We start from the raw sequence: 143,607 nt of genomic DNA, 5'->3' as shown, positions 1-143,607 counted from the left end.
AAGAGGATGACGGGCATCAGAGAGGCTCCTTATGGAGTTTGCTAGCAATTTGGGCAAGAAACTACTTTTACCTGGACTGCTTGATGGTATGCTGTATGAACTGGACATGCAGGACCCACAGAAAAATGACTACTGAACTTGCCAAAAAAAAGTTGAGACAATACTTCAGGGTTCCTGCTCCACCAAAAAACCCCACAAACAAACAAACAAAAAAATTGTCAGACATTCTGAAGGACACAGAAGAAAGTGACAGATAAACTTCCAATATAAGCAAAATAGTCTTTCAAATTTGCTGCTTCATGAAAGGTCTACTGGGTACTATGGGACTGTAGGCTGAAGATGGATGGCCCAATATTACAGAAAAACTTTGGGTGAATATCCGGGCACCAAGACGTCCCTCTGTCAATTCTAGAACTTTGGAAGTTGCTTACAATGCACTTCCTGTTTACTTAGGTAATATTTAATCCTTCTGGGGTCTTTGAGGAGTTGAAGACAGTTAGTTATAGTTTTCCTTATTTATGATAAAAGAAAAGTTAGATATAAATCTTTAAACTCACAAAGATAGGATAGATGATAGAGTATTTTCTTTAATTTTCCAAATGTAAATGGACTAAATATTGTAATTGTAATTCTTGTTTGAAAACTGTTTTCTATATGTAATTTTACTATGATGAAGTTAATTCTTTCATTTTTAATTAGACAGAAAAGAAGAAATGATGATGTAGGATGAGGGTCCACTTGTTTGTCCTGGCTTCCCGGCTAGGTTAGCCCTGAAATAACCACACAGAAACTGTATTAATTAAATCACTGCTTGGCCCATTAGCTGTAGCTTTTTTATTGGCTAGTTCTTATAGTAATTTAATCCATTTCTATTAATCTGTGTATTACCAGGTGGCAGTGGCTTGCTGGGTAAAATTACCAGTGTCTGTTTCTGGTGGCTCCATGGTATCTCTCTGACTCTGCTTTCTTCCTCCCAGAATTCAGTTCCATCTACCCTGCCTGTGTAAGTTCTACACTATCAACAGGCCAAGGCAGTTTTTTTATTCATTAACCAATAGAAGCAACACATAGACAGAAGGACCTCCCACACCATTTCCCCCTTTCTGTTTAAACAAAAGAAAGGCTTTAACTTTAACATAGTAAAATTACATATAACAAAACAGGTATCAAGCAAGAATTACAGTTACAATATTTATATCTATGTTATCTTTTATTATAACTAAGGAAAACTATAACTATAAATTCTTCAACTCCATCAAAGACTCCAGAAGGATATAATATTACCTAAGTGAACAGAAAGTACATTGTAAGATGGTATCTCAAAGTTGTTTTGATTTGCATTTCCCTGATTGCTAAGGAGGTTGAGCATGACCTTAAGTGTCTTTTGGCCATTTGAACTTCTTCTGTTGAGAATTCTCTGTTCAGTTTACTCCCCCATATTTTAATTGAGTTAATTAGAGTTTTAGTGTCTAGTTTCTTGAGTTCTTTATATATTTTGGAGATCAGACCTTTGTCAGAGACGTGGTTGGTGAAGATCTTTTCCCATTCAGTAGGTTTCCTTTTTGTCTTAATGACAGTGTCCTTTGCATTACAGAAGCTTCTCAGTTTCAGGAGGTCCCATTTATTCATTGTTGCTCTTATTGTCTGTGCTACTGGGGTTATATGTAAAAAGCAGACTACTTCCCACTTTCTCTACTATCAGGTTCAGTGTAGTCAGATTTATATTGAGGTCTTTCATCCATTTGGACTTGAGTTTTGTGCATGGTGATAGATATGGATCTACTTTTATTCTTCTACAGATTGACATCCAGTTGAATGGCTAAAATCAAAACCACCAATGATAGCCTATGCTGGAAAAGATGTGGAGTAAAGGGAACACTCATCCATTGCTGGTGGGATTGCAAACTTATGCAACCACTTTGGAAATCAGTGTGGCCGTTTCTCAGGAAACTGGGAGTCAACCTACCTCAGGATCCAGCAATTCCACTCTTGGGAATATACCCAAGAAATTCCCAATCATACTACAACACAGAAGGCAGGAACCTGAAAGCAGGAGCCGGTGCAGAGGCTATGGAGGAGTGTTGCTTAGCCGCTTGCTCCTCAAGGCTTGCTCAGCCTGCCTTCTAATACAACCCAGTTCAGGGGTGGCCCCACCCAAAATGTGCTTGGCCTGCCTCCATCAATCACTAATTAAGAAAATGTCCTACCAGTTTGTCTGTAGCCCAATCTAATGGAGGATTTTTTCCAATTGAGGCTCCCTCCTCCCTGATGATTCTTGTATCAAGGTGACATAAAACCATTTAGCACATCTGAGAAGAAGCTAATACTCAATATCTATTAGGAGCTCAGTATATATTTTCTTAACAGGATTGTTTGTGGCTTGTGGTGACTTGCATATGAATCTCTTAGTTCAGACCATGTTCACAGTCAAGGGCTCAACTAATGGGGGAGGGGGCTTATAGCATAATTTGATGTCTTTTAAAAGAACATAATCTAAATGTTCCTCAAGAATGAAGCCTTGAACACTTTTATATATTGACATTTACACCCAGAAAATAGTTCAAAACTATGTTTTGATCTTCAATGAAGCAGTGATAAAGGCATTTCATCTCTTTTGTGCTTTTTCAGAACTCCTCATACCTATCAGAGGGCTCATCCTCCCTGGACAGAACAGATACTCCCACCGTCAGTAGCCAGGTTGTCTGTAGATTTTCACCTAAGGGTAGGGTCTTGTGACATTTTCTCTATTCAAGTCAACTGGTATTGACATTATTCAGGACTTATTTAGGAAACAACATTGTTAGGATGTCAGGGATACTGCTCCTCTGTCATCTAGAAGACACTATCTTGCAGCAGGCCTCCTTGTCTTCTGGCTCTTGCGATCTAATCTAGGATGTTTCAGTTTTCTGGCTATTGTGAATAGAGCAGCAATGAACATGAATGAATAAGTATCTCTGCAGTACGATGAAGATTCCCTTGGGCAAATGTCCAACTTTAGAATCAGATAGCTGGACCATGCAGTCAATCCCTCTCTAGCTTTTTAAAAAAAGACACTTTGCACTGATTTTTATCCTGGCAACCGTAGTTTGCACTCTCACCAACAGTGACCAAGTCTTTCCCTTTTCCACATCCATGTTCTTATGTTAGCCATTCTGACTTTGGTGAGATAAAAATCTCAACATAGTTTTAATTTGCATCTTCATGATAGGTAAAACTATTGAAAATGTTTCTTAGCCATTCATAGTTCTTCTTTGACAATTCTCCACTTAATTCCATATTGCACTTTTTATTCTTATCCCAACTTTTGGTTGAATTATTTGTTTTCTCAGTATTTAGGGTTTTTTTTCTCTTTGTACATTGCAGACACTAATCCACTGTCAGATGAATAGCTGGGAAGGATTTTTTATCATTCTTTGGACTTTATCACTACTCAAACAATAGTGTTCTTTGATGTAGAGAAGCTTTTTAGCTTTACAGGTCTCCATCTGTCAATTGTCTCAAGCTCAGCTCTAAATGTGCATTTGTGCCATGGAGGTGAAGTTTCTCTGTGTCCTAGCAGCTGTTTCTAAGTAAATAGACTGAGACTTATAAATGCTCAGCCAACACCTCAGGCTTATTTCTAGCTAACTCTTACACTTTAAATTAACCCATATTTATTTTCTTAACTACTTAATTAATTTATTTTTTACATGCCATTCCCAGCTTTCCCACCATCTCTCCTCCTCCTTTCCCTCTTCCCCCACCCCAACCCTCGTCTGCTCCTCAGAGAAGCTAAGGCCTCCCCTGGGAAGTCAACTCTGACTGGTCTATCCCCTCATTAAGGCAGAACCAAGGTCCATCATACCCCTCATACCTAGGCTGAGCAAGATATCTCTACATAGAGAGTGGGCTCCACAAAGTCATTTCATTCATTAGAGTTAGATCCTGGTTCCACTGCCAGTGGCCCCATATACTCTCCAAACCACACCATTGTCACTTGTGTTCAAGGGGCCTAGTTCAGTCCTATGTAGGTTCCCTAGTTGTCAGTCAGAAGTCAGTGATCTTCCACAAATTTGGAACAGCCAATTCTGTGTGTTTCCCCATCCTGGTCTTGACCCCTTTGTTCATATTATTGCTCCTATCCCTCTTCACTTGGAGCTTCGTCTAGGGGTTAATTGTGGATCTCTGCATCTGCTTCTAGTTGTTTCCAGAAGGGGGTTCTAGCTTCTCTGGGGTTGGGGGTTGTAGCTTGGTTGTTCTTTGCTTTATGTCTGGCATCCACTTACGAGTGAGTACATACTGTATTTGTCTTTCTGAATCTGGGTTACTTCACTCAGGATGGTTTTTGTTTGTTTGTTTTTACCCCTGAGTAGTACTCCATTGTGTAATGTATCACATTTTCTTATCTATTCTTTGATTGAGGGGCATCTAGGTTGTTTCCAGGTTCTGGCTATTCTGAATAATACTGCTATGAACATAGTTGAACAAATGTCCTTGTGGTGTGATTGTTCCTATTTGGGATGTATGCCCAAAAGTGGTATTGTTGGGCCTTGAGGTAGATTGATTCCTAATTTTCTGAGAAATCACCACACTGATTTTCACAGTGGTTGTACAATTTGCCCTCCCACCTGCAATGGAGGAGTGCTCCCTTTACTCCACATCCTCTCCAGCATAAGCTGTCATCAGTGTTTTTAATCTGAGCAGTTTTGATTGGTGTAAGGTGGTATGTCAGAGTTATTTTGATTTGCATTCCCCAGATGGCTAAGAATGTTGAGCATTTTCTTAAGTGTCTGTTGGCTATTTGGGAGTCTTCTGTTGAGCATTTTCTGTTCATATCTATACCCCATTTTTAAATTAGATTATTTGGTAGTTTGACATCAGTTTCTTGAGTTCTTTGTATATTTTAGAGATCAGCCCTTTGTCAGGTGTGGGGTTGGTGAAGAATTTTTTCCATTTTGTAGGCATCCATTTTATCTTGTTGACCAAGTCCTTTGCTTTACAGAAGCTTCTCAGTTTCAGGAGGTCCCAGTTATTAGTTGTTAAATTAGCTCATATTCCTTATCTATGCTCTGCCTTATGGATTGGTACATTTTCTCAGCATGGCAAGTTTATCTCTTTTTCTCCTCATCCCTCATGACTCTCAGACTCATCCTCTTCCTCTTTGTGCTCTCTCATTGTCTGCCAGTCCCATCTAATCTCTACCTGTCAGGTATTGGCCAGTCAACTTTTTTATTAACCCAATCACAGTGATGTATATTCGTACAGTGTAAAGGAATATTCCAGCACTTAGGAGGCAGAGGCAGGTGGATCTCTGTGAGTTCAAGGCCAGCCTGGTCTACAAGAGCTAGTTCCAGGATAGGTTCCAAAACTACAGAGAAACCCTGTCTTGCAAAACCCCAAAGATAAAAAAATAAAAAGACTCAGTTATCACATTGTAAGATAAGATATAAGATTGTGAGAGCCAAAGGTAGTAGATGACTATAGAGAGACAGTATTTTCTGAACACAACAGGGCAGTTGTGTTTGTGAGCTCACAATAGTTGTGAGAACATGTACAAGGCCAATGAAAGATCAAGCCAGACAAAAACCTAATATGGATGTGTTTACAAAGGCCCACCCCTATCTGAGGGGTTATTAGCAACTAATGTCTGCTGGAAGAAGAAAGGCCAGCTTTCTTTAAGATTGTAGCCCCTGAGAGGTTGTTTATGATCCAATAGGTCCAGTACTCATTTGTACTCTAGTAGCAGTAAGTAGACTCACAGGCTTAAACAAAAACATAAAATGGTGAAGGAATAGAAGTGGGGGGGTGGAGACAAATTGGAGAGGAAGAAATTGGGGTGGACTTGATCAAAACACATTATAAGAAATTCCCAAATAATAAGAAAGATACACTACATAATAATTCAGATCTGCAGCATAAGAAGATGCTAGAGTGACACTAAAGAGAAAAGGCCACGGCCAACCAAACATTTCACATAATACATGAAATTATGAATAAAAGCTTTATGCTTATCTTACCTGATCTCCGGCACAATGCTAGCAGGTCTTTGATAAATACAGAAAAACCGACAGAGCTGTTGGATAGTAACATGTTCACCTTGATGATAACATACTTTGGAGAAAACATTGACACAACATCAAGGGATCTCCATAAAGCATACAATTTCAACATGCTTTTCTACCCATTGAAATCTTTGAAATCTTTTATTTGTAGCAATTGAAAGTAGGGAAGATCTGACTTAAATTCCACCTTGGCCCATCTTCACATGTAACTTTTCAAACGTGTCTAATAATATTATTTTAGTATATTATTATATCTGAAAAAGCCAATCTGTGATTTCCCCTCCTCCAGATCCCCTATCAGAAACTACAAAGTAATTTTAAGTGCAAAAGTAAACACAGAACTTCTATTTGTTTGTTTTGGTTTCAATTTGGGAAAGAAAAAAAAAAAACTGGATGCTAGTCAGAACCGGGTGTGTCTGAGAAAGAGCGCCTAGTGAAGACTATAAATAAATTTAACGTAAAGCAGAGAACGTTATTCTCATGAGGAACAGAACCCTTGATGCTTGAACCTACTACATGAAAAGTAAAGAATAAGCTTTCTAACATGGATCGGATTGTTAATGATTAATAATATCCAAGTTGAATGGACTCTGTCATCATTACATTTCTCAGTTTCTACCCCAAATCAGAAACTACAATCAAAGCCAAGCAAGGTTCACTCTCCAGGTTTTATCTATTCATTTTACTCCTTCATATTCTCAAGCAAGTTGGAAATTTACATAAGGATACCTCTACCTCCTTTCCCCCATCCCCACCCCTGCCTTCTTGTCCCTCCGTCCCCTGCCCCATGCCCTTCCTCCTCTCTCTATTGATGCTGAGATGCTCTTTATGTAACTATGCAATTCTTTCATCGCTGCTACCCTCAAACAAATCAGTAGAATTGTTTAGGCCTTCTCAGTTCCAGCATTCAGCACTGTAAATATAAACAGGTGTCACCTAGCTGAACAAAGGTTATTTGCAGAGAAAATTGAGAGACTGAAAAGATTGGCTGCAATGTATGTAGTTCAGCAATAGAGCACCTGTCTGGCATATGAAGAGCCCTTTGATTTCATCCCAAGAATAGGAAATGAAGCCAGCAGAGACTAAAAGTAGAGGTGTTGCCTGGGTTCAGGGGAAGACACTGTAATTTCTGTACTAGTTAGACAGAGGCAAGGAAGGTCAATATCTTGAGCCAATAGGCTGCGTAGCAATGTGCAGACCAGCCTGAACTAGGTGAGAATTTGTTTAGAGATGAGAAGAGTCGAGAAGGGGTGTGAACAGACGGGGAGCTGGAGGTGCCCGCAGCAAAAGCAAAACAAAATAAACAAATAACAATATAAAAGTAAAGCAGTGCTGGACAGCTATTAAGCAAACAATGGCCAAGAAAGCACCAAAAGACATGAAATGAACAACATGACAGGAGTCAACACAAGCCTTTCAATAATAACTGATTATTGGAGATCTCAATCTCCAAACAAAAGACATGGGCTAGCAGGTTCCATTGGTAAACAGGATCCATCTTCCCATATTTTCCTGTCTACAGAAAACATGTCTCATAATCCATGATAGGGTGAAAGGATGGAATGAAGCATTCCAGGCAGAGAGAACCAGGAACTAAACAGACATCTCTATTCTGATATTTGACAATATAGAATTCAAACCACAACCAATAGGAAGAGATAATAAGGTCACTTTTTAGTGACCAGGGGAACAATCCATCAAAAAGAAACTTTGATTTTGAACATATACATATCAAATGTGAGTGTACACAATTTCATAAAAAATATTATGGGGTGTAATGGAAGATTAATTCCAAGACAGTAGTAGAAGGTGATTTCAGTGTCTCACTCTTACCAAAGCATATGTCACTGGAGAAACACTGAAGTTAACCCCATAGATCAAAAGGACCTAATTGATGTCCACAGAATATTCCACCCACATCCTACAGAAGAAGCATTCTTCTCGGCAGTCTGTAGAACTTTCCCTAAGGTAGATCACATATTGAGACACAAAACATCTCTTACCAAATATAGAAAAACTAAAATAATTTCCTATATTCTATCTGACCATAGTTGATTAAAACTAGAAATCAATAGTGAAAGAAACTACAGAAGTCACAACTTATCAAAATCTAAGAATACAAGGAATGCGGCCCTAACAGGAACTTTTACAGATCTAAGTGCCTACATTTAAAAAAAAAAGAAAAAAAGAAAACTCAAAATTAAAAATGAAATAAAACTAAATTAAATAACTTAAAGAGGCACTTTAAAATTTTGTTAAAAAAACTAAAAACAAAAGTAAGTAAAACCCCAAAGCAGTGGATGGGGAGAAATTATAAAGATTGGGTCAGAAATTGAAGAACTGGAAAGTAAAAATATACAGAGAGTCAATGAGAGGTGACTTTAAAGCAGGACTCCACAGTACATTGTCCATGACTGATGTATTGAAATTTCCCCTAAATTAAAGCATTCTATCCTGGAAGGAAGTTCCTTAAGACTCAGAACATTCCAACAGGAAATTTGTTAAGACTCAATAATCTTCTGAAACTGAACAGGACTGTTGAGGAGACAGACCAACTGAGATGTCTACAAAAGAGTCTCCAACCTGTGGCAATGCCTCCAGGTCATCCAGAGAGCGCCAGGGTTCCAGTTTATACAGGTCATCACCCTTGACACAGAGGGCCAATTTGAGTCAACCCCACTCCTATAAGTAAGCCCTCACCTGTTCTCCTTACGTGACTCTAATAGCTCATTAGTTCACCAAGCTGGACTTTGATGCTAACATTACTTTGGTTTTTTTCAGCATTTTCCATCTGGAAAAGTAGACAGTTCCTGATATCTCCCTGGGAAAAGTGTCACACAGCAATGGGGGTATCTGTGATGGGTGGGGTTCTGCAGTGATACAGCTGTTTGAGGATCCTCTGGAGTCACAGACACATCCTTCCCGGGTACTTTAAAAATATCTATCTATCTATCTATCTATCTATCTATCTATCTATCTATCTATCTATCTATCTATCTATCTATCTATCTATCTATCTATTATGTATACAGTGCTGCATGTATGCCTGCAAGCCAAAAAATTCATTACAGATGATTGTGAGCCACCATGTGGTTCCTGGGAATTTAGCTCAGAACCTCTGGAAGAGCAGCGAGTGTTCTTACCCTCTGAGCCATATCTCCAGCCCTCCTAGGAACTTCTTACAAAGAAGCTTCTAAAATGCTCACACAGCTGTTTCCAGGTGTCTTGTGCTCACTAGTTTGATGTTCTCTCCTCAAGTCTGTGCACGAGAACACAAGAAGAAAAAGTTCTGGTGCCTCTGGCCTTCATATGAATTAGCCATACATGTCAGAGACTTGCTCTCATGAGCCCTTCCAGGATTCTGTATCAGAGGCACAGGAGGACAGCAAAGACATGGACTGCTTCCCAGACCTTTTTGTTTGACAAGGCCCAGACAGACACAGTCAACTTTGAAACACAAGATTTTGACTCTGAAAAGGGGAGCTCACAGATTTTGTTGGCTTCTGGAATCATTTTGATGGGCAAGGAGAATAGATTTCTGCATGGTCTGTCTTAAGATCCTGGAGGTAGACTTTTATCAAACACCTGAAGTCAAAAGTATGCCAGAACACCAAGAGCAGATGTTCCGGGCACCCCTGATAAAACATTTTTCCTGCTATGGATCAATATTTGGGCTACAGGCTAGAGGAGGCATCAAGGAAAATGGCTGGGTTTTCTATAAGACTCTGGAATTCACAGGGATTAAGGGAAGTGAAGTGTAAAACTGATTTGTTCACAATATGAGGGATGTATGTGTGTACTTGAAAATGAGTCTCTGAAAGAGCTCAAAAGAGTTGCAAAGCTAAGTTATCTAGAAACAGAGATAAAGGGGCAAAGTACACAGAGAACAAATAGAGGGTGTAGTCAAAAGCATGGACCAAATCTCCACTTATTAACTAAAAATAAACACTCGCGCTTGCGCGCTCGCACACGCGCGCGCACACACACACACACACACCTCCAAAGTGATGCAACTAAAGTAGACAGAACTTCGTTATCAAAGAACCAGAAACCAGGACAGTGGGATGACTCATCGGTAAAGATGCTCTCTACTGAGCCCGACAATGCAAGTTCAGTTTCCAGGACCACTTCCTCAGATATTCTCTGCATGTGTCCTGTGACTTGAATGTGTCTGTTTATATACACACTACAGAATAAATAAATGTGATGAAGCTTTAGAAAAGAACAACCAACCAAGTGGAGAGCACAGCACATTGGCTGTTTGTTGACGAGCTCTGGGTACCACAGCGCAGGGCTGCACAGGTGATGGAGCAATGCCCACACACCTGGAGTTGGAGAACTCTCACACTGGCCTCTGCAAATTCCTTCTCTTTAGTTACATAATTTTCACTTCTTTGTGTTTTTGTCTGCAATCTTCCATTAGTTAAAATTATAACAAGTTTTCTCATGCAGCATATTTTTTATAATTATTTTATTTTTAGTTTCTGTGCGTTGGTGTTTTGCCCCAATGTATGTCTGTAAGTGTGTCCGACCCCCCAGAACGGGAGCCACAGGCATCCATGAGCTGCCATGTGGGTGCTGGGAAATGAACCTGTCCCTCCAAACTATATTTTAATCATATATTTTCTCTTCTCCCAACTCATCCTTCCCACCTCCATAGCCACCCAACTTCATGTTTTTTCTCCTTATCAAAACGTAAAGTAAAGGGGGCTGGAGAGGTGGCTTGGTGGTTACCAGCACTGACTGTTCTTCCAGGGATCCCAGCAACCACATGGTAGCTCACAGCCATCTGTAATGAGATCTGCTGCCCTCTTCTGGCCTGCAGCCATACATGCAGGCAAAACACTGTATACATAATAAATAATAATAAACTTGCCACCACACCTGGTTTTTAAAAAGAGTAAAAAACAGGGAGGGGGAACTGGAATTGCTATGCAAAAAAATGTAAAAAATAAATAAATAAATTTTTAAAAAGTGAAAATCAAAAGAAACATATAAACAAACAAAAACCCCAGCAAGATGGACTCCATGGTTTTGTGTGTGCAGTTTTTGTTTTGCCTTGCTTTCTTTTAGTTGCAGAATTTATACTTTCTCCCTGCAAGAAAAACTCTGGAGGGGGAATGTGAGGCATATTTCAGGGTTTACAACCATGAGCCCTCCTCACATGAATGATGCAACCTTAGATCAAATCATTTTACCTACATAGGACTTGGTTTCTGCACTTGTGCAGTGTTAGCAATGATGACAGTTAATGTTCGGTTCTATGGTGCTGCTTTGCATCATACCGGATAAGGTGATGGGCCACTGCGACCTTGGACCCAGTAGCTTCTGCATCGCATTACCAGCTGTGTTATATGCTGCATTTCGTTTTTATTATTTTATGTAATTTTTATTGGTTTTAGTGAACTATTTAGTTTTCTCTGCTCCCTTCCATTCCTCCCCCCTCCTCTTCTACCCTCTCCCCAAATCCCCATGCTCCCAATTTACTCAGATGATCTTGTCTTTTTCTATTCCCCATGTAGATTAGATCCATGTATGTCTCTTTTGGGGTCCTCTTTGTTGTCTAGGTTCTCTGGGATTATGAATTGTAGGCTGGTTTTCCTTTGCTTTATGTCTAAAAGTCACTTATATTTGTCTTTCTGGGTCTGGGTTACCTCACTCAATATGATGTTTTCTAGAGCTGTCCATTTTCTAGATCTGCCCACAGATTTCAAGATGTCATTATTTTTTCTGATGTGCAGTACACCATTGTGTGAATGTACCATGTTTTCTTTATCCATTCTTTGGTCAAGGGACATTTAGGTTGATCCAGGTTCTGGGTATGACAAACAATGCTGCTTTGAACATAGTTGAGCACATGTCCTTGTGGTATGATTGAGCATCCTTCAGTATACACCCAAAAGTGGTATTGCTGGGTCTTGAAGTAGGTTGTTTCCTAATTTTCTGAGAAATCACCACACTGATATTCAAAGGGGCTGTACCAGCTTGCATTCCCACCAGCAATGCAGTAGTGTTCCCTTTTCCCCCACAACCTCTCCAGCATAAGTTGTTGTCAGTGTTTTTGATTTTGGTCATTTTTACAGGTGTAAGGTGGAATCTCAGAGTTGTTTTGATTTGCGTTTCTCTGATGACCAAGGATGTTGAGCTTTTCCTTAAGTGTTTTAGATTTTAGATTCATCTGTTGGGAATTCTATGTTTATGTCTGTACCTCATTTTTATTGGATTATTTGTTCCTTTGTTGACCAGTTTCTTGAGTCCTTTGTATATTTTGGATGTCAGACCTCTGTCTGATGTGGGTTGGTGAAAATCTCTTCCCATTCTGTAGGCTGTCCTTTGTCTTGCTGACTGTGCCCTTTACAGAAGCTTCTCAGTTTTAGAAGGTTCCATTTATTGTTGCTCTCAGTGTCTGTGCTGCTGGGGTTATATTTAGGCAGTGGTCTCCTGTGCCAATGCGTTCAACACACTTTCTCTTCTATGAGGTTCAGTGTGGTTGGTTTTATGTTCAGGTCTTTGATCCATTTGGACTTGAGTTTTGTACATGACATTAGAGATAGATCTATTTTCATTTTTCTACATGTTGATATCCAGTTATGCCAGCACAATTTGTTGAATATGCTTTTTTTCATTTTATATTTTTTGCTTCTTTGTTTGTAGGTATGTGGATTGATATCCTGGTCTTCGATTTGATTCATTAGTCCTCCTGTCTGTTTTTATGCCAATACCAGGCTGTTTTCAGTACTGTAGCTCTGTAGTAGAGTTTGAAGTCAGGGATTGTGATGCCTTCAGATTCCCTTTATTATACAAGATTGTTTTGGCAATCCTGGGTTTTTTGCTTTTCCATATGAAGTTGATTATTGTTCTTTTGAAGTCTGTGAAGAATTTTGCTGGGATTTTGTTGGACTTTGCATTGAATCTGTAGATTGCTTTTGGTAAGATTGCCATTTTTACTATGTTAGTTCTAGCTACCCAAAAGCATAGGAGATCTTTTCATTTTCTGGTGTCTTCTTCAATTTCTTTCTTTAAAGATTTAAAATTCTTTTCATGCAAGTCTTCCACTTGTTTGGTTAGAGTTACTCCAAGATATTTTATGTATTTGTGGCTATTGTGAAGGGTAATGTTTCTCTGATTTATTTCTCTGCCCATTTATCATCTGTATAAAGGAGGGCTACTGATTTTTTTGATTTAATCTTGTTTTTTCCTAATTTACTGAAGGTATTTGAGTTGTAGGAGTTCCTTGGTAGAATTTTTTGGGTCACTTATGTAAACCTCCCACAGAGGTTGCTGAGTAAGGCCTGCTCTGGCAGAGGTCAGTGACTCAGGCCTAATCCCATGGAGGTCATTGGCTTGACCTGGTACCACCAAGGTGACTGGTTCCACCCAGTCCTGTGGGAGTCACTGGCTCAGGCAAGATCCCTAGCAGGTGGCTCCCTCCTACCTGCTCCTGCAGAGTTCTGGAGGTCATTGGATCAGGACTGCTCCCACAAAGGTTGCTGGGTCAGCCCAGTCCCCATGTCTCATTTCTTAATATTAAATTAGGCTACAACAAAATGCATTCTTTGGCTCCCAGTATCCTCACTGGGCATCTCACAAAAGCCTGGAATTAGAAGGATCTGAGACCCTGTTCTGTGCTCCCCGACATAGTTCATCCTTGTGTACAGACCCACACATTAGCATAATATAGATCATTTAAAAATAATAATTAAAAATCAAGTTCAAGTTGGGCTGTGGTGGCACACACCTTTAATCCCAGTACTTGGGAGGCAGAGACAAGGGGATTGAATTCTGTGAGTTCAAAGCCAACCTGGTCTATAGAGTGAGTTCCAGGACAGCTGGGGATATACAAAGAAACTCTGTCCTGATTATCAAAAACAAACAAATATCTAATTGAACATTATTTATTTTAGGAAAAAGATAAAGTAAGCGTGAAAGGCTAAAAGGCCCAACACTGGTATTTCTGTATTCCCAATATCTCAAGAATTGGACTTTATGCTGCTTGCCTTCCTACATTTGCATATACACACCGCTGATGCAGGCTTCTCAATTTATAAACCATTGCTCACAAACATGAAGTATTAATGATCCTAGCTAGAAGGTGATATAATTAGAGTCAGGCAATTTAAGAATCTTGAGAATTATTGCATATATACAATGAAATATGATCACATCCACTGCCCATTTTCCTCCTCAAGGTCCTTCCGTTTCTCCAACCATGTAACTCATTTCCCTCAAAACTTTATTTTCTGATAACTCACTAAGTGCAATCAGTGCTGCCCACATGTACATAGGTGTGGGGCCGTCCACTAGAGCATGGAAAACCATGTCATATCCTCGAAGACAACGATTTTCCCTCCCGCAGTAGCACTCAACTCCCAGTAGCTCCTCACTCGGGTAGGAGACCTGGAGAGCACCTGCCTCATTAACACCAGAGTTATGTCGCTTGACTTTGTTTAGGTCTCGTGCACAGTTTCCATCAGTTTATCAGCTTGATAGCCTTGTCATGTCCAGAAGTTTCAGTTCATCACAATCTTCCTCTGGATCCTTCTGCCTTTCTACCTCCTCACTCACGAGCCTCAGTGAAGCTGTTGATAAAGATGGCCCACTTAGGGCTGAGCTCTCCGCTCTTGTTCTCAGCACCTTGAGCACTTATGAATCTCTGCACTGACAGTTTCCCACTGCAGAAAGAAGCCTCTCTGACCAACGCTGACAGCAGCCCAGGGCTATGGACATAGTTAGAAGGCAATTCGACAACATGACCAGTTAGAAAAATAACAATATCACCTTCTACCTCAGGACCTATGATCTCCCCAGTGGTGCTTGGAGAGTTTTATGTCAACTTGACACAAACTATAGTCACCTGACAAGAGGAAACCTCAATTAATCCATAATATCAAGCTGCAGGCAACCCTGTAGGGCATTTTTTAAAATTATGATTGACAGGGGATGGTTTGATTACTATGAATAAAGTTTTTGAAAATGTTTTTTGTGAAAGTTTTGTGTGTAGAAAATAAAGTGAGAGAGGAGAGGGACAGACGGTGGGGCAGAAGGAGGGAGAGGGACAGACGGTGGGGCAGAAGGAGGGACAGGGACAGACGGTGGGGCAGAAGGAGGGAGAGAGAATGTTAGTAGGGTGTGGACCACAGCAGAGGGCAGACGGTCATGTGACACCTTCTTTGTGTTGAGAGGTAACTTCTTCAGCAAACATAGATTCTTAAAGCCAATAGGAAGTTTTTATTCGCTGACTGGCTGCTTGGGGACCCACCCAAATTGTGTAGTCCAAACCTCACTGTTCTTTGCCTTTTATACACAAAATCCATATCCTGGTTGACACATTTCATTTAACAAGAATAGTTAGCAATAAATGGAGGTACAGAAGCCAAAAAGTAAGATTATTACATGTAAGAACTTTCCCAGAATTAAGGACTTTGATTAATTAGTTATGTGTTCTCGTTTTTGTCAGGTGTAGGGTCTACGTACTGGCCTCTTAGGTCAGAATTGCGTGTGGGTGCTGTTGTTGGAGGCTGCTTGTTTGTTCCTGGCTACTAAGCCCCGAAATAACCACATAGAAACTATATTAATAAAATCACTGCTTGGCCTATTAGCTCTAGCTTCTTATTGGCTATCTCTTACTTTTTTTTTTTTTGAGACACAGTTTCTCTGTGGCTTTGGAGCCTATCCTGGAACTAGCTCTTGTAGACCAGGCTGGCCTCAAACTCACAGAGATCCACCTGCCTCTGCCTCCCGAGTACTGGGGTTAAAGGCGTGCACCACCACCACCTAGATATCTCTTACATCTTAATTTAACCCATTTCTATTAATCTGTGTATCACCATGTGGCTGTTGCTTACTGTCAGAGTTCCATCTGGTGTCTGTCTCTGGCAGGGCTACATGGCTTCTCTGGACTCTGCCTTCTTTCTCCCAGCATTCAGTTTAGTTTTCCCTGCTTACTTCTATTTTGCTCTTTACAGGCCCAAGACAACTTCTTTACTAACCAATGGAATTCACCACATACAGAGGAGAATCCCACATCAGGGTGCCTCTAATATGGTGTCAGTTGTGGTAATGCCTGGGGGCCTGTTACCTTGGTACTTGCATAAACAAATGTGAAACCCCCCCTCTTTCTCTCTGTCTCTCCCCCTGCCCCCCCCCCCCCCAAAACTTTCTGACAGTCAAGTCAGAACAAAGAGTCAACAACTGGAACTCTCTGAGGAATTCTGTACACTTATGTGACGTTGGGAGAGACAAGACCCTGCAGAACACTGTAACAATCTTAGTCTGCAGTTAGATTCTTAACTTCCAGTTTCAGTACAGTCAGTCATAAACTGTGGGACCTGGAGGTTTGGGGTTCCCACAATCAACCCACTATCTGCATGAGTCTCTTTGCACAAAGGTTCTTCTAGCTCTTCCTCTGACTTCCCTGATTTGAGTCAGTAAAATGGGTGCTGAACACAGCTCCAAAGTTCTGGTCCCCGTGCCAGGCTTCTCCATGCCACAGTAGTTCAGTGTACACAACTCACAACAGAGACCAAGTCAGCCTCAATTGCTGCAGACCCTGAGCAAGCACCAGCATTCCTGCCCCAGAGTTATTACAAAGACTAAATGAGCCTTCTCTCCCAGCAACCGCAAACGGACTCTATATCCTTGGGGGAGAGGCCTTGTAAATTTGTGACTCTGAACCTTCCTGAGTCTGGTAAGCTTTGGTCAGCTTCCTGGATTTTATGGATCTGCCTCTTTATTCAGGCTTAAAGGAGAGCATGTTTCAATTCAGAAGAAATGTCCACAAGACAAAGAAACATCTCTGTAAGAGAAATATTAATTGTCTTTCCTTTTGAGAACCATCCTGATGGGAGGAAGGACTGAAAGAGCTGGAATGTCAGGAAGTCTTCCGTGAAGCAGTCTCTTACAGCTCCATAAACAAGACAGGAACAATGTATAACTGGAGGTTTCTCTCCCATCCACCAGTTTCTGATTAACAACTCTAAGGTTTAACATTAATTACAAACTTTTTGACCTATTAGCTCAGGTTTGTTCTTAACTAGCTCTAAAAACTTAAATTAACCCGTTTCTATTATTCTATATTTTAACATGTGATTCATGACTTGCTACCTCACATTCTGATTCCCTGGTCTATGCTGTCATCTCCCCAACTCCACCTACTTTCTCCCAGTCTCTCTGCTTGGATTTTTTGCCTTGCTTATATTCTATCCTGTCATAGGCCAAAGCAGATTCTCTATTAACCAATGGCAATAAGACATATTCATAGCATACAAAAGTGTATCCCACATCATCTTCCTTTTTCTGTTTAATTAAAAAGGAAGGCTTTAACTTTAACATAGTAAGATTACATATAACAAAACAGTTATCAAGCATGAATTACAGTTAAAATATTTAGTGTTCTTATACTTGACAAAATTAAAGAAAACATTTTATCATCTATTTTATCTTTGTGAGTCTAAAATATCATATCTAAGTTATTATTTTTCATAACTAAAGAAAACTATAATTATAACTATGTAGTCTTCAGTTCCATCCAGAAAGGATATAATATTACCTGAGGAAATGGAAAATGCATTATAAGCAACTTCCAAAACCCTAGAAATGACAGGGATATCTGGCTTCCTGGACAGTCACCCAAAGTTCTTCTGTAATCTTGGAGTATCCATCTTCAGCCTATATGCCTAGAGTATCTGGTAGATTTCTCAGTGAAGCAGGAAATTTGAAGGACTGTCCTACCTATTTTGGCAAAATTTGTCAATCTCTTTCTTTTGTGTCCTTCACAATGTCTGGTAGATTCTTCCATGAAGGAGAAACCCTGAAGGACTGTCCTGACTTGTGTAGTGTCATTTTTCATTTGTATTTTAATAAATGAATCTTGCCTGAAGATCAGAGATTAAAACAGCCCCACTGGTCAGTCTTATAGACTAGGCAGTGGTAGCACACACCTTTAACCCCAGTAACCACACAAGTTGGCATAGAAATCAGGCAGTACATGCCTTTAATCCCAGACCTAAAGAGGATTATAAAATGAGAGGAGACAGCTCTCAGTCTCAACTTCAATCTGAGATTCCTGGAGGCAGGATTGCCATTTCAGAATGAGCTCAATGTAAGAGCCAGTGGATGGTTGCTTTGCTTTTCAGATCATCAGGTTAAACCCCAATTTCTCTCTCTGAGCTTTGATTAATTGTGCTTCAACCTTGTTTTATCAAGTTCAGCAGTCATTTTTCTGTGTATCTTGCCTGACCAGCTTATACAGCACATTGTCAAAGTGTCTAGGCAAGAGCAGTTTCTTGCTCAAATGGCTAGTCTCACCACATTGAAAGCAAACTTCATAAGAAGCTTCTTCAATGCCCATCATCCTCTTGAACTATTGGAGCAGACGTGACTCACTGTTGAGAAAAGTCTAAGTTCTTAAAACATTTTAAATGCCATATTCTGTAGGCCTTTGAAGAACTTGAAGATTACCTATCTATTTGAGATATATATCTGCATACCTAGAAAACCTAACTAACATGAATATAAGTTTGAGTATTATTAATGATATTAATTTCTATTTCTTAACTATACATTGCATTTTAAATGAGCTGCATAAGTATAACACCTTAAGCAAGAGTAAAAATGTACATATAGGGTAACAATATTGACCTTACATTTGTATCAATAAACCAAAATTCCTACAAAAGTAAATTATTCTGAGATTAACAGTTGTGTTTTAGATTCAGGATTTAGATTTAATAATCTACCTCTTTTCCTAATTTCTGTATCATATCCCCCTTTTCTTTTTTTAGAAAGAGATTAACTATGACCATTAACCATTTATAACCAACCCCCTTTAAATGAAAACAGACTTTTACAAACAATATTTTGAAAATTTGAGTGAAGTTTTTTATACTACTTTCTGCTGATTGGGGGTGCTAATAATCTTATGGGGATCCTGAGAAAATTTCAAATATTGGTCAAATCCTGGTTGGGGTATTTTGTGTTGTTGGTCCATCTCAGTCAGTGGCCTGGATTTTGGTCACCTGTGCCACTGTTCCCAAAGGAGACCTTTCAGGGGTCTTGCTTGATCAAATCTTAACCTGGAAGGAATCCACATCTTCTCATCTTCTGTGGAAACAAAAGAAGATCCTCTTTTCCAAAGCAACATATCCTTAAACCCAAATTTTGAAGTCATGATACCTTTATTCTGGTTTAGCTGAGCAGCTCCAACAATCAAATGTCTCTCTGTAGTCAGTCAAAAAATTCAAAGAAAAGAGCTGGGCCTTTTTTCCTCAGCACTTGGGAGGCACAGACAGGTAGATCTCTGTGTGTTTGAGGCCAGCCTGGTCTACAGATTGACAGGTAGTCCTCAAGTCCCCAAAGCTACAAGAAACCCTGCCTCAAAAAACCAAAAAAAAAATTTTTTTTCAAAGAAAACCCAATATTATACATATCCAGACTCTCTGTCTATTTTCTATCTTTGGCTTTTTAAGATAATACTTTTACTGTCTCTTTAAAGACATTGTCTTATTTTTTAAAGCTATTATTTCTTTCTATTACAGTCTATACCCATTTTCTTTCTTTCTTAGGCCTTAGGCCTATGTACATTTTTAAAACATTGTGACCCATTTACAGGTTTTTTGTTTGATTCTGTCTTTATTGTGCATCTGTAACCATTTTCTGACCAGGAGAGTTTTTAAAATGCTAAGTGGGCATGACTAATCGGCTTCCTAACATTGTGGAGGTTCCGAGGACAGTCACACTTACCTCCTCCCCCAACTCTGGGGTCCATACTTCCACTAGATAGCATGCAGTCGGCCTACAAAACTTTTTTGTGTGTATGAGCAAAGGCTAAATACACCACACAGCATGCTGAGAGTCTTGGAGATGCCTCTGTGTACTGGGGCTGGGATCTCTCATGCTGTGCTCAAGGCTAAATGTTGTGGCATCTCTGTGCAGCCTGCATGAGAGGCACAACTAGGAAGCTGTTTTGAGCTCCATTTATGTGTTCTAGAGCCCTTTTTATAAAGCTTTTTCAGAGCCTACAGAAATTTGACAGTCCCACATTGGTATGCTATTTGTAACCATAGGATTTTCCATGCCCTGCGTGGTCCCACAACCAGCTATTCTGAGGCTTACTATTAATTATAATTCCTTGATTGATGTCTCAGGCTTCTTACTAACTAGCTCTTACATCTCAAAGTAACCCATTTCTAACCATCTGTGTATTACCTTGTGGCCCGTGGCTTACTGACAATACTCTGGCATTTTACTCCTCTATCAACTCCTGGCAGCTCCCTGACTCTGCTTCCTTTCCTCCTGTCTCTCTGCTTGGATTTCCTGCCTGGTTCTATTCTGTCTGGCTAAGGGCCAAATCTATTTCTTTATTAACCAATGGTAATAAGACATATTCACAGCATACAGAAGGGTATCCCACAACAATGGCAATATCAATAACGGGCATATTTTATTTGAAGGAGAAAATGTCATGGGGTCACATACTATGGCAAAGTATTACATGCAACTAGTGGTTGCTGGGAAAAAGAGAACCAGTCTCTGCCAGGGACGAGACTCCTTATTGGGATAGGAATATGTGTGTCAGCCTCATCGCACACACAGGTGCACTGAGACTTGCCTCAGGCAAGTTTGTGCATGTGTGTCTGTGTGTCTGTGTTCATGTGTGGTGCATGCATGTGGAGGTCAGAGGTTAACTGTAGGTATGTCTTCCTCTATTGCTTTCTGTAAATGGAGGTGGAACTTTCTTTTATCTCAACCACCTGGTCCAAAATAAACACACAAAAACTTATATTACAGAATATTTGCTTTTTTTTTTTTTTTTGGTTTTTCGAGACAGGGTTTCTCTGTGTTTTTTTTTTTTTTTACTTATTTATTTATTTTTATTCTTTTTTAATTAAAATTTCCACCTGCTCCCCATTTCCCATTTCCCTCCCCTCCTCCCAAATATTGCCCTCCCCCCACTTCCCTCCCCCTATCCCCATTCCTCTTCTCCTCCCCCCCTCCATTCCCCCTCCCTCTCGATACTGAAGAGCAGTCCAAATTCCCTGCCCTGCGGGAAGACCAAGGTCCTTCTATCTACGTCCAGAAAGGTGAGCGTCCAAACAGGCTAAGCTCCCACAAAGCCAGTTCATGTATTAGGATCGAAACCTAGTGCCATTGTCCTTGGCTTCTCATCAGTCTTCATTGACCGCCATGCTCAGAGAGTCCGGAATCAACCCATGCTTATTCAGTCCCCGACCAGCTGGCCTTGGTGGGCTCCCAATAAATCAGTTCCACTGTCACAGTGGGTGGGTGCATCCCTCGTGGTCCTGATTTTTTGCTCATGTTCTCCCTCCTTCTGCTCCTCATTTGGACCTTAAGAGCTCAGACCGTTGCTCCAAATTGAGACTCTGTCTCTACCTCGATCCATCGCCAGATGAAGGTTCTAAGGTGATATGCAAGATATTCATCAGTATAGGATAGGGTCATTTCAGGTTCCCTCTCCTTAGTTGCCCAAGGTACCAGCTGGGGACATATTCCTGGACACCTGCGAACCCCTCAAGAGTCAAGTCTCTTGCCAACCCTAAGATGGCTCCCTTAGATAGGATATATACTTCGCTGCTCCCGTATCCATCCTTCCTATATCCCAACCATCCCAATCCTCCGAGCTCCTCCCATCCTCCCCTTCTCATATTTCTCATCCCATTTCCCCTTTGCCCCATGCCACCTCACCCACAAGTTCCCAGTTTTTGCCCTGGAATCTTGTCTACTTCCCCCTCTCCATGCGGATGACTATATGATTTTCTTTGGGTTCACTTTCTTATTTAGCTTCTATAGGATCACACATTATATGCTTAATGTCTTTTATTTTATGGCTAGAAACCGATTATGAGTGAGTACATCCCATGTTCCTCTTTTTGAGTCTGGGATACCTCACTCAGGATAGTGTTTTCTATTTCCATCCATTTGCACGCAAAATTCGAGAAGTCATTGTTTTTTACTGCTGAGTAGTACTCTAATATGTATATATTCCACACTTTCTTCATCCATTCCTCCATTGAAGGGCATCTAGGTTGTTTCCAGGTTTTGGCTATTACAAACAATGCTGCTATGAACATAGTTGAACAGATACTTTTGTCATTTGATGTGGCATCTCTTGGGTATATTCCCAATAGTGGTATTACTGGATCTTGGGGTAGGTTGATCCCAAATTTCCTGAGAAATCGCCACACTGATTTCCAAAGTGGTTGCACAAGTTTGCATTCCCACCAGCAATGAATGAGTGTGCCTCTTTCTCCACAACCTCTCCAGCAAAGGCTATCATTGGTGTTCTTGATTTTAGCCATTCTGACAGGTGTAAGATGGTATCTCAAAGTTGTTTTAATTTGCATTTCCCTTATCGCTAAGGAGGTTGAGCATGACCTTAGGTGTCTTTTGGCCATTTGAATTTCTTCTGTTGAGAATTCTCTGTTCAGATCAGTGCCCCATTTTTTTATTGGGTTCATTAGCATTTTAAAGTTTAGTTTCTTGAGTTCTTTATATATTTTGGTGATCAGACCTTTGTCTGTTGCAGGGTTGGTGAAGATCTTCTCCCAGTCAGTGGGTTGCCTTTTTGTCTTAGTGACAGTGTCCTTTGCTTTACAGAAGCTACTCAGTTTCAGGAGGTCCCATTTATTCAATGTTGCCCTTAATGTCTGTGCTGCTGGGGATAAACGTAGGAAGTGATCTCCTGTACCCATATGTTGTAGAGTACTTCCAACTTTTTCTTCTATCAGGTTCAGTGTGTTCAGACTAATATTGAGGTCTTTAATCCATTTGGACTTGAGTTTTGTGCATGGTGATAGATATGGATCTATTTTCATTCTTCTACAGGTTGACAACCAGTTCTGCCAGCACCATTTGTTGAAGATGCTCTCTTTTTTCCATTGAATACTTTTAGCTCCTTTATCAAAAATTAGGTGTTCATAAGTTTGTGGGTTAAAATCAGGGTCTTCTACTCGGTTCCATTGGTCGACTTCTCTGTTTTTATGCCAATACCAAACTGTTTTCAATACTGAGGCTCTGTAATAGAGTTTGAGGTCAGGGATGGTAATGCCTCCAGACGATCCTTTATTATATAAGATTGTTTTGGCTATCCTGGGTTTTTTGTTTCTCCATATAAAGTTGATTATTGTCCTCTCCAGATCTGTGAAGAATTTTGATGGGATTTTAATGGGGATTGCATTGAATCTATAAATTGCCCTTGGTAGAATTGCCATTTTTACTATGTTGATCCTCCCTATCCAAGAGCAAGGGAGATCCTTCCATTTTCTGGTATCCTCCTCAATTTCTTTCTTCATTGACTTAAAGTTCTTGTCAAATAGATCCTTTACTTCCTTGGTTAGGGTTACCCCAAGATATTTTATGCTATTTGTGGCTATCGTGAAGGGTGATGCTTCTCTGATTTCCATCTCTGCTTCCTTATCCTTTGTGTATAGGAGGGCAACTGATTTTTTGGAATTGATCTTGTATCCTGCAACGCTACTAAAGGTGTTTATCAGCTGAAGGAGTTCTTTGCTGGAGTTTTTGGGGTCGCTTATGTACACTATCATATCGTCTGCAAATAATGAAAGTTTAACTTCTTCCTTTCCGATTTGAATCCCTTTGATCCCCTTATGTTGTCTTATTGCTATTGCTAGAATTTCAAGCACTATATTAAAGAGGTATGGAGAGAGTGGACAACCTTGTCGTGTTCCTGATTTTAGTGGAATAGCTTTGAGTTTCTCTCCATTTAATTTGATGTTAGCTGACGGCTTGCTATAAATAGCTTTCATTATAGTTAGGAACGACCCTTGTATTCCTAATCTCTCTAAGACCTTTATCATAAAGGGATGTTGAATTTTGTCAAATGCTTTTTCAGCATCTAATGAAATGATCATATGGTTTTTTTCTTTCAGTTTATTTATATGATGGATTACATTGATAGATTTTCGTATGTTGAACCAGCCCTGCATCTCTGGGATGAAGCCTACTTGATCATAATGGATAATTTTTCTGATGTGTTCTTGGATTCGGTTTGCCAGTATTTTATTGAGTATTTTTGCGTCGATGTTCATGAGTGAGATTGGCCTGTAGTTCTCTTTCTTGGTTGTGTCTTTGTGTGGTTTTGGTATCAGAGTAACTTCAGCTTCATAAAAGGAATTTGGCAATGACTTCTCTGTTTCAATATTGTGAAATACATTAAGGAATATAGGTATTAGGTCTTCTTGGAAGTTCTGGTAGAATTCTGCATTGAAGCCATCTGGACCTGGGCTTTTTTTGGTGGGGAGGTTTTTTATAACAACTTCTAATTCTTCGCGACTAACAGGTCTATTTAGATTGTTCACCTGGTCCTGGTTTAACTTTGGTATATGGTACTTATCTAAAAAAGTGTCCATTTCTATAACATTTTCCAATTTTGTGGCATACAGATTTTTGTAGTAAGATCTAATGATTCTCTGAATTTCCTCTGAGTCTGTGGTTATGTCTCCCTTTTCGTTTCTGATTTTGTTAATTTGCGTATTCTCTCTCCGCCGTTTGATTAGTTTGGATAGGGGTTTATCAATCTTATTGATTTTCTCCATGAACCAGCTTTTTGTTTCATTGATTCTTTGGATTGTTTTCTGTGTTTCTATTTTGTTGATTTCAGCCCTCAATTTGATTATTTCCAGTCTTCTACTTCTCCTAGGTGAGTCTGCTTCTTTTTTTTCTAAAGCTTTCAGGTGGGCTATTAAGTCTCCAATGTGTGCTTTCTCCGTTTTCTTTAAGTGGGCACTTAATGCTATGAATTTTCCTCTTAGCACTGCTTTCATAGTGTCCCATAGGTTTGAGTATGTTGAGTCTTCGTTTTCATTGAATTCAAGAAAGACTTTAATTTCTTTCTTTATTTCTTCCTTGATCCAGGTGAGGTTCAGTAGTTGACTGTCCAGTTTCCATGAGTTCATAGGCTTTCTGGGGATAGCATTGTTGTTGAATTCTAACTTTAATCCATGGTGATCTGATAAGACACAGGTGGTTACCGATATTTTTTTGTAACTGTGTAAGTTTGCTTTGTTACCGAGTATGTGGTCTATTTTCGAGAAGGTTCCATGAGCTGCAGAGAAGAAGGTATATTCTTTCCTATTTGGGTGGAATGTTCTATAGATGTCTGTTAAGTCCATTTGATTCATTACCTCCCTTAATCCTCTTATTTCTCTGTTAGGTTTCTGTTTGATTGACCTGTCCATTGGTGAGAGAGGAGTGTTGAAATCTCCTACTATTAGTGTGTGTGGTTTGATGACTGCCTTGAGTTTTAGTAACGTTTCTTTTACATAAGTGGGTGCTTTTATATTAGGGGCATATATATTCAGGATTGAGATTTCATCCTGGTGAATTGTTCCTGTTATGAGTAAAAAATGTCCATCTCCATCTCTTTTGATTGATTTTAGTTTGAAGTCAACTTTCTTAGAAATTAGTATGGCCACACCTGCTTGTTTCTTAGGTCCGTTTGCTTGATAAACCTTTTCCCAGCCCTTTACTCTGAGTAGATGTCTGTCTTTGTGGTTGAGGTGTGTTTCTTGTAAGCAGCAGAATGTTGGATCCTGTTTTCGTATCCAATCTCTTAGCCTGTGCCTCTTTATAGGTGAGTTGAGTCCATTGATATTAAGTGATATTAATGACCAGTGGTTGTTAACTCCGGTCATTTTTCCTTTCTTTCTTTCTTATCCTTTCTTTCTTTCTTTCTTTCTTTCCTTTGGTAGTAGAGTTTGTGTGTTTCCCTTCTTCAAGTTGTGCTGGTGAAGGGTCTTTAGATGTCTGAGTTATTGTGGGCATTGTTGGACTCCTTGGCTTGTGATTTTCCTTCAATTACTTTCTGAAGGGCTGGATTTGTGGCTACGTATTGTTTAAATTTGTTTTTATCCTGGAAAACTTTGTTTTCTCCATTTATAGTGAACGAAAGCTTGGCTGGGTATAGTAGTCTGGGCTTGCATCCATGGTCTCGTAGTTTCTGCAGTATATCTATCCAGGACCTTCTGGCTTTCATGGTTTCCATAGAGAAATCAGGTGTAAGTCTGATAGGTTTACCTTTATAGGTAACTTGACCTTTTTCCTTTGCAGCTCTTAATATTCTTTCTTTATTCTGTATGTTTTGTGTTTTGATTATTATATGACGAGGAGATATTTTTTTTTGATCCAGTCGATTTGGTGTTCTGTATGCTTCTTGGACCTTCAAAGGAATATCTTTCTTGAGGTTGGGAAAGTTTTCTTCTATAATTTTATTAAATATATTTTCTGGACCATTGAGCTGTACTTCTTCTCCTTCTTCTATCCCTATTATTCTTAGGTTTGGTCTTTTTATTGTGTCCCAGATTTCCTGAATGTTTTGTGATGAGAATTTGTTGGTTATGCTGTTTTCTTTGATGAGAGTGTTTATTTTCTCTATGGTATCTTCAGTGTCTGATATTCTTTCTTCTATCTCTTGTAATCTGTTGGTGGTACTTGTCTCTGTAGTTCCTGTTCGTTTATTCAAATTTTCCATCTCCATCCTTCCCTCGGTTTGTGTTTTCTTTATTACTTCCACTTCGTTCTTCAAGTCTTGAACCGTTTCCCTTACCTGTTTGATTACTTTTTCTTGTTTCTCTTGGTTTTCTTGGGTATCTTTGAGATATTTATTCATTTCCTCTACCTTTTTGTTTGTAATCTCTAATTGGTTGTGGCAGTTTTTCACCTCCTGTTTAAGGTCCTCTATTATTTTCATAAAATTCACTTTTGAGTCGACTTCTTCTAATTCTTCTGTATTAGGGTTTAGACTTCTCATTTCGGGATTCCTGGATCCTGGTGATGTCACGTTGCCTTTCAAGTTGTTGGGGGAATTCTTGCATTGGCGCCTGCCCATCTTTTCCTTCAAATGGAGCCAGGAGAGGCCTGATGTCTTGGACCAGTCTTTGCTGTGACTAACTCTCTAGGTGTATCTCCTCAGTGTAGGGGCAGGAACCGTTCCCTTCCAGGTGAACTCCTCAACACCAAAACATGGATGCGTGGTATTCCAATGACCCGTGTAAAGAAGGCCGAATGCAAGGGGTCGGGCGGGGTCCAGTAGAACACAGGCGACACTGCAGTACAAGCTGGAGGTGCCTGCGCTCCCTTTTGGGGGTTGCTGAGGCCTGCCCGCTGCTCTGGTTGGGTAGCCTTAGTGTAGGGGCGTTTGTGCTCTCTACCGGGACAGTCCGCCCCAGGATAGCACACACTCACCCGTCCCGATGAAACTTCTCGGCACCTACACAGGAACTCCTGGATGCCCCAATGAGCCAGGGACTAAGGGAAGTAGGGCGCAGGCAGAGCAGGTCCAGCAGATCACAGCAGAGACTGCAGCCCCAGCAGCAGGGGCCCGCTTTCCCTGGCGGGGACCTTGAGGCCTGCCCTCTGGTCAGGGACTCACTGCTCTGGGTTGGTAGCCTTAGTGAAATGGCAGGAAACTGTTCCACAGCTAAGGACCTTGCAGACAAGGCAGGTTTGGGGGTGAGGGTGGGGGCGGGTGTCTCTCTGTGGTTTTGGAGCCTGTCCTGGAACTAGCTCTTGTAGACCAGGCTGGTCTCGAACTCACAGAGATCCACCTGCCTCTGCCTCCCAAGTGCTGGGATTAAAGGCGTGCGCCACCACCACCTGGCCAAACTTATGCTTATTATTAACTAGCTCTTACAACTTAAATTAACACATTTCTATTAATCTACTTCTTTGCACATGATTTCGCGGCTTTAGCTGTTCTCTAGCATCTTGCTTTCCTGGAAGCTGGCTCTTCACTCTCTCTCAACTCCACCCTTCTTCCTCCCTGTATTTTCAGTTTGATTTTCCTGCCTAGCTTCATTCTGCCTTGCTATAGGTCAAATCAGCTTTATTAGTAACTAATGAGATTAACACATAATTACAGCATATAAAAAGATTATCCCACAGCAGCTTTCCATCACCTTTTTTTTTTCATTTTTCTCTTTGAGACAGGGTTTCTTTATTTAGCTCTGGTTGCCCTAGAACTACCTTCATACACTTAGACTGGCCACAGAGATCCTCCTGCCTCTGCATCCTGAGTGCTGAAATTAAAGACATATGTTGCTATGCCTGGCTTACCACCATAGTTTTGGAGACAGGTCTGTCACTGATCTGAGAATGCAGTGCTCAGACTGGGCTGGTTGACGAGCAAGCTCCAGTAATCGATCTGTCTTTGCCCTCTCAAGCACTGGGATTACAGATGCCCACCAGCATGCTTGACTTTTTACATGGATACTGGAGATCAAAATTCAGTTCCTTGTGTTCACACATCAAGAAGTTCTACCAACTAAGTTATCTTCCCGGTCCTGAACCTGGCTTTAAAGGTACAGAGTTTGAGCCAGTACATCAGTTGGTCCCTTCAGGAACTATCACTGACACCTGCCCCCCACCACACACTCACACCAGGAAGATGAGCATTCTCTCCTGTTGAAACCCAGCAGTAGTGTGCTAAGAGGAGGCCAGGCATGCCTTCTGTCCTCAGAGATCGTAGTGCGTGCACAACTGGGAGAGGCAAGAATGAAAGAAGTTCAAGATCATAATCTGCCACACGAAGAGTTCAGGGCAAGCCTGGGTGCATGTGAGTGGAAGGAAGGACGGAGGGACCGATGGAGAGAAGGAAGGAGGAAGGGAGACAGGGAGGAGGGACCAATGGGAAGAAGGAAGAGGGAGCAGGGAGGGCATAAGTGGGAGGAAGGAAGGGAGAAGGGGGGAGAAAGGAAGGAGGGAGGAGGGAGAGAAGAAAAAGGAAGGAGGAAGAAGGGATGGAGTGAAGACACAAAGCACAGAGGACACATGGAGGTGGAAGAAAGACAGGCAGAGAGAGATGCACAGCTCAAGAGACACAGATAAAGAAAGAGACTTGGAAAATGGAAAGATCTTGACAAGAAAGAAACAGATTCAAATGCCAGAGACATTTGAATGGACTACAGGGACACGGAGAATGGGGAAAGCAGGGAGAATGCAATTGGGCAGAAACAGCGTGGAAGCAGGGAGGGGAGGTATAAACCAATCAGTGGAGCAAGCCCCATGCCAGCTTGGCCTCAGATGCCCTGGGAGCAGCCAGTACAGTTGATTCTCTGGCTCCTGTTTAGTGTCAGGCTAATGCAAATAAAATCTCACTTAACGCCAACAACAGGCTTCAACACCATGAGTACAGCCAGTTCTTCAGTGTGCTGGCTGGATCCCAGATCCATACAGCTACAGCTAATCCACACACTGCAGCTAATCCCATGAACGGCTCTTCCATGTAAATAAGCCCTGTTATATCCACCACTTTACAAAAGGCTTAACTTAGTAGCTCAGACTCAACACTGAGATAATGTAGGCAGAACCTGTCTCCTGTGCTGAGGGAGAGCTGAGAATGCTAGAGACGTTATCACCAAGTCTGTAGACGTGGGAGACAGCCTGATCTCCTGGTCTGCAGACATGGGGATAACCTAGACTCTAAAGATCTTCCAAAGAAATCTATGAACACCCCAAGACTCCGGTCCTCCTGAAAGAACTGTGTCCAAGTATATTCACATTTCTTGAGCACATGGCTATTGTTACCTCATTAATATCTATGGTGAGCCCCACCGTGTGCTGGCACTCTCTTGACAGTGAGGGGTCTGTACAGGTAAACAAGAAAAAACAAGCAGCAAGAAATTAGTGAACTGAGCCAGACATACCCCTGTAACACCAGCATTCAGGCTCAGTTTCAAGACCAACATGGACTTCCTATAAAAAATAATACAGGTAAATAAATAATACTGCCCTACTCTGGCAAGACAGTTCAGGCTGTCGAGTACATGGCATGAAAGTATAAGGATGTGAATTCAGTTCCAGGAACCCACATCAAAAGCCCAGGAATGTTGACACAATCTTTTAATCCCAGAGCGGAGGAAACAGAGCCAATTGGATTTCTGGAGCTCACTGGTTATCAGCACAGACTGGTCAATATCCCTGAGAGTCACATGACCAAGCCTATTCTAAAAGACATAGCACTGCGCTTGGTAAATGCCCAGTGGGCAAGAGTATCCATTGGACAAGCATGAGGTCCTCAGTTCAAATCCACAGAGTCCACATGAAAAAGCTGGGCATGGATAAATGTTGCCTGCAGTCTCAGCATTGGGTAGTGGAGACAAATGGACCGCAAGGGCTCACAGGCAATGCAGTCTAAGTAAAAAATGAGAGACCCTGTCAAGAAAGAGAGCAGTAGAGGAAGATACACCATGTCCTGCTCTGGCCTCCCCTTGCATAAACAAGGGTATGTGCATCCACACCTCACAGGCATGCACTGTAAACACACACACACACACACACCTCACAGAGGAAGAGAAGGTGGGAGGAAACACTGTCAGACACTATGCTTGATTATTTAATTTAATTGATCATTAATTGACTATTAATTGGTTGATTGTTAATTAATAATTGATATCTAATTGATTTATCATTGTTATTATATTGATCCTGGATGTTGCCGAGAGTGATCTCATCTCAAGGCCTTTGTCCTTGTGGCTCCCTCTACAAGGGAATGTCTCCCACTTGTGGAGCTCACACTCCCCAAACCCTCCCACTATTCCACCTGAAAAGACCATGAGCAGACAGTATCCACCTGTCCTTGCTCCGTTCTCTTCATAGTATTTATAACTCTGTTATTTATAAACCGAATGAGGGGAGGGAACATGATTTCCTTACTGTTCGGCCTCTTGTCCTCAATCTACATTAGCGTGTAGTATGTGCTCACTAAACATTGGCTGAGGAGTAGCCAGAAGCTATGTGCAATATTCCTCACAAAAGGCCGGGCACACCACAACCTCCCTTGTGTAATCTCAAATGAGCTCTTGTTAAAGGAAGTCCAAGATGAGCTCAGTTTAACTAATATTTTTTCATATGACGTTAAGAATAGTTTTTCAATTTCTATGAAAAACTGTATCAGAATTTTGAATTGAATTGGTAGATCACTTTTACTATGGTGACCATTTCTGCAATATTAATCCAAAGATTGTAAGAGTCAGAGGTGGTAGAGGGTTTAAAGGAAACAGAATTTTCCAGACACAACATGGCAGATGCACATATGGATGGAAAGAGGCTGTGACAGCAAGCCAGGACCTATACAAGCTAAGCCAGACAAAAATCCCAGTGTGGAGGAGGGGCAGTGGGCGCAAAGTCCCACCCATTGCCAAGAGCCTATTCATGAAAGATGTCTGCTGGGAGAGAGAAAAACGTTTCTCTTCATAGGAGTGACACTTCAACCAAGCTCTAGGGCAGTCCCATGCTCAGGAGAGGTTGTTCAACTCAAATCAGACTCCATGTTTTTAGTTTGGTTTTTTTTTTTTTTAAAGGTAGAAGATGGAGTTGGTTGGGTAGGTAAGGGGAAGAAGTCTGAGAGATGGGGCTGGCTGGAAAGAATATGATTTTTAAAATACTTTGTGAATGAAAAGAGCAGACAAAAGCACCTTGGCCTGAGTACTGCCATTTTGACTTCAGACTCCATCTTACCTGTACGATGAAATAAACTTTAGGTTCCCAAACCCTAGAGGAGCTGACAACTTTCCAATGGCTGACTAATCTTCTCCTTAAACCATAGACATAGTTATCATGCATCTTTATAAACTTTATGACTGCTGCTAACCACAGAAAGAACAAATGAATCTGATTGTTTGGACTTCAAGACTGACATTGTGCCCGCTGACAATGATGGAACACACGAGGAAGCCCCTAATCTCTAAATCCTGATTGGGGAAAATTGTAACTGTAACTTGGCAACAAATGTTGTGGATTTTATGCTTATAAATTCCACTTCTGCCCCTCGGGGCTGTCAGGAGAAACGAGGCTCCCGAGTCCTTGTCTACAGCCACTACCCATCAATGACCCGCTTATGTGGTGTGTCATTAAAGTCTTTGGAGCCCGTAAGTGTTGTCTCTCTTCTTCCTCATGGCGCATAGCAGTTTATGTACAACAATGAAATTCTCAAGGAATAAATTATTTTTTAAAAAGAAATAGCTTGATTGGTCACAATTGGCTTCCCATGGAAGTGGTCTCATGGATTGTCAGCCTGTAATTGGCTGAAGGTCCAATGCTGTGATTGGCTGAGACTCAGTTGCTTAGTTACCCCAGAGTAGACTCTTAGGTTGTTATTTTATTTGCCCACAGTGTAAGGTGGGGCTCACTCTATACAGAGACCAGGTTTAATTAAGTTTTATCACCGCGGCACATATGGCTGTAGGCCAAATTTATCTATATAGCCATCCAGCAATCCCAATAACCATTGGAGGAAGAGATTAATTACAGATTTGGAAAGTGGTGGTTCCGTTTTTAAAAACTGCTTCAACTCAACGCAACTAGAAAATGCCAAGTTCCTGATACAAACTCAGATTCTTGGCTCCGAGTCTGCTCTTTGCCACTCTGCTGGATATGCAAAACTATGTTGCTGTCCCAGTACTAGCTTGGCATGATGGGGCCACACTCAGTACTGTAATAAGATTTGATCCACAAGCCTCTGCAACTGTGTGTGGAGATTTTAATATAGAGACAGGATGACAGAAAAAGGTGACTATGGAGTTGGAAGGATTGCTCAGTGGTTAAGGGCATTGTTTCTCTTGCAGAGAACCTGGGTTCGATTCCCAGTGCCCAAATAGTGGCTCACAACCACCTGTAACCCCAGTCCTAGAGGATCCAATATGCACACATGTGGTGCACATATATGCATGCAGGCAAAGCAGTCATACACATAAAATAAAAATAAATCGAAAAAATATATTTTAAGATGAATACCAAAGTTTATATTTTCCTGGAAACAAGAATGTGGCATGCAACAGAGGGAAAGCACTGTTGTGGACCAGAGGACATAAAGGAGCAAGGGGGAGGCATAGGCCACAACTTTTATTGTGACTTTCAAGGATGGGAATGGAATCATTAGCAGAGCACTTGCTGAGGGGCTGGGGGTGTTGCTCAGTGGTAGAGCCCCTGCCTAGAATCCCCCAGTGAGGGGCTAGGGTGTGGCTCAGTGATAGAGCCCCTGCCTAGAATCCCCCAGTGAGGGGCTGGGGTGTGGCTCAGTGATAAGTGATAGAGCCCCTGCCTAGAATCCCCCAGTGAGGGGCTGGGGTGTGGCTCAGTGGTAGAGCCCCTGCCTAGAATCCCTCAGTGAGGGGCTGGGAGTGTGATTCAGTGGTAGAGCACCTGCCTAGAATCCCCCAGTGAGGGGCTGGGGTGTGGCTCAGTGGTAGAGCCCCACCTAGAATCCCCTAGTGAGGGGCTGGAGCCGTGACTCAGTGGTAGAGCCCCTGCCTAGAATCCCCAGTGAGGGGCTGGAGCCGTGGCTCAGTGGGAGAGCCCCTGCCTAGAATCCCCAGTGAGGGGCTGGAGCCGTGGCTCAGTGGGAGAGCACTTTTCTAGCATTCTCATGGTCCTGGGTTCATTCCATCTGTAGTACCACAAAGAAAAACAGCATTCACTGAATTTTTTATAGAAAAGCAAGGTAGGACAGCATCCATAGGTTAGGGTAATAATTTTGAACAATTCCCCCTCTCTGTGTGTATGTGTGTGTGTGTATATCTGTGTGTCTGCATGCAATTATGCTATCAATCTCCGTCTTATTCACTTCAAACCCGGTCTCCCATTGAGAAGCCCAATCAATGCTCCTGTTTCTGCTCCCCTTACCAGTGCTAGGGCTAGAGTTGCACATGCCCACTCTCAGCTATGTACATGAGTGATGGGGATTTGAACTCGCGTTCTCATGTGTGCATAGCACTGTCTCTTGCCCAGAGAGACGCCTCTCCACCCAGTTTTTACTCTCCCTAGCATCCAACACCTTCCCCAAAGCCAACTAAGAACAGGAGAAATGGCAACTAGGTGTCTAACAGTGAGGTTTTTTAAAGGGTGGGCAGTTGAATGTCCCATATAGGTTTCTATGCTAACTCAATCTTCGGGATGGCCCTATTTGGAGATGGTGGAAGTTTTGGAAGCGGAACCTTGTGAGATGTCCTTAGTCCTGGTGGTACCTTTGAAGTGGCTTTGGGAGCTGTATCTTTCTGCCTCCCTGTTCATGAAGTCAATCACTTGCTGCACCAAATGTCCCCCATCACTGCTATACAGCATGTCCTTTAGAGGGTCCACAGCAATGGTTCCACCTGCTTACACTGGGTCCTTCAAATCTGTGAACCAAAATTAACTTTTCTCTGTGTGTTAGCTGTCTCAGGTGTTGTGGTTATAGTGATGAAAGCCAATAGACAGGCTGAGCTCCGCTGGGGCTCTCCTGGGGCTGGTGCTTCACCTGCAGGGCAAACACTGAAACTGCAAGAGTAACTGAAGGAAGAAAGAATTCTGGACACGGGCTCTTAGGCTGGGAGAATATAGTCTTACCTACTCTGTAAAGCTTAAGGTTACACCTATCCCATCTTGGATGCTCTGGCCTATAATACTAGCACTCAGAACGATGAGGCAATACTGTTTGAAGACAGCCTGGGTTACACAGCGTGACCCTGTATTTATTTACAATACATCTCTATACCAAATTTTCCAGGGACCCAGCAATGTGGTTGGTTCTTTGTTTGTTTGGTTTGTTCTGTTTTGTGACAGGGTTTCACTAGGCAGAATCCCTTGGGAAGAAATCCTTCATGAGGGATTGTCTGCATTGGGTTCTTTTGAGTGGGGAGAGTGTCTTGATTGTTAATTGGTTTATTAAGACCCTGGCTTGGGGACCTGAACTATATAAGACTAGAGAAAGCAATAAGTAATATAAGCAAGCAAACAAGGGTGTGTGTGTTCGTTTCTTTCTGTTTTTGACTGTGGATATGATGTGAACCTGTTTGAAGTTCCTGCCTTGACTTCCCCTCCTCTAAGGGGCTGGAACCTGGAGTTGTACACAGAAGAAACCCTTCCTCCGCTGTGTTGCTGTTTGTCGGGGAACTTTATTATGGCAACAGAAATGGAACTAGAACAGAGTGTCTTCTTGGTTTAACTGCCAATGCCACGCTTAGCATCCTGCCTGCCCCCCCCCCAGTGAACATTCAGGAAGCATGTCAAATCAATGTTGGAAGTCTGAAAAAGATTCCCTCCCTTCAAGGGTGTTGAAAAATTTTAAGCTACCATCAAGTGGTTTTCTGTTTAATGTGCTTTGTGAGCACAATAAAGCCCTTTATTCATGGCAGCTTCTTTGTGACCATTACAAAAGGTTTAGCAAAATATTTACTCTATGAAACGGAAAATCACTTCATAAGAATGACTGCTGCCACAGGAATTTTTCAAGTGAAACTTGTGTGTCTGTTGTAAGACTCTTTCTAAGCCACAGCATGTTTATGAGGGTCCAGTCCTGTGCACAATATAGAACTTTCCGGAAAGCTTAAAGGGCTCTGTAAACTTCTAAAAACCACAAAATGTTCTACAAACACCAGAAGTTTTACGTTGCAGAGAGATCTGTTGTAAACACCAGGCAGGTGCATGGAAGCGACAGGTTTCATCGACATTAAATCCCTTTCTAATTATAAAGAGTTCTCTAGATTTTTATTAAATTTAATTTTTATTTATATGTGTGAGAATGTATGTGTGTGTATATGTGAGTATGTGTGTGATGTATGTGTATGCATGTTTGGTGTGTGTATGAGTTGTGTGTAAGTGATGTGCAGTGTGTGTGCATGTGTGTGTGATGTGTTGGTGTGGTGTGGGTATATGTGTACGTGTTGAGTGTGTGTGTAAATGTAGTATGTGGTGTGTGTGTATGTGTGTGTGGTATGTGGTATGTGTATTGTGTGGGGGTGATGTATATTATGATATACGGTATGTGCATACTTTGTGATGTGTGTGTGTGGTATGTGGCGTGTGTATATATGTGTATGGTACTGTATGTGTGTGTGTGTGTGTGTGTGTGCACTGTTTTTTTCTTAATGTGGGTACTGAAAATCCAAACTCAGGTCTTTATGCTTGCCCTACAGATGGTCTTATCCCAAGCACCACCATCCTCCCAGCTCCTCCACTCTCTTCCTTGTCTCCTTTTCTTTCTTCTCCTTCTGTCTTGTTTTGTTGAGGAGCCAGGTCCCCTGCAGCTGTATTTACTGGCAATCATCAGTCGCCATGCATGGGTATAGGGAACTAAATTCCAGTCCCCTGCAAGAGCAGCAAGTGCTCTCCTCTTCTGAGATGCCTCTCCAGTACCGAATTGCTAATGACAGTGCCAAGCTAAATCTATGGAAATGTTTCTCAATTCTGAAATCCTAAAGGTTCCTCCTAGGTCAACCATGGCATCTGTCCGGTGGGATCTGGAAACAACGTTAGACTGATGAACAAGAGACATTACACAATCAAGAGCAAGAATCAGGAGCTTAAGGGGCTTCCATACACACTTCCCTCCCTTTTCTTTAGAAACAAGCCTGTGGCAGAGCTCTAAACCTCCTCTGGTTTCTCTTCACCTCTACCTCCCAGGTACCCATGCTCACCCAGAAACTCCAGTGTCTGCCACCAGAGGGCACCTGAAGAGCAGTGTACCTCACACAGGTCTCTCTCACCACCTGCTGACTCAAGCCCTCACTTCCTGAACACAAGGTTATAAAGTAGCAGCGCCCATCTACCGACCCAGTCCCTACACCTGAGGACCCCTCTTACTGGCTCCACAGCTTCTGAGAGTGGGGAGATAGACTGCAGACAGCCTGGAGGGGAAATGGGGAGGAACGGAGCTTGAATGATTAAGGGATGTGAGGGGTGTGAGGCCAGAGTAAAGGGGGGAGTACACAGAGGTATGATTAGCCCTAAAGATCTTTGGGAAAGCCGCAACTACTACTGTAGCCACTACTGTAGAGGAAGATTTCTGAAGTATATATACATTGTTGAAGTATTTAAATGGAGATGATGCCCATACTAGATACCACAGTATCCAATTGAAAAAAGCCAAGGGTGGAGGTTTGAATTGAAATGACCCCTTAGGCTCACATATGTGAGTGCTATGGGAGTGGCACTTTGAAAGGATTAGGAGGTGTGGCCTTGTTGGAGGAAGTGTGTCATTGGGGTGGGCTTTGAGGTTTCAGAAACCCATGCCAGGCCCAGAGTCTCTCTTCCAGCTGCCGTCAGATCCCATGGAGAACTCTCAGCCAGTGTGCCACCATTCTCCTTTGTATGACAATAATGGACTAAAGCTTTGAAACTGTGAGTCGACCTAATCAGATATTTTCTTTTAAAAGAGTTGCCATGGTCACGATGTCTTCTTACAGCAATAGAACACTGATCATGTCAGCAAGTGATGGTCTTGGCCTGCCTTTCTGAGTCATTTGATCAGAAGGGTTTCATAGACCCCCAGACAACACGGGTTATTGCCTTTGCTCTTGGCTACTCTCCGGATTTGATGGATGATAAGACCCTATTGCTGAAGACACTACATATTAGAATCTTAGAACATGGAAAAATGAAACTGATATTGACCAGGAAACTCCACCCCCACTGGCTAGGTGGAAGGTACTATGTACTTTACTGGGGAGAAATGACATGTCTTACTCAGCTGTGAACCCTGTAAGCAACAGTAGTGACCAGCCCAGAAAGACATGGCCACCGCACACTAGGAAAACTAATGTTTTTTTTTTTTTTCCAAGAACCTCCATAGTATATTTTTTGGGAATGTGAGCATACTTTTCCAGACTACTTCCTGCTGGTTAGGGGCACTGATAATCTTATGGGGACCTAAAGAAAATTTAGAATTATGATCAAGTCCTGACTGGAGTATCCGTTGAGGCTTGATCATCTCAGGCAGCATCTTGAATCTGTTCTGGATGTAGAACTCAGACAGGTGGGCTATCTGTTTCTACCGGAGAGCTCTCAGGTGGTCTTCCTTGATCAAACCTGGTTTTTCTTTCTTTTTTTTTTTATTCTTTTTTAATTAAAATTTCCAACTGCTCCCCGTTTCCCATTTCCCTCCCCTCCTCCCACACATTGCCCCCTCCCCCCACTCCCCTCCCCCATCCCCACTCCTCTTCTCCTCCCCCCAGTCCATTCCCCCTCCCTCTCGATACTGAAGAGCAGTCCAAATTCCCTGCCCTACAGGAAGACCAAGGTCCTCCCACTTCCATCCAGGCCCAGGAAGGTGAGCATCAAAACAGGCTAAGCTCCCACAAAGCCAGTTCATGTATTAGGATCGAAACCTAGTGCCATTGTCCTTGGCTTCTCATCAGCCTTCATTGTCCGCCATGTTCAGAGAGTCCAGTTTCAACCCATGCTTATTCAGTCCCAGTCCAGCTGGCCTTGAAGAGCTCCCAATAGATCAGTTCCACTGTCACAGTGGGTGGGTGCACGCCTCGTGGTCCTGATTTCCTTGGTCATGTTCTCCCTCCTTCTGCTCCTCATTTGGACCTTAAGAGCTCAGACCATTGCTCCAATTTGGGTCTCTGTCTCTCTCTCGATCTATCGCCAGTCGAAAGTTCCTGTGCCATTCTCCTTGGCCTCTCGTCAGCTCTCATTGTCCGCCACATTCCGAGAGTCCGGTTTTATCCCATGTTTTTTCAGTAGCAGTCCAGCTGACCTTGGTGAGCTCCCAATAGATCAGCCCCACTGTCTCAGTGGTTGGGTGCACCCCTCATGGTCCTGACTTCCTTGTTCATGTTCTCTCTCCTTCTGCTCCTCATTATAACCTTGGGAGCTCAGTCCGGTGCTCCAGTGTGGGTCTCTGGCTCTATCTCCATCCATCGCTAGATGAAGGTTCTATGGCGATATGCAAGATATTCATCAGTATGATTATAGGATAGGTTCATTTCAGGTTCCCTATCCTCAGGTGCCCCAATGAACTAACTGGGGACATTGCCCTGGGCATCTGGTAGCCATTCCAAGTTCAAGTCTCTTGCCACCCCTTAGGTGGCTCCCTTACCTAAGGTATGAGTTTCCCTGCTCCCCTATCCAACCTTCCTTTATCCCCAATCACCCCGATTCCCCCAGTTCCCCTCATCCTCTCCTTCACACTTTTCTCTCCCCATCACCCCTCATCCCCATCCCACCCCACCCCCAAGATTCCAATTTTTTGCCCATCAGTCATGTCTATTTCCCATAGCTGGGAGGATATCTATATGTTTTTCCTTGGATTTACCCTCTTGTTTAGCTTCTTTAGGATCACAAATTATAGACTCAGTGGCCCCTATCCATGGCTAGAAACCAATTATGAGTGAGTACATCCCATGTTCTTCTTTTTGGGTCTGGGTTACCTCACTAAGGATCGTATTTTCTATTTCCATCCATTTGCATGCAAAATTCGAGAAGTCATTGTTTTTTACCGCAGAGTAGTACTCTAATGTGTATATATTCCACAATTTCTTCATCCATTCTTCCATTGAAGGGCATCTAGGTTGCTTCCAGGTTCTGGCTATTACAAATAATGCTGCTATGAACATAGTTGGACAAATGCTTTTGTCATATGATAGGGCATCTCTTGGGTATATTCCCAAGAGTAGTATTGCTGGGTCCAGGGGTAGGTTGATCCCAATTTTTCTGAGAAACCGCCACACTGATTTCCAAAGTGGTTGCACAAGTTTGCAGTCCTACCAGCAATGGATGAGGGTACCCCTTTCTCCACAACCTCTCCAGCAAAGGCTATCCTTGGTGTTTTTGATTTTAGCCATTCTGACAGGTGTAAGATGATATCTCAAAGTTGTTTTGATTTGCATTTCTCTGATCGCTAAGGAGGTTGAGCATGACCTTGAGTATCTTTTGGCCATTTTAACTTCTTCTGTTGAGAATTCTCTGTTCAGTTCAGTGCCCCATTTTTTAATTGGGTTAATTATCCTTTTAAAGTCTAGTTTCTTGAGTTCTTTATATATTTTGGAGATCAGACCTTTGTCTGTTGCGGGGTTGGTGAAGATCTTCTCCCAATCAGTAGGCTGCCTTTTTGTCTTAATGACAGTGTCCTTTGCTTTACAGAAGCTTCTCAGTTTCAGGAGGTCCCATTTATTCAATGTTGCCCTTAATGTCTGTGCTGCTGGGGTTATACATAGGAAGCGATCTCCAGTGCCCATATGTTGTAGGGTACTTCCCATTTTCTCTTCTATCAGGTTCAGTGTGTTCAGATTGATATTGAGGTCTTTGATCCATTTGGACTTGAGTTTTGTGCATGGTGATAGATATGGGTCTATTTTCATTCTTCTACAGGTTGACATCCAATTGTGCCAGCACCATTTGTTGAAGATGCTTTCTTTCTTCCATTGTATACTTTTAGCTCCTTTATCAAAAATCAGTTGTTCATAGGTTTGTGGGTTAAAATCCGGGTCTTCTATACGATTCCATTGGTCGACTTCTCTGTTTTTATGCCAGTACCACGCTGTTTTCATTACTGTAGCTCTGTAATAGAGTTTGAAGTCAGGGATGGTAATGCCTCCAGAAGTTCCTTTATTGTATAAGATTGTTTTGGCTATCCTGGGTTTTTTGTTTCTCCATATAAAGTTGATTATTGTCCTTTCAAGATCTGTGAAGAATTTTGATGGGATTTTAATGGGGATTGCATTGAATCTATAAATTGCCCTTGGTAGAATTGCCATTTTTACTATGTTGATTCTCCCAATCCAAGAGCAAGGGAGATCCTTCCATTTTCTGGTATCCTCTTCAATTTCTTTCTTCAATGCCTTAAAGTTTTTGTCAAATAGATCTTTCACTTCCTTGGTTAGAGTTACCCCAAGATATTTTATGCTGTTTGTGGCTATCGTGAAAGGTGATGATTCTCTTATTTCTCTCTCTGCTTCCAGATCCTTTGTGTATAAGAGGGCGACTGATTTTTTGGAGTTGATCTTGTATCCTGCCACATTACTAAAGGCGTTTATCAGCTGTAGGAGTTCTTTGGATGAGTTTTTGGGGTCGCTCATGTACACTATCATATCATCTGCAAATAATGCAAGTTTAACTTCTTCCTTTCCAATTTGAATCCCCTTTATCCCCTTATGTTGTCTTATTGCTATTGCTAAAACTTCGAGAACTATATTGAAGAGGTATGGAGAGAGTGGACAGCCTTGGCGTGTTCCTGATTTTAGTGGAATGGCTTTAAGTTTCTCTCCATTTAATTTGATATTAGCTGTCGGCTTGCTGTATATAGCTTTAATTATATTTAGGTATGACCCTTGTATCCCTAATCTCTCTAAGACTTTTATCATAAAGGGATGTTGAATTTTGTCAAATGCTTTTTCAGCATCTAATGAAACGATCATATGGTTTTTTTCTTTCAGTTTATTTATATGATGGATTACATTGATAGATTTGCGTATGTTAAACCAGCCCTGCATCTCTGGTATGAAGCCTACTTGATCATAATGGATAATTTTTCTAATGTGTTCTTGGATTCAGTTTGCCAGGATTTTGTTGAGGATTTTTGCGTCGATGTTCATGAGTGAGATTGGCCTGTAATTCTCTTTCTTGGTTGGGTCTTTGTGTGGTTTTGGTATCAGAGTTACTGTAGCTTCATAAAAGGAATTTGGCAATGACTCTTCTGTTTCTATATTGTGAAATACATTAAGGAGAATAGGTATTAGGTCTTCTTGGAAGTTCTGGTAGAATTCCGCATTGAAACCATCTGGTCCTGGACTTTTTTTGGAAGGGAGGTTTTTGATAACAGCTTCTAATTCTTCACGACTAACAGGTCTATTTAGGTTGTTCACCTGGTCCTGGTTTAACTTTGGTACATGGTATTTATCTAAAAAAGCGTCCATTTCTTTTACATTTTCCAGTTTTGTGGCATACAGGCTTTTGTAGTAAGATCTAATGATTCTCTGAATTTCCTCTGTGTCTGTGGTTATGTCTCCCTTTTCATTTCTGATCTTATTAATTTGCAAATTCTCTCTCTGCCGTTTGATTAGTTTGGATAGGGGTTTATCAATCTTGTTGATTTTCTCGAGGAACCAGCTTTTTGATTCATTGATTCTTTCAATTGTTTTCTGTGTTTCTATTTTGGTGATTTCAGCCCTCAGTTTGATTATTTCCAGTCTTCTACCCCTTCTAGGTGAGTCTGCTTCTTTTTTTTCTAGAGCTTTCAGGTGGGCTGTTAAGTCTCCAATGTGTGCTTTCTCTGTTTTCTTTAAGTGGGCAGTTAGTGCTATGAACTTTCCTCTCAGAACTGCTTTCATAGTGTCCCATAGGTTTGAGTATGTTGTTTCTTTATTTTCATTGTCTTCAAGGAAGAGTTTAATTTCTTTATTTCTTCCTTAATCCAGGTATGGTTCAGTAGTTGACTATTCAGTTTCCATGAGTTTGTAGGCTTTCTGGGGGTAGCATTGTTGCTGAATTCTAGCTTTAATCCATGGTGATCTGATAAGATACAGGTGGTTATTAATATTTTTTTGTAACTGTGGATGTTTGCTTTGTTACCGAGTATGTGGTCGATTTTTGAGAAGGTTCCATGAGCTGCAGAGAAGAAGGTATATTCTTTCCTATTTGGGTGGAATATTCTATAGATGTCTGTTAAGTCCATTTGATTCATTACCTCCATTAATTCTCTTATTTCTCTGTTAGGTTTCTGTCTACTTGACCTGTCCATTGGTGAGAGAGGAGTATTAAAGTCTCCTACTATTAATGTGTGCGGTTTGATGGCTGCCTTGAGTTTTAACAATGTTTCTTTTACGTACGTGGGTGCTTTTATATTAGGGGCATAGATATTCAGGATTGAGACTTCATCCTGATGAATTGTTCCTGTTATGAGTAGAAAATGTCCCTCTCCATCTCTCCTGATTGATTTAAGTTTGAAGTCAACTTTGTTAGAAATTAGTATGGCCACCCCTGCTTGTTTCTTAGGTCCATTTACTTGATAAGCCTTATCCCAACCCTTTACACTGAGTAAGTGCCTGTCTTTGTGGTTGAGGTGTGTTTCTTGTAAACAGCAGAATGTTGGATCCTGTTTTCGTATCCAATCTCTTAGTCTGTGCCTTTTTATAGGAGAGTTGAGTCCATTGACATTAAGTGATATTAATGACCAGTGGTTGTTAACTCCGGTCATTTTTTAAGTTGTAAATTTTGTGTGTTCCCCTTCTTTGTGTTGCGCTGGTGAAGGGTCCCTAGTTGTCTGAGATATTGTGGTCATTGTTGGACTCCTTGGTTAGTGATTTTCCTTCTATTACTTTCTGTAAGGCTGGATTTGTGGCTACGTATTGTTTAAATTTGTTTTTATCCTGGAAAATTTTGTTTTCTCCATTTATAGTGAACGAAAGCTTGGCTGGGTATAGTAGTCTGGGCTTGCATCCATGGTCTCTTAGTTTCTGCAGTACATCTATCCAGGACCTTCTGGCTTTCATGGTTTCCATAGAGAAGTCAGGTGTAAGTCTGATAGGTTTACCTTTATAAGTAACTTGGCCTTTTTCCTTTGCTGCTCTTAGTATTCTTTCTTTATTCTGTATGCTTTGTGTTTTGATTATTATATGGCGAGAGGATGTTTTTTTTTGATCCAGCCTATTCAGTGTTCTGTATGCTTCTTGAACCTTCATAGGTATATCTTTCTTTAGGTTGGGAAAGTTTTCTTCTATAATTTTATTAAATATATTTTCTGGACCGTTGAGCTGCGCTTCTTCTCCTTCTTCTATTCCTATTATTCTTAGGTTTGGTCTTTTTATTGTGTCCCATATTTCCTGAATGTTTTGTGATGAGAATTTGTTGGCCTTGCTGTTTTCTTTGATCAGCGTGTTTATTTTCTCTATGGTATCTTCAGAATCTGAGATTCTTTCTTCTATCTCTTGTATTCTGTTGGTTATGCTTGCTTCTGTAGTCTCTATTCGTTTACCTAGATTTTCCCTGTCCAGCTGGCCTTCTGTTTGTGTTTTCTTCTTTGCCTCCATTTCAGTTTTTAAGTCTTGAACTGTTTCCATTATCTGTTTGATTGTTTTTCCTTGGTTTCCTAGGGTATCATTCACTGATTTACTCAATTCTTCAAACTTTCTGTTATACTTCTCATCCATTTCTATAAGGGCATTTTTTACATGTTGTTTAAGGGCGTCAATCACTTTCATAAAGTCAATTTTATCTACCTCTTCATGATTAAGGTGTTCATGTCCACCTGTTGGGAGGTCGCTGGGTTCTGGTGGTTTCATATAGTTTTTCAGATTGTTAGGTGAATTCTTGCATTGGCGCCTGCCCATCTCTTTCTCCGAATGCTCCCCTCTGGATGTTCTTTTACCGGATCAGGTCTCCTTGCCTACTGATGTACCTTCCCAGTGATGACTCTCTGCAGTGCTAGCTCTCCTGGTGTTCTAGTGATGTCTCTCCTTGCTTGTTGCAGGCAGGCCGGTGAAACAAAGGAAGTCTCGCCTGCCTACTTGCCCTGAGGATTTGCCCCCAGTGCCAGACAGACTGAGCTGGATGGTGTTATGTGCCCAAAGAGGAAAGGGGGCAGAAGGAAGAAGGGTTCTGGATGCAAGCTGGGTGGGACAAGAAGAGAGAGGCAGTATGCGGCGTATAGAGCCCCTGCAGGGAGCCCAGGGAGTATAGGGAGGGGGATGAGGAACTTCAGAGTTCCCTTTCCAGGGCTGCTTCCGCTGCCGCTGGTCACAAACTCACCGCACTGCTGTCTCTCCTGGTGCCGAGATCAGATCTCCATGCAGGTTGGGTAGTTCGTAAACAAAGCGCCTACCTTGGTTGGTGCAGGCGGGCCAGTGAGACATAGGAGGTCTCGCCTGCCTGCTTGCCCTGAGGATTTGCCCCCAGCGCCAGACAGACTGAGCTGGATGGTGTTATGTGCCCAAAGAGGAAAGGGGACAGAAGGAAGAAGGGTTCTGGATGCAAGCTGGGTGGGACAAGAAGAGAGAGGCAGTATGGGGGGGTAGAGCCCCTGCAGGGAGTCCGGGGAGTATAGGGAGGGGGATGAGGAACTTCAGAGTTCCCTGTCCAGTCACAAACTCACCGCACTGCTGTCTCTCCTGGTGCCGAGATCAGATCTCCGTGCAGGTTGGGTAGTTCGTAAACAAAGCGCCTACCTTGGTTGGTGCAGGCGGGCCAGTGAGACAAAGGAGGTCTCGCCTGCCTACTTGCCCTGAGGATTTGCCCCCAGCGCCAGACAGACTGAGCTGGATGGTGTTATGTGCCCAAAGAGGAAAGGGGACAGAAGGAAGAAGGGTTCTGGATGCAAGCTGGGTGGGACAAGAAGAGAGAGGCAGTATGGGGGGGTAGAGCCCCTCTAGGAAAACTAATGTTGTGGGTGTTAGCATTCAGGCATTTTCGCTGGCCTGCTCTCAGGGTCCTAACAGAATTTGTCATAATTGCAGTCAGTAAGAGCACTTCCTGTGTGCATGCACTTGTTAGTATTCAGGCATTTACACTGATCAGCTCTCAGGGTCCTGACGGAATACCGACCTCATCAACTGAACTTGCTATGTAGAACTCTCTCTCTCTCTCTCTCTCTCTCTCTCTCTCTCTCTCTCTCTCTCTCTCTCTCTCTCTCTCCCCCACCCCCATGCACCATATCCCCTTACAAAAGGCAAGCTCCTCCTGCCCTTTGCTCTCCTTTCCTCAGCTCTGGCCCCCAGAGGCCACTTCTGAGCCTCCTCCCCTCCCCCCAATAAACCTCGCAGGTGAGTTCTGTTGTATGGTCTGACTTTCCTTCCCTCCCCCGCTTTTAAACTAAAACAATGGGAGTGACCCACTTGGTTTAACACTTTATGGTTGGATGTAAGCTCCACTTCACAAGAAAAAAAAACCATAGTACCAGTAAGGATGCCAAGAACCCATGGTCACGTAGATCTCCCTATGGGAGAGCCTACTACTGTTCTGCTAACTGGATAGAGAATTAAACCCCCACATAAAGATGTGTTTGTATAGTCACATCTCACTGTGTCTCCCCTCTGCCATTAGAGAAACTTCTTAGGCAGGCAGTGGTGGCACACTGCTTCAATCCCAGCACTTGAGAGGCAGAGGCGGGTGGATCTCTGTGAGTTTGAGGTCAACCTGGTCTACAGAGTGAGTTCCACGACAGCCAGAGCAATACAGAGAAATCCTGTCTCAAAAATATAAACAAATAAAGACAGAGAAACCCTGTCTCAATCAATCAATAGGGGATACTTATTTTTGCAGGAGATGGGAATTGTCACAGAGACCCCAACTGGCCAGAAGTGCAGAGGATAAGAGACTGTGGCTTGCACACCCCTCCTCCTTAGGTAGAGGTCATCATTGAAGAAGATTTGGAACAACACGAAGAGCCATGGGCAATGGATCATGACAGCTTCAATATTTCTCTCTCTGGATCTTTCCCAGCCTGGCTGTCTATCTCCATGTCCCCACCTTGTTGACCTCCTGCCCAGACTCTGAAGCTCCTCCCCTGAACACTCACCTTCCTCCTGATTCACTGCCCACGCTCCATTTGTCCATCCTGAAGCCCTTCGTGGTGCTCAGACAGAAACACTCAAGAGCATCCCTAGGCTTTCTGCTGGGGAAGACCAAACTTGACTAGCATAGCAGAGCAGGAAGACATGAGCACACACATTATTTTACCTCCTCCAGCGACGAACCCTATCCCCCCACTCACTGCTTTCCTGGCAGATGGGACAGATGACAATAATAAGTTTCATGCAGAGAAAGCCTTAGCTGTTCCATTAGGACTTTCCATATCACCTCATGTCCACCCAGGGCTAGAATAGACTGAGGCCCATGTAGGCTGTGACCGTATCTCCATAGTTTCCCTCAGCTGCAGAGTCAAGGCCCAGACATCAAAGCTGACCCAGTGATGGGTCCTTCCTCTCACTGAATCATACTCTCCAGTGTTAGGTTGTCTGGGTCTCATCAGGTTAGAACCCAAACCTGAGCTCTGTGGTTTCATGTGACTGTCTCTCTCATATCCTTCCCTGAGGACCTGGTCCCAGCTTTTCTGAGAACCTTCCCAGCTTTGGACTTTATGAGTTTCACAGACTCCACATGTGAAGTGCTGCTCTCCACGATGGAGAACACAGTACATCTACCAGAACCTATCTCCTTACCAGCCTCCCCTCTGTTCCTTGTCAAAAGAATTCTAGAAGCTTCTCTAGTATCACAGCATGGCTGGAACAAGAGAATTCCCAAATTCATCTGATCTGGAGATGCCTGTTGAACCATGGACTTGCAACTCTTTGCTGCCTGTGAGCACCACTTCCTTCCTCCCACCTCCTGCCTCCTCACCCTGACCTCCTCATCTCACCCCTTGGAAAGATTTGAGGAAAGGTCATGGGGTCTGTTTGGAAAGTGTTTTCCAGCAAAGGCAGACGCCACTGTTCAGGAGAGAGACAGCCCTTGAGCTGGAGACACTCCGGGTCTAGACTAGCAAAATGCTGAGGAGTACGACTCAGAAGGAGGAAGCAGGGGGACATTGTGGGAGACGGGTGGAAAGATTGTAAGAGCCAGAGGATCGAGGAGTTTGCTGTGAAATCGTGTCTCCAAGGAATGGCAGAAGCTACACCTATAATGTCTCACCAACATGAACAAGGATGATAGACATGTTATTAGCAGAAGGGGGAAACCCACAAGGTCTCACTCTGCACAAAGAACTACAGGTAGTTAAGGAATGCTGAGAGCTAGAGAAATAGCCTTCCCAGGGAAGAACATACCAAGTCTTTCAATGCCAAATGGTCAGCCCTGAACACATATGTACAAGTAACACCATACAGACTGAGTAGGTTGTAGTTATGTCTTTAGAACTGTATATGTGTATGCATATAAATATATGCAAGTAACAACAATTAATGAAACAATTGAACAAGGAGGGGCACATGGCAATGTTTGGATGGAGAACAAGGAAGGAGTAAATGATGCAAATATAATCTCAAAAAAATTTTTTTAAAGCTATTTTAAAAAGAAGCCAGAGCTTTACGGCCCTCCATGGCCCTCCCTCTTCCATTCCCATTTTTCTTGAAGGGTAAGCTTTGCTGTTGTTTTATTTTTGTGGTTGGCGGGGGAGCGTTTGTCAGGAATCTACCTTGACAAAGCTCCTGGTAACTCTCCCTAGGCTACAGGGATCCCAGGCTGATATTTAGTATCTCAGATTTAAGACTGACAGCCAGCTACCCATTGGTCAATGGTTGGTTGTAGTAAGAGGACGCTTGTTTGCTCCCAGCTGCTCAGTCTTGAAATAACCACACAAAAACTTATTAATTAAATCACTTTTGGCCTATTAGCTCTAGCTTCTTATTGGCTAGCTCTAACATCTTAATTTAACCTATTTTTATTAATCTGTGCATCACCATGTGCATGTGACTTAGCTGCAAGGTTCCCTCCAGTGTCTATCTCTGGTGGAGCTACATGATTTCTCCCTGACTCTACCATCTTTCTTCCAGCATTCAGTTTAGTTTTCCCTGCCTAGCTCTGTTCTGCCCTGCTATAGGCTCAAAGCAGTTTCTTTATTCATTAACCAATAAAAGCAACACATATACAGAAGGACTTCCCACATCAGTTGGTTGGAAATGTCATCATAGTTGTGAATGTTAAATGAACAGTACTTCCCTTAAGGGAGCCTGTGAGTCCCAACAGTGTGGTGTATGGAGCCTGAGAGTTTCAGGTGACTCCAAAGAAAGTGTGACTCCAGGCCACTTCTGTCAGAAAGTGACAAGACAGCAAGAGGGATCAAGCGTGAATGGATTTTTGAAGAACTGGGGCAAACCTGGACCCTGGTGAAACTGGAATTAATTCCGGGCATCATGAAAAAGTGAGACAGATTAGAGATAGGTCTGCCACACAATGGGTGAGATGAATGAGCCGCTGTTTCATCACCTTATTTGTGTATTTACTCATTCCTCCCTTGGCAGAACAAGACAGTATGTTGACCCTTCACCAACCTGGCATGGCTGTGATGGAGAACTTCTCACTGAAAGACCTTTTGGAAAAATCCCTAGGTATCTAAGAATCAATAGGTTACATACGAAAACAGACGTGGAGGAATGTCTCAGTGATTAAGAGCTCTGGCCACTCTTCCCGGTCTTCTAGAGGACATGGGTTCAATGCCCAGCATCCATATTCACAATCTATAACGCCAATCCCAAAGGATAAGATTCTCTCCTGGCTTCCGTGGGCACCAGACACTCATATATTACACAGATATACAAACAGACAAAACACCAAAACAACAACAACAAAACAAAATAAAAAGAAGGCAATAGTGTTTAAGCAGAATGTAGTGGCTCACACCTTTAATCCCAGCACTCAGGAGACTGAGGTAGCTGGATTTTAGTGAGTTCAAGACCAGCCATTGCTACACAGTGAAACCCTGTCTCAAGAAACAAGTAACCCCCACCCCAAAACAAAACACAGCAAGGATACCCCCACAAACAGAGAGAAGGCCTTGTGTGTTTATGAGATACTTAGAGAACTTAACAGGGACCATAAGAGAATCTAAGTAAACTCACACAGCCCAGAGGTCTTTGCCTAGAGAGAAGGATTTTAAGAAAGAAAATGAGGAAGACATATGGAGGTGTGTGACTGTACCCTAAAACATAGGAAAACCTGGAAAACATGGTGTTACATGTTTTTTAAGACACCTGACATAAAAGATCACACATTTATTGGTTTCATTTTTATGAGACAAGTCAAGCAAATCCATTGACACAGAAACCAGATTCTGCATGGGCTATGAGGAGAAGGACTTGGGGGATTTCTTAATAGGTCAGGGCTGGGGGGGGGCAATTACGTGTGACAAAATACCTGGAATTAGATACCATAGTTGTACAGTGTTGTGAATAAATTAAAAGATGTTATAATGTAGATGATAAAATACAACCAGTCTAAAATCTGGATGTAGGTCCATGTGCCTATAACACCAGCATTTGGGAAATGGAGAAAAGCAGGTCCAGAGTTCAAGTCATCTTTTGATGCATATAGGATTTTGAGGTCAATCTGAGCTACCTGAGACTCTGTCTCAAAATACTAAACTAAACAAATTAGTTTTGCTGTACGAATTTCATCTTAATTTAAGTGCACATAAGGGAGGGAAGTTGCCGTAGCAAAGTTTGCTCTGGAGTCATGGTGTGATCTTGGTGCCCTACTCACTTGCAGTGTGATGCTGTGTGTGACCTCTGTTACTCATCGGTAAAGGGGATCATGACTCTAAAAACACACACACACGGGAATACGATGGAGACAACTCAAGAGAGACCATTTACAGCCCATTAGCACAGATCACAAAGACTCAAGAGAGACCATTTACAGCCCATTAGCACAGATCACAAAGCACAGAGTGTGGATAAGTCAGGACTGCGGCAGTTAAAAGCATGAGAGAAATGATTCAGAATAAGTTGTGGTCTCCAGAAGTTTCTCTGTTCAAGAAATGCACAAGACTGTTTTGTTTTTTCAATTCCATTCACAGATTAGAACACGACACATAGTTGGGCAGAAGTGAGAACTCTTGGAAACACTGAAATCCCTTGACTCTCTTCCCTCAGTCCATTCAGCGGGGCAGGAAGTGAATCTGGTATTTGGGGGGTATTTTGCTTACACCACTCTCCTTGGGCCTGAGGTCAATGTCCTTAGGAGCCACAGGACTGGACACAGAGAAGTTCTGGAGGATGGTGGTGAAGAAAAGGAACAATTCGTTGCGGGCAATGCCTTCGCCAAGACAAACACGCTTTCCTGTGGGCACAGAGAATGAGCCATGTGAGCCCCAGGGCAGTCTACAACCTTCCGACTGTCCCTTCCCTAAACCCAGACAGCTGTATCCACTACAACAAATAAATGTAAGTTTGACCCTTAACCTGCAATTCTGAGAGACTGTAAAGAAATCCTCCACACCTCAAAAAATAAGTGTGAAATATTAGGTGGGTGACCCACATTCATTTGTGACAGAGCTGGATTTCTAAAGTGTCCACTGCCCCAGAAGAAGTAAGGACCAACTTGGACTTGGGTATGGATACTTGGGTGGGGGGACATACATTTATAACAAGATATCATTAGTATTCTTAACTTCTCTCATGAGGACAATGGTACCCAGATCATAAGGCTATTATGTGCACAAATATAGATGTTTGTACTGATTCTTCGATTGACATCTGGCTGATATTAATAATTCTATATGAGCCAGGCATGATGGTGCATTGCTGTAATCGTAGCATGTGAAAAGTTGATGCAGGTGGATCGTGAGTTCAAAACTGCCTCAGCTGTATATCAAGACTGCATCTTAGAAACCAACGAGAAGAAGGAAGGGAAGGAGGAGGAAGAGGAAGGGAGGATGAGAGAGGAGAGGAAAGAGGAGGAAGATGCTCCGGATCTCCCCCACTTTCTCCCACCCCTTTCTGGTCTCAGCACTAGAACTTCAACATGTTCCCAAACACAGTTGCTCAAACAACTGAGAATGGGCAGGGGATCATGATGAGGGCTCCATGGCATCCACTGGGTTCTCAGGGGTATAAGGAGCCCTTGTTGGTTTGTCACCTTGGTCGTGGAACAGCACAGAGCAATGGGAGCCTGAAAGCCCAGACAGAGGCTCCACCACCTGCCCTGTCCCTCGGTGATTCTTAATCTGCAGTTGGCTGCCTCAGGCCTACAGGTGGAGGAGGGATTCCCAGCAACCCCTGTGCCCTCCAGTTGTTGGGGAACTGCCTATGTAGGGGGGTCTAGGGAAAGCACCCTATTCCTTTGGGCACCTCCTTTCCAGAATTTAGGTGACATGAGTTTGGAAATTCATGGAGTAGCTCTCTGAGATGGTTCTCCTAGAACTGGTTTTGTGACCCAGATTTTTCCAGAGCTGCTTTTAATGGTGTATATCACTCTCAACACAAAGTCCGCATGCCTGGAGCTGGCAATTTGGACACCGTTCATGTCTCTTTGGCTCTAACACTTTTGAGCTATATTTTTTTTGCTTGCTGGCCAGGGCTATCAACTTGTATCTCTTTACCCATCAGATATTATTTTTCTTTCACTCTTTTTTCCTTTTCTGCTTCTTTGTGTCTAAATTCTCTATTGTTTATATTCCCCTCCCCCTTCTCTGTCTCTCTCTCTCTCTTACACCCATCACTTGTTACATTCATCTCTTACACCTTATCACTTGTTCATTCACTATTTGCCTCCATATGTCCCTTTGGTCTATTCCTCATTCTGGTCCTCTCCCTTCATTTTCCATCCTCCCCTCCCCCCGTTCTGACACCTCTCCCTCCCCTTTTCTATCATCTCAGTTCACTATCCATCTCTCATAAAATGACTCTTCCTTCATGCTCTTCTTGTGTCCTGATTTCAGTTCTGCTTTTTGTCCTGACCCTCCCCCCCCCACAAAAAAATCAGAGTTAAGGAAAGGGAAGGGCTTCTCTTTGAGTCACAAGTCCAGATTATTGACTGTCATGCCAGAGGAGTCAAAGAAACAAGAACTGGAAACAACTGTTCAACCCACATCTATAAGAACAGCATGCTGGTTCGAGGTCAGCCTGGTCTACAAGAGCTAGTTCCAGGACAGGCTCCAAAGCTACAGAGAAACCCTGTCTCGAAAAACCAAAAAAAAAAAAAAAAGAAGAAGAAGAAGAAGAAGAAGAAGAAGAAGAAGAAGAAGAAGAAGAAGAAGAAGAAGAAGAAGAAGAAGAAGAAGAAGAGCATGCTGCCTACTTCCTTGGAGCTCAGCTTAGTCCTTGCATCTCTTACACAGGCCTGGGCCCCAAACAAGGAATAATACCACCCACAATAGGCTGCAACTTCCCACATCAATTACCAACCAAGAAAGCCTCCCACAGACCATTGTAAGACAGGTATTTCTCAACTGAAACCCTCTTCCCGGGAGATTCTAGATCGTCAGGTTGACACTTAGCATGAATAGTACACCTTGTCCCAATCTCACTGTGCCTCTCTTTGTTAAAATCTCTGCTTCAGCTCCATTATCTCTCCATCTCCTAGATGTTTCCAGATGTAATCCTCTGCATTCCTGCTGTCCTGTAAGCTTACAGCTATGGAGTGGAGAAATACACTTTACATGTCCGCACACTGAATGAAGATTCAACTGGACATCTCAGGGTGGAACTGAGCCCTTGGTCACTAAAGTCACTATGACACTCAACTCTGGATAGTTTTTGCCAGAGATATGTGGTTTAGTGGCAGAACACCTGCTTAGAATCCCCCAGTGAGAGATTGAAGGCATGATTCCGTGGTAGAGTCCCTGCCTAGAATCCCACAATGAAGGGCTGGGGGTGTGGCTCAGTGGTGGAGACCCTGCCTAGAATCCCCCAGTGAGGGGCTAGGGGTGTGGCTCAGTGGTGGAGCACTTGTCTAGAATCCCCCAGTGAGGGCTGGGGGTGTGGCTCAGTGGTAGAGCCCCTGCCTAGAATCCCCCATAGAGTGGCTGGGGGCGTGGCTCAGTAGTAGCGTTTCTGCCTAACATTTACAAAGCACTAGGTTCAATAATTAGCACGCAAAGAAAATTTTTAAGGAATCCTTTCTTCGACTTTCCTTTCTCCCCAAAGATAAGGAATCTATCTACATAAATGGAGTTTTTTCATGACTAAAGCTTGTTAAAAATGAATTCATTTTGGAATAAGGTTGCCTATATATATAACAAAAGTAACCTAACATCATTAGTCCTGAAATACAAAACAACTCTGGATTACATTGTGCCAACAAGTAGCTTTCTGCCAGTGAGTAACTGGGTCAGAGTCAAACATTGCAGCAAACCAATTCCAGGATGCCAACTATTACAGCGTGGCCAGGTAGGAGAAAAGTGGAGCTGGCACAGATCAAGTTGTATCCATATGCTCAGCTTCACATGTTTCACTTCCTGCCCACACTACTGAGAACTTTCTGTGGTTCAAGAGATTATCCATCATGGATAACCATCTTGGCTCAAACAAATGCTAGTAATTTTGATTTCTCTTACTATTAAACAGCCAGAGTACTTAACTGCAAACAGAGACAAGCTTGCCAAGACATGCCCCATCTCCCCAGTGCTCACAGCTAAAATCAATGCCTCCCCAGCCATCAAGACCCTACCCAGCTCAAAGCAGTGTTCATAGATGATGTTGGTTGGTCTTGCTGCTGTTTCTTCTTTTAAAAAAATGTATTTGCTCAGGTTTAGAGGCTTTTAAATACTTCCCCCCAAAGTCCTCCCAATGAGGGTTCCTTTAATCAAGAGCCCCTAGTGGAACTGTAGCCAGGGTGAATAGGATGGTTGAGGCAAAGCAGCTGGACTAGACTCAGTAAACATAGAACTAGTCCTGACTGTATCCTGGAGGGTGATCCTGCCTTCTAGTGTCTGGGAAATGAAGTACAGGTCCCGCTCACCTATAGAGAAGGGCATAAAAGCTTCATTTTTCTTCAGAGCCCCATTGGCATCTAGGAAGTGGTCAGGATTGAAGGTGTCTGGTTGTTCAAAGTACCGTGGGTCATGGAGAGCTGCACTCAGGATGGGGTACACTTCAGTGTTCTAGGAAACATTGTGAGAGGCGATGATATTAGCAAACCCTGGCTCCCATATGCAGTCAATCAATAAAAACTAAGGAAGACACAAACAGGCCGATACTACTGTTAAAGGGAATACAGGGGACTCAAGGCATTGAAGTGCAGTGTCGCAGCTGGTCTCACCTTAGGGAGCAGGTACCCTTGGAACAAAGTGTCTTTGATGACCCGGTGTGGCAGACCAATCGGGACGAGATCTGAAAATCTCTGAGTCTCATGGATGACGGCCTCAGTGTAAGGCATTTTGGTGCGGTCCTCTAGGGTTGGTGGGCGGTGTGAGCCAATCACCTGATCGATCTCCTTTTGGACTTTCTCTGCACAGAAAGGGAGACAATAGACAATGCCCTCCCCCTTCACGGAGGCAATGCACAGTGACCCTGTTTTCTGTTAGCCAACAGCTTAGGAAAAGTGCAAAGCCAGGAGACTCTGTTGAGAAAGACACTCTGCATTCCTGGATGCGTTTCTCTCAGGCATCTCTCTCTCCAGCCACTCTTAGAGCTATGTTAGAGACTTTCTCCAAAGCTCCAACAGGCGCACGCCTTTAATCCCAGTACTTGGGAGGCAGAGGCAGGAGGATCTCTGTGAGTTCGAGACCAGCCTGGTCTACAAGAGCTAGTTCCAGGACAGGCTCCAAAACCACAGAGAAACCCTGTCTCGAAAAAGCAAAAAAAAAAAAAAAAAAAAAAAAAGAGAGAGAGAGAGAGAAAGAAAAGGAAAACCCACAGCAAATGGGCTCTTTTTATTTTTCAGTCTGAGGACTGGAGGAGAAGATGGTAAGAATTCTCCCCATTTGAAATGTAATGAATGCAATAAACTATATTCCTATATCGCACGCGTGCACGCGTGCGCGCGCGCACACACACATCTTTGCATGAAATTCATATTTTAAAATCCACGGAGCTGGAGAGATGGCTTAACGGTTAAGAACACTGGCTGTTCTTGTAGAGGACCCAGGCTCAATTTCCACATAGGTATTCACATCCTCTTTGCCTCAAGTTCAAACCACCTGACACCCTCACACAGACATATATGCAGACAAAACAACAATGCACATTAGTAGAGATAAATTTAAAAATCCAGACTAAGAATATGAGGCTATAACCTCAGGAATAAAAGGAAAATAAATTAATCTATGTATAATTGAATACTAAATATTAATACATTGGCGAATACATTGACCAAGGAAATGACTCAACCAGAAAATGCACTTGACTTGCATCCTGACAGCCTGGCTTTGACATCAGAACCCATGTGAATGTGCAGGAGAGACCCAACTGCACAAAGTTGTCCTCCCACCTCGACACATGAACTGCAGCAGACAAACTCACAACATCACATCGATTTCATATTTGTAGAATGTGAATGTGTAAGTCAGCCAAGCAATGGATGAGTCGGTTAATAAAGGAAAGATTACTGGGTGAGTGAAATGAGCAAAGCAAAACTGGGTGTCCATGTTTCACTTCTCACTCACTGTATTAATCAATTAATGAGTTAATAAATGGTTCATAGACAAATAAATCAATGAGTACAACTAACCAAGCATCAAGCAAATATGTGGATGAATAAATGAGAGCAAATATAGGAATAAACAGGTGGGTTGTTGCATGATGAATAAGTCACAGATAAATGAGTGAGTTATTAAATGGATACATGGAGGATGGGTGGACACATGAGGGGTGGATTCTGAGGTCAGTTAGTAGGACTAAGGAATGACCAATGAATCAATGATAGATAGGCCACTCAACTAGATCTAATCAAAGAATAAAACTCACAGGCTGATTCATCCAAACAAATGATTGAAATATGTGCCCTTAGGTGAAGCAGAGATGAAAGAATCAAGGATGAATAATCTCTGGATACAGAGAAGATGGGCAGAGGAATACATGAGTGGGAATAGTTGTGTAGAGGGGTGGATAATGGTGGATGGATAACAGATGGATGGGAAATGAATAAAATGGGAAAATGGATAAATAGGTGGATGAAGAGAAAGACAAATGAGTAGAAGGATGTAAAGACAGAAGGAAATAAGGAGGGAAGGATGGACGGACGGACAGACAGAAGGATGAGTGGATCAACCATTAATTGATAGGTGAAAACAATGGAAAACAGGCCAGCTGAGTGTTCATTCATGCACCACCCACAGCATTGCCCTGGTTTAGAATTAGGCCAAAGCCTTCAGCGCTCCAGATATAAGAGGTCCATGGCTCTCTCATCCACACAAACTTCCCATCCAATAGGGAGCTAAAAGATTCCCCAACTGGCCATCTGTGGTTCACCTGCAACATGGGGATATTTGAGCATGAGAAGAAAGCCATAGCGGAGCGTGGTGCTGCTGGTCTCGGTGCCAGCAAAGAAGAGAGACAGCACGGAGATCATGAGGTTCTGGTGATGGAACTCTGTGTGTTGGTTGGACTTCTCCTGGTTCCAGATGGGAGAGAGAAGGGAGGGTCAGGGTGCCGGGAGTCTTGTAGGGAGATGCACCCACATTCTGGGAACTGTCCTTCTGTCTCACATTATATGGACCACATGGCATTTCCCAGTCCTTGACAATATCACTTGATCTGTTTGTTCGGTCTTCTCTCTTTACTTTGCTTTCTGTTAGTTTATCATGGACTGTCTTCCAGATGCTTTATTAGAACCTCTGTGGTCTTTCCCACTTTTTGTCCTTTGAACTGTGTTTCTTCCCAAGCCTTCTTTCTCCTTATTTCATTTTCTCCTCCAACCCTTTCTCTATTCTTCTTTCCCGATGCTTCTGCATCTCCTCCACTCCATTTTCTCTCTCTCTGCCCCATCCTCTGCCCCCTTTTCCTCCGTTCACATCCCCAGCCTCACTCTTAACCATCCCCTCTCATTCATGCAGAACATACCTTCTCCATGTGTATAAGGTAGGTATCAATGAAGTCTCTTGGATTGTTGGGGTCCAAGGTTGCCTGGTGCTTCTTCACACTGTGGCCAATATAGTCAAGGACTTCCTGCAGGTTTTTGCAGATATGTCTGTGGGTACCAGGAAAGAACTCAGGAAGCCAGAGAAGAGCTCAAACACCTGCAACAAAGAAGAGCCTGGAGGTCACCTGGAGCTATCAGGTCTCAGGAAGTGGACAGTGTTCCTAGGTCCACAGATATCACGAATGAACACACACACACACACACACACACACACACACACCTCATTTATGTACACCATACACATGCATGCCTTGAACGGTATCTTCAAATCTGTCTCTAACCTTCATTTTACATTCTCTGTATCTCCCTTTCCCTTTTCTCTGCTCTCTCTCTCCCTTTCTGTTTTGTCTTTATTTTTTTAATTAATGGAGTATTGTATTCTGACACACTTATGCCAAACTTATTTATTATTTAAACTCATTATATAGCCAAGGATCATGCCAAATTTCTGATAACACAGCACTCACTTTCAAAATGTTGGAATCTCGTATGTTGTACACCATCATGCCCTAGAGATAAAGGCAGGTGCTCATGCATGAAATATGATGTCCTTTATCCTCTAAGGTACAGCTGATTCACTGATATCATCATTTTCTCGTGTCTGGATGATTATGTATTTCTATATTCAGGTTTCTGCCCTACTCAACATCCCTCCCTTCCTCCCTCCATTCATGCCTAAGGTTCTTTCCTTTACATGCTGTCTTTGCCTTTCTTCCAGCCCTAAGACACAGCCTTCTTCCCTCACAGAGCAGGTTTTTCTCCCTCTGCCTTGGATGCTCCTCTCTTCCCACCCACTGACCTGGCTGGAGAATGAGCTGATGAGTGAGAAGGTCTGATAGAACAGGTCCAGCAGGCGCAGGAACTGGCGGTCTTTGTAGTCAAAGCGCTCTCCAAAGACAATGGAGCAGATGATGTTGGCTGTGATGCACTGGAAGAGGAAGGTGGGGTCCAGAGAAGCTCCTGTAGGGTGAGGATGCAGGAAAAGAGACAGGAGACACAGAACTAGGGGAATATTCTACTTCAGCCCCATCTCTGTAAAGTTGTCCCTACCAATCAAGGAACAGCAACAGCTGCCACCACATTTGACATATGGTGCCCATATGAGTCTGGGTCCTTCACTCAGAGATGCATGCATGCTTTTATTAACTCCCCTCAGTATTGTACATATTATGGGCTGATATTCATATACACAGAAGAGGCACCTTTACCAAGGAAACTCAGTGACTCATGGCTGGGACTAGGATGCTGGGACCGAGAGGTGGAGTGTGTGTAGTCACTCTCCACCTGCTCCTCCTCCCAGGACAACATCCTGACTCTGAACTGATAGCTAACTCTCCCTGCCAGGAATGGTGTAGAGAAGGGTTCAGGGATGGTTGTGTGAATTTACAAGCTCTGAATACTCCACTCATATCAGCCAGTCCTCCTCCATCCCTTCTCTGACTTCTGAGCTCTGTGGTATTCCAGAAGACATAAGCACCTGCTGTCTGCTGCCTTTGTGTGCCAGGTTCACTCATGGACCCTGGTGGTTGGAGAACTGTTGTCAGTCTAACAGTATTGGACCACTTTTGACCTTCACTCTGGGGCTGGCTTATCTGTGGTCTCTGATCCTGTGTGGATCCTTCCCTGGGGCTCAAGAGCTTCACTCTCAGCCTTGGGGTCACTTCTCTTCCTCTGGGTCCTTCCATCTCTCACTTCTTTCTCCAGTTCATTCTTCTCAGCCTCTGCACCTTTCTTCCCTCCCCCTCTGCACTGACCTCTCAGATCTCCAGAGAAAGGTCAATAAGAGATGACAAATACCCCATGCAAAGAAGTGGAGGTGCAAACAACAGTCATGTCACTAATGTGCCCTTGATATAACAAACCTTAAAGTGCCCAGAGTTCCTCTGAGTTCTACCAAAGTCAAACTCCCATGAGCCTCTGTATCCACTCTGCTCACCAGCACATTCACAAGGAAGAAAACACAGTTCCCTGCTTAGACCATGTCTGCAGGTACTCCTGCTCACTTCCCTTTCATTGACCTAGAGTCCGCATTTATCTTTAACTAAGATTACCAGTTCTCAACCTGTGGGAGTCGAATGACATAGGGGTCTCATAAGACCACCAGAAAACACAAATATTTATATTACAGTTCATAACAGTAGCAAAACTACAGTTATGAAGTAGCAATGAAAATAATTTTATGGTTGGGGTTCACCACATCATGAGGAACTATATTAAAGGGTCACAGCATTACGAAGACTACGAACAGTTGAATTAAGATCATTGGGATAGTGATGTGACAAAGGTTAAGCCAACATAGCGTTGAATTCTGTATGCAATAGAAGATGACCTTGAAAATCTCACCATCTTGGTTCCACCTCCTGAGTGCTGGGATTGCAAACATGTATGACATACCCACTGTATATGATGCTGAAATACTCAACAACTTACCTATACCTGCACACACACACATGCACACACCATTTTGAGACAGGACCTCACAATGCGACAGGACTGTCATTGAATTGATGACCACCTTTTCTTGCCTTCTGAGTTCTGAGGGGACCAGTGTGCACCACCATACCCAAGTGACACAGAAAATTAATCCATGGATTGATTTTTCTAAACAAAAGTGACCACTGTGGCCAATCTACGTCTCTGAGTTTATTTATGCACAATATGAAACTCACATTTATTTTTCTGTCTCTATCCACACCGTTATCCGTAGCTACTATTCAAACACACACACACACACCATCTCTCTTCTGAATTTAATGTTCTTTCTCTACATTTGTCTGTCTGTCTGTCTGTTTACCTTTGTGTCTCTTTGTCTTTCTTTGGCTCTGCACTCAGGTCCCTGTGTCACCATCTTCCTTTATGTTCATTCTCCAGGACTCACCCTGGGATTTCCTCAGCTCCTCCACCAGACATCGGGCCTCCTCCTGAATCCGCTCCTCCACACTCCGCTTCCCCATCCCTAAGTCCTTCATGGTGGCCAGAGAGAACCGCCGAAGGGTCTTCCAACGTTCCCCATTGGCAAAGATCACACCTAAGAACGTAGGGGAAGCATGGGTGGGTTACAGTGGAAGCTCAAAGACCCTGGTCCTTTCCCAAATCTTTGGCTCCACCTCTCACAAGACTTCCTGGACCACATCCTCCACTCCACCCTGTCCTGTATCTCACCATATCCCTGTACAATTGAGTCAAACACAGCAATGGTCCCCCGGCCAGAGAAAGCCTCAGCTTGGTCCACCAGAGCTTCCCTTATGGCCTCTGTCCCACACAGCATGACCACAGGCCTCGGTCCCAGGTGCACTGTGAACACGTCTCCGTATTTTTCTCGAAGCTGCCAAGCATAATCGCACCAGGATTGTGGTTAGTCAGTGCAGATGTTGTTACACTGTGAAACAATTACACAGATTGGTAAATAGGAATGCTTCCTATGGCCACCCTTCCCCTTCTGGGGACCTAAGAATTAAAGGGTTAATTCACCAGGTAGGCACGTCTGCACTGCTTGGTTGGATGTTGTACTCAGGATAGCAGTACAATAGAGTTGGGGTAGGACTCTAAACACATGACTTTAATCCTAACCTTGGGGAGGTAGAGGCCAGGGAATTAGTAGTCATGTTTGGGTATCTATCTAGTTAGAGGCCAGTGTGGGATACCTAAGATCCTATCTCAAAAGAAAATAAATAGGTATGGATCTAGATATAGATACGTGATGTGGGATTTCTGTCTGTATACTGTGATTACCATTAATGAATAAAGAAAGCTTGCTATAGAGATTTGCATTGGCATGGATCTTGGTTTACTGATACAAACTTAAGGTCAATTTTGTTATATGTATATTTCTGCTCTTGATTACGGTATTGTGATTGTATACATCATTTTAAAATGTACTATATAATTAAGAAATATAGGTTAATAGATAATCATCTATAATTGTTGTAATAGGAGCGGCGGGGCTGCGTCCCCGGCACCCGGCCGCCCGCATGGCTTAGCTTATGCCCCGAAATAATTACACCGGAAACTGTATTCTTTTGATCACTGCCTGGCCCATTAGTTCCAGCCTCTTATTGGCTAGCTCTTACATATTGATCTAACCCATTTCTAATATTCTGTGTAGTACCACGAGCTGGCTTACCAGGAAAGGTCTTAACCTGCGTCTGTCTGGAGTGGGAGAATCATGGCAACTCTCTCACTCAGCTCCTTTCTCCCAGCGTTCTGTTCTGTTTACTCCACCCACCTAAGGGCTGGCCTATAAATGGGCCAAGGCAGTTTCTTTATTAAATGAAAGTAACTCCTCCATCATATAATAGTCAAGCTTGTAGTCATGTTAGATTTTCTAGATATATAGAGATATATTTCAGTTAGATTGGTATTTTTTGATTCTTTCAGAGACCATCAGAATATGCCATTTTAAATGTTTTAATAACTTAGGATTTTTCATGACAATGAGACACATCTGCTCCTTATAGCACCAATCTACTTCAAAAGAAAGATGGGCATCAAAGAGGCTCCTTAAGGAGTTGGTTGACCATTTGGCAAGAAACTGCTCTTGCCTAGACTGCTTGATAAACTGGATATGCAGGACCCACAGAGAAATTGCTGCTGAATTTGCTTAAAGGTGAGACAATCCTTCAGGGTTCCTGCTACATGAAAGAGTCTGCCAGACATCCTGCAGGACACAGAAGAAAGTAACTGACAAACTGCCAATATAGGCAGAACTGTCATTGAAATTTCCTACTTCATGGAAATGTCTGCTGGATACTATGGGCCTGTAGGCTGAAGATGGATGTCCCAATGATAAAGAAGAACTTTGAATGACTGCCCAGGTAGCAAGATTTCTGTCAATTCTGGTGTTTTGGAAAATGTTTACAAAGCACTTCTTGTTTACATGGGTGATATTATATCCTTCTGAAGTCTTTGATGAAGTTGAAGAATTTATAGTTACGGTTATAGTTTTTCTTAGTTATGATAAAAGATAAAGTAGATATAAATATTGTAACTGTAATTCTTGTTTAATAACTGTTTTGTTATATGTAATTTTATTATATTAAATTTAAAGCCTTCCTTTTTGTTTAAACAGAAAAGGGGAAATGGTGTGGGAGGTCCTTCTGTCTACATGGTGCTTTTATTGGTTAATGAATTCACTGAGCCTATGGCAGGGAAGAACTAGGCAGGGAAAGCTAGAGTGCATTTTGGGAGAAAGAAGGGCAGAGTCAGAGAGAAGCCATGGATTCTCCACCAGAGACAGTTGCTGGGAGCATTGCCTGGTAAGTCACTGTCATGTGGTGATACACAGATTAATAGAAATGGGTTAAATTAATATAAGAGTTATCCAATAAAAAGCTAGAGCTAATGGGCCAAGCAGTGATTTACTTAATACAGTTTCTGTGTGATTATTTTGGGTCTAAGCTAGCCAAGCAGCCAGGAACCAACAAGCAAGCTCCCTCCAACAAAAACTGGCTTGGCCTGTGATAGGGTAGAGCAGAGCTAGGCGGGGAAGATTAAACTGAATGCTGGGAGAAAGAAGGCAGAGTCAAGGAGAAACCATGTAACCCGCTGGAGACAGATGCTGGAATTTTACCTGATAAGCCACAGCCACGTGTCCATACACAGATTAGTGGAGATGGGTTAGTTTAGGATATGAGTTAGCCAGAAATATGCTTAAGCTACTGGCTAAACAGTATTGTACATAATATGGTTTCTGTGTGATTATTTTGGGTCTGAATTGCCAGGTGACTGGGAAACAAACAAACAGACTCCTACAACAGATGTGGATACAGATACATATATAACCATAGAACCTTGCTTGTACCATACAGTTTGGCCATCTGCCCCTGAAATATCAATCAAAAACCTTGCTTCCTGTGATCTAGCTTCAGCCTGTCCAATGCCTCCTGACAACATTCAGAGAGAACGGCCCTGAATCACCTATTGGGTTACATGTGAAGGAAAGTAATAGTCACCTAGTAGTGGTCCTGAATGTGAGTCATGACAGCAGTATGGACAGTTGGGAAAATGCCTGGCAACCATCTGGGCATCTACAGGGAATTGGTCCCAGAACATGACAACCTTCCAGTGCTGAGAGCCTTTGAGGAGCATGGTGCAGGGTTCGCAAACAACCCTCCATCATCCTCTTGTAACCTTTACTCTCTCTAGATTGCACTGCAGCTAATAGAAATGAAAGGCTATGAAAATGGTCAGTCCCTGACGTTGTTTAGTGGAAAATGATAAGAAAAAGCTCTGCATATGTTTTATCTTGACCTATTCCTTTTTCTGTGCTGGGTGACACCATCAAATCTTATGCAACAATGTTCTAACCATCCACAGATCAGATCAAAGATACTTGAAAATTGAAAGAGGATCATGAGTTTGAAAAAAACCTAGAGAAAATGGGGGCGACCTTGTTTCAAAAGCTAAATATAATAAACGAATACACGTTTGATCCAGATGGGCAATCTGTTAAAAACTAAAGAGTAGCAGGAAGTTGGAATTGTTGCCACATTGTCAGCTCTCTCAGTGGGAACTGGAGCCAAGGATGTGAACTGATTATTAATAAACAAGTGGTAATTGAACATAAAATCTCACTAATGAAGACTAGTTAAGATGGCACCAGGATCAGCTCCTATGATGGTCCATGTGTTTATGACTGTTAAGCTCTCCCTACCTACCCCACCTCCTGATCTGCCTCTCTTCCCCTTTGTCCCTAAACACAACAGGCTAATCCCTTGTGCTGGCAGAAGCTAACCTTATCAGTTGATGCCTCTTATATTATTCTTTTTCTTCTGGAACAAAGAAGCACCAGATAGGAAAATTGTAAACACTTGGCGCACACCTCAACACCTCGACTCTTTTCACACTCCAAGCACAGTGCCCCACACAATTCCAACATAGCAAGGACACACCTGTTGATCTGTGCACCATCCATCACCAATCAGCGTCTCACTTTTCACACAGGAACCTTCCCACCTGAACCTACTGCGTGGAAGGAGCCCCTGGCTTCTTCTGCTGAGAGATCTCCAAGCGCAAACACAGGGCTATGCCATAGGGCACAGACCCTGTGCATGTCTCACCTGCATGAAGGAGGTGAGAAGGCCTCTTCTGTCCATCTGCAGGAGGTTCCCCAAGAGAGGCAGGGGACAAGGTCCTGGAGGGAGAAGGCCACGGGCCTTTGAGTGGCCCCTGATCAGAAGTAGCAAGAAACCCACGAGGAGAGTGAGGAGGAGCAAGACACTGGGCTCCATGGTCCTGGTCTGAGCACCATCCGTATCACTGCACACTCCAGCAAGTCTTTTATGCTGAACCTGGCCCTCCACCCAGTTGAGCAACGTCAATTGTTCCTGCCTCCTGTCTCATCACTGTCCAGTAGTTTGAGCACCCACACTTCCTGTTTGGGCTGCTGGAGACTTGGTCACTACTTATTCCTTAGATGTTGGCAAGGAAAATGATACATAGGACAAAAGAACATTGGGAATAATTCATTTTGATTTCTGGGAGGAGTGTGTCCTTGTCAGCTCAGTTTTATCTGTTTATTTACTGAGGCATGAACCTGTTGTGTGCTGAATATGTGAAGGGATATTTCTTATGGCAATGTGCATGTGTGTGTTTTTCTGTGTTCCTCTGGAGGGGTGTGTGTGTGTGTGTGTGTGTGTGTGTGTGTGTGTGTGTGCGCGCGTGCGTTAGTGATGTGTGCCTTTATTGATTAGTTTTCAAGACAGGGTTTCTCTGTGTAGCCCTAGCTGTCCTGTAACACACTCTGTATTTCAGGCTGGCCTCAAACTCAGAGAATCTCCAGTCTCTGCTTCCTGAATATTGACATTAAAGTACATACTTGCATTGGGGAGGTACTCTGTGTGTTCTTAATGGCTTGAGTGACAGGAATGAGTTGTATGTTACTGTGTGACTCTCTGTGTGTTTTTTTACATAGCCCAACCCCAGTGCTGATATGATTTTTCCAGAGTCCCCATGTCAGTCTCTGGCCTGTGACAACCACAGATAGGAGAAAGTGGAGAAGTAGGGAGATAGGGGGTGTGAGTGTCAGCAGTCAGGTGCAGAGAGAGGCTCCAGCCTGTAAGAGGAGCAGTTGAAACCTCTGGGTCTCTGATCACTGTGACTGCTGATCACTTCTCCCTCCTGGCTGTCTCACAGCCCCTGAACCTCTCTGGCCTTCCCCCTGACCCACCTCTCCCTAATGGGGTCTCTATCCCCTGTGGACTCAGAGCTTCAGGGTGCTGAGACTGTCTAACTCTGTTTTCCTACTGAGGCAGAGTACCAGGGAGCAGGAAATTATAATTAGGAGACATTTTACATTGTGCTTCTGGAAGCAGTTATTTCCCAGAACACCGCACTGGTGTCTGGTGAGGCATTTGCTACTGCATTATAACATGTCAGGGGGCAAGCAAGTGCACCTAAGACTGGGAGAGCTGAAAAGGAAACTGGACACTCCCATAGAGGACCTGCTCCTACAACAATGACGTCAATCCAGTCACAAACTGTCGTGGTTAGAATGTGAAGGACCTCCCACGACTCTATGTGTTTGAATGCATGATCTCTAACCAATAGTATTTCAGGATGTTCTCAGACTTGGTAGGAAGTTACTTGAGGGAACCTTTCCCTCACACCCTTCTCTCTCCCCTCTCACCTGCCACATGCTCACACAGCAAACCTAGGACCCCAGTTGCCCCGCCTTCCTGTCTTGAAACTGACCCTAAACAAATCCTTCACACTTGCTTCTGAGCAGATATTTAGCCACAGTGACAGACAAAGCAACTAATGCAGAAAATCAGTATCGGTAGTGAGGTTGCCATGTGATAAAATCACCATTTTGTTCCTTGTCTGAAATTCTTTAGTAGTTTGGGCCCCACTTTTGTTATGGGAACTTATTACGGATCACATGGCAGTAGCAGAGAAAGAACAGAGAGAGGGACAGAGAGACAGACACAGAAACAGACGCAGACAGAGAGACTGAAGCTGTTCTACTCGCATACAACATCTTACCTCTGTCTAGAGATTGGAGACACAGAGGCAAAGACAGAGAGGCTGACTTGAACTGGAACCAGGGCCAGAAGTTGTTGATTTTGCCTGCCTATCTTCACTCGAGTTCATCTAACATTTGCTGTTGCTGGAATGAAATCCAAATTCTTCTGGATTTCAACAGAGACTGAAAACCATCACCTCTCCAGGCATCTTCCAAGACCGCAGCACCATGTGGGACAGCTGAGGCTTACATACTCTAGCATGGACAACTACCAAATTCTCAGCCTTTCCATTACAGGACAGTCATTGTTGCACTAACCTGCCACTGATTGTAAGCCAGTCTAATATATACCATAGATATAGATGATAGATAGATGGATGGATAGATAGATAGATAGATGATAGATAGATAGATAGATAGATAGATAGATAGATAGATAGATAGATAGATAGAGGCAGATATACAGACAGATTGATTAATTCTATCAGTACTGTTCTTTTACAGAACCTTAGCTAATGAAGATATTGGTATGATACTTGTAAGACACATGAGGGAACCTGAGATCAGTGTTCAGAATCACATAGCTCAGGGTGTATCAACTGAGGAGGCCTCTGTCCATAGAGAGGATGCTAAGGAAAAATAAAAGCACATGAAGGTGTTTGACTGTAGCCTGCAAAGCACAGGAACCTAGATAATACTGTGTGAAGTAAAAAGACGCCAGACACCAAAGATCACACATTATGTGATTCTGCTTATGTGAACCATACATATTAGACAAGTGCATAGACATGGAATTCAGACCAAATACAGAGTCCATTGGGGTAGATCATAGAGCACCAGAGGTATTACATGGGGACAGTGGCTGTTAGGAGTAATAGGGAACTGACTCAGCATGAGATGTGACATCCTGAAGTCTCTCTATTCACACATCAAGAAAGACACTGAGTGATTTCTCCAGTGCCATTCTCAGGGCAGAAGAACACACCTCGGAACTTTGCAGAAGCTTCAGTAAGGTGGACGGGTTTGAGCCTTGTTTGCAGCAGGTCTCACAGAGGAAGAAAGATGGGGCCATTCTCAACAGGAGTGGGGACACCTGGCCACCTCAGCCCAGTCAGCGGGCCAAGAAACGGATCTGGTATGTTGGGGGCATTTTGCCGAAGCCACTCTCCTTGGGACTGAGGTCAATGTCCTTAGGAGCCACAGGACTGGACATAGAAAAGTTCTGGAGAATGGTGGTGAAGAAAAGGAACAATTCGTTGCGGGCAATTCCTTCACCAAGACAAATGCGCTTTCCTGTGGGCACAGAGAATGAGTCATGTGAGCACCAGGGCAGTGTATAGCTTTTGGACTGTCTTTTCCCCAAACCCAGACAACTCTCCCATTGCAATGGATAAGAATGAGTTTGACACTCTCCTGTAACTCAAGTGAGAACGTTAAGAGATTCCCAAAACCTTAAAGAATTGGTGCAAGGGCCAGTGAGACCACCACCTGCCATCAATCCTGAGTACTTGAGTTCAGTCCCCTAACCCACATACTAGAAGGGGAGAACAAACTCCCGCTAGCTGTCCTCTGACATAAATGTAGGGCTCAGTCATGATAAGCTTAATAGGGACACACCACCCAAAGGGAGTTCTTAACATTCAACCATTATCAGCTGCCAGTGTAGGACCCAGTCGTGATAAACTTAATAGAGGCCTGAGTCTCAGTAGTTTACCCTGAGGCAATACCTGGTTGCAGGAAGAACCACAAACTGAGATTATCCAGGCATCACGCAAGAACAGACCATCCAAACGAAATTTCTTAGGTGCCAACCATGGTAGATAGGATCACCTGCCAGCGCACATTCACCAGGACACCCCTAGACAAATGTCAGCCATTCAGGGGTCCTGAACCTTAGAAACCCCTCACCCCCACCTTTACTACTATAAAAATCCAACCCTAACTGAGCTTGGGGCTCTTCTATTATTCCAATACATTGGACACATGGAGAGACCGAGTTTGCAATCTTGTATAAAATAAAGGCTCTTTGCTTTTACATATGGGACTCGGTCTCCTTGGTGGATTTTTGGGGACATCGCAGATCTGGGCATATCAATAAACATACACACACATACACACACACACACACTACAGCACATATGTATATGCATACAACCATGTACACAATGAATAAATAAATTGTAACATGTGTGCAGTTTATTGGTGGATGTCCCTTGGTCACTTCTGACAAATTTTGTGAGATTGCCAGAGTCCTTTATCCAGAAACATAAGGACCTACTTAGAGTAGGAATGAACTGTTTATGTCTACACATCTATAATACAGCATCTTTAGTGTTCCCTCCTTTCTCATGTGAGGGCATTGGTCCCCATCTCATTGGCTGCCCTGAGGGTGAAGGTGCTGTTTACAAGGGTTCTTAGATCAACAACTGGATGATATTAAGGGCCAGATATGATATGAGCCAGACACAGAGGCACATGCCTGCAAGTGCAGCACTTGGGAGACCAGGGCGGGCAGATGATGGACTGGACACCAAGCGTTCTCTGTCTCTCCCCTTTCTCTGTCCCCTCTACCACTCATGCCTACCCCCTTTCTCTCTTTCTCTCTGCCCTATGCTTCTACAGCTTGAAATCAAAGAACGTCAACAAATCCCCAAACACAATTAATTGTTCATACAATTGAGAATGGGAAGGAGCACATGATGAGGGCTCCATGGCACCCACCAGATTCTCAGGGGTATAAGGAGCCCTTGTCGGTTTGTCTCCTCGGGCATGGATCAGCACGGAGCAAGGGAGCCTGAAAGCCCAGGAAGAGGCTCCACCACCTGCCCTGTACCTCAGTGATTATTTTTTTTTTTTTCTGAGAGAGGGTTTCTCTTTGAAACATCTCTTGCTGTCCTGAACTAGCTCTTGTACACCAGGCTGGCATCAAATTCAAAGATCAGTTTGCCTCTGCCTCCTGATTGCTGGCTTTAAAGGCCTGTGACACCACTACACTGCCCTCAGTGATTATTAATGTGCAACTGGCTGCCTGGGGCCTCCAGGTGGAAGAGGGATTCCCAGCAACCCCAGTGTCCTCCAGTTGGGAAACTATGCCTGTGTAGGAGTATTTAGGGGAAGCACCTTGTCCCTTGGGGCACCTCCTTTCAACAGTTTAGGTGACATGAGTTTGGAAATTCATGGAGTAGCTCTCTGGTTCTGCTAGAACTGGTTTTGTGACCCAGATTTTTCCAGAACAACTTTTAATGACTTATCTCACTTTCAACACATGTCCCCATGCCTGGAGCTGGTGATTTAAACACTGTTCATGTCTCTTTAGCTGTAACATATTCTGGCATGTTCTCTCTCCCTCTCACTACCCTCTTCTCTCTGCCAATGTCAGCCTACATGAACCTATGCCTATCACTGCTATGTATCCTTTGATCTATTCCATCCACTTGTGTTTTTATAAATTCCCTAGATACCTCTTAGCTCCTCCCCATTCTCTGTCTAAGGACACCTTGTCATATGTTCCTCCTGAGCTTTCCCTCATGTTCCTCTGTCTATTTCCAATTGTGTCTCTCTCACTTCCTTTTCCCTGCTCTTCCTCTCTTCCTGTCTTATTCCTCCTTTCCCTCCAGTTCCTCACCCTTCTTCTTCTCTCTCCTGTCCATGCTCTGATTCCTACCACACATCTCCTCCTGTTGCAGCTTCCTTATGTCTCTGTGTGCCTCTCTTTATTGGAATCTGTCTTGACGTCCTTACCTCTCTGTTGTTTACTTGTCTTTGTCCTTCTTCTCCACATTCCTGCCTTTCTAGACTTGGGACTATTATATGGACATTTCAGGAGCCAAAGGTGATTGAAGTCACTTGGAACTAGACAATTCTTTGCTGAGACATGGCTCAGCAGGAGAACACTTGTCTAAAATCTCTCAGTGAGGGGATGAGGACAGACATGCTCAGCAGGAGAGCATCTTCTAGGATGCACAAGGGGGAGTCGGAGGTGTGTGCTCTTTGGAAGAGAACTCGCTTAAAGTGGTAACACACAGCCCTGGGCTCCACCCCTAGCATGAGGGTGGAGGGGACAAATAAAGACTAAGGAATTATCTCTAGAACCTCTCTTTCTATAAAAGATAAGAAACCTGAGCACAAAGATTCCATGTTTACATCCCATAGAGTCCATTCAACTGAATTAAATTGGCTGGAGGCAGCTTCTGTATGTAACAAATTAAACAAACACAACAGACAATTGAACCACACACTAACTTGAGATTATATTCTTTCAAGAAAGAACAAATCTCAACCACTCACAGCAGTTAACTACCCCATGCTACCAACTACAACAGCATAGCCAAGTAAGGCCACAAAAAGAGCTGGCACCCATCAAGCTGTGTGTCCATGCCCAGTGCCCTCTGGTCTACAGACACTGTGTGCTGACACTGATGGGTGCTGTAACTGAACTTTATCTGGTTCAGGGGATTATCCATTATGAATGGGTTCTTGGCTCAAATACATGCTACTAATTTTGATGTCTCTTACAATTTAAAACAGCCGTCAGAGTATTTAATGCAAACAGACAAGTGTGTCAGGACATACTCCATCTCCCTCATGCTCACACGTAAATTAAACAGACCTAGAATCCCTAGTAAAATAGACTGCTTCTCCCACCTTCCCACAAAGAAAGCACAGAGACAGATGGTTTTAGCACAGAATTCTACTAGACTTTCAAAGAAAAGTTCATGTCAATACTTATAAATTATTCTACAAAATAGAAACAGAAGGAACATATCCATTTCATCTTATGAGGCCACAGTTACCCTGATACGCAAACCACATAAAGAATCAGCAAAGAAAGAGAATTACAGATCAATATCCCTTAGAGATGCAAAAATACTCAACAAAATACTTGCAAACCAAGTCAAAGAATGCATCAAAAAGGTCATGCACTATGATCAAGTAGCTTTCATCCTGGAGACCCAGAGATGTTTCAATATATACAATATTAACAAATGTAACCCACCATAGAAACAAACTGAAAGAAAGAAAAACTCTATGATCATCTCATTAGATGCAGTCTTTGACAATAACCAATGCCTCTTCATGATAAAGTCCGGGAGAAATTAGAGATACAAGACACATACCTAAACATAATAAAGGCAGTTCATGGGAAGCCTACAGCCAGCATCAAATTAAATAGAGAGGAAATCAAAGCAATTTCACTAAAATTCAGAACAAGACAAGGTTGTCTACTAGCTCCACACCTATTCAATATATTACCTGAAGACTTAGCTAGAGGAATAAGACAACTGAAGGAGGTCAAGGGTATACAAATTGAAAAGGATGAAAGGAAAGTATCCTTATCTGTAGATGATACGATTTTATGTTTGTGTGTGTGTGTGTGTTTGTGAGAGAGAGAGAGAGAGAGAGAGAGAGAGAGAGAGAGAGAGAGAGAAGAAGAAGAAGAAGAAGAAGAAGAAGAAGAAGGAGGAGGAGGAGAAGGAGGAGGGAGGGAAGAAGGGAATGATGGAGAAAAAGAGGGAAGGAGGGCAGGAGGGAGAGAGAGAAAATTCCACTGGAAAATTTCTACAGTAATAAACACTTTCAGCAAAATAACTAAGGACAAAATTAACTCACAAAAACCAGTAGCCCTGCTACATACAAATGACAAACAGACTGAAAAAGAACCCAAGGAAACAACACCTTTGACAATAGCTTCACATAATATAAATATCCCGGGGTTACTCTAACCAAGCAAGTGAAAGGCTTGCACAATAAAACCTTCAAGTCTTTAAAGAAAGTTTGGAGAAGACATAAGAAGATGGGAAGATCTCCCATGCTGATGAATCAGTAGGATTAGCATAGTAAAAACAACATCCTTCCAAATGAAATCTACAGATTCAATCCTATCCCCATTAAAATTCCAAGGGAATTCGTCATAGATCTTGAAAGACAGTTCTCAGCTTCATAGAGAAGCACACACATACACAACAACAACAACATAGGAAGCTAACATAATTCTGAACAATAAAAGAATTGCTGGAGATCTCATCATTTCTTCTTTCAATTTGTACTACAGAGCTGTAGGAATAAAAACAGCATGATATTGTCATAAAAAGACATATTGATCAATGGAACCAAATTGAAGACTCAGACAGAAATCACACACCTATGTGTAAGGTTTCCATACCCCAATATTAAGTCTCTCTGCCGACACAGTAACCCAATCAAGCCAAATTAATAAGACCAAGTTTAATAAGCAAAGCATATTAACTCCCTGGTGATTCTTGGAGAAAGAAAGCAGAAGAGAAATCTCATGGCAGATTAGGGTCCAGGTCTTTAATATCCTGTAGGATTGGTTTTGAGCATCTCATGGGGAGGAGTGGGAGGCCTGTGCTGGCCTTGCTCAAAGCTGGGTTTGGAGAGAGAAGAGGGGGGCTGAAGTGAGCTTCAAAAAAGAAGCAAGAAAAAACTGGAAAAAACAGACATCAGCCTCAACAAATGGTGCTGTAGGCCCATATTGCTATATGGTATGGCAGACATAGGCCACACCTGAGGTAGTCCTGCAGACAGGCCATCATTGCCCTAACAAACGGTTAGGAATGTTGTTGCTGCTTTCTTTGTAATTTGGGAGATGCCTGAATAGAGATGCTAATTCAAGCCTACATAACAGCTAGCATACACAGCAGACAGGTAGATGCAGACTTGACAGAATGCCATTCACCTGGTTACTTACCTAGGAGACAGAATGCTGATGTATTTCCCACTCAGTTTATGTTTGGGTATAAAACCTGTTTTGGGGAGGAATTCTTTAGGATGTGAACTCAGGACTTCATGAGGGTCCACTGAGAATCTCCCTCCCGATAAAGCCATGTGAGTTTTGTATTTATTCCCACGCATCCACGCAGGTCCAGAAAGAGTTTATGTTGGGGTGTGGTAGAGAGAAATAATTTATGGTCCCGGCTAGCACCAGACCCCGACATGGTGCTAGTCAAATTGGATAACTGAATGTGGAAGGACGCAAATAGATCCATACTTACTACCCCACACAAAACTCAACTTGAAATGAATCCCAATCCTCAACATAAAACCAGATACACTGATGGGCAGTGGTTTCACATGCCTTTAATACCCAGAACTCAGGAGGCAGAGGCAGGTGGATCTCTATGAGTTCAAGGCCAGACTGGTCTACAGAGTGAGTTCCAGAACCACCAAGACTGTTTCACAGAGAACCCTGTCTTGAAAAATGAAAGAAAAAAAAACACTAAATAGATAAATAAACCCAGATACACTGAAGCAACAGAAAAGAAAGTGGGGGAGCAGCCTTGACCTCATTGGCACAGATGCCAACTTCCTGAACAGAGAACCAACAGCACAGACACTAAGGTCAACAATTCATAAATGGGATCTCATGAAACTGAAAAGCTTTGGCAAGGCAAAGGACACCATCATTTGGAAAAAGTGGCAGCCTACAGAATGGGAAAGATTTTTTTTAGCGATTTCACATCCAGTACGGGACTAATATCCAAATTATATATCGAACTCAAGAAATTAGGTTAAAAACTGAAAACCGAATTAAAATGGGGTTAGACCTAAACAGAATTCTCATGAAACACTTAATGTTCAACACCCTTAACCATCAGGGAAATGTAAATCAAAATGACTTTGAGAGTCTATCTTTACCTATCAGAATGACTAAGATCAGTAACACAGTGACCTCTCATGCTGTCGAGAATGTGGAGCAAGGGGAATACTTCTTCATTACTGCTAGGAGTACAAATGTACACAATCACTATGGAAATCAGTGTGGCAGTTCCCAGAAAGTTAGGAATCGATCTATTTCTAGACCCAGGGATACCGCTCTTAGGCATATACCCAAAGGACACTTAATCCTACTGCACAAACACTTGCTCACCATGTTCATTGTTGCTCTACTCATAGTAGCGAGAACTGGAAAAAAACTACATGTTCCTCAATAGAAGGATAAAGATGTGATACATTTATACAAAATATTATTAAATGTTTTAAAAATTGGCATCATGAAATTTTCAGGCAAATGGGTGGAACTAGAAAAAAATCCTGAGTGAGGCAACCCAGACCCAGAAAGATAAACATGGCATGTATTCAAAATTATATCCAAGCTACAATCCGTAGACCCAGAACGGTTAGATAAAGACAATGGGACCAGGAGGGAGACACGATTCTCCCTGGGAGGAGAAAATAGAATAAAGTTCATGGGTGGACTAGGGGCATCAGAGGGGACAGAAATGGGAGGTTCAGGTGGGAGGAGATATGGGCTTGAGGGATAGAGTGTGGAGAGAGACAGCTAGAATTGAGGGGCATTGAGTGCTGGTGTGGAAACCTAGTAAAGTAGAAACTTCCTAAACTATATGAAGACGATCCGAATGAAGTCTCCTAATAATGAGGGAGACATAGCTCCAACTGGTCAGATATTGTCAGTAAACAAAGCTTCTAGTACCAGGATGAGTTACATTCAATTGAATTGTTGGCCAAAGGGGTCCCATGGAAAATGCCAAACAATCCAAGGCTGTTGTCAAGACAGTAGGTTGATTCCACAAACTGACAGCAGGTCTAGAAGACAACATCCACACAGCACATTGACCTGTTGTTCTTGTGCCTACTAGAACATTCACCCCCAAGTTCTAGCATCTTTGGTATGGGAAGGTATTCTATTGGCTACTAAAAGAGAAGTATCTACATCAACCCAGGGACAAAACTTTTGATTAACAATGCTGTCTTGTCTGCAGGATACGCTAGGGCTGAATTGTGGCACATTGTTGGAGTAACTATTCAATCAATATCTGCTTTGAATATGTGACACTGTTTTGGTGACCAAGAGCCAGAGACTAACTAGCTCAGAGATATAAGATAAAACCAAATGCTACAAGATCTGAAAAGGAAAAAAAAAGTAACAACAAAATGACCCCTGAAGATATTCTGCTACACTCATAGATCAGATCCCTCCTTATTCAGCCATCTTCAGAAAAACTTCCCCCTGCAACAGATGGGAACAGATTCAGAGAGACACAGCCAGACATTTCACAGAGAGAGAAATCTTGGAACACAGCGCTCTACTTGGAATGTCTTTGTCAAAACCCTCCCCTCAGAGCTCAGAGCACCCAGAGGAAGAGGAGGCAGACAGAGGCTAAGAGTCGGAGGGGATGCAGGACTCCAAGAGAACAAGGCTCTGAACCAACTGAGCAAAGCTCATATGAACTCAGACTGAGGCAGCAGGCACAGGGCCTGCTCGGGTCTGCACCAGGTCCTCTGTGCTTATCTTAAAGCTTTCAGTTTAGTGTTTCCATGGATTCCTGAGTGTGCGAATGAGTGGGTCTCTGGTTCTCGTGCCTTCTCTTGGGCTCTAATCCTTTTGTTGGTTTGCACTATACAGCTTCGATGTGATGGTATTTGTTTAATCTGATGTCTTGTTTTGTTAGATTTGGTTGTTATCTCTTAGAAGCCTGTTCTTTTCTAATGAGAGACAGAAAGGAGTGGATCCAGGGGGAGACTCTGAGGAGTAGAGGGAAGGGGACACTGTAATCAGCATATATTGTCTGAGGAAAGAATCTATTCTTAATATAAGGGGGAAAAGAAAATAGCAGAAGTCTAACAGGAAGAGGAACACTCTGGGTGGCTTTGATATAACTGAGAAAGAATTGACGGATTTTCGTCACCGCACTTTCCACAGTGGGGAAACTCTCTTCTGCTCTTTTGAGGGCTTTATGTGGGAATTACTACATTGGCTTTAAAATTATCTTGGACATCCTGACCTGGGAATATCTGTGATCCCATCCCCTCATTTAATTAATCTGTTGTTTATTGTTGGCAGGGGCGAGAAAGACCTTGTGCATTTAATCCATTTTGTTCTCTGTGAACATCCTTCACTCTCTTCTGGTAGGCATTTAGTCAGGCATAAAGACAAATGTTTTCACTTGTTTAAAAAAGATTTTCCCCTAAAAATAAAATTGGAAAGAAAACTAATTGCTCGAGTTTAAAGGCTTTTAAATACCTCTCCAAAATCCTCCTCAGTAGAATTCTCCTTAAGTCAATAGTCCCTTCATGGGACAGGAACCAGGTTGAAAGTGATGGGTTCAGGTAAATTTGGCAGCCAGAATAGCACTAAGTAATCATGGACCTAGTCCTGTATCCTGGAGGGTGAGCCTGCCCTCTAGTGTCTGGGAAAGGAAGCACAGGTCCCTCTCACCTATGGAAAAGGGCATAAAAGCTTCATTTTTCTTCAGAGTCCCACTGGCATCCAGGAAGTGGTCAGGATTGAAGGCATCTGGTTGTTCAAAGTACCGTGGGTCATGGAGAGCTGCACTCAGGATGGGGTACACTTCAGTGTTCTAGGAGACATTGTGAGAGGCAATGATATTAGCATACCCTGACTCCCATATGCAGACAGTCCTTAGGGAACCACAGAATGCTGGGAAACCACAAACAGGACTAGGGTGGTCACTGAAAGAGTGGAGGATGACCATGTCATAGAGATGTGGAATCACAGCTGGTCTCACCTTGGGGAGCAGGTACCCTCGGAACAAAGTGTCTTTGGTGACTTTGTGCGGTACTCCAATTGGGAGAATATCTGCAAATCTCTGAATCTCAAGGATGACAGCCTCAGTGTAAGGCATTTTGGTGCGGTCATCAAGGGTTGGTGGGCGGTGTGAGCCGATCACCTGATCGATCTCCTTTTGGACTTTCTCTGCACAGAAAGGGAGACAACATAGAATGTCTGTCCCTTAACAGAAGCAATGCACAGTGACCCTGTTTTCTGTGAGCCAATAGATTAGGAACAGTGCAGAGCCAGGAGACTCTGCTGAGAAAGACACAGAGTACTCTAGGGCACGCACACCTGTGCTTCTCTCCATCCACGACTATGTTAGAGACTCTCTACAAAGCTCCAACCTTGCTCATAACAGAAAGAAAAGGAAAACCGACAGCTAAGGGCTCTTTTCACCTATCAGTGTGAGGGAAGGCTGGAGAGAGAGATGGTAAGAATTCTCCATATTTGACATATAATGATATAATTTGTGTTCCTGCATAACACACACATCTTGAATGGAATTTATATTTTAAAATTCAGAGAGCTGGAGAAGTGTCTCAATGGTTAAGAGCGCCAGTTGCTCATTTAGAGGACCAGGGGTCAATCCCCAGCACTCACATGACAACTCACACTGTGACTCCAGGTCCAGGGAATTCGACCCCCTCACACAGACATATATACAGACAAAACAACAATGCACACTACTAAAAACAAGTGTAAAAATCCATACTAATAACCTGAGGCTATATCCTCAGGAATAAAAGGAAAGTAAGTTAATCTATGCATAATAGAATACTAAATATTAATACTTTGGTGAATATTTTGGCCAATAAAATGGCTCAGTCAGCAAATGCATTGATTTCCATACTGATTGCCTAGCTTTGACAATAGAACCCGTGTGAATGTGAAGGAGAGACCCAACTGCACAAAGATGTCCTCCCACCTCCACACATGAACTGCAGCAGACAAACTCACAACATCACATCGATTTCAGATTCTTAGAATGTGAGTGTGTAAGTCAGCCAAGCAATGGATGAGTTGGTTAATAAAGGAAAGATTGCTGAGTGAGTGAAATGAGCAAAGCAAAACTGGATGTCCATATTCCACTTCTCATTCACTGTATTAACCAATTAATGAGTCAACAAAAGGTTCATAGACAAATAAATCAATGAGTACAACTAACCAAAAATTAAGCAAATATGTCAAGGAATAAACAATAAAATATAGGAATAAATGGGTAGGTGTGTAGAACGATGAATAAGTCACAGATAAATGAGTGAGTTATTAAATGGATACATGGAGGATGGGTGGACACATGAAGGGTGAATTCAAAGGTCAGTTAGTAGAATTAAGGAATGACCAATGAATCTATGATACATAGCCCATTCAACTAGATCTGATCAAAGAATAAAACTCACAGGCTGATTCATCCAAATAAATGATTGAAATATGTGTCCTTAGACGATGCAGAGATGAAAGAATCAAGGATCAATAATCTCTGGATATAGAGAAGATAGGCAGAGGAATACATGAGTGGGTAAATAGTTGTTAGAGGGATGGATAATGGTGGATGGATACCAGATGGATGGGAAATGAACAGAATGGGTAAACGGAAAAAGAGGTGGACCAAGAGAAAGACAAATGAGTAGAAGGATGTAAAGACAGAAGGAAAGAAGGAGGGAAGGATGGATGGATGGACGGACAGACAGAAGCATGAGTGGATCAATCAACCATTACTTGATAGGTGAAAACAATGGAAAACAGGCCAGCTGAGTGTTCATTCATGCACCACCCACAGCATTGCCCTGGTTTAGAATTAATCCAAAGCCTTCAGCGCTCCAGATATAAGAGGTCCATGGCTCTCTCATCCACACAAACTTCCCAGCCAATAGGGAGCTAGAAGATTCCCCAACTGGCCATCTGTGGTTCACCTGCAACATGGGGATATTTGAGCATGAGAAGAAAGCCATAGCGGAGCGTGGTGCTGCTGGTCTCGGTGCCAGCAAAGAAGAGAGACAGCACGGAGATCATGAGGTTCTGGTGATGGAACTCCGTGTGTTGGTTGGACTTCTCCTGGCTCCAGATGGGAGAGAGAAGGGAGGATCAGGGGTAGCTGGAGACTTTCAGGAAGATGCACACACATCCTGGGAACTGTCCTTCTGTCTCACATTATGTGGATCACATGACATTTCTCAGTCCTTAATAATATTGCTTGATCTCTGTCTGTTCTGTCTTCTGTCTCTACTGTGCTCTCTGGTAGTTTATAATGGTTTGTCTCCCGGGCTCTTTCTTCCTCTGTGGTCTTTCCTGCTTTTTGTCCTTTGCCCTGTTTCTTCCCCAGCCTTCTTTCTCCCTATCACATTTTCTCTTCCTTTTATTTTCATCATTTTCCAGACACTTCTGCATCTCCTACACTGCATTTCCTGTCTCTCCTCCCCATCCTCTGCCCCCTTTTCCACTGCTCACATTCTCAGCCTTCACTCTCAGCCATCCCCTCTCATTCACGCAGGACTTACCTTCTCCATGCGTAGAAGGTAGGTATCGATGAAGTCTCTTGGATTGCTGGGGTCCAAGGTTGTCCGGTGCTTCTCCACATTGTGGCCGATGTAGTCAAGGATTTCTTGCACGTTTTTGAAGATTTGCTTGTGGGCACCAGGAAAGTACTTCAGGAAACCAGAGAAGAGCTCAAACACCTGCAAGAAAGAAGGGCCCAGGAGGTTCTCTTGAGCTTTTAGGTCACAGGAAGTGGAAGTGCTCTTGGTGTTCCATTGCTGCACCATACCCAGAGAAGAGATGCCACAGCCAAGGCAACTCTTACAGAAGAAAGCATTTTTGATGACTTGCCTACAGTATCAGAAGTTAGTCTATTATCATCATGGTAGGAAGCAGACAGGCCTGGTATATGCCTGAGAGCTTTCATCGTGATATCCATGTAGACAGACACGTACCTCAGAACTGGCATCATGATGTACATGCAGAAGGGCATGTCTGAGAGCTGATATTATGATAGCCATGCAGACAGGCATGTGTCTGAGAGCTGACATCATGATAGCCATGCAGACAGGCATGTGTCTAAAGCTGGCATCATGATTACATGCAGACAGGCATGTGTCTGAGAGCTGACATCATGATAGCCATGCAGACAGGCATGTGTCTGAGAGCTGACATCATGATATACAAGCAGAAGGGCATGTGTCTGAGATCGACACTGTGGTATACAGACAGACTGGTAGAACTAGAGGGAACACTGACGTTGCATGGGATTTGAAAACTCCAAGTTCACCCCTAGCAACACATCTTCTCCAACGAGGACACAAATCCTAATCCTTGCAAACAGCGCTTCAAGCATGCAAATACACTACCCTATGTGGGCCAATCTCACTCAAACCACCTCATGCCCCTAGGTCCCCATGTTAAAAGGATAAGTGCACAAAATGCACACACAAATATACACATCTCTCTCATATGTATACACTCTACACACATGCATGTTCTGAGCTTTCTCTCTAAACCTGCCTCTCACCCTAGCCTTGCACTCTGTGTCTCCATTTTCCTCTCCTCTGCTCTCTCTCCAATACCCTGTGCTGAATTGTCATTGTGTGTTTTAATTTGGGGTTTTGCTTATGCATACAAGGTCTCATACTTGCCTGAGTGGCCTTAAACTCAGTATAGCAAAGGATCACCCTGAATTTATCATCTCCCTGCCTCCGTGTTCTGGATTTGCATGAGTGGTGTGCCACCAAACCCAGGAAATGCAATGAGGACCTCATGCATGAAAACCAAGTCCTCTACCCTCAGAGCTACAGCTGCAGTCCCCACATCACCATTTCGTGCAGGTGTGAATGACTCTGTATTTCTGCATTTACATCTCTGCCCTGCTCCCCATCCTATCTCCCCACCTGTTCGCAACCTCTTTGCCGCTCGAAATTGTCTCTGTCTTTCTTCAGCTCCAAGATGCTCCTTTTTTCACCCACCTAGCAGTGCCTTCTTTCTTCTGCCTTGGATGCTCCTCTCTCCCCACCCACTGACCTGGCTGGAGAATGAGCTGATGAGTGAGAAGGTCTGATAGAACAGGTCCAGCAGGCGCAGGAACTGGCGGTCTTTGTAATCAAAGCGCTCTCCAAAGACAATGGAGCAGATGATGTTGGCTGTGATGCACTGGAAGAAGAAGGTGGGGTCCAGTGGTGCACCTGGAGGAGGATGCAGAATGAGAGACAGGGTATATAGAACCAGGGAACATTTGCCTTCGGCCCCATCTCTGTAAAGCTGAACCCCTCACTCACCACTCAATGAACAGGAACAGCTGCTACCACCTTTGCACATATGATGCCCATATGAGTCTGCACTCAGAGATGCACGAATCCTTTTATTTAACTCCCCTCAGCAGTATAGAGATTATGAGGTGCTATTCATATACACAGAAGGGGAGGCACCTTCACCCAGGAAACTCAGCTAATCATGACTGAAGCTAGAATGCTGAGACCAAGAGGTGGAGTGTGTGTAGTCAGCCTCCACACTGCTCCTCCTCCTAGGACAGCATCCTGACTCTGAGCTGATAGCTAACTCTCCCTAGAGAGAAGGATTCAGGGACGGCTGTGTGAATTTCCAACTCCTGCACACTCCCTGCGCATCTTCCAGTCTTCCTCCATCCCTCCCTCCTCTGACTTCCTCCATCCCTTCTCTGACTTCCTCCATCCCTCCTCTGACTTCTGAGCTCTGTGGTGTTCCAGATGTCATTGGACCCTGCTGACTTCGTGTGCCAGGTTCAGTAATGGACCCTGGTGTTGGAGAACTGTTGTCAGTCTAACAGTATTGGGGCCACTGTTGCCCTTCACGCTCAGCTGGTTTATCTGTGATCTCTGATCCTGTGTGGATATTTGCCTGGGGCTCAAGAGCTTCACTCAGCCTTGGGGCTCACTTCTCTTCCTCTGGGTCCTTCCATCTCTCACTTCTTTCTCCAGTTCATTCTTCTCAGCCTCTGCACCTTTCTTCCCTCCCCCTTCCTTACAAACCTCTCAGATCTCCTGAGAAAGGTCCATAAGAGATGACAAATACCCCGTGTAAAGAAGTGGAGGTGCCAACAACAGTCTTGTCACCAATGTGCCCTTGATATAACAAACCTTAAAGTGCCCAGGGTTCTTTTGAGTTCTGCCAAAGTCAAACTCTCATGAGCCTCTGTGTCCACTCTGCTCACCAGCACATTCACAAGGAAGAAAAACACAGTTCCCTGCTTAGACCATGTCTACAGGTCCTCCTGCTCATTTCCCTTAGAACTAGATTGCACATTTGTCTTTGAAAAGACCGTGGGGGTGGAAGGCAGGGATAGGGAGCAACTACAATGGTTGAGTCAAAGTGGCTTTGAACTCTATGGGCAATAGAAGAGAACCTGGGAACTCTCAGTCTCCTGCCTTTACCGCTGGTGTGCCGGCATTACAAACATGCAGGACTGTACCCACTCATATGGTCCTAGAAGCTCTAAAACCAGTCACAGCCACATTGTAAGACAGGACCTGAAAACATAGACAGGACTGGCCTTGAACATATGAGCATCTTGCCTCACCTTCTGAGCTCGGAGAAGACAAGTGTGCACCAGTCTGTAGTTGACAGAAAATTAAATCACAGATTGATTTTCTGAAGAGAAGTGACCCCTAAGGTGAGTACATATTTCTGAGTTATTTTACACAATATATCTGACATTCCTTTCCCTGCCCTTGTTTTCCCACCTCTGCCCTTATCACATTCTCCCCATACATTGTCTGTGTGTGTGTGTGTGTCTGTCTGTCTGTCTGTTTCTCTACACTGTTTCTCTTTCTTAGGCTATGCACTCAAGTCCCTGTGTCACCATCTTCCTTTCTGCCCATTCTTTGGGACTCACCCTGGGATTTCCGCAGCTCCTCCACCAGACATCGGGCCTCCTCCTGAATCCGCTCCTCCACAGTCCTCTTCCCCATCCCAAAGTCTCTCATGGTGGCCAGAGAGAATCGCCGAAGGGCCTTCCAGCGTCCCCCATTGGCAAAGATGACACCTAAGAACATAGGGGAAACTTGATGGGTTACAACGGAAGTTCAAAGGCCCCGAGTCCTTCCCCACATCTTTGGCTCCACCTCTCACACAACTTCCTGGACCACATCCTCCACTCCATCCTGTCCCATGTCTCACCATATCCCTGCACAACTGGCTCAACCACAGCAACTGTCCCCCGGCCAGAGAAAGCCTCAGCTTGGTCCACCAGAGCTTCCCTTATGGCCTCTGTCCCACACAGCATGACCACGGGCCTCGGTCCCAGGTGCAGTGTGAACACATCTCCGTATTTTTCTCGAAGCTGCCAAGGATAATCACACCAGGATTGTGGTTAGTCACTGTGAAACACACATAGATTGGTAAATGGGTACCCCTCCCCTGGGCACCCTTCCCTTTGAGAACCTGAGAGGTGAAGGGTTAATTCACCAGACATTCAGGTCTGCACTGGTTGGCTGGATTTCCTAATCAGTGCATCAGCACTGTAGAGTAGGGGACAGGGCAACACTTGTTTATAATCCTGGCACTAGGGGGACAGAGACCAGAGAATCAATAGTTATCCTTGGCTACACATCCAAACTGAAGACAACTTCAGCTACACATGACCCTATCTCCAAAAAAAAAAAAAAAAAAAAAAAGGATAGATATAGATATGGATGCAGATACACATGTAGTTACATGCCCATAGTCTTCAGACTGGCTGTTTATCTCTGGACTCTCAATGAGGAACCGTGCTTTCTGTCACCAAGGCTGTCCAATGCCTCCTGACAACATCATAGAGAACGGCCCTGACCCACCCACTGGGTTACATGGGAAGGAAAGCGATAGTCACCTAGCAGTGGTCCTGAATGTGAGTCATGACTGCAGTATGGACACTTGGAAAAATGCCTGGCAATGCAACCATCAGGGCATCTACAGGGAACTGGTCCCAGGAACATGACAACCCTGCAGTGCTGAGAGACCTTGAGGAGCATGGTGAGGAGTTTGCAAACAACCCCCCCATCCTCTTGTAACCTTTGCTCCCTCTAGATTGCACTGCAGCTAATAGAATTGAAAGGCTATGAAAATGGTCACTGCCCAGTGTTGTTTGGGGACAATGCCAAGATAAAGCTCTGTACATGTTTGATGTTGACGTATTTATGTTTTTAGATGGGGGTCACCCTACTGATTCTTATCCAACAATGAACTAACAATACTCAGACGAGATTAACAATGGAGATGAAATTTGCCAACTCAATGTTGACACAAAAGCAAGCTTGGATTCTATCTGCTGCACCTAACTGATGTTCAAATACAGGTGTGGTTGATGGTGTGTCAGGACAGTCGGAAGGCAGTGACTACAAGGGACTGAGACAGGGACCAGTCTTGATGTTAGCTGGTCTGCACATCAATGATAAGAATCTGTGCTTCTTTCAAATTTATTGAGGTGTGTTTTTTGAGAGATGACCCACTTAAATCATATCTTAACTCAAAATTTAACAGCTGGAGCTGGAGCGGTGGCTCAGTGGTTGAGAGCACTGTCTTTATTGCAGAGAGTTTAGTCCCGCCTCCCATGTCAGATAGTTAACAACTTGCCTGTAATGCCAGCTTCATGGGATTTGACATCCTCTAGCTTCTTCAGGTATCAGACATGCATAAGGACCACTTAAACACAAACACACACACAAACACACACAATGATGATGATGAAAACAAAAATAGAGAGAGGGTAGGTGGATGGATGGATGGATATGTAAATAAGTAGGTAGATGGATGAATGGATAGATAGACAGACAGACGATGCGATATAGATCATTTGTAAACACTGTAATTTGGGCACAACAGATAAGAGAACTTGGCCACAGTTGTGATGACCACGGTTTGGATCTCAGCATCAATATAACAAGACAGGGTATTCATGCATACCTATGACTTCTGAGCAGTGTTTGACAGTGAAGATAGGATTTCTGGGACTTGTTGACCTCCAGACCCAGTTTCAGGGAGGGATCCTGCCTCAAAGTAATAGGCAGAATTGATGGAGGAGGACACCTGGCACCCTCCTCTTGGCCTCTGCCCCCATGAACAGGTGTGTGCACACAGTTAGAAATATACTCACACAGACAGACATACAGACCAACACACTCAGAAATTTGCAAGTTTTAGAAGTTAGAGTTAAGGTTACTTTAAAATGCTATGCACTGCCCTCTGCAAGCCCCCTCCTGGTTCCCTACTTCTGCTCTTACATCCATAAGAACAATTTCACCACAACCCAAGTCACAGCATTCTCTGAAACATTCCTTACTTAATACCCCGAAACTTTCCCTAAGCCCCTCACTGTACCCTTGCTGCTGAAAATAAGATCAAGGTCCCTTCCATGATTGCACTGCTGTACCTGACTGGATCCCATCAGTCCTCTGCTGCTCCATTCCTCCTTGTTCCTCTTTAACACCAGCCCCATGTTGCTCCCTGACCCTGTTCTCCTTCAGGTCCTTTCTGCAGCACCTGCCTCCCTCGGTGCCACTATCTGTGTCTCTCAGAGTTTTTGTTCACAAGCAAAGCAAGACATTGTGTCACAAACTCCCACCATTTGCTGAAACACCATGCTGCTTTGTTTGATTCATTGCTCCCATCCATCCTCTGTGTCTGTCTGTCACTGCCAGTATAATGCTCCATAGGCATAGTGACCTTATCTGCCTCTGAGATGTCACAGATAGAATGTTCCCCAGGACAAAGGGACCTAATAAACTATCAGTGATTTGGTAAATAAGTGAATGTGTGGGCAATCAAGTTGTCATTTAATAAACACGATTGTCACACCCTTGGGAGTCCTGTATCCTTGTAGTCACCAGAAGAGAAAGGCAATATTCAAGAACACTCCAAACTGAGGCACAATCCCACATCTCTCTGACTTTGATGAACGGAGAAGAATTTGTACCAATCCTCTTCCCCTAAACCAGGTCACACAAGTGTTCAGCTCTTCTCTTTCCACTAGTCAAAGCATACTGGGTGACTAGATGGCCAAGAAAGACCTGGAACAAGTCCAAGAATTCTCAGTTTTATTGCGGATTGTTTTATTCTGAGAAGGGATCTTTTATCCCAAGCTGGTCTCAAGTTCTCTCTGTACCTAAACGACGACCTTCCAGCAAAGAAAAATACTTCAGAGATGATAAATAAGATTATTCCGTAACGTAGGCCTTTCTGAACAACTGGAGTGTGATGGAACTCCTGATCCTCCTGCCTCCACCTCCCAAGTGCTGGGATCATGTGTGTGTCACAAACCTGGAAAATGCTCACAAGTTTTTGTCAATTTCTGTATGCCTATTTACAAAAGAGGTGGCCTGAACTCTTAACATAATTCTGACAAATTTCAGTGGTAGTTACATCATGAAATGGCTTTATTCCCAGAACATTTCAGAGACTTGGGAGCTGCAGATCTGTATGCACCAGATCTCGGCCTCTCCTCTCACTGTCTGTTCCTGTGCCTGTGAACCTTCCCCAAGCTGAACCTCATCTTCTGTCTCAGCTCATTTTCCAAATGTCAAGAAGGCACTTTATAGAGATCACAGATTATTTCTTACATTTTTTTGAGACCGGGCATTTTTAGGATGGCATGCATCTGAAAGGAGTTTCTTACCATGTTATCCATGTTAAAAGAAAAGGCAACAAAGCATGACTGAGAAAAAAGGGGCTGAACTCACTTTGATGATAAACCCACTCCTGTGACAGATACATCGATCCATTCATAAGGCAGATCTCAGAAGAAGAAAGGAGGAGGCAAGAGTGATGGCCAAGATGGTGATGATAAGAAGAGGAAGAGCATTGGAGAACAAACGAAAGTCGGGGAGGTACATGCTAAAGGTCCCTCCTCTTTGGGCTGAGGATGTATTTGTTTGGCAGAGTGCTTGTGTGGCATGTGCAATTTATTCCCAGCACCCAATAAAAAGGATGTGATGTAGCACATGCTTAGAAAAATACTTATGTTTAAAATGATACCGAAATAACGCTCCCCAAAATAGTAACACCACAGCACAGAGTTTATTTTAAAGAAAAATGGCATGTTATTATGACACCACAGAATCCTGGTGATTTTAAGCATGGAGGGTCCAGCTCCTCTTTGTGTCTCTACCACTGGCCAAAAGAATGTCATCATTAAGACCTCAGTCTTTGTAATAGATACACCATGACTAAAGCCCACACAACCATCTTACAACACAGCTGCCTAGAAGAGGTCTCAGCTTCTTGAGCCACCAGAGAAGCTTCCAAAAACCTCTCGGAGGGCTTGCCAGCTGCTGTCTCATGTGCATCCGCACACGGAGCTGACACAGCCGTTAGCAGCTGGATTTGACTCAGGCTCCAGGCTCATCCACGACACACTTGAGAGAGCCGAGCTGGTTTGTTCTGGGCTTCACTACAGGACATCACTACCACTTGGCATCCAGAAGTATCTGTCTGGACCACCTGTTCTTTCTTATTGCCTGTTCGATATGCTGTGCCTTGAACATGATTAAAGTGTCCTCTGTGCACTCTCTGCTCGAAGCTTGGTCCCCGATGTGCTTGTGTTGAAAGGTGACAGAGCCCTCGGGATCTGGAGCCTAATGAGAGGCAATGGGTCTTCAGGGCAGATCCACAGAATAGGTTAATGCTGGTCCCACAGAGAGGGCTGGGTTCTCAGAGAATGGATTATTATAAAACAAGGCCAACCCGTATGGTTAGCATCTACTGCATGTGACCGGTTTTTCTGTCCTCTACTGTATTGTGACACACAAGAAGGGTCCCTATCAGAGGTTGGAAGAATTGAAGGCTTGATCTTAGACTGTCAAATTTCACAATTACGAGCTGGATAAGCCTTTAATTTACAAAGAACTTAGCCTCTGGACTTTTGTGGCAGCAACAGAAAACCTATAAAGACATGAGGACACTCTCTCTTGCCTGCTTAATTGAATCACTTCAGTTTATACTGTCCTTAGCATACTTAAGCCAGTTCATCCCCATGACCTGAAGATTCAATGCCTGCCTCTCCCCTGACACACTGTGACCTCATCCACCTGGCTCCACATTTCCCTAGCACCAGATGCGGCTCAGGAATGGCTTTTTCTAGAATGTCATCATTCTAGAAAGTCTTTGTGATTTCTTTAAATCCTGCTACTTACATGAGTTTGTTTGAACTCCCAACCAATCATAAAATTCCTATTGCTTTGCTTGTATCCAATATCACCCAGGTGAGCAGATAATTTGTCAAATTAATTTCTATGAGTTCATTCTATATCTGCAAACAGACTCTCAGCTTCTGAAGACCAAGGAAGGCAACTTGGCTCCCTGACATTGCCACAAACATTGGATCGTTGATTTGAACGGTTCTTTAAGGAGCTCTGTAGAGGGCAGGAATTCCCTGACCAGTGCACATCACCTAGCCCCTGGGAACCTTGTTTGCACATGACATGATGACTGTCCCTACAGGGAAAAGATGCAGCATGTCGTGCTATCATGACAGGATGTCACCAAACCTCACTGTGAGTTCTGGGCGTAAGGGTGCTGGGGGAGGTGCCACTTTCTTCAGTGATGTAGCTGTTCATAAGTTGCTCACATGACAGTAAATATCTCCTACATCCATACTTACTCAAGCAACCATAATTACCTCTAAGTAGGAATGACCTTTAGACACAGAGACGTGGACAGCAGAATAAGAAAGGAAGGAATTAGATTTTCAGAGAATACAAAAATATTGGATAGGATGCTAAGTGGAACTGTCTGGCATGTGTGAAGCACATTTGAAAAACACTTATGGCCAGATGTACCACACATCTGTCAATCCAGCACATGAGATGTTAGCTCAAAAGGATTATTAGCCTGAGAAAAGGAAAATGATCTTATTCCCCCTGCCTCCCCAAAATGAAATTGTCTCAAATTTTAAAATTCAAATCAATACACCATTGATCCAGGTGGGTGATATCTTAAAAATTCACGGGGTAGCTGGATTTTTGCCACAAAATCAGCTTTCTAAAAGGGAAGTGGGGCCAAGAATGCGAAGTGATTACTAATAAAGTGGTAATTAAAGATGAAATCTCTCCTGTGAAGACTGTAAAAAATGGCGTCAGGGTCAGCTCCTTGAATGCTCCATGTGTTATAAAAACATAAAAATAAGCATTCCCTACCTACCCCACCTCCTGACCTGCCTCTCCTCCCCTTTGTTCCTGAACACAGCAGGCTAATGCTAATCCCTTGTGCTGGCAGAAGCAAATCTAATCTACTGCTACATCTGACATTTTTCTTTCTCTTCTGGACCAAAGAGGAAAATTGTAAGCCCTTGGCACACATCTCAACACCTCGACTCTTCACATTACAAGCACAGAGCCGCACCCAATTCCAACATGTCAACTGACCTGCGCACCATCTGTCACCAATCAGCACCTCACCTTCCACTCAGCAAACTTCCCACCTGAACCTACTGCGTGGAAGGAGTCCCTTGCTTCTCCCACTGAGTGACCTCCAGGAGCAAACACAGGGCTAGGCCATAGGGCACAGACCTTGTGTGTGTCTCACCTGCATGAAGGAGTTGAGGAGGCCTCCTCTGTCCATCTGCAGAAGGTTCCCCAAGAGGGGCAGGGGACGAGGTCCTGGAGGGAGATGTCCACGAGCTTTTGAGTGGCCCCTGACCAAGAGCAGTAAGAAGCTCACGAGAAGAACAAGGAGGAGCAGGACACTGGTCTCCATGGTCCTGGTCTGAGTACTGTCCACTTGATTGCACAATCCAGCGGGTCTTTTATGCTGGAGCTGAATCTCCACCCAGTTGAGCAACTTCAGTTATTTCTGCCTCCTATCTCATCATTGTCCCATAGTGTTAGCACCCATACTTCCTGCTTGGGCTGTCGGTGACCTGCTCAGTCCCTGTTCCGAGGATTCTGGCAAGGACAGCAAAACAGGTACTTAGGACAAAAGAATATAGTGAGTCAAGCATCTTGATTTCAGGGGTTTATGCACGCATGTCAGCTCAACTTTCTCTGTATATTTACACAGGCATGAACTGACTGTGTTCTATATATGTGAAGGGATATTTCTTATGTGAGTGTGCATGTCTGTGCTTTTGTGTGTTTCTCTAGATTTGTGTGTGCATGTTGTTGTTGTTGTGGTGGTGGTGGTAGTGGTGGTGGTGGTAGTGGTGGTGGTGGTGATGGTGGTGTGTCTGTATTGGTTGGTTTTTCAAGACAGGGTTTCTCTGTGTAACCATGGCTGTCCTGAAACGCACTCTGTAGACCAGGCTGGCCTCCAACTCAGAAAACCATCTGTCTCTGCCTCCTGAATATTGAGATTAAAGGTGTGAGCCACCACATGTGGCTCACAAGTACATCCTTGCATTGGGAATCTATTCTGTTTGTTCTTATTTTTGCGCGTGACTTGAGTGACAGGAGTACAGTTGTGTGTTACTGTGTGACTGTGTGTTTGTACATAGCCCAACCCCAGTGCTGATGTGATTTCTCCAGAGTCCCCATGTCACTCTCTGGCCTGTGTCAACCACAGATGGGAGAAAGTGGAGAAGTAGGGAGATAGGGGGTGTGAGTGTCAGCAGTCAGGTGGAGAGAGCGGCTCCAGCCTGGCAGAAGACCAGTTGGAGCCTCTGGGTCTCTGATCACTGTGACTGCTGATCACTTCCCCCTCCTGGCTGTCTCACAGCCCCTGAACCTCTCTGGCCTTCCCCCTGACCCACCTCTCCCTAACGGGGTCTCTATCCCCTGTGGACTCAGAGCTTCAGGGTACTGAGACTGTCTAACTCTGTTTTCCTACTGAGGCAGAGTGCCAGAGAGCAGGAAATTATAATTAGGAGATATTTTACATTGTGCTTCTGGAAGCAGTTATTTCCCAGAACACCGCTCTGGTGTCTGGTGAGACATTTGCTGCTGCATTATAACATGTCAGGGGGCAAACAAGTGCACCTAAGACTGGGAGAGCTGAAAAGGAAACTGGACACTCCCATAGAGGACCTGCTCCTATGACAATGACGTCAATCCAGTCACATAGTGTCGTGGTTGAATGTGAAGGACCTCCCACGACTCCATATGTTTGAATGCATGATCTCTAACCAATAGTATTTTAGGATGTTCTCAAACTTGGTAGGAAGTTACTTGAGGGAACCTTTCCCTCACACCCTTCTCTCTCCCCTCTCACCTGCCACATGCTCACACAGCAAACCTAGGACCCCAGTTGCCCCGCCTTCCTGTCTTGAAACTGACCCTAAACAAATCCTTCACACTTGCTTCTGAGCAGATATTTAGCCACAGTGACAGACAAAGCAACTAATGCAGAAAATCAGTATCAGTAGTGAGGTTGCCATGTGATAAAACTCACCATTTTGTTCCTTGTCTAAAATTCTTTATAGTTTGGGCTGCATTTTTGATATGGGAACTTATTACAGATCACATGGCAGTAGCAGAGAAAGAACAGAGAGAGGGACAGAGAGACAGACACAGAAACAGACGCAGACAGAGAGACTGAAGCTATTCTACTCGCATACAACATCTTGCCTTTGTCTGGATATTGGAGACACAGAGGCTGACTTGAACTGGAACCAGGGCCAAAAGTTGTTGATTTTGCCTGCCTATCTTCACTCGAGTTCATCTAACATTTGCTGTTGCTGGAATGAAATCCAAATTCTTCTGGATTTCAACAGAGACTGAAAACCATCACCTCTCCAGGCATCTTCCAAGACCGCAGCACCGTGTGGGACAGCTGAGGCTTACATACTCTAGCATGGACAACTACCAAATTCTCAGCCTTTCCATTACAGGACAGTCATTGTTGCACTAACCTGCCACTGATTGTAAGCCAGTCTAATATATACCATAGATAGATAGATAGATAGATAGATAGATAGATAGATAGATAGATAGATAGATAGATAGATAGATGCAGATATACAGACAGATTGATTAATTCTATCAGTACTGTTCTTTTATAGAACCTTGGCTAATGAAATTATTGGTAAGTGAACCTGAGATCAGTGTTCAGAATCACATAGCTCAGGGTGTATCAACTGAGGAGGCCTCTGCCCATAGAGAGGATGCTAAGAAAGGATAAAAGCACATGAAGGTGTTTGACTGTGGCCTGAAAAGTACAGGAACCTAGATAATACTGTGTGAAGTAAAAAGATTCCAGACACCAAAGATCACATACTATGTGACTCTGTTTATGTGAACCATACATATTAGGCAAGTTCATAGACACAGAATTCAGACCAAATACAGAGTCCATTGGTGTAGATCATAGAGCACCGGAAGCTGATACATGGGGCCTGTGGTGTTAGGAGCAACAGGGAACTGACTCAGCATGAGATGTGGCCTCTAGAAGTCTCTCTGTTCACACATCAAGCAAGACATTGACTGATTTCTCCAGTGCCAGTCTCAGTCTTGGTATTTTAAAGTCCTGGCGTGCCCCCGCGGGCTCACAGAGCAGCCACTAGCCCAGCAGAGACGGTTGCCAGAGCGGTGCAGATTCCCAGTGGCGAGCAGCAGACACATGCCAGGGCAGGCAGCTGGCTCTTCGAGCTGTGAGATCCCCCAGGGGGGTTTACAAGCGGTGGCTCATCCCAGGTGGGCTGGTCCCACCATGTGGCTGTGAGAACCACTCAGGCAGGCAGGTGAGCAGGCGGCAGGTAAAAGGCTTACGAGACACAGTACATAGGCATAAAACTGAACATTTATTACTTAAAGGAGAGAGAGAAACAGAAGAGAAAGGAGAGAGAGAGAGAGGGACAGAGAGACAGAGAGACACGTGTGCACAGGCCAAGAGAGGACAGTAAGAGAGATTCAAGAAGGCGACGAGAGGTCAGAGGTCGTGGGGAATGGGTGTGACTTGTCCCTTAAAGTGAGCAGAGACCAAAAGAATAACACTCAGGGCATAACAACACACCTCTGAGCTTTGCAGGAGCTGCAGTAAGGTGGACGGGTTTGAGCAGTGACCTACGGCCTGGTTTGCAGCAGGTCTCACAGAGGAAGAAAGATGGGGCCATTCTCAACAGGAGTAGGGACACCTGGCCACCTCAGCCCAGTCAGCAGGCCAAGAAACGGATCTGGTATGTTGGGGGCATTTTGCCGAAGCCACTCTCCTTGGGCCTGAGGTCAATGTCTTTAGGAGGCACAGGACTGGACACAGAGAAGTTCTGGAGAATGGTGGTGAAGAAAAGGAACAATTCGTTGCGGGCAATTCCTTCGCCAAGACAAATGCGCTTTCCTGTGGGCACAGAGAATGAGTCATGTGAGCACCAGGGCAGTGTATAGCTTTTGGACTGTCTTTTCCCCAAACCCAGACAACTCTCCCATTGCAATGGATAAGAATGAGTTTGACACTCTCCTGTAACTCAAGTGAGAACGTTAAGAGATTCCCAAAACCTTAAAGAATTGGTGCAAGGGCCAGTGAGACCACCACCTGCCATCAATCCTGAGTACTTGAGTTCAGTCCCCTAACCCACATACTAGAAGGGGAGAACAAACTCCCGCTAGCTGTCCTCTGACATAAATGTAGGGCTCAGTCATGATAAGCTTAATAGGGACACACCACCCAAAGGGAGTTCTTAACTTCCAACCATTATCAGCTGCCAGTGTAGGACCCAGTCGTGATAAACTTAATAGAGGCCTGAGTCTCAGTAGTTTACCCTGAGGCAATACCTGGTTACGGAGGGCCACAAACTGAGATTACCTAGGCACCACCCAGGAAATTCCTTAGGTTCCAACCATGGTAGATAGGATCACCTGCCAGCGCACATTCACCAGGACACCCCTAGACAAATGTCAGCCAATCAGGGGTCCTGAACCTTAGAAACCCCTCACCCCCACCTTTACTACTATAAAAACCCAACTCTGAGCTCGGGGCTCTCCTATTATTCCAAATACATTGCAAATTTGTATAAAATAAAGGCCCTTTGTTTTTACATATGGGACTCAATCTCCTTGTTGGTTTTTAGGGGACTTAGCAGATCTGGGCATAACAATAAACATACACACACACACACACACTACAGCACATATGTATATGCATACAACCATGTATACAATGAATAAATAAATTGTAACATGTGTGCAGTTTATTGGTGGATGTCCCTTGGTCACTTCTGACAAATTTTGTGAGATTGCCAGAGTCCTTTATCCAGAAACATAAGGACCTACTTAGAGTAGGAATGAACTGTTTATGTCTACACATCTATAATACAGCATCTTTAGTGTTCCCTCCTTTCTCATGTGAGGGCATTGGTCCCCATCTCATTGGCTGCCCTGAGGGTGAAGGTGCTGTTTACAAGGGTTCTTAGATCAACAACTGGATGATATTAAGGGCCAGATATGATATGAGCCAGACACAGAGGCACATGCCTGCAAGTGCAGCACTTGGGAGACCAGGGCGGGCAGATGATGGACTGGACACCAAGCGTTCTCTGTCTCTCCCCTTTCTCTGTCCTCTCTACCACTCATGCCTACCCCCTTTCTCTCTTTCTCTCTGCCCTATGCTTCTACAGCTTGAAATCAAAGAACGTCAACAAATCCCCAAACACAATTAATTGTTCATACAATTGAGAATGGGCAGGAGCACATGATGAGGGCTCCATGGTACCCACCAGATTCTCAGGGGTATAAGGAGCCCTTGTCAGTTTATGTACTCGGGCATGGATCAGCACAGAGAAAGGGAGCCTGAAAGCCCAGGCAGAGGCTCCACCACCTGCCCTGTGCCTCAGTTATTCTTACTCTGCAACTGGCTGCCTCAGGCTTCCAGGTGGATGATGGATTCCCAGCAACCCCAGTGACCTCCAGTTGTTGGGAAACTATGCCTGTGCAGGAGTATTTAGGGGAAGTACCCTGTCCCTTGTGGCACCTCCTTTCCACAGTTTAGGTGACATGAGTTTGGAAATTCATGGAGTAGCTCTCTGGTTCTCCTAGAACTGGTTTTGTGACACAGAATTTTCCAGAGCAGCTTTTAATGACTTATCTCACTTTCAACACTAAGTTCCCGCCAAGCGGTGGTGGCACAAGCCTTTAATCCCAACACTCGGGAGGCAGAGGCAGGCAGATCTCTGTGAGTTCGAGGCCAGCCTGGTCTACAAGAGCTAGTTCCAGGACAGGAACCAAAAAAGCTACGGAGAAATCCTGTCTCAAAAATCCAAAAAAAAAAAAAAAACCCACAAAGTCCCCATGCCTGGAGCTGGTGATTTAAACACTGTTCATGTCTCTTTAGCTGTAACATATTTTGGCATGTTCTCTCTCCCTCTCACCACCCTCTTCTCTCTGCCAATGTCAGCCTACATGAACCTATGCCTATCACTGCTATGTGTCCTTTGATCTATTCCACCCTCTTGTGTTTTTATAAATTCCCTAGATACCTCTTAGCCCCTCCCCATTCTGTCTAAGGACACCTTGTCATATGTTCCTCCTGAGCTTTCCCTCATGTTCCTCTGTCTATTTCCAGTTGTGTCTCTCTCACTTCCTTTTCCCTGCTCTTCCTCTCTTCCTGTCTTATTCCTCCTTTCCCTCCAGTTCCTCACCCTTCTTCTTCTCTCTCCTGTCCATGCTCTGATTCCTACCACACATCTCCTCCTGTTGCAGCTTCCTTATGTCTCTGTGTGCCTCTCTTTATTGGAATCTGTCTTGACGTCCTTACCTCTCTGTTGTTTACTTGTCTTTGTCCTTCTTCTCCACATTCCTGCCTTTCTAGACTTGGGACTATTATATGGACATTTCAGGAGCCAAAGGTGATTGAAGTCACTTGGAACTAGACAATTCTTTGCTGAGACATGGCTCAGCAGGAGAACACTTGTCTAAAATCTCTCAGTGAAGGGATGAGGACAGGCATGCTCAGCAGGACAGCATCTTCTAGGATGCACAAGGGGGAGTCGGAGGTGTGTGCTCTTTGGAAGAGAACTCGATTAACGTGATAACACACAGCTCTGGGCTCCACCCCTAGCATGAAGATGGAGGGGACAAATAAAGACTAAGGAATTATCTCTAGAACCTCTCTTTCTATAAAAGATAAGAAACCTGAGCACAAAGATTCCATGTTTACATCCCATAGAGTCCATTCAACTGGATTATATTTGGCTAGAGGCAGCTTCTGTATGTAACAAATTAAACAAACACAACAGACAATTGAACCACACACTAACTTGAGATTATATTCTTTCAAGAAAGAACAAATCTCAACCACTCACAGCAGTTAACTACCCCATGCTACCAACTACAACAGCATAGCCAAGTAAGGCCACAAAAAGAGCTGGCACCCATCAAGCTGTGTGTCCATGCCCAGTGCCCTCTGGTCTACAGACACTGTGTGCTGACACTGATGGGTGCTGTAACTGAACTTTATCTGGTTCAGGGGATTATCCATTATGAATGGGTTCTTGGCTCAAATACATGCTACTAATTTTGATGTCTCTTACAATTTAAAACAGCCGTCAGAGTATTTAATGCAAACAGACAAGTGTGTCAGGACATACTCCATCTCCCTCATGCTCACACGTAAATTAAACAGACCTAGAATCCCTAGTAAAATAGACTGCTTCTCCCACCTTCCCACAAAGAAAGCACAGAGATAGATGGTTTTAGCACAGAATTCTATTAGACTTTCAAAGAAGAGTTCATGTCAATACTTATAAATTATTCTACATAATAGAAACAGAGGGAACATTATCCATTTCATCTTATGAGGCCGCAGTTACTCTGATACGCAAACCACATAAAGAATCAGCAAAGAAAGAGAATTACAGATCAATATCCCTTAGAGATGCAAAAATACTCAACAAAATACTTGCAAACCAAATCCAAGAATGCATCAAAAAGGTCATGCACTATGATCAAGTAGCTTTCATCCTGGAGACCCAGAGATGTTTCAATATATACAATATTAATAAATGTAATCCACCATAGAAACAAACTAAAAGAAAGAAAAACTCTATGGTCATCTCATTAGATGCAGTCTTTGACAATAACCAATGCCTCTTCATGACAAAGTCCGGGAGAAATTAGAGATACAAAACACATACCTAAACATAATGAAGGCAGTTCATGGGAAGCCTACAGCCAGCATCAAATTAAATAGAGAGGAAATCAAAGCAATTTCACCAAAATTCAGAACAAGACAAGGTTGTCTACTAGCTCCACACCTATTCAATATATTACCTGAAGGCTTAGCTAGAGGAATAAGACAACTGAAGGAGGTCAAGGGTATACAAATTGAAAAGGATGAAAGGAAAGTATCCTTATCTGTAGATGATACGATTTTATGTTTGTGTGTGTGTGTGTGTGTGTGTGAGAGAGAGAGAGAGAGAGAGAGAGAGAGAGAGAGAGGAGGAGGAGGAGGAGGAGGAGGAGAAGGAGGAGGAGGGAGGGAAGGAGGGAATGATGGAGAAAAAGAGGAAAGGAGGGAGGGAGGGAGAGAGAGAAAATTCCACTGGAAAATTCCTACAGTAATAAACATTTTCAGCAAAATAACTAAGGACAAAATTAACTCACAAAAACCAGTAGCCCTGCTACATACAAATGACAAACAGACTGAAAAAGAACCCAAAGAAACAACACCTTCACAATAGCTTCACATAATATAAATATCCCGGGGTTACTCTAACCAAGCAAGTGAAAGGCTTGCACAATAAAACCTTCAAGTCTTTAAAGAAAGTTTGGAGAAGACATGAGAAGATGGAAAGATCCCATGCTGGTGAATCAGTAAGATTAGCATAGTAAAAACAACATCCTTCCAAATGAAATCTACAGATTCAATCCTGTCCCCATTAAAATTCCAAGGGAATTCGTCATAGATCTTGAAAGACAGTTCTCAGCTTCATAGAGAAGCACACACATACACAACAACAACAACAACACAGGATAGCTAACATAATTCTAAACAATTAAAGAATTGCTGGAGATCTCATCATTTCTTATTTCAAGTTGTACTACAGAGTTGTAGGAATAAAAACAGCATGATATTGTCATAAAAAGACATGTTGATCAATGGAACCAAATTGAAGACTCAGACAGAAATCACACACCTATGTGTAAGGTTTCCATACCCCAATATTAAGTCTCTCTGCCGACACAGTAACCCAATCAAGCCAAATTGATAAGACCAAGTTTAATAAGCAAAGCATATTAACTCCCTGGTGATTCTTGGAGAAAGAAAGCAGAAGAGAAATCTCATGGCAGGTTAGGGTCCAGGTCTTCAATATCCTGTAGGGTTGGTTTTGAGCATCTCAGGGGGAGGAGTGGGAGGCCTGTGCTGGCCTTGCTCAGAAGCTGGGTTTGGAGAGGGAAAAGGGGGCCTGAAGTGAGCTTCAAAAAAGAAGCAAGAAAAAACTGGAAAAAACAGACAGCAGCCTCAACAAATGGTGCTGTATGCCCATATTTCTATATGGTATGGTAGACATAGGCCACACCTGAGGTAGCCCTACAGACAGGCCATCATTGCCCTAACAAATGGTCAGGATGTTGTTGCTGCTTTCTCTGTAATTTGGGAGATGCCTGACAGAGATGCTAATTCAAGCCTACATAACAGCTAGCATACACAGCAGACAGGTAGATGCAGACTTGACAAAATGCCATTCACCTGGTTACCTAGGAGACAGAATGCTGATGTATTTCCCACTCAGTTTATGTTTGGGTATAAAAGCTGTTTTGGGGAGGAATTCTTTAGGATGTGAACTCAGGACTTCATGAGGGACCACTGACAATCTCCCTCCCGATAAAGCCATGTGAGTTGTGTCTTTATTCCCACGCATCCACGCAGGTCCAGAGAGAATTTATGTTGGAGTGTGGTAGAGAGAAATAATTTATGGTACGGGCTAGCACCAGACCCCGACATGGTGCTAGTCAAATTGGATGGCTGAATGTGGAAGGATGCAAATAGATCCATACTTACTACCCTGCACAAAACTCAACTTGAAATGAATCCAAATTCTCAACATAAAACCAGATACACTGATAGGCAGTGGTGTCACATGCCTTTAATACCCAAACTCAGGAGGCAGAGGCAGGTGGATCTCTATGAGTTCAAGGCCAGACTGGTCTACAGAGTGAGTTCCAGGACCGCCAAGACTGCTTCACAGAGAACCCTGTCTTGAAAAATGAAAGAAAAAGAAACACTAAATAATAAATAAACCCAGATACATTGAAGCAACAGAAAAGAAAGTGGGGGAGCAGCCTTGACCTCATTGGCACAGATGCCAACTTCCTGTACAGAGAACCAATAGCACAGACACTAAGGTCAACAATTCATAAATGGGATCTCATGAAACTGAAAAGCTTTGGCAAGGCAAAGGACACCATCATTTGGAAAAAGTGGCAGCCTACAGAATGGGAAAGATTTTTTTAGCAATTTCACATCCAGTACGGGACTAATATCCAAATTATATATCGAACTCAAGAAATTAGGTTAAAAAATTGAAAACCGAATTAAAATGGGGTTAGACCTAAACAGAATTCTCATGAAACACTTAGTATTCAACACCCTTAACCATCAGGGAAAGGTAAATCAAAATAACTTTGAGAGTCTTTCTTTACCTATCAGAATGACTAAGATCAGTAACACAGTGACCACTCATGCTGTCGAGAATGTGGAGCAAGGGGAACACTTCTTCATTGCTGCTAGGAGTACAAATGTACACAGTCACTATGGAAATCAGTGTGGCAGTTCCCAGAAAGTTAGGAATCGATCTACTTCTAGACCCAGCGATACTGCTCTTAGGCATATACCCAAAGGACACTTAATCCTACTGCACAAACACTTGCTCACCATGTTCATTGTTGCTCTACTCATAGTAGTCAGAATTGGAAACAAACTACATGTTCCTCAACAGAAGGATAAAGAAGATGTGATACATTTATATAAAATATTATTAAATGTTTTAAAAAACGGCATCACGAAATTTTCAGGCAAATGGGTGGAACTAGAAAAAAATCCTGAGTGAGGCAACCCAGACCCAGAAAGATAAACATGGCATGTATTTAATTATATGTGGATATTAGACATTAAATAAATGATAACCAGCTACAATCCATAGACCCAGAACGGTTCGACACAGACAAGAGGACTAGGAAAAAGACATGGATCTCCCTGGGAGGGAAAAACAGAATAGAGTTCATGGGTGGACGAGGGGCATCAGAGGGGACAGAAATGGAAGGTTCAGGTGGGATGAGATATGGGCTTGAGGGATAGAGTGTGGAGAGAGACAGCTAGAATTGAGGGGCATTGAGTGCTGGTGTGGAAACCTAGTATAGTAGAAACTTCCTAAACTATATGAAGACGATCCGAATGAAGTCTCCTAATAATGAGGGAGACATAGCTCCAACTGGTCAGATATTGTCAGTAAACAAAGCTTCTAGTACCAGGATGAGTTACATTCAATTGAATTGTTGGCCAAAGGGGTCCCATGGAAAATGCCAAACAATCCAAGGCTGTTGTCAAGACAGTAGGTTGATTCCACAAACTGACAGCAGGTCTAGAAGACAACATCCACACAGCACATTGACCTGTTGTTCTTGTGCCTACTAGAACATTCACCCCCAAGTTCTAGCATCTTTGGTATGGGAAGGTATTCTATTGGCTACTAAAAGAGAAGTATCTACATCAACCCAGGGACAAAACTTTTGATTAACAATGCTGTCTTGTCTGCAGGATACGCTAGGGCTGAATTGTGGCACATTGTTGGAGTAACTATTCAATCAATATCTGCTTTGAATATGTGACACTGTTTTGGTGACCAAGAGCCAGAGACTAACTAGCTCAGAGATATAAGATAAAACCAAATGCTACAAGATCTGAAAAGAAAAAAAAAGTAACAACAAAATGACCCCTGAAGATATTCTGCTACACTCATAGATCAGATCCCTCCTTATTCAGCCATCTTCAGAAAAACTTCCCCCTGCAACAGATGGGAACAGATTCAGAGAGACACAGCCAGACATTTCACAGAGAGAGAAATCTTGGAACACAGCGCTCTACTTGGAATGTCTTTGTCAAAACCCTCCCCTCAGAGCTCAGAGCACCCAGAGGAAGAGGAGGCAGACAGAGGCTAAGAGTCGGAGGGGATGCAGGACTCCAAGAGAACAAGGCTCTGAACCAACTGAGCAAAGCTCATATGAACTCAGACTGAGGCAGCAGGCACAGGGCCTGCTTGGGTCTGCACCAGGTCCTCTGTGCTTATCTTAAAGCTTTCAGTTTAGTGTTTCCATGGATTCCTGAGTGTGCGAATGAGTGGGTCTCTGGTTCTCGTGCCTTCTCTTGGGCTCTACTTCTGTTGGTTTGTATTGCGCATCAATAGGACGTTTTTTGTTTAAATGATGTCTTGTTTTGTTGTTTGGTTGTTATCTCTTAGAAGCCTGTTCTTTTCTAATGAAAGACAGAAAGAAGTGGATCCAGGGGGAGACTCTGAGGAGTAGAGGGAAAGGAAAACTGTATCAGTAATTTGTCTGAGGAAAGAATCTATTCTTAATAAAGGGGGGGGCGGGGTAAATAGCAGAAGTCTAACAGGAAGAGGAACACTCTGGGTGGCTTTGATGTAACTGAGAAAGAATTGACGGATTTTCGTCACCGCACTTTGCACAGTGGGGAAACTCTCTTCTGCTCTTTTGAGGGCTTTACGTGGGAATTACTACATTGGCTTTAAAATTATCTTGGACATCCTGACCTGGGAATATCTGTGATCCCATCCCCTCATTTAATTAATCTGTTGTTTATTGTTGGCAGGGGCGAGAAAGACCTTGTGCATTTAATCCATTTTGTTCTCTGTGAACATCCTTTACTCTCTTCTGGTAGGCATTTAGTCAGGCATAAAGACAAATGTTTTCACTTGTTTAAAAAAGATTTTCCCCTAAAAATAAATTTGGAAAGAAAATTAATTGCTCGAGTTTAAAGGCTTTTAAATACCTCTCCAAAATCCTCCTCAGTAGAATTCTCCTTAAGTCAATAGTCCCTTCATGGGACAGGAACCAGGTTGAAAGTGATGGGTTCAGGTAAATTTGGCAGCCAGAATACACTAAGTAATCATGGACCTAGTCCTGTATCCTGGAGGGTGAGCCTGCCCTCTAGTGTCTGGGAAAGGAAGCACAGGTCCCTCTCACCTATGGAAAAGGGCATAAAAGCTTCATTTTTCTTCAGAGTCCCACTGGCATCCAGGAAGTGGTCAGGATTGAAGGCATCTGGTTGTTCAAAGTACCGTGGGTCATGGAGAGCTGCACTCAGGATGGGGTACACTTCAGTGTTCTAGGAGACATTGTGAGAGGCAATGATATTAGCATACCCTGACTCCCATGTGCAGACAGTCCTTAGGGAACCACAGAATGCTGGGAAACCACAAACAGGACTAGGGTGGTACTGAAAGAGTGGAGGATGACCATGTCATAGAGATGTGGAATCACAGATGGTCTCACCTTGGGGAGCAGGTACCCTTGGAACAAAGTGTCTTTGGTGACTTTGTGCGGTACTCCAATCGGGACAAGATCTGCAAATCTCTGAATCTCATGGATGACGGCCTCAGTGTAAGGCATTTTGGTGCGGTCATCAAGGGTTGGTGGGCGGTGTGAGCCGATCACCTGATCGATCTCCTTTTGGACTTTCTCTGCACAGAAAGGGAGACAACATAGAATATCTGTTCCTTCACAGAAGCAATGCACAGTGACCCTGTTTTCTGTGAGCCAATAGATTAGGAACAGTGCAGAGCCAGGAGACTCTGCTGAGAAAGACACAGAGTACTCTAGGGCACGCACACCAGCGCTTCTCTCCAGCCACGACTATGTTAGAGACTCTCTACAAAGCTCCAACCTTGCTCATAACAGAAAGAAAAGGAAAATCCACAGCAAAGGGCTCTTTTCACCTATCAGTGTGAGGGAAGGCTGGAGAAAGAGATGGTAAGAATTCTCCATATTTGACATATAATGATATAATTTGTGTTCCTGCATAACACACACACACACACACATCTTTGATTGGAATTTATATTTTAAAATTCAGGGAGCTGGAGAGATTTCTCAGTGGTTAAGAGCACCAGTCGCTCATTCAGAGGACCGGGGTTCAATCCCCAGCACTCACATGGCAACTCACACTGTGATTCCAGGTCCAGGGAATCCGACCCCCTCACACAGACATATATACAGATAAAACAACAATGCATACTACTAAAAATAATTGTGAAAATCCAGACTAATAACCTGAGACTATATCCTCAGGAATAAAAGGAAAGTAAATTAATTTATGTATAATTGAATACTAAATATGAATACTTTGGTGAATATTTTGGCCAATAAAATGGCTCAGTCAGCAAATGCATTGATTTCCATCCTGACAGCCTGGCTTTGACATCAGAACCCGTGTGAATGTGCAGTAGAGACCCAACTGCACAAAGATGTCCTCCCACCTCCACACATGAACTGCACAGACACACTCACAACATCACATCGATTTCAGATTCTTAGAATGTGTGTGTGTAAGTCAGCCAAGCAATGGATGAGTTGGTTAATAAAGAAAAGATTGCTGAGTGAGTGAAATGAGCAAAGCAAAACTGGATGTCCATATTCCATTTCTCACTCACTGTATTAACGAATTAAAGAGTCAACAAATGGTTCATAGACAAATATATCAATGAGTACAACTAACCAAAAATTAAGCAAATATATCAAAGAATAAACAAGAAAATATAGGAATAAACGGGTAGGTGTTTTGAATGATGAATAAGTCACAAATAAATGAGTGATTTATGAAATGGATAAATGGACACACGAAGGGTGAATTCAAAGGTCAGTTAGTAGAATTAAGGAATGACCAATGAATCAATGATAGATAGCCCACTCAACTAGATCTGATCAAAGAATAAAACTCACAGGCTGATTCATCCAAACAAATGATTGAAATATGTGCCCTTATGTGAAGCAGAGATGAAAGAATCAAGGATGAATAATCTCTGGATACAGAGAAGATGGGCAGAGGAATACATGAGTGGGTAAATAGTTGTTAGAGGGATGGATAATTGTTGGATGGATACCAGATGGATGGGAAATGAACAGAATGGGTAAACGGAAAAAGAGGTGGACCAAGAGAAAGACAAATGAGTAGAAGGATGTAAAGACAGAAGGAAAGAAGGAGGGAAGGATGGATGGATGGACGGACAGACAGAAGGATGAGCGGATCAATCATTACTTGATAGGTGAAAACAATGGAAAACAGGCCAGCTGAGTGTTCATTCATGCACCACCCACAGCATTGCCCTGGTTTAGAATTAATCCAAAGCCTTCAGCGCTCCAGATATAAGAGGTCCATGGCTCTCTCATCCACACAAACTTCCCAGCCAATAGGGAGCTAGAAGATTCCCCAACTGGCCATCTGTGGTTCACCTGCAACATGGGGATATTTGAGCATGAGAAGAAAGCCATAGCGGAGCGTGGTGCTGCTGGTCTCGGTGCCAGCAAAGAAGAGAGACAGCACGGAGATCATGAGGTTCTGGTGATGGAACTCCGTGTGTTGTTTGGACTTCTCCTGGTTCCAGATGGGAGAGAGAAGGGAGGGTCAGTGGTAACTAGAGCCTTACAGGGAGAATAACCCACATCCTGGGAACTGTCCTTCTGTCTCACATTATGTTGATCACATGACATTTCTCGGTCCTTAATAATATTGCTTGATCTCTGTCTGTTCTGTCTTCTGTCTCTACTGTGCTCTCTGGTAGTTTATAATGGTTTGTCTCCTGGGCTCTTTCTTCCTCTGTGGTCTTTCCTGCTTTTTGTCCTTTGCCCTGTTTCTTCCCCAGCCTTCTTTCTCCCTATCACATTTTCTCTTCCTTTTATTTTCATCATTTTCCAGACACTTCTGCATCTCCTACACTGCATTTCCTGTCTCTCCTCCCCATCCTCTGCCCCCTTTTCCACTGCTCACATCCTCAGCCTTCACTCTCAGCCATCCCCTCTCATTCACGCAGGACTTACCTTCTCCATGCGTAGAAGGTAGGTATCGATGAAGTCTCTTGGATTGCTGGGGTCCAAGGTTGTCCGGTGCTTCTCCACATTGTGGCCGATGTAGTCAAGGATTTCTTGCACGTTTTTGAAGATTTGCTTGTGGGCACCAGGAAAGTACTTCAGGAAACCAGAGAAGAGCTCAAACACCTGCAAGAAAGAAGGGCCCAGGAGGTTCTCTTGAGCTTTTAGGTCACAGGAAGTGGAAGTGCTCTTGGTGTTCCATTGCTGCACCATACCCAGAGAAGAGATGCCACAGCCAAGGCAACTCTTACAAAAAAAAGCATTTTTGATGACTTGCCTACAGTATCAGAAGTTAGTCTATTATTGTCATGGTAGGAAGCAGACAGGCCTGGTATGTGCCTGAGAGCTTTCATCGTGATATCCATGTAGACAGACACGTACCTCAGAACTGGCAACAAGATGTACATGCAGAAGGGCATGTGTCTGAGAGCTGACATCATGATAGCCATGCAGAAGGGCATGTGTCTGAGAGCTGACATCATGATAGCCATGCAGACAGGCATGTGTCTAAAGCTGGCATCATGATTACATGCAGACAGGCATGTGTCTGAGAGCTGACATCATGATAGCCATGCAGACAGGCATGAGCCTGAGAGCTGACATCATGATATACAAGCAGAAGGGCATGTGTCTGAGATCGACACCATGGTATACAGACAGACTGGTAGAACTAGAGGGAACACTGACGTTGCATTGGATTTGGAAACTCAAAGTTCACCCCTAGCAACACATCTTCTCCAATGAGGACACAAATCCTAATCCTTACAAACAGCTCTTCAATCATGCAAATACACTACCCTATGTGGGCCAATCTCACTCAAACCACCTCATGCCCTAGGTCCCCATGTTAAAGGGATAAGTGCACAAAATGCACACACAAATATACACATCTCTCTCATATGTATACACTCTACACACATGCATGTTCTGAGCTTTCTCTCTAAACCTGCCTCTCACCCTGGCCTTGCACTCTGTGTCTCCATTTTCCTCTCCTCTGCTCTCTCTCCCAATACCCTGTGCTGAATTGTCATTGTGTATTTTAATTTGGGGTTTTGCTTATGCATACAAGGTCTCATACTTGCCTGAGTGGCCTTAAACTCAGTATAGCAAAGGATCACCCTGAATTTATCATCTCCCTGCCTCCATGTTCTGGAATTGCATGAGTGGTGTGCCACCACACTCAGGAAACGCAATGAGGACCTCATGCATGAAAACCAAGTCCTCTACCCTCAGAGCTACAGCTGCAGTCCCCACATCACCATTTCGTGCAGGTGTGATTGACTCTGTATTTCTGCATTTCCATCTCTGCCCTGCTCCCCATCCTATCTCCCACCTGTTCGCAACCTCTTTGCCTCTCGAAATTGTCTCTGTCTTTCTTCAGCTCCAAGATGCTCCTTTTTTCACCCACCTAGCAGTGTCTTCTTTCTTCTGCCTTGGATGCTCCTCTCTCCCCACCTACTGACCTGGCTGGAGAATGAGCTGATGAGTGAGAAGGTCTGATAGAACAGGTCCAGCAGGCGCAGGAACTGGCGGTCTTTGTAATCAAAGCGCTCTCCAAAAACAATGGAGCAGATGATATTGGCTGTGATGCACTGGAAGAGGAAGGTGGGGTCCAGGGGTGCACCTGGAGGAGGATGTAGAACAAGAGACAGGGTATATAGAACCAGGGAACATTTGCCTTCGGCCCCATCTCTGTAAAGCTGAACCCCTCACTCATCACTCAATGAACAGGAACAGCTGCTACCACCTTTGCACATATGATGCCCATATGAGTCTGCACTCAGAGATGCACGAATCCTTTTATTTAACTCCCCTCAGTAGTATAGAGATTATGAGCTGCTATTCATATACACAGAAGGGAGGCACCTTCACCCAGGAATCTCAGCTAATCATGACTGAAGCTAGGATGCTGAGACCAAGAGGTGGAGTGTGTGTAGTCAGCCTCCACACTGCTCCTCCTCCTAGGACAGCATCCTGACTCTGAGCTGATAGCTAACTCTCCCTAGAGTGAATGGTGCAGAGAAGGATTCAGGGATGGCTGTGTGAATTTCCAAGTCCTGCACAGTCCATGCACATCTTCTAGTCTTCCTCCATTTCTCCTCTGACTTCCTCCATCCCTTCTCTGGCTTCCTCCATCCCTCCTCTGAATTCCTCCATCCCTTCTCTGACTTCCTCCATCCCTCAGTTCTCTTCTGAGCTCTGTGGTGTTCTAGAAGCCATCAGTCCCTGCTGCCTCTGTGTGCCAGGTTCAGTCATGGACCCTGGTGTTGGAGAACTGTTGTCAGTCTAACAGTATTGGGGCCGCTGTTGCCCTTCACCCTCAGCTGGCTTGTCTGTGGTCTTTGATCCTGTGTGGATCCTTCCCTGGGGCTCAAGAGCTTCACTCTCAGCCTTGGGGCTCACTTCTCTTCCTCTGGGTCCTTCCATCTCTCACTTCTTTCTCCAGTTAATTCTTCTCAACCTCTGCAACTTTCTTCCCTCCCCCTTCCTTACAGACCTCTCAGATCTCCTGAGAAAGGTCCATAAGAGATGACAAATACCCTGTGTAAAGAAGTGAAGGTGCAGCCGGGCGGTGGTGGCACACGCCTTTAATCTCAGCACTCGGGAGGCAGAGGCAGGCAGATCTCTGTGAGTTCGAGGCCAGCCTGGTCTACAAGGGCTAATTCCGGGACAGGAAACAAAGCTGCAGAGAAAGCCTGTCTCGAAGAAAAAAAAATGTGGAGGTTCAAACAACGGTCTTGTCACCAATGTGCCCTTGTTATATCAAACCTTAAATTGCCTAGGGTTCTTTTGAGTTCTGCCAAAGTCAAACTCTCATGAGCCTCTGTGTCCACTCTGCTCACCAGCACATTCACAAGGAAGAAAACACATTTCCCTGCTTAGACCATGTCTACAGGTCCTCCTGCTCCATCCCGTTGGATCTAGATTCCGCATTTGTCTTTAATAAGACCATGGGGGTAGAAGGCAGGGATAGGGAGCAACTACAATGGTTGAGTCAAAGTGGCTTTGAACTCTATGGGCAATAGAAGAGAACCTGGGAACTCTCAGTCTCCTGCCTTTACCACTGGTGTGCCGGCATTACAAACATGCAGGACCATGCCCAGTCATATGGTCCTAGAAGCTCTACAACCAGCCACAGCCACATTGCACATTGTAAGACAGGACCTGAAAACATAGACAGGACTGGCCTTGAACATATGAGCATCTTGCCTCACCTTCTGAGCTCGGAGAGGACAAGTGTGCACCAGTCTTTAGTTGACAGAAAATTAATTCACAGATTGATTTTCTGAAGAGAAGTGACGACTATGGTCAGTACATATTTCTGAGTTGATTTAGACACAATATATCTGACATTCCTTTCCCTGCCCTTGTTTTCCCACCTCTGCCCTTATCACATTCTCCCCATACATTGTCTCTGTGTGTGTGTGTATGTGTGTGTGTGTGTGTGTGTCTGTCTGTCTGTCTGTCTGTCTGTCTGTTTCTCTACACTGTTTCTCTTTGTTAGGCTATGCACTCAAGTCCCTGTGTCACCATGTTTCTTTCTGCCCATTCTTTGGAACTCACCCTGGGATTTCCGCAGCTCCTCCACCAGACATCGGGCCTCCTCCTGAATCCGCTCCTCCACAGTCCTCTTCCCCATCCCAAAGTCTCTCATGGTGGCCAGAGAGAATCGCCGAAGGGCCTTCCAGCGTTCCCCATTGGCAAAGATGACACCTAAGAACATAGGGGAAACTTGATGGGTTACAACGGAAGTTCAAAAGCCCCGAGTCCTTCCCCACATCTTTGGTTCCACCTCTCACACAACTTCCTGGACCACATCCTCCACTCCATCCTGTCCCATGTCTCACCATATCCCTGTACAATTGGCTCAACCACAGCAACTGTCCCCCGGCCAGAGAAAGCCTCAGCTTGGTCCACCAGAGCTTCCCTTATGGCCTCTGTCCCACACAGCATGATCACAGGCCTCGGTCCCAGGTACACTGTGAACACATCTCCGTATTTTTCTCGAAGCTGCCAAGGATAATCACACCAGGATTGTGGTTAGTCAGTGCAGACGTTGTTACCCTGTGAAACACACATAGATTGGTAAATGGGTACCCCTCCCCTAGCCACCCTTCCCTTTGAGAACCTGAGAGGTGAAGGGTTAATTCACCAGACATTCAGGTCTGCACTGGTTGGCTGGATTTCCTAATCAGTACACCAGCCCTGTTGAGTAGGGGGACAGGACAACACTTGTTTTTAATCCTGGCACTAGGGAGACAGAGACCAGAGAATCAATAGTTATCCTTGGCTACACATCCAAATTGAAGACAACTTCAGCTACACATGACTCTATCTCCAAAAAAAAAAAAAAAGATAGATATAGATATGGATGCAGATACACATGTAGTTACATGCCAATAGTTTATCTCTGGACTCTCAATCAAGAACCGTGCTTTCTGTCACCAAGGCTGTCCAATGCCTCCTGACACCATCATAGAGAACAGCCCTGACCCACCCACTGGGTTACATGGGAAGGAAAGTGATAGTCACCTAGTAGTGGTCCTGAATGTGACCACTGCAGTATGGACACTTGGAAAAATGCCTGGCAATGCAACCATCAGGGCATCTACAGGGAACTGGTCCCAGGAACATGACAACCCTGCAGTGCTGAGAGCCCTTGAGGAGCATGGTGAGGAGTTTGCAAACAACCCCCCCCCCATCCTCTTGTAACCTTTGCTCCCTCTAGATTGTACTGCAGCTAATAGAATTGAAAGGCTATGAAAATAGTCAGTGCCCAGTGTTGTTTGGGGACAATGCCAAGATAAAGCTCTGTACATGTTTGATGTTGATGTATTTATGTTTTTAGATTGGGGTCACCCTACTGATTCTTATGCAACAATGAACTAACAATCCTCAGATGAGATTAACAATGGAGATGAAATTTGCCAACTCAATGTTGACACAAAAACAAGCTTGGATTCTATCTGCTGCACCTAACTGATGTTCAAACACAGGTGTGGTTGATGGTGTGTCAGGACAGTCGGAAGGCAGTGACTACAAGGGGCTGAGACAGGGACCAGTCTTGATGTTAGCTGGTCTGCACATCAATGATAAGAATCTGTGCTTCTTTCAAATTTATTGAGGTATGCTTTTTGAGACATGACCCACTTAAATCATATCTTAACTCAAAATTTAATAGTTGGAGCTGGAGAAGTGGCTCAGTGGTTGAGAGCACTGTCTTTATTGCAGAGAGTTTAGTCCCGCCTCCCATGTCAGATAGCTAACAACTTGCCTGTAATGCCAGCTTCGTGGGATTTGACGTCCTCTAGCTTCTTCAGGTATCAGACATGCATAAGGACCACTTAAACACACACAAACACACACACAAACACACACAATGATGATGATGAAAACAAAAATAACAGAGGGTGGGTGGATGGGTGGATGGATGAATGGATAAGTAAATAAGTAGGTAGATGGATGAATGGATAGACAGACAGACGATATGATACAGATCATTTGTAAACACTGTAATTTGGGCACAACAGATAAGAGAACTTGGCCACAGTTGTGATGACCAGGGTTCGGATCTCAGCACCAATATAACAAGACAGGGTATTCATGCATACCTATGACTTCTGAGCAGTGTTTGACAGTGAAGATAGGATTTCTGGGACTTGTTGACCTCCAGACCCAGTTTCAGGGAGGGATCCTGCCTCAAAGTAATAGGCAGAATTGATGGAGGAGGACACCTGGCACCCTCCTCTTGGCCTCTGCCCCCATGAACAGGTGTGTGCACACAGTTAGAAATATACTCACACAGACAGACATACAGACCAACACACTCAGAAATTTGCAAGTTTTAGAAGTTAGAGTTAAGGTTACTTTAAAATGCTATGCACTAGCCGGGCGGGTGGTGGTGCATGCCTTTAATCCCAGCACTCGGGACGCAGAGGCAGGCGGATCGCTGTGAGTTCGAGGCCAGCCTGGTCTACAAGAGCTAGCTCCAGTACAGGAACCGAAAACTACGGAGAAACCTTGTCTCGAAAAATCCAAAAATAAAAATAAAAAATAAAATAAAATAAAATGCTATGCACTGCCTTTAATCCCAGCACTTGGGAAGCAGAGGCAGGCAGATCTCTATGAGTTGTCTACAAGAGCTAGTTCCGGGACAGGCACCAAAGCTACAGAGAAACCCTGTCTTGAAAAACCAATAAAATATAATAAAATAAAATAAAATAAAATGCTATGCACTGCCCTCTGCAAGCCCCCTCCTGGTTCCCTACTTCTGCTCTTACATCCATAAGAACAATTTCACCACAACCCAAGTCACAGCATTCACTGAAACATTCCTTACTTAATACCCCGAACCTTCCCTAAGCCCCTCACTGTACCCTTGCTGCTGAAAATAAGATCAAGGTCCCTTCCATGATTGCACTGCTGTACCTGACTGGATCCCATCAGTCCTCTGCTGCTCCATTCCTCCTTGTTCCTCTTTAACACCAGCCCCATGTTGCTCCCTGACCCTGTTCTTCTTCAGGTCCTTTCTGCAGCACCTGCCTCCCTCGGTGCCACTATCTGTGTCTCTCAGAGTTTTTGTTCACAAGCAAAGCAAGACATTGTGTCACAAACTCCCACTATTTGCTGAAACACCATGCTGCTTTGTTTGATTCATTGCTCCCGTCCATCCTCTGTGTCTGTCTGTCACTGCCAGTGTAATGCTCCATAGGCATAGTGACCTTATCTGCTTCTGAGATGTCATAGATAGAATGTTCCCCAGGACAACGGGACCTAATAAACTATCAGTGATTTGGTAAATAAGTGAATGTGTGGGCAATCAAGTTGTCATTTAATAAACACGATTGTCACACCCTTGGGAGCCCTGTATCCTTGTAGTCACCAGAAGAGAAAGGCAATATTCAAGAACACGCAAAACTGAGGCACAATCCCACATCTCTCTGACATTGATGAATGGAGAAGAATTTGTACCAATCCTCTTCCCCTAAACCAGGTCACACAAGTGTTCAGCTCTTCTCTTTCCACTAGTCAAAGCACACTGGGTGACTAGATGGCCAAGAAAGACCTGGAACAAGTCCAAGAATTCTCAATTTTATTGTGGATTGTTTTATTCTGAGAAGGGATCTTTTATCCCAAGCTGGTCTCAAGTTCTCTCTGTACCTAAAAGACGACCTTGAACTCCTGATCCTCCTGCCTCCACCTCCCAAGTGCTGGGATCATGTGTGTGTCACAAGACCTGGAAAATGCTCATAAGTTTTTGTCAATTTCTGTATGCCTATTTACAAAAGAGGTGGCCTGAACTCTTAACCTAGTTCTGAAAAGTTTCAGTGGTAGTTACATCATGAAGTGGCTTTATTCCCAGAACATTTCAGAGACTTGGGAGCTGCAGATCTGTATGCACCAGATCTCGGCCTCTCCTCTCACTGTCTGTTCCTGTGCCTGTGAACCTTCCCCAAGCTGAACCTCATCTTCCGTCTCAGCTCATTTTCCAAATGTCAAGAAGAGGCACTTTATAGAGATCACAGATCATTTCTTACATTTTTTGAGACCGGGCATTTTTAGGATGGCATGCATCTGAAAGGAGTTTCTTACCATGTTATCCATGTTAAAAGAAAAGGCAACAAAGCATGAATCTAAGAAAGAAGGGGCTAAACTCACTTTGATGATAAACCCACTGCTGTGACAGATACATTGATCCATTCATAAGGCAGATCTCAGAAGAAGAAAGGAGGAGGCAAGAGTGATGGCCAAGATGGTGATGATAAGTAAAGGAAGAGCAGAGGAGAACAAAAGAAAGTCGGGGAGGTACATGCTAAAGGTCCCTCCTCTCTGGGCTGAGGATGCATTTGCTTGGCAGAGTGCTTGTGTGGCATGTGTGATTTATTCCCAGCACCCAATAAAAAGGATGTGATGTAGCACATGCTTAGAAAAATACTTATGTTTAAAATGATACCGAAATAACACTCCCCATAATAGTAACACCATAACACAGAGTTTATTTATTAAAGAAAAATGAAGTGTTATTATGACACCAAAGAATCCTGGTGATTTTAAGCATGGAGGGTCCAGCTCCTCTTTGTGTCTCTACCACTGGCCAAAAGAATGTCATCATTAAGACCCCAGTCTTTGTAACAGATACACCATGACTAAAGCGCACACAACCATCTTACAACACAGCTGCCTAGAAGAGGTCTCAGCTTCTTGAGCTACCAGAGAAGCTTCCAAAAACCACTCGGAGGGCTTGCCAGCTGCTGTCTCATATGCATCTGCACATGGTTTGGACTTATGGAGCTGACACAGCCTTTAGCAGCTGGATTTGAGTCAGGCTCCAGGCTCATCCACGACACACTCAAGAGAGCCGAGCTGGTTGTGTCTGGGGTTCACCACAAGATATCACCACCACTTGGCATCCAGAAGTATCTGTCTGGACCACCTGTTCTTTCTTATTGCCTGTTCTATATGCTGTGCCTTGAACATGATTAAAGTGTCCTCTGTGCACTCTCTGCTCGAAGCTAGGTCCCTGATGTGCTTGTGTTGAAAGGTGACAGAGCCCTCGGGATCTGGAGCCTAATGAGAGGCAATGGGTCTTCAGGGCAGATCCACAGAATAGGTTAATGCTGGTCTCACAGAAAGGGCTGGGTTCTCAGAGAATGGATTATTATAAAACAAGGCCAACCCGTATGGTTAGCATCTACTGCATGTGACCGGTTTTTCTGTCCTCTACTGTATTGTGACACACAAGAAGGGTCCCTATCAGAGGTTGGAAGAATTGGCTGCTTGATTTTAGACAGTCAAATCTCTCAATTACGAGCTGGATAAGCCTTTAATTTATAAAGAACTTAGCCTCTGGACTTTTGTGGCAGCAACAGAAAACCTATAAAGACATGAGGACACTCTCTCTTGCCTGCTTAATTGAATCACTTCAGTTTATACTGTCCTTAGCATACTTAAGCCAGTTCATCCCCATGACCTGAAGATTCAATGCCTGCCTCTCCCCTGACACACTGTGACCTCATCCACCTGGTTCCTCTCTTCCCCTAGCACCAGCTGCAGCTCAGGAATGGCTTTTTCTAGAATGTCATCATTTTAGAAAGTCTTTGTGATTTCTTCAAATCCTGCTACTTACATGAGTTTGTTTGAACTCCCAACCAATCATAAAATTCCTATTGCTTTGCTTGTATCCAATATCACCCAGGTGAGCAGATAATTTGTCAAATTAATTTTTATGAGTTCATTCTATATCTGCAAACAGACTCTCAGCTTCTGAAGGCCAAGGAAGGCAGCTTGGCTCCTGACATTGCCACAAACATTGGATCGTTGATTTGAACGGTTCTTTAAGGAGCTCTGTAGAGGGCAGGAATTCCCTGACCAGTGCACATCACCTAGCCCCTGGGAACCTTGTTTGCACATGACATGATGACTGTCCCTACAGGGAAAAGATGCAGCATGTCGTGCTATCATGACAGGATGTCACCAAACCTCACTGTGAGTTCTGGGCGTAAGGGTGCTGGGGGAGGTGCCACTTTCTTCAGTAATGTAGCTGTTCATAAGTTGCTCACATGACAGTAAATATCTCCTACATCCATACTTACTCAAGCAACCATAATTACCTCTAAGTAGGAATGACCTTTAGACACAGAGACGTGGACAGCAAAATAAGGAAGGAATTAGATTTTCAGAGAATACAAAAATATTGGATAGGATGCTAAGTGGAACTGTCTGGCATGTGTGAAGCACATTTGAAAAACACTTATGGTCAGATGTACCACACATCTGTCAATCCAGCACATGAGATGTTAGCTCAAAAGGATTATTAGCCTGAGAAAAGGAAAATGATCTTATTCCCCCTGCCTCCCCAAAATGAAATTGTCTCAAATTTTAAAATTCAAATCAATATACCAATGGTCCAGGTGGGTGATATCTTAAAAATCCAAGGGGTAACAGAATTTTTGCCACTAAATCAGCTTTCTAAAAGGGAAGTCGGGCCAAGAATGCGAAGTGGTTACTAATAAAGTGGTAATTAAAGATGAAATCTCTCTTGTGAGGACTGTAAAAAATGGTGTCAGGGTCAGCTCCTTGAATGCTCCATGTGTTATAAAAACGTAAAAATAAGCATTCCCTACCTACCCCACCTCCTGACCTGCCTCTCCTCCCCTTTGTTCCTGAACACAGCAGGCTAATGCTAATCCCTTGTGCTGGCAGAAGCAAATCTAATCTACTGCTACATCTGACATTTTTCTTTCTCTTCTGGACCAAAGAGGAAAATTGTAAGCCCTTGGCACACATCTCAACACCTCGACTCTTCACATTACAAGCACAGAGCCGCACCCAATTCCAACATGTCAACCGACCTGCGCACCATCTGTCACCAATCAGCACCTCACCTTCCACTCAGCAAACTTCCCACCTGAACCTACTGCGTGGAAGGAGTCCCTTGCTTCTCCCACTGAGTGACCTCCAGGAGCAAACACAGGGCTAGGCCATAGGGCACAGACCTTGTGTGTGTCTCACCTGCATGAAGGAGTTGAGGAGGCCTCCTCTGTCCATCTGCAGAAGGTTCCCCAAGAGGGGCAGGGGACAAGGTCCTGGAGGGAGATGTCCACGAGCCTTTGGGTGGCCCCTGACCAGGAGCAGTAAGAAGCTCACGAGAAGAACAAGGAGAAGCACGACACTGGTCTCCATGGTCCTGGTCTGAGTACCATCCACTTGATTGCACACTCCAGCAGGACTTTTATGCTGGACCTGAATCTCCACCCAGTTGAGCAACTTCAGTTATTTCTGCCTCCTATCTCATCATTGTCCCATAGTGTTAGCACCCATACTTCCTGCTTGGGCTGTCGGTGACCTGCTCAGTCCCTGTTCCGTAGATGCTGGCAAGGACAGCAAAACAGGTACTTAGGACAAAAGAATATAGTGAGTCAAGCATCTTGATTTCAGGGGTTTATGCACGCATGTCAGCTCAGCTTTCCCTGTATATTTACACTGGCGTAAACTGACTGTGTGCTGCATATGTGAAGGGTTATTTCTTATGTGAGTGTGCATATCTGTGCTTTTGTGTGTTTCTCTAGATTTGTGTGTGCATGTTGTTGTGGTGGTGGTGATGGTGGTGGTCGTGGTGTGTCTGTATTGGTATTTCAAGACAGGGTTTCTCTGTGTAACCATGGCTGTCCTGAAACGCACTCTGTAGACCAGGCTGGCCTCCAACTCAGAAAACCATCTGCCTCTGCCTCCTGAATATTGAGATTAAAGGTGTGAGCCACCACATGTGGCTCACAAATACATCCTTGCATTGAGAATCTACTCTGTTTGTTCTTATTTTTGCGTGTGACTTGAGTGACAGGAGTACAATTCTGTGTTACCTTGTGACTCTCTGTGTGTTTGCACATAGCCCAACCCCAGTGCTGATGTGATTTTTCCAGAGTCCCCATGTCACTCTCTGGCCTGTGTCAACCACAGATGGGAGAAAGTGGAGAAGTAGGGAGATAGGAGATGTGAGTGTCAGCAGTCAGGTGGAGAGAGCGGCTCCAGCCTGTAAGAGGAGCAGTTGAAACCTCTGGGTCTCTGATCACTGTGACTGCTGATCACTCCCCCTCCTGGCTGTCTCACAGCCCCTGAACCTCTCTGGTCTTCCCCCTGACCCACCTCTCCCTAATGGGGTCTCTATCCCCTGTGGACTCAGAGCTTCAGGGTGCTGAGACTGTCTAACTCTGTTTTCCTACTGAGGCAGAGTACCAGGGAGCAGGAAATTATAATTAGGAGACATTTTACATTGTGCTTCTGGAAGCAGTTATTTCCCAGAACTGGTGTCTGGTGAGGCATTTGCTACTGCATTATAACATGTCAGGGGGCAAGCAAGTGCACCTAAGACTGGCAGAGCTGAAAAGGAAACTGGACACTCCCTTAGAGGACCTGCTCCTATGACAATGACGTCAATCCAGTCACAAAGTGTCGTGGTTAGAATGTGAAGGACCTCCCATGACTCCATGTGTTTGAATGCTTGATCTCTAACCAATAGTATTTTAGGATGTTCTCAGACTTGGTAGGAAGTTACTTGAGGGAACCTTTCCCTCACACCTTCTTCTCTCCCCTTCTCACCTGCCTCATGCTCACACAGCAAATCTAAGGGTTCAGCTGCCCCACCTTCCTGTCTTGAAACTGACCCTAAATAAATCCTTCACATTTGCTTCTAAGTAGATGTTTAGCCACAGTGACAAAGCAACTAACACAAAACATAAGTACCGGGAGTGGGGTTGTTATATGATAAACTCACCATTTACTTTCTTGTTTTAAATTCTTTGGTAGTTTGAGCTCCAGCATTGACATGGGAAATTGGGACTAATTACATATCAGTAGCAAAAAATGAATTGCTTGTGGGAGAGAGAGACAGAGCCTGGCTATGAATGTTAGCCTAATCTAAGTAACTTGTTATCACCAGCCACCCCGATCTTTAAATATTGTACAACTCTCAAAATATTGTCACCAACTAAAGACCAACTGATCAAATAAGTAAGCTGGAAAGGAACATTCCACAACAAAATATAACATAAAGGCAATGCCTGAATCACATTTAAAACATTTCATTTCTTCTTTTGTTGTTGTCTTAACTGTATTATAAAACATAACACAGAGAAATTGACCAGGTCCACAGTCTATACATAGCAGTGAACATCTACTCACTTAGAATGGACATTACAAAGCTGTAGAGCTTCACATTGTCATTTTATTCTTTTGTTTTGTTTTGTTTTGTTGGTTTTTCAAGACAGGCTTTCTGTGTAACTTTGGAGCCTGTCCTGGAACTTGCTCTGTAGACCAGTCTGGCCTCAAACTCAGAGATCTACCTGCCTCTGCCTCCTGAGTGCAGGAATTAAAGGCGTGCGCCACTACTACCCAGCTCCTTTTTTAATTTTCATTTTATGTATGTAAGTGTTTCATCTGAACATATTTATGTTCAACACATATATGTCTTGTGATCAAGAGGTTAGAAGAGGGCACTGTATGTTCTCAAATTAGAGTTATAGATGGCTGTAGCCATCATGTAGATGCTAGGAACTTAACCCAGGTCCTCTTCAAGAACAGCAAGTGCTCTTAACTATTGAGCCCTCTCCCCAGTTCACATATTACTTCTTAATGTAGTTATAATGGCATTTAAATTTCAATTTGAATTTTAAAGAGAATAGTCAACAATTAGCACTCTGTTTCTGCTTCTTCTAATATAACCCACCCTATCCTCTCAGATAAAAAGCATTCATTCTATTCCAATACCCTAAACTCTAAATTGAATTAAAACCTTTCCCGTAATTCACCACTTTTTTTTTTTTTTTTTTTTTTTTTTTTTTTTTTTTTTTTTTTTTTTTTTTTTTACTAACTCTGTTGGTCACCATTCAATTGTAAACTACAAACTAGTATGAATCTGGAGAAATAAAGTATACATGCTGGGGGCAAGGCAAATGCATATCTGTGTCTTGGAAGAGAACCTTTATTCTCTATGCCATCTTGACATTTTGACAAAAGAAGTGATGAGAGACGAGGAACCTAGAAGGACGTGTGGAGTCATCTACAGGGAAGAGGAAGAGAACCAGCCATTTGGATAACACTGACATCTAATGAACTACATAGACAGTCAGGGCAAAACTGCCTGGAGATGGGCTCGGCTGATAGACTGTATTCCTTGCATCCATGAAGACTTGGATTTCACCTTCATCACTGCATGAAGTGAGTGTGATAATGAATACATACAGTCTCAGGACCCTGAAGGTTATTCTTGACTACATAAGTATCAGATTTCAGTTACAGACCTTTCCAAAGTATCTCAACACAAGAAATATCTACCCTCACATATGTCAGTGTCATTGTGGTCCAGTGACTAAGGTACCCAAGGTGTGTTGTCATCCTGATTGACAAGCAGGTTCAAAACAACCTAAAACTTCGACAGATGTCCTTTGTTCTTTCTCTCTTGGTGTGAAGGTCTCATGAAACCTGACCTACCCTGTATCGCCGTGTAGCCAAGGATGCTTTTACACACTCCGGGCTCCTAAATTGGTGCTGAGTGCATAGCCATGAATCACAATGATCATATTATATGCTGCTGGGCATTGAACTCAGGGCTTCATTTACAGCGGGCAAGTTAACATTCCCCGACTCTGCCAAATCCCCAGCACCCATTTTTTTTGTTTTGTTTTGACTTTCTTTGATTTTAGGAAACATGATATTATTATGTAGTGCAGGCTGGACTTGGACTCCTGATTCTCCTGCTTCCACATCCCAGCACTTGGAATGCAAGTGTGTGCCAATGTGTCAAAGATATTTGGGGTTTTGCTCTGCCACCCAGACTGACTGTGACTATGATCTTTTCTCTTGAGTAACTAAGATTACAGACTTAGGCCATGTGATCTTATGATTTTGTTGTTGTTGCTGGTGGTGTTCATATTGTGTGTAAAAATCTGATGTATATTTTTGCAGTGATAAAAATTTAATTTGTATCATAATTTTTCTTCCAAAATTTTTGAATTATGTAGAAAATGACTTATGTATCTCTGCTATTTCAAGCAAATATAAAACTTTCAAGTTTGAATTTGATTCTCCATACCACATTTTAAATTGGTTTGTTAGCCTATGTATCCCAGACTTATCTTGAACTCATAAAGCTATTCTCACAGGCTCCTAGTGCTGGTATTACAGATGTGTGGCATCATATCTGGCACATTTCATGTTTGGAAAGCAGCCTTCCTATTGCACAAAGTAGTTTTAATTCACTGTGTAACCTTCGGCAACGCCCCAATCTCTCTCTCCCTCTCCCTCTCCCTCTACCTCTCCCTCTCTCTCTCTCTCTCCTCTGTATATTAATAAGGGAAGGTGACATACCTTCCCAAATTGTGAATTGTCAGCTACTGCATGGAACACACCTATGGCTCCCACCAGGAATCCTGGGTTGGAAAAATGGCCCATGTTCAGGGTCAAATCACCCAGCTTGGCAAGAACAAAAGTCTGGTTTCAATACAGTCTAGGGTGGCACCATTCCAAGGTCAGAAGACTGCAGGTACTGTGTCTGGAATCTGCATGCCTTTCTTCCCTTCCTCTTTGGTCACTGGAATGTAACTCTGCTATTGAGGTCGTGTCCTGGATGTAGCCAGGCACTGGATAAATATAGAAAGAAGAGTTCTCTCTCTCTCTCTCTCTCTCTCTCTCTCTCTCTCTCTCTCTCTCTCTCTCTCTGTCTCTCTCTCTCTCTCTCTCTCTCTCTCTCTGTGTGTGTGTGTGTGTGTATGTGTGTGTTTCTCTCTCTACTTAGTAAAGAGATGTGAAGTATTGTTTTAAAAAAAAGAGAGAGAGGTCCAAGGATAGGCCCATGCTTCTCATTTCAGCGATAGGGAGACTGAGATTAAGCATCAGTCCTTGCCTGGGTAACTTAACAAGACCCTATCTCCAGATTAAAATTTTCTAAAGGGCTGATGATGTACCACAATGGTAGAGCACTGCCTGGCCTCTTCCAATCATGGATGATCCTGGATGTGCCTTAGGGTTAGGGCACTTTACAAGCAGGTCTGAGGTCCTAGGTTCCATCTCCATGCAGAGGAGAAAGAGAGATGACATACAGAAGGAGAAGGAGGGACAAATAGATTAATCACAGAGATGGTGACACAGAGATATAGAGAGAAACAGAAAAAAAAGGTAGAATCCTTGAGTCTGGGAGAAAAAGAAGAAAAGAGTAAATTAAGGCCAGAGGTTCAGGGACTCGGAGACAGTGTTGGGAATACCGCTCAGTCCCTACAACTGAGAGAATCCACTGGACTATGTTTGTTCACCTCAACTAGATTTGGGATCATATCAACCTACCCCTGGGGGTGCCTTCTTGAGAGAACTACAGATTTTTAATTGAATAGGGAATCCCTACCCTATCTATGGGTACTATCCTTGTGTGGTTCCCAATCAAAACAGAAAGAAGAATGCATGTTGAATACAAGTACACATCTACCTCTGGTTCAAGACCAGGGATACAGTGTGACCTACAGTGTAACCTCTGACATACTCCTGTCCCAACACCTTCCATGTCATCATGGATGATACCTTCAAAACAATCCCTTTCTCTTCTTGTTGACCCCTTGTCAGGCCCTTCGTCACAGCAATGAACCAGCCATTCTTCCTGAAAATTTGTATTCTTCATTGTCATTGTGATACACCTGACCGTATCGTTCTTGGGCCTTTGGAGCTGATTTATGAAAAGAGCATGAAATTATAAAGAATCCCAAAAGTGGCCTGTATTTGGGTGCTCTGGTGGGACTTTGGAAAACCAGACTAGTAAAAGAAAGGGAAACAATAGTGAGAGTCTACGGGAGCAAGGCTAAGAGCTATTCAAATAGTCTAGAGAAATCTGATTTGCTCTCTCTGTGCCCTGAGAACTTGAGTGAAACTGGATTCAAAAAGAATGGACTCCAGGCCCTAACTGTGGCTGAGGGCCATGTCTGGGTCTACGTCCTATGACAGACAGAGTCAGTGTTGATGTTTGTGGCCCGTGTTACCATCAAGGGTCACGGGTAACTTGGCTATTGGAGAACTGGTTCTGCCTCTTGCAGGCCAAACCATTAGAAGAGGCACTCCTCCATGAAAAACTGCGTCAGATGGCATGGGCACTGAAGAGCTGGTCCTGACCATCCATGACACTAGGAGAAATGTCCCTCCCTTCCCTGCTTCCACAATGGGAGAGCTGGTCCCACACTCAGTAGAGCTGCTCTCACCCCTCACCATGTGTGCAGGAGAGCTGGCCCTGGCCCTCTGCTAAAGGGGTCAGTCCCAGTGGAGGTCCAGACTGACCAACTCAGCTACCACCCTGACCCACATCTGGGGCTCTGAGTTGGCATACCCCAATGTCTACCCCATCTATGACTTGCTGGAGCACATGAAGAGTCTGGTCCTGTGGAACCATAGATGCAAGATCTCCATGACTTGAGGCAATAGCACGATATCAGAGAGGTTTCACTGAGGGTTCAGTATTGATGCTGCACCAGAAGCCAGTGGCCTTAAACCAGACCAACAACTCATTGCAATGAACACTCACAAGTAAAGCTGTGTGGTATCCTGCAAGACATACCTCAGCTTCCAAGGCCAGGAGGACAAATGAATATGTGATGGAGAAGACAGAAAGATGGAAACATGAAATGTTTTTCTTCTTTTTTGGGGGAATGGGGAAGCTACAAGGATGGCGAGTAGACATGAAAGAACTGGGAAATGAGTGGGACTGGGGGGCATGGTGTGAAATTCCCAAGAGATCAATAAAAGGAATTATGTGATGGAGGTGGGTCATCTTTCTATCTGTTGTTTCATTGGTTAAGTAATAAAGAAACTGCCTTGGCCCCTTTAATAGGACAGAAAATTAGGTAGGCGGAGTAGACAGAACAGAATGCTGGGAGAAAGAAGCCGAGTCAGGAGTCGCCATGATTCACCCACCAGACACAGACGCAGGTTAAGATCTCCCTGGTAAGCCACCAGATCGTGGTGGTGCTACACAGAATATTAGAAATGGGTTAATCTAGATATGAGAGCTAGCCAGTAAGAGGCTAGAGCTAATGGGCCAAGCAGTGTTTAAAAGAATACAGTTTCCGTGTAATTATTTCGGGGCATAAGCTAGCCATGCGGGCGGCTGGGTGCCGGGGACACAGCCCTGCCGCTCCTATTTCAACAATTATGTTAAGAAAGAAAAAAGAGCGGACTCATTTATTTGGTGGAGCCGTAGAGCAGTGGCATGGTTATCGCCCACAGCTCTGATTCAAGTCCATGGTAATAAGGAGCCAAAGTGGAGCAGGAAGATATGGGAACTCTGCAATTTTCCAGAAGAAAACTAAAAGAAGCATGAGAGAGTTTGAAGTTACAGACAATGTGGATTCAGAGGATGCAGCTATACTCGTTAAGGTAATCGCCAGCATTGAGGACAAACTTGTGTGAAGAACCAGTCTGCTGCCATCTTAGGCTTACAAGGCACCTCATAGCAAATACAAACTAACTTCATTCCTGTTTATGCTTAAACCTCTGTTTCTCAAGGATTCAGCCATACCCCACTGTAGCTTTAACTACAAATAGTTCTATACTCTCTGTTCCTGGAATATCAATCATTTATTTGTTTCAAAATGTTTTATAACTGCCTTGCAACCTACCTTTGTTTCAAAAGGTTATAAGACCCTCGAGATAAACTTATTAAGACCACCTGTTGAGATACTTTGTTTTGAGCACCTGTTATGTTCTACTCCTATAACGCTATTTTCCCTCCATCCCAGAGTTCTGTAAAAGCCTTGTTTCTCAGGTCCAATATTGGTATCTAAAACCCTGTATTAGGGGAAAGCAGCCTATGTACATGAATAAAAAAGCTTGCTTTAATTCCTTTGGTCATGATGATTTTGTCAGTGGTCTTTCTCCTCCCATCTCTGGGATTAACCGTGCTCTGCATTGGGACAATAGAAAAGCTGCCCTGAGGGCAAGACTTCACCCACTGTAGGCTTGGTTTGTGAAATTCAAGGTTCCTTTCTAAAACAAAAACGTCACCTAGTAAGTGTTATGCCAGGGTCAGAAAGCAGTGGCCAACTGCTCTTCAGGCCACAGAACACTGTGGTCCAGGGAGCAAGGCACGGATTGATCTAGCATTAGAACTTGGCCACAGCATCATGTGGCACTGGTTTGGCAGATGTGAAAGATACAAGAGTGATGGAATCCTGGAGGTTTCCACCCAAGTTCCAGAAAACTGCTGAGATCCAGCACCAACTAGTATGGTTGGATTCCCTTTATAAGTCCCTGCCTCATACACTCCTACATGAAGCAGGGGAAGTGAAGGCTAAGTTGAGACAGAGACCCCCAAAATGCTGGAGATGTTGGAATCACAGAATGTCCACTGAGGAAAATGAAAATAAAATTGAAATGTTTACCCTGCAATGCTGAAGCATGTATGGACAACCTGTATATGGCAGTTCTGTTGAACTAGTCCATACCAGGTTTCATGGTCTAAGTTGATGAGGATGACTGACCAGGTCTCTTCCTCAAGAGGGCACCAGATCTCATTACAGATGGTTGTGAGCCACCATGTGATTGCTGAGAATTGAACACAGGACCTTTGGAAGAGCAGGCAGTCAACCCAAGAGAAAAGTCACGATGCTGAGGTGACAGAGCTGGAGTGACAAGGCTGTCCCAGACCACTGAAGCCCAGGTGATTCCATCACCCTTCCCAGGTGCTGAATATACAATTTCAGAATATGGAGTGGGGAGGGGTCCTGTGGTTATGGAAGCATTTTCTCAGTTGAACCTCCCTCTACCCAAATTACTCTAGCTTGTATCAAGTTCACATAAAAGCAGCCAACACAGGAACACAGCAAGAAGAAATCAACTGAGAGAAAGACCCATACCCAGCAGAATCAAAAATGGACACAACTCTCCAGATTTCATGTTGTATATCTTATCCCAGCTACTTGGGGAATGAGGCAGGTAGATTAGGAAGTCAAAACACCCTGGGCTGCATACTGAGACCGAGAGAGAGAGAGAGAGAGAGAGAGAGAGAGAGAGAGAGAGAGAGAGAGAGAGAGAGAGAGAGTGCATTCATGTCCCTACTGGGAAAACATATCAACAAAATGTGGGGAACATTGGATTATCATTCAGCTATTAAAAAGGAATGCATTGTTGACACATGCTGCAATGTAGATGATCCCTGAGACCCTTAAGTGAAAAAATCAGCAAGTGTAGTGGTCAAGTAATTGCGTTTATACTGAACTTTCCAAATAAGTCTGTCCATGCACATAGAAATGATACGCCAGTGGCGCTGGGTTTCTGAGAAAGGGCGAATTCGGGTTGTCTCGTTGGAGGTAAAGAGATTTTTCATGAAATTACAAAGCAATGTTTCTGTAATCACAGCCTCCTAGAAATATAGCCAGTGGTCTCTCTTGGGATTGAGTAGCCAGAATGATCTACATACCAAGTTCCAGACCACTTGGACCTACACAGTGAGACCTTTTTATTTGAGTCCTTTCTCCAAAAAGAGCAGAAAGGAACACATGGCAGTGTGGCTGAGAAGTTAGAATTTGATTTTAAACTAAGACTTTTCAAAGAACTAGGATCAGAGACTTAATGAAGATACTTTGGAGGTACATGACAAATTGGTTGGGAAAGAACAAGCCCTCTCTCACTAGAGGAAGGAAAGGGAGGTTGTGGGATGGCAAAGAGGGAGCTGGAATGACTGATCTTGCCCTCAAGTCCTGGTTGTACATATTCCTCTAACGTTGGCCTCAGTTTTCCTAATCGTAGAGTTCAAATTCACATTAATTCCCAAAAGTATTCTCTCAACCATGAAACCACAAGGGTTTCTCCTTGGTCAACTGTGAAGTCCATCTAGATCAGCAGTTCTCAACCTGTGGGTCAAAACTTCTATCACAAGGGTTGCCTAAGACCACCAGAAAACACAGATATTTACAATTCATAAATATAGCAAAATGAAAGCTTTTAATAACAATTAAAATAATTTTATAGTTGGGACCATCACAACATGAGGAACTATATTAAAATTTGCAGCATTAAGAAGGTTGAGAACCATTAGTCTAGAGGGATCTGTGAGCTAGTAGGCTGGGCCAGGTGGAAATGAAATTTTCTACAGTCAAGAGAAAACATTAAAGAGATTAGAAGACCCACAGATCCATCCTTTAAAGGACTGGGAACTGAGCTAAAGATCCCAAGGTGACTGCATGCCTTCTTCCTGTGTCCCACAGGCAAGAGGCAGAGCTCCTGGACACAGGGCAACTTCCAAACCCATTCAGCTTTGGTGTGGGGTCCAGATTTCTGGGACTTGGGCAGCCCAAGGACAAGTTCTGCAGTGTGGTGGTCAAGAATGAGGGCTCACATTGGGCCAGCCTCTTACACAAACACATACCTTTGTTCTAGGAGGTGAGGGAAAACACAAGATTTTGAGAAGTACTTGTAGAGTACCCAGTTATCCAACGGTGTATTTCTGTGTTCATTTGCACAAATTTAGATGATACACCTCCTTTTCTATTCTGCTCATCAATACAAGTAGTATGAATCTCTCGTCTCTCTATCTCTGTCACTCTGTATCTCTGTCTCTCACGTATGTGTCTTTGCTACTCTGTTCCATCAAATCCACCTTCCTATATTGTACCTTCTCTCTATTCTGTCCTTCTCCAGGTGTTTCTCGTTGAGAATATTTTCAGGGGTTGTGGAGCTATTTCCTCTGTACTGAGTTATGCTTCCCTGGAGGGAGAATCAAGAATCATAAGTTCAGAAAGGTGCCATATTCAAATAATTATAGAAGCAAATACTGCCTTCAAGGCTGGTAGTGAGTGCTAAGGTTATCAGTTTAATGAGTTATCCCTCACAGTAGGGTGGGATTTGGGACGATTCGGTTACCTTTGAATCACCCAAGACCCTGTGAATTAAAATCCTCCCCATGTTCCTGTGATTTCAATAAGTCATCGATCTACCAAGACAGACTCAGATGGGGTCATTTATTTGGTCTGTCACCTTTCACATATCTGATATGAATATGTTTGTTCACATCTCCCTAGGAAAGTTATACAGTGTCAAATAAGCCAATTTGTGAGGGAACTGAGAAGGACAGAAAAATCTCTGCTAGCACTCTGTGGTGGCTTGAATAGGTATGGTCCCTACAGTGTGTTTGAATGCACAGCCTATAGTGATTGGCACCATTAGGAAGTGTGGCCATGTAACTCCATGATGGTAATAGACTTCACCTCTGAAACAGTAAGCCATGCCCAGTTAGATATTTCCCTTTATAAGAGTTGCTGTGTTCATGGTGTCTCTTCACAGCAACAGAAACCCTAACTATGACAGAAGTTGGAACCAGGAGTGGGGAATTGCTGTGAAAGCCTGACCATGCTTTTCTTTGTAGTAATACAGACTTTGGTACTTTGATTTAGGAAAGCAGTGAAATGCTAACAGGCCATACTAAAGCAGTATGGAAGACAGTAGTCTTGAGGATGATTTGAACTGTGTGGGCCTGGCTCAAAAGGTATCAGAGAAGAAGAATTTCAGTATGTTATCTAGAGATTATTCTTATGATATTTTGGTGAAGAAAGTGGCTGCTTTTTGCTCTTGTCCAAAATGTCTGCCTGAGGCTAAATGAAGAATTTTGGATTACTTACACTGGCAAAGGAAATCTCAAAACAGCCTTGTATAGACTCTGCCATGTTGTTATTTGTGTTGACTCTTAGGAAGATTTGTAATGAAAAGGAGCAAGCTAAGTAAGTAAAAATACAAAATCTACAGATTGAGGAGAAAGGGGATATCAAGAAATAGAATAAAGGGAATGGAGACCTCAGGACAAGACCCCACCCAAATAAGCTTCCAGTTTGTGAAAGCTTGGATCCAGGTGTGGTGGCACATGTCTTTAATGCCAGCAAGTGGAGACAGAGGCAAGCAGATCTCTAAGTCTGAGGTCAGGCAGATCTACAGAGCAAGTTCCAGGAACGACAAGTTTAAGCAGTGAAGGAAACATGAACAAAATTGTAACTGAATCAGGGAGCCATGTTCAAGCTCAGAACTTGGCAGCTTCAGCCATGTGATTCTGACTTTAGAGCCAAGAATAGAAGAGACGGATTATGAAATCCCCGTTGCTACTAAGGAAAGCCTCTAAGGCCAGGCAAGTATCATAGGTTTCCCTGCATGAAGGCCCAAAGAAGCTATTTCACAAAGCTGTAAAAGTGAAGCCTGAATTGCCCTGGAGGCCCCAAGATTTCGGAGATGCCACTTTCATGAGATACCTGCCAAGGACAGCTGCTGACAGGAAGTGGAACCAGCCCAAAAGAGAGAAGTATGTTGCAGTTGACAAAGCTGAAAGGAGTTGAAGATCTGAAGAGCTCTTTGACATCACATTTGGAGATGCAGAGTTTGGAGTTTGCCCAGCTGGATTTTGGTCCTACTTCGGTCTAGTATTTCCTCACTATGCTCCATTTCCTCCTATGGGGCTTATAGGAAAGCAGCATGTTTGCATTAGATGCTAGAGGAATCAATTACCTCTAAAGATATTCATAAGCACCTGGAAGTATGTTATGCAGTGAGAGACCAATTGGGAGGAGGTCACAGTAACTATGGAAGGGTAGCAGCATGAATATGAAGCATATTTTACCCAATGTTCAAAGGCTGGAACACTGGTGACTGCTAACCACACTATCAGTTTCTGCCTGAAATTTTCCTGAGATGGACAGACAGGGGAAAAGGCACATGAGTAAGCACTAGTAACAGTGCTCAGCAAAGGTCCCCAGAACTGATAAGCAAACCAGGTATGGTGGCTCACACTTCTGATCCTAGCAGTCTAAAGGGTGAGCCTGGAGAGTTCTCATGAGATTGAACCTAACCAGGCCTACTGCAAGCTCAAGAAAACCTGTACTACATCAACATACACACATATAAACACACACACACACACACATCACTGAGGTGAGTCTTCAGAATTCTTCACAACGGGACTGGGAAAATGGCTCCACCAATAAAGTGCTTGCCACACAAGCATAAGGACTGAAGTTCAAAACACACAAGTCACATAAAAGCCAGGAATGTTTGGCTCCCTGTGTAAACCCAAAACTTGGAAGACAGACATGGGACCTCTGGGGAAAGGTGGCTCTGGGTCCTGCCACAGTGAAGAGGGGCACCATCGAGGAAGATCTGACACTAACTTTGAGCCAGCAGGCAAACGTGAATGTGGACTTGAGCTTCTCTACACACAGGTGCACCTACATACATGCAAACACACAAACACGCATGCATGTATACAACACACATCTACCAAAGAAAAGAAGGAAGAAAATATCTTAGTTAGGGTTTCCATTGCTGTGAAGAGACACCATGACAGCAGTAAATCTTTTGTTGTTGTTGTTGTTTGTTTGTTTGCTGTTTTTTGTTTTTCAAGACAGGGTTTCTCTGTGTTACAGCCCTGGCTGTCCTGGAACTAGCTCTTGTAGACCAGACTGACCTCAAACTCACAGAGATCTGCCTGTCTCTGCCTCCTGAATGCTAAGATTAAAGATATGCACCCCTACTGCCCAGTCCACACTAACTCTTCTCAGAAACATATTTTGAGTTTCTCTAACCAGGCAGCAGGCAAGCTTCCTGTAGGTAGCCTTCTCCAATACCCCGACCCCATCAATCAGACCCTGCAAGCTACAGGTCCCATTTTGTCACCAAACCCTCCTATCCCCTCAACCTCGGTAGAACTCTGAAACACAGCCTACTACTACACAGAGAGAACCAAGAAATAAGTGACCACCCACCGGGCAGGACACCCCACTCTCAAGGACCTCCTACAAGGGCAAAATCCTAGGCTCATCCCCCACCTGCATCAGCTTCTCTAGCTAGTTAGCATGCAAGTTTCCTGTAGGTAGGCTGTTCCAATAGCCCCATCCTATCAGTTAGACCCTGCACGCTACAAGTCCCACTCCACCCCTAAACCCTCCTATCCCCTGTAACCTCAGAAGAACTTTGTAACACAAGCTGCAACTACACAGAGAGGAAAAAAAGAAGACCAAGAGAGGAACTCTGGAGCTATGACCAAGAGAACAGACCAAGAGATCAGGCCAAGAGAGTAGCCTAAGAGAGACCACAGTGGCTCCCTGAGCCACAGAATGCGACAGTACAGAGCAAATCAAGAATATTCCCTGTCCCCAGTTAGTTCATTGGGGCACCTGAGGATAGGGAACCTGAAATGAACCTATCCTATAATCATACTGATGAATATCTTGCATATCGCCATAGAACCTTCATCTAGCGATGGATGGAGATAGAGACAGAGACCCACACTGGAGCACCGGACTGAGCTCCCAAGGTTATAATGAGGAGCAGAAGGAGAGAGAACATGAACAAGGAAGTCAGGACCATGAGGGGTGCACCCAACCACTGAGACAGGGGGGCCGATCTATTGGGAGCTCACCAAGGCCAGCTGGACTGCTACTGAAAAAAACATGGGATAAAACCGGACTCTCTTAATGTGGTGGACAATGAGAGCTGACGAGAGGCCAAGGAGAATGGCACAGGAACTTTCATCTGGCGATGGATCGAGAGAGAGACAGAGACCCAATTTGGATCAACCGTCTGAGCTCTTAAGGTCCAAATGAGGAGCAGAAGGAGGGAGAACATGAGCAAGGAAATCAGGACCACGAGGGGTGCACCCACCCACTGTGACAGTGGAACTGATCTACTGGGAGCTCTCCAAGGCCAGCTGGACTGGGACTGAATAAGCATGGGTTGAAACTGGACTCTCTGAACAAGGCGGACAATGAAGGCTGATGAGAAGCCAAGGACAATGGCACTAGGTTTCGATCCTAATACATGAACTGGCTTTGTGGGAGCGTAGCCTGTTTGGATGCTCACCTTCCTGGACCTAGATAGAAGTGGGAGGACCTTGGTCTTCATGTAGAGCAGGGAATTTGGACTGCTCTTCAGTATCGAGAGGGAGGGGGAGTGGACTAGGGGGAGGAGAAGTGGAGTGGGGATAGGGGGAGGGGAGCGGGGGGAGGGGGCAATATGTGGGAGGAGGGGGAGGGAAATGGGAAACGGGGAGCAGTTGGAAATTTTAAGTAAAAAAGAATAAAAAAAAATAATAATAAAAAAAAAGAATATTCCCAAAGACACAGGCAGCCACTGCAAGGATTGGACCAAGAGGCAAAGATGCTGCTGGCACCAATTGGTGGAAGAGATGGGTATGTACCAATGCAAGAATTCATTCAAAAACTTAAAAAGCAACATGATCACACCAGAACCCAACGCGGTAACACAAGAAACCTGTAGCCACACAACAGGAAGATTTGATCACCCTAACCCAGAAGAAGTAGAAGGAAATGATTTTAAATGTAACTTTATGAGGATGGTGGAGACCTTTAAGGAGGAAATGAAAAAATCTCTTAAAGAAGTGGAGGAAAAGACAAACAATGGAAGAAATCAATAAATCTCTCAAAGAAAACCAAGAAAAAACAATCAAACAGGTGAAGCAAAAAGTATAAACAGTTCAAGACTTGAAGACTGAAATAGAAGCTATAAAAAAAGCATAAGCTGAAGGAATTCTGGATATGGAAATTCTGGGTAAATGAACGGGAACTACAGAGGCTAGCATAACCAAAAGAATACAAGAGACGGTAGAGAGAATCTTAGGGGTTAAAGATACTATAGAAGAAATAGATTCATCTGTCAAAGAAAACATTAAATCCAACAAATTCTTAACAAAAAATCACGCCGGGGGATGGTGGCGCACGCCTTTAATCCCAGCACTCGGGAGGCGGAGGCAGGCGGATCTCTGTGAGTTCGAGACCAGCCTGGTCTACAAGTGCTAGTTCCAGGACAGGCTCCAAAGCCACAGAGAAACCCTGTCTCAAAAAAAAAAAATCATCCAGGAAATCTGGGACAGCATGAAAAGACCGAACCTAAGAATAATAGAAATAGAAGGAGAAGAACTTCAGTTCAAAGGCACAGAAAATATATTCAACAAAATCATAGACGAAAACTTTCCCAACCTAAAGAAGGATATTCCCATGAAGGTACAAGTAGCTTACAGAACACCAAATGAACTGGACCCCCCCCAAAAAAAGGCCCCTCACCATATAATAATCAAAACACAAAATGTACAGAATAAAGAAAGAATATTAAGAGCTGCAAAGGAAAAAAATCAAGTAACATATAAAGGCAGACATATCAGAAATACACCCGACTTCTCAGTGGAAACAATGAAAGTCAGAAGGTCCTAGACAGATGTGCTACAGACACTAAGAAACCACAGATGCAAGTCTAGACTACTTTACCCAGCAAAGTTTTCAATCACCATTGATGGAAAAAATCAAGATATTCCATGATACAACCAGATTTAAACAATACCTATCTACAAATTCAGTCCTACAGAAACTAATAGAAGGAAAACTCCAACCCAAGGAAGCTAATTGCACCTTCAAAATCACAGAAAACAAATAACATCACACCAGCAAACCCCAAAAAAGGGAGACACACAAACACACTACCACTGAAAAATAGCAGGGATTAACAATCACTGATCACTACTATCTCTTAATATCAATGGACTCGATTCGCCTATAAAAAGACACAGGCTACAAGAATGGAAATGAAAATAGGACCCATCCTTCTGCTGTATATAAGAACACGCCTCAATCTCAAAGACATATATTACCTCAGAGTAAAGGGTTGTGTTGAAGGAGCTGCGGGCTGTGTCCCAGCTCCCAGCCACCTGCTAGCTTTACCCGAAATAACAACACACAAATTGTATTCATTTAAACACTGCCTGGCCCATTAGCTCTAGCCCTTACTGGCTAATTCTCATATCCCGATCAACCCATCTCTAATAATCTGTGTAGCACCAGTCTTACAGGGAAAGATCCAGCATGTCTGACCTGGTGGCTTGCTTCGTCGCGTCTGCCCTGGAGAGCAGAAGCATGGTGTCTTAGCTCACTTCCTCTTCCTCCCAGCATTCTGTTCTGTTTACTCCACCCACCTATGTTCTAACCTATGAAGCCAAGCAGTTTCTTTATTAATTAACCAATGACCTTCCCACATCAGGGTTGGGAAAAGATTTCCAATCAAACAGACCTAAGGGATAAGTGGGTGTAGCTATCCTAATATCTAACAAAATAGACTTTAAACAAAATCAATCAGAAGAGATGGAGAAGGACATTTTATACTCATAACAGGAACAATCAATCAAGATGAAGTGTCAATATTGAACATCTATGGCCCAAATACAAGAGCACCCACATATGTAAAAGAAACATTACTAAATCTTAAATTGCACATCAAACCCCATACATTAATAGTAGGAGACGTCAACATCCCACTCTCCATAATGGACAGGTCAACCAGACAGAAACTTTTTTTTTCGGGCTCACCACCAGCATCCCCTTTAATAAAACATGGAAGGTGTATGACAGGATAAGGGAGGAGTGAAAATATGACCATCTACAACCACAAAAAAAAAAAAGAAAAGAAAAGAAAAAGAAAAAAGAAACCAAACCAAAAGCCCTCTGTACAAGTTTAGCGCCTGGTAAGGGGAGGCAGGCACGGCGCAGCAGGTCAACCAGCCCTATTTGTAGAGGATATCATAGTGTCCAGGATGGTAGAGAAGGTAGACCTTGGGCTCGGAGCCCTCAGGGAAGACGTGTGGGTTGGGGGTGCCACCCTCACCACGGTTCATGTACTCTACTTGGATGGACACGCTGAGGGCCTGGATCAGGGCGATGATGTGGATATGGTCACTCTCCTTGCACACGGGTTCCACCTGCTGCTGGCAGAACTCCTTAACAGTCCGGCCACCCTCAATGAAGTGCTCAAAGAACTTGCTTTCCCGCTGCAGGTAGCCTGAGGTGAGCAGTCGCAGGTAGACCACAAGGTAGTCTGAGGTGCTCTGGTCATTGAAGGAGGCCAGCAGGTCAGCTACCGAGGTCTGCTTCTCCACCTGCTCGATAAGGTCCATGAACGTGTTGTGGAAGTCCTTGATTGTGAACTCAGTGAAGCCCTGGGACACCAGGTCCTCTTTACTCTTGGCAGACACAGCCTTGAACCGCTGCAGCTCCTTGCTGTCATCCAGGAGTGCCTCCAAGTGGGAGAATCCAAATGCTCCGTAGAAGCAGTTGCCATCGGGCCTGGTCTTCCAGATGTAGGAGTGTTGCGGGAGGTCCTTCTGCTCCTCCAGCCAATAGTCGCTGAGATACCAGCCCTTTGGGGCGTGGTCTCTCTCTTTAAAAAAGCGGCCACTTCCCTCCTCGTGCTCTCTTACTCCCTGCTCTGCTTCCAGCGACTAGACTCCCTTCCTGATTGCGCAGAGAGCTGTTGTCTGGGACGGTGATCTGTAAGTTTTTTCCCCTTTAAATAAATAACCATTCTATTAATCATAATTCCAAACTAGTGTGGGATTGTTTGTGACTTACACCTTCGCCTTCATAGGAGTACTTTTTGTGGAGGTCCTTGATCTTCTGTTGATAGATGTTGTCATCCTCAGCGTACTCCTTGTACAGGACTGAGAGTTCCAGACGCTCGGACACTAGTGGATTCTGCACAGCAATCTCTTGCTGAATTCGGTCTTGCTGAGCCATGATGGCTTCATCGTAGGCCAGACAGTTGACACCTTCGGAGTCGCTGCCCAGCGGCTCCTGCTTCTGCTGCTGAGGTTCCTCCACCCCAGACAGAAACTTAACAGAGAAATAAGAGAACTAACAGATGTCATGACTCAAATGGACTTAACAGACATTTGCAGAACATTCCACCCAAACACAAAAAAATATACCTTCTTCTAGAACCTCGTGAAACAATCTATAAAATTGATCACATACCCGGTAACAAAGCAAACCTCAGCAGATACCAAAAAAATTGGAATAACCCCTGTTTCTTATCAGATCACCATGGTTTAAAGTTACAATTTAACAGCAATACGAATTGCAGAAAGCCTACAAACACATGGAAATTGAGCAGCACTCAATTGAACCACCCCTGTGTCAAGGAAAAAATAAAAAAGAAACTAAAGACTTCCTAGAATTCAATGAAAACGAATGCACAACATACCCAAACCTATTGGACACTAAAAAGCAGTGCTGGGAGGAAAGTTCATAGCTCTAAGTGCCTACATAAAGACAGTTGAGAAATCTCACACTAATGACTTAGCAGCACACCTGAAAGCTCTAGAACAAAAAGAAACAGACTCACTCAGGAGGAGTAGATGACAAAAAAATCATCAAATTGGGGATTGAAATCAATAAAATAGAAACAAAGAAAACAATACAAAGTATCAAAAAAAAAAGAACTGGTTCTTTTTTTTTTTTTTTTTTTTTTTTTTGGTTTTTCGAGACAGGGTTTCTCTGTGGTTGTGGAGCCTGTCCTGGAACTAGCTCTTGTAGACCAGGCTGGTCTTGAACTCACAGAGATCCGCCTGCCTCTGCCTCCCGAGTGCTGGGATTAAAGGCGTGCGCCACCACCGCCCGGCAAGAACTGGTTCTTTTGAGAAAATAAACAAAATAGACAAAATCTTATCCAAACTAATCAAAAGGCAGAGAGAGAACATCCAAATTAACAAAATCAGAAATGAAAGGGGGGACATAACAACAGACACCAAAGAAATGCAGAGAATCATTAGGTCATACTACAAAAACCTGTACTCCACAAAATTGGAAAATGTAAAAGAAATGGACAATTTCTGGATGGGTACCACATACCAAAATTACATCAAGACTAGGTGAATGATTTAAATAGACCTAAAAACTGAAAGGGAGTAGAAGCTGTCATCAAAAGCCTCTCAACCAAAAACAGCCCAGGGCTGGATGGCTTCAGTGCAGAATTCTATTAGAACTTCAAAAAATAGCTAAAACCCATACTCTTCAAAGTGTTCCACATAATAGAAACAGAAGGAACATTATCAAACTCTTTTTATGAGGCTACAGTTATCCTAATATTGAAACCACACAAAGACTCAACCAAGAAAGAGAATTACAGATCACTCTCACTCAAGAACATAGAAGTATAAATACTCAATAAAATACTGGCAAACCAAATCCAAGAACACATTAAAAAAATCGTCCACCATGGTAAAGTTGGATTTATCCCAGAGTTGAAGGGATGGTTCAACATACAAAAATCTATCCAAGTAAACCACCATAGAAGTAAACCGAAAGAACCATATGATCATATTATTAGATGCTGAGAAAGCATTCAACAAAATCCAATACACCTTCATGATGAAAGTCTTGGAGAGATCAGAAATACAAGGAATGATCTAAACATAATAAAAGCCATATACAGCAAGCTGACACCCAGTATCAAATTAAATAAAGAAACTCAAAGAAATTCCACTAAAATCAGGAACAAGCCAAGGCTGTTTGCTCTCTCCATATCTATTCAACATAGTTCTTAAAGTTCTGGCTAGAGCAATAAGACAACAAAAGGAGATCAAGAGGATTCAAATTGGAAAGGAAGAAGTCAAACTTTTGCTATTTGCAGATGATATGATAATATACATAAGTGACCCCAAAACCTCTACCAGGAAACTCCTACAGCTAATAAATATCTTCAGTAATGTGGCAGAATACAAGATTAACTCAAAAAATCAGTAGCCCTCCTATATACAAATGATAAAGAAGCTAAGAAAGAAATCAGAGAAATATCACCCTTCACAATAGCCACAAATAACATAAAGTATCTTAGGGTAACACTAACCAAAGACGAAAAAAAAAAACCTGTTCAACAAGAAATTTAAGTCTGTGGAGGAAGAAATTGAAGAAGATACTAGAAAATGGAAAGATCTCTTATGCTCTTGGATAGGTAGGATCAACAATAAATATGGAAATCCTACCAAAAGCAATCTATAGATTCAATGCAATCCTCATCAAAATTCCAACACAATTCTTCACAGACCTTGAAAGAACAATAATCAACTTTATATGAAAAAACAAAACACCCAGAATAATCAAAACAATCCTGTATAATAAAGGAGTTTCCAGAGACATCACTATCCCTGATATCAAGCTCTATTATAGAGCTACAGTAATGAAAACAACTTGGTATTAGCATAAAAACAGACAGGTTGATCAATGGAATTGAATCAAAGACCTGAATATTAATCCACACACCTATGAACACCTGATTTTTGACAAAGAAGCTAAAATTATACAATGGAAAAAAAGAAAGCATCTTCAGCAAATGGTGCTGGCATAACTGGATATCAACATGTAGAAGGATGAAAATAGATCTATATCTATCCCCATGCACAAAACTCAAGTCCAAATGTATTAAAGACCTCAATATAAAGCCGACCACACTGAACCTGATAGAAGAGAAAGTAGGAAGTAACCTTCAATGCATGGGCACAGGAGACCACTTCCCAAGTATAACCCCAGTTGCATAGACACTGAGAGCAAATAAATAAACGAGACCTTCTGAAACTGAGAAGCTTCTGTAAAGCAAAGGACACACATATTAAGACAAAAAGGCAGCCTACTGAATGAGAAAAGATCTTCACCAACCCCACATCAGCAAAGTACTGATCTCCAAAATATATAAATACCTCAAGAAATTAGACATCAAAATTCCAAATAATCCAATTAAAAATGGAGTACAGAACTAAACAGAATTCTCAAAAGACAAATCTCAAATGGCTGAAAGACACTAAAGGAAATGTTCAACATCCTTGGCCATCAGTAAAATGCAAATTAAAGTGATTTTGAGATTCCATCTTATATCAGTCAGAACGGCTAAGATCAAAAACACCAGTGATGGCTTATGCTGGAGAGGATGTGGAATAATGGGGATACTCCTCCATTGCTGGTGAGAATGCAAACTTGTACAACCACTTTGGAAATCAATATGGCGGTTTCTCAGAAAACTGGGAAACAACGGACCTCAGGACCCAGAAATACCATTCTTGGGCATATAACCAAAGAATGCTCAATCATACTACAAGGACATCTATTCAACTATGTTCATAGCAGCATTTTTTGTAATAGCCAGAACCTGGAAACAACCTATATGCCCCTCAACAAAACAATTGGTAGAGAAATTGTGATACATTTACACATTGGAGTACTGCTCAGTGGGAAAAAAAAATGACATCTTGAAACTTGAATGCAAATTGATGAAACTAGAAAAAAAATCCTAAGTGAAGTAACCCAGACACAGAAAGATGAATATGGTATGTACTCACTCATAAGTGGATACTAGCTGTAAAGGAAAGGATATTGAGACTATAGTTTATGATCCTAGAGAAGCTAAGTAACAAGGTGAACCCCAGGAAAAACATATATAGATCCATCTGGAAAGAGGAAATAAACAAGATTGCCTGACAAAATTGGGAACATGGGGTTGCGGGGGAGGAAAGATGGAAGGGAAAGAGTAAGGAGAAGAGGATGGTTGAGGAGAACTTGAGGGAATGGGACAGTCATGATGGAGGGAGGACAGAGATGAGAGCAAGGAAAGAGATATTTAGATGGAGGGAGCCATTATGGGGCTAGCAAACCTGGTACTGGCGAAATTCCCAGGAATCCACAATGATGATTCCAGCTAAGACCCTAAACAATAGGGGAGAGGGTGCCTGAACTGTCCTTGCCCTGTAGTCAGATTGATGAATATCTTAAATGTCACCATAGAATCTTCATCTAGCAACTGGTGGAAACAGAGGCAGAGATCCACAGTGGAACACTGGGTAGAGCTCCCAAAGTCCAGCCGAAGAGTGTGTGGAGTGAGAATATGAGCACAGAGGCCAAGGCCATGATGGGGACACCCACTGAACAGTTTACCTGAGCTAATGGGAGCTCACCAACTCTAGCCAGACAGGGAAGAAACCAGCACAGGACCAAACTAAACCCTCTGAATGTGAGTGTCAGTTGTATGGCTAGGGCAGACTGCGGGGGCCTCTGGCAGTGGCACCAGGATTTATCCCTACTGCTTGTACTGGCTTTTTGGAAACCCATTCTCTTTGGGTGGATACCTTTCTCAGCTTAGATATAGCAGGGAGGGCCTTGGACCTTCCCCAAAGCAATGTGCCTTACACTCTCCGAGGAGTGGATGGGCGGGTGAGGTAGGGGGGAAAGATGGAAGGAATGGGAGGAGGGGAGGGAGTGAGAACTGGGGTTGGTATATAAAATGAAAAAAGATAGTTTGTTTTCTTTTTAAAAAAATAAAAGAAGAAAAAAGAAAAACATTTCATTGGGGTGGCTGGCTTACAGTTCCAGAGGTTCCGTGCATTATCAGCATGACAGGGAGCATGGCAGCGTGTGAGAAGACATGGTTCTGGGTCTGAGAGTGCTACATCTTGCAAGCAGCAGGAAGTTGAATGATTGTCACACTGAGGGACCTCAATATTTGCGTGCACAGTGACACACTTCCTCCAATAAGATCTTACCTCCTAATAGTTTCACACCCTTTGAGGGCCATTTTCTTTCAAACACCCCAGGGAGGGAGGGAGGGAGGGAGGGAGGGAGGGAGGGAGGGAGGGAGGGAGGGAGGGAGGGAGGGAGGGAGGAAGGAACTCTTTTCTAAGATGCTGGTTGTCACTTGTCAATATAATACCTAGGACTGCCAGTGGACTCTTTGTGGAGATGCCTAGTCTAGTGTTTCTGTTCTACTTGTGAGAGAGATTAGATTTGCTTATGGAACGGCTGGTGGGTGGAGATTAATCCAGGCCCCTTGTATTTTATTGAGACTGAGCTGTGGATAAGATGAAGATCCCAGCCCTTTTTCACACTGACCTCACTATGTGACCTTGGATAAATCACTTCCCCCAAAGGTGTTATATTCATTAATAAAATAAAGGGTTTCGATTTGACACGGGTTTTTCCGAGTCCAGTTTGAAGAGATCAGCACAGGAATCCAGGAGGGCGCTTTTGTGTCTGTTGAGACCTCTGCTCCTTTTTCATCAAGGAGTTTATGTGAAGGAAGGAGTCAAAGAGAGCCTGATGAGCACTGGGGTTCAGTGATTCCTGGCACGTCTCACATGCTTAGTAATGAAATTGTTCAGTTCTCGACAGCGGCTGTACAAGCAGGTATGGGGCCCAGAGAAGTGCTTCAAGATGCCAGGAAGGAGTTCACACACCCAGAGGAAGGCATGAACACCCTAAAAACATGTTTTGATCCCATAAACGGCTAGTACTTAAGCCTGTGCCTTGCACAACACGACAGCATCTCAAGGACACCTCAGAAACTTGGGGAGTGTGCTCCCAGTTGAGTGTAGGTGGTCATGTGGGTACACACACACACACACACACTGCTGTCTCTACAGCTTCAGCTACCTAGAATCACCGCAAGATGACTACAGCCTCTTCTCCCACAGTCCATCCTTTGGACATCTAAATCTATGCCCTGTGTGACTTGTCACCCCACTTGGAAGGTAAAGTATTTTCATGGGAGTCTATGGATGTGGAAATAGGCAAACTGGAACCAGAAATGCTATCTCAGATTTCTGTAAACAAGTAAACAATGTATTTCCTTGAGAAAGGAAAGGATTTTGTGTATTTTTTTCAGATAGAGTTTCATGTATTCCAAGCTGGCCTCCACAGAAGGAACTGAGGATAACTTTGAACTCTCAAGCCCCAGCCTCAACCTTCCAAATCCTGGAATAACAAACTTGCCCCAGCACAATCCCTTTATGTGAGTCCAAGGCTCAGACCCAGAGGTCCATGCATGCTGTGCACACTCTTCCATGTGAACATGCCTTAGCACATCTAAGTTCAGTTGCTATGGATACTGCTGGTTACCCATTGAATGATACCACACTCAGATGCACGGACAGACTAAAATAATCTCTACTTCTCTGGGAATCTGACCTCTGAGGCTTTCTTGCCTCTGTTTTCTAGACCCCTGGTCTCTACCCAGAATCCACCCACACTGATTCCTGGCTCATGGTGGGATCTCTGACCTTAGCTGGCTATTCAAAGAGCTGATGATAGTGAATCTTTCACTCAGTGAACTTAGTGAATGGACAAATTTGAGATCCTAGAAATTAAAGCACTCACTAAAAATCATAAAGCAGATGATGTTGGCCATGGCAGAGTAAAAGAAGCTCAGAAAGGTCCCTGGGAACAAGAGGTATACCACCAAGCTCTAGGTGTGCCCTACATTGTCACTCTGACTGGCTCTCACCTGGCTTGGGCCATATCCTGCTTTGCCTGTATTTCTGTAACCATGCTGTGTCTATTATTCTCCAGGCATCTGCCATGGTGGTCTTTGTGCATCTGTGTCTCTCTGGTCTCATCTCTGATCTCTCTTTGAGAGTCTGTCTTCCCTTCATGCCCTTTGCCTTAGTTACTTTTCCATTGCATTGCTAAGACACCATGACCACTTCAACCTAGAGGGAAAAGGATTTTGGTGTGGGATTCCCCTCTGTATGCTATGAGTATGTTTTATTACCACTGGTTAATAAAGAAGCTTCTTTAGCCTATGGAAGGGCAGAATATAGGTAGGCAGGAAATCTCAACTGAATGCAGGGAGAAAGAAGGTGGAGTCAGGCAGACGCTGTGTAGCTGACAAAGGAGAAAGACACCAGAACTTGACCAATAAGCCACAGCTTTGTGGCAATCCAGGGGTTAATAGAAATTGGTTAATTTAAGATGTAAGAGCTAGCTAGGAATACACCTGAGTCATTGGCCAAACAGTGTTATAATTAATATAGTTTTATGTGATAAATCAGGTCCAGGTGGCCAGGAAACAAAAGCACAGTCTTCATTTACAGGATTTATCAGGGCTTACAGTTTCAGAGGTGAGTTCATGACCATCTTGTTCAGGAACATGAAATCAGGTGGACAGTCATGATGCTGAAGCAGTAGCTAAGAGCTTAGATCCCATCCATGTTAGGAGGTGGACTGAGCACTAACTGGGAAAGGCTTGGGCTTTGGAAACCTCAAAATCTATCCCCAGTGACACATTTCCTCCAACAAGGCCACACCTCCTAACCTGTCCCAAACATTTCTACCAACTGGAGACCATGAATTCAAAGATCTGAGCCATGGGGGTTATTCTCGTCCAAACCACCACATCCTCTTACTCCCACACCTGTCCTCCCCACCAAGACATTTGTGTCCCTGTTGACTCTTTCTAGTATCCCATATTTTAGTTCTATTTTTTTTCTGTGAAATTTCTATTTAGAAATATATCTCTGGATCTTTAGCTTGTCATTCTCCCACACACCTGAACCTTCCTCTACATCACTCTATTCAGATCTCTAGCAACCACACTCTCCATTTCTATGTCTTCATCATGGTGACTTCCTGCACAGACCCCTGGGACTCAGCCCAGGTTTTCCGAACCTGTGCTACCAGACTCAAGTCTCTACCCTGATTCCATTCTCCGTGCTCCATTTTCTGGTACAAGGTCCTTTGTGGTGATCAGACAGACTGCTTGAGGAAGTTCCAATTCTGTCTTTGTCCAAAAAATAAAATAACAATAATAAAAATCATACCTAAAAGTAGGGTTGGTGGGATCATCCCTCCCCCTACCTTTAGGACTGTCCCCCCACTCGCCACTCTCTGGAAGATGGATCAATAATGGTCATGAGTCCCTATCCACAGAAAGCCTCAGCCTGACCCATTAGGGCCTCCCATAACACCTCATGTCCACCCAGGGCTAGAATAGACTGAGGCCCATGTAGGCTATGACATTATCTCTGTGTTTCCCCTCAGCTGCAGAGTCAAGGCCCAGACCTCACAAGTTGGCCGTAGTGATGGGTCCTTCCTGTCACTGATCACACTCCCCGGTGTCTGGGTCTCATCAGGCTAGAACCCTATCCTGAGCTCTGTGGTTTCACGTGACCGTCTCTCTCATACCCTTCCCTGAGGGCCTGGTTCCAGCTTTTCTGAGAACCTTCCAGCTTTGGACTTTATGAGTTTCACAGACTCCACATGTGAAGTGCTGCTCTCCATGATGGAGAACACGGTACGTCTACCAGAACCTATCTCCCTACCTACCTTCTCTCTGTTCCCTCTCAAAAGAATTTTAGAAGCCTCTCTAGTACCACAGCATGACTGGAACAAGAGAATTTCCAACCTGATCTGGAGATGCCTGTTGAGCCATGGGCCTGCAACTCTTTGCTTCCTGTGAGCACCACTTCCTTCCTCCACCTCCTGCCTCCTCACCCTCACCTCCTCCACATCTCACCCCTTGAAAGGGTTTAAGTAAGCTCATGAGATCTGTTAGCAAAATATTCTCTAGCAAAGGCAGAAGCCATTGTTCAGGAGAGATACAGACCTTGAGCTGGAGTCACCCCAGGTCCAGACTATTAAGATCCAAGAGAAGACAGTACACCATGGTCCTCCCTTGGCATGCTGCACATTCCCCTGTTGTTCTTGAAGCGTTGGTTGCTGTATTTGTTGTCCTGTTTCTGTTGGTGAAGGAGGGTGTGCCAGGATTCCATCTTGGCAAATGTCCTGGTAAGTCTCCCTGGGCTACAGAGGGCTTGATGAGGCAGGTAGAAATTTAGTATCTCAGAGGTGAGTTGAGAGCTGCCTGCTGATTGGCCAGTAGCTGCCCAGAGACGTCTTCCTAGGTGATGATGTTAGATAAGTGACCGTCCCACAAGCACCTGCTTGTCCCAGAAGTGTGGTGTGTATTTCAGTTTCCTGGGACATCGCTCAAAGGGTGGTTCCCAGACACTTCTGTCAAAGTGTGGCATCATCAAGCTCTCTGTAGGCCAGGGAGTGTTACCAGGAACTTTATCAAGGCAGAATTCTGACACACCCTCCTCCGCCAGCAACAGAAACATGACAACAAACAGAGCAGATGACTCCAGAGCTGGGGTCCACCTGGACACTTGGAGATGAGGATTTACTCTGGTCATCAGAAGACAGTGAAAGAGACTGGAGACAGATGACGTCTGTGCATAGGACAAGTTTAAAGAGCGACTGGTATCACTTTATCGAGTTGTTTATTTACTTGTAGGTTACTGTTCCGCAGTGATGTGGGAGTGATTTTTTTTTAATCTGTTGGTTTTATTGGTTAATTAATAAAGAAACTGCCTAGGTCCATTTGATAGGCCAACCCTTAGGTGGGTGGAGTAAACAGAACAGAATGCTGGAAAAAGGAAGCCAAGTCAGGCAGTCGCCATGATTCTCCCACTCCAGACAGACGCAGGTTAAGATCTTTCCTGGTAAGCCAGCTCGTGATGCTACACAAATTATTAAAAATGGGTTAGATCAATATGTAAGAGCTAGCTAATAAGAGTCTGGAACTAATGGGCCAGGCAATGTTTAAAAGAATACAGTTTCCATATAATTATTTCAGGTATAAAGCTAGCCGTGCGGGCGGCCGGATGCCAAAAACGTAGCCCACCGTTCTTATTACAACAGAGTGGTGCTCAACGTGGTTAACTAATGCCAAAAACGTAGCCTGCCACTC

The 143,607-nt window shown here is 43.5% G+C and overlaps 3 protein-coding genes and 1 pseudogene across 3 annotated transcripts; all 4 read right to left on the bottom strand.

Annotated features, from left to right (window-relative positions):
- Positions 1 to 50,358: 50,358 nt before the first annotated feature.
- LOC130870540 (cytochrome P450 2B1-like) lies at positions 50,359 to 64,568 on the bottom strand (annotated as a pseudogene).
- A 2,707-nt stretch (positions 64,569 to 67,275) lies between these two features.
- LOC130870538 (cytochrome P450 2B1-like) lies at positions 67,276 to 89,528 on the bottom strand. Its single transcript, XM_057763332.1, has 9 exons — positions 89,318 to 89,528; positions 82,940 to 83,102; positions 82,656 to 82,805; positions 80,810 to 80,970; positions 79,297 to 79,473; positions 78,712 to 78,853; positions 76,752 to 76,939; positions 76,442 to 76,583; positions 67,276 to 67,536 (listed from the first exon to the last, which is right to left on the bottom strand). Exons 1-9 carry the CDS (start codon positions 89,486 to 89,488, stop codon positions 67,355 to 67,357), a joined length of 1,476 nt encoding a protein of 491 aa, XP_057619315.1. The 5' UTR covers positions 89,489 to 89,528; the 3' UTR covers positions 67,276 to 67,354.
- Positions 89,529 to 92,565: 3,037 nt separating this feature from the next.
- Positions 92,566 to 115,449, bottom strand: LOC130864486 (cytochrome P450 2B1-like). The gene is made up of 9 exons (XM_057754949.1): positions 115,270 to 115,449; positions 108,606 to 108,768; positions 108,322 to 108,471; positions 106,221 to 106,381; positions 104,707 to 104,883; positions 104,122 to 104,263; positions 102,166 to 102,353; positions 101,857 to 101,998; positions 92,566 to 92,998 (listed from the first exon to the last, which is right to left on the bottom strand). The coding sequence occupies exons 1-9, from the start codon at positions 115,438 to 115,440 to the stop codon at positions 92,817 to 92,819; spliced, it is 1,476 nt and encodes a 491-aa protein (XP_057610932.1). The 5' UTR covers positions 115,441 to 115,449; the 3' UTR covers positions 92,566 to 92,816.
- Positions 115,450 to 132,826: 17,377 nt separating this feature from the next.
- On the bottom strand, positions 132,827 to 142,136 carry LOC130868955 (ubiquitin thioesterase OTUB1-like). The gene is made up of 3 exons (XM_057761026.1): positions 142,041 to 142,136; positions 133,691 to 133,931; positions 132,827 to 133,407 (listed from the first exon to the last, which is right to left on the bottom strand). The coding sequence occupies exons 1-3, from the start codon at positions 142,134 to 142,136 to the stop codon at positions 132,827 to 132,829; spliced, it is 918 nt and encodes a 305-aa protein (XP_057617009.1).
- Between the last annotated feature and the right edge of the window lie 1,471 nt (positions 142,137 to 143,607).

The sequence above is a fragment of the Chionomys nivalis genome, chromosome 2 (genome assembly GCF_950005125.1).
Source record: "Chionomys nivalis chromosome 2, mChiNiv1.1, whole genome shotgun sequence".
NCBI lineage: Eukaryota > Metazoa > Chordata > Mammalia > Rodentia > Cricetidae > Chionomys > Chionomys nivalis.
Note: the sequence above shows the minus strand (reverse complement) of the source record. Positions and strands in the feature narration are given on the sequence as shown.

Excerpts from the sequence above, each read along its gene's own strand:
- LOC130870538 (XM_057763332.1), bottom strand. The coding sequence starts at position 89,488 with ATGGAGACCAGTGTCCTGCTCCTCCTTGTTCTTCTCGTGAGCTTCTTA. Across the intron at positions 78,854-79,296 it reads ACCTTCTACGCATGGAGAAG|GAGAAGTCCAACCAACACAC; the intron begins GTAAGTCCTGCG and ends ATCTGGAGCCAG. Across the intron at positions 76,940-78,711 it reads CAAATATCCCCATGTTGCAG|AGAAAGTCCAAAAGGAGATC; the intron begins GTGAACCACAGA and ends CTTTCTGTGCAG.
- LOC130868955 (XM_057761026.1), bottom strand. The coding sequence starts at position 142,136 with ATGGAGAGCAGCACTTCACATGTGGAGTCTGTGAAACTCATAAAGTCC. Across the intron at positions 133,932-142,040 it reads AACCAGGCCCTCAGGGAAGG|TTTCTGTCTGGGGTGGAGGA; the intron begins GTATGAGAGAGA and ends TTCTCTGTTAAG. Across the intron at positions 133,408-133,690 it reads CAAGGACCTCCACAAAAAGT|ACTCCTACATCTGGAAGACC; the intron begins ACTCCTATGAAG and ends ACCTCCCGCAAC.
- LOC130864486 (XM_057754949.1), bottom strand. The coding sequence starts at position 115,440 with ATGGAGACCAGTGTCGTGCTTCTCCTTGTTCTTCTCGTGAGCTTCTTA. Across the intron at positions 102,354-104,121 it reads CAAATATCCCCATGTTGCAG|AGAAAGTCCAAAAGGAGATC; the intron begins GTGAACCACAGA and ends CTTTCTGTGCAG. Across the intron at positions 92,999-101,856 it reads TTTTATGCCCTTTTCCATAG|GAAAGCGCATTTGTCTTGGC; the intron begins GTGAGAGGGACC and ends CTGTGCCCACAG.